Source organism: Haliotis cracherodii, unplaced genomic scaffold (assembly GCF_022045235.1).
Source record: "Haliotis cracherodii isolate W230 unplaced genomic scaffold, xgHalCrac1.p SCAF_8, whole genome shotgun sequence".
Lineage (NCBI taxonomy): Eukaryota > Metazoa > Mollusca > Gastropoda > Lepetellida > Haliotidae > Haliotis > Haliotis cracherodii.
The window spans coordinates 37,899,184-38,043,362 of NW_027266341.1; the positions used below are offsets into that span (position 1 = coordinate 37,899,184).

Genomic DNA, 144,179 nt, shown 5'->3' on the forward strand with positions numbered 1-144,179 from the left:
GTCGAACTGAGAATTGCTATGTTTAGTGTTGGCGCTGAAAATATTGAACTTTGGTCAATTTTGTACGTATCTGTAAATAAATGATGGTATTTTCAATAAATGTTATGTAAAAGTTATAATTGTGTATGTGGTTTATTTAAAGAATATATATATATATGTTGTTTGCATATTTTGTTGTGAGGGAGCGACTAATACCTTTTGCGACGCAGTTAACAAATATAGCCGTCTCTGACAGGTAATTCAATGGTTGACAGCATGAGCAACGATATCGATTAACACGTCGGAGCATGATAACGCTCGGTCAGTCTGGCCACACATTGTAACCAACCAATCCTCATGTGTCGGCCCTAGCGACAAGTATGCGACAATCTTCCCGAGGTGAAGGGAGTTAACTGACAGTCGAACCTTGAAATTCCAGCCTAGTTCGGTAAGGGTGGAAACTGGACCTTCATAGTTAGTTAACACCCTTGCTTATTCTGCCCCGAAATTTCCGCAGGGACCTTCAATGAAATCTCACTGCATGACCATTTCAGAGTATCATCACAACTAAGAAATTGGATTCCCTCTGCTGATCAGTGTCCCAGAAATAGCTTTGTCAGCACTAAGATTGTAAAAGGTGTAAAGTGGAATGCATCTGAAACTACACTTTGTTCGTAGCCGAATGCAAACTGACGTTCTTCACCACAACACAACCGATATCTTAAAGGTACAAGACAGTAGGTTAAGACATGTTACACTACGATACAACACTGACATTGCACGCCATACAGCATATTCAATTAAATGTTGGAGAACTTAAGAAATATGAATTGATTGATTATATGATTTCTTTTCGCACTTTCTGACCACAGGCATTCAAAAGAAAAATATTTCATAAAAGAACTAGACACGGTGTTCCCAAAGTGGCAAAAATATGAGGTCTGCATCATGTCGGGCGTTCCTCCCTCATCAACTGACACAACGCTTCATAACTGGAATACTGTTCAAAACCCATCCCAGATACATACTGAACTGCAGGGTAAAAGAAAGTATTGGTCCATGTTTGGTGGTGGCAAAAACGAAGTTATGTTATGTTTTGGACCATACGTTTGTTGTGCTTCGGCGACTGCTTTCAGCCTAGTAACGTTTTGATAACGCTTGTTTACGTCTGTGAGCCAGCAATAAAGCAATGGAAACAATCTAACATCTACTTCCCCGAAGGGCGCAAGATGATGGCTTCGGTTTTCTGGCATTCCACGGGAATCCTACTGGGGCACTACCTTCCGAAAGGTCAGACAATTACTGTCAATACTATACAAATCTGCTTAATGCATCTAGGCAAAGCTAAACGTCGTGAAAAAAACTCGCTTCAGGTGTGTTGTTCCACCAGGAAATGCACCCGTGCACAAGTCTGTGCCTGATAATCCGGAATCACCAGATTAGGCACCGTCACCGTCTGAAGAAAGTGAGTGAGTGAGTTGGGTTTAACACCGCTTTTAACGGTTACAGTATTCCAGTTATATCGCGTCCTGTCTGCTTAATGTGGGAAGAAAGCCAGAAGTGATGCAGGTCTCACACGTTTACCACTTCGGTGAAACCAACGAGCACGGGTATGGTGCTGACAAACCTAGAAACATAATCGGGGCTAACCGGGATTCGAACCCACAATCATAGGTTTCTGGCTTGCCCAAGGGACGCAAATCTGCACAGCGAATCGCGCCGCCTTAGACGACTGGGCCACCCGTGCCCACTCCGTCTGAAGAAAGAAATGTCCAGCAAGCGTTATTCCAATGATGATGACGTTATTTCTGTGGAGGACGTATTACACAACTAGGAGCAATCCTTGTACACTCCAGGCACTCCAGGCACTCCAGGATCTTTGGCAGAAGTTGTGGTGACCTCGGAGAGGATTATGTTGAAAAATAATTCGCAACCAACTCCATAAACGCAGGCCATTATAGAATCTTTCAACCACCTTCGCACATCAGTGTTCCCTCGATGATCGCCCGGAAGACGGGTTCCGGGCAAACAGGTCATCATGTCAGAACGGCCTCGAAAGGTGAAGTCAAAACGTTTTTGTGTAACATTAATTGCATGATATGCATTATATGCCTTGTATAACAATTCCAAAAAACATATGCACACAGATCCTAATTAAGCACTAACACGGCACTACACATCACTATCACATATTAAGCCCTTGGTCCATCCTGCTGACATGGAATATTCATATATTATTATCATTGACATTTTGACTTTTTTATTGTGGCTGTTATGACTTTTTTATTGTGGCTGTTATGACTTTTTTGTGGCCGTTTTGACTTCAACCAGAACACGGATCATGGGTAAACCAAACAGGCAGATCACCTCGGGTTCCACGACATGCCCACACCTAGCTGAGGACATGGTGGCCTTGGAATCAACAAAATGCCGCTCATTCAACAGACACGTCTGAAGAGATGTAATGATATCTCATTCATAACTGAAGTAAGCTGAACAGAGTCGAGCAGTATATTTAGATCCATGTCTACTGGAGCAGGTTACAATGACCTAGGTGCAGTCACGACGCTGGATCGAGTGAGTTGGGTTTAACACCTCATGTAACAAGCTCCTTACAGCGATAGTCCGTTCGTGGAGCTCTCTCTACAATCGCTGCCACCATTCACAGCTCTCGACCGTGCTTGGCAGGTTGCGTGGAGTTTACTCTAAATCGTCCGGCTGGTATGTTTATAAACATATAGTGACAATGCTCTTCCCCAGTTAAATTGTTTTGTTTTTTTGTTCATTTTGAAATTCTATTTCAGATCGACTATAATGTAATTAGCATAATGAGAATGTAAGGGGGCAGATGCGTGCTGTTCTGTTAGACTGCAATCTCGAATCAATCTGATTAAACAAACAAGCAAACAAACGTTAACGTATCTGGGAAATAGCAAGTCAATCGTAGACCTTTAGACATTTCACTTTAATGGCATTCCCACAGACACACATAAAACCATACATGAAATTATTTTGGGGGTTTGAGGGAACACGATTTTGTTCAAGCTATTGGCCGCGTACACTCTTGTGTTAGCGATGTTACTGGCATATAGACGGGCATAAACACAAACCAGACACCATATAATAGATCTATTATATGGTCTCCGCACAAAACTGCATCGTACATTGAATATACGCGGACACGAACGCACACCTACTCCACGTGTGTACATATGTTACACCCAATCTGTGCAACTGCCCATTGCGCGCAATGGACAATACAGCTTGCCCTATGCACGCAATGGACAATACAGCTTGCCCTATGCACGCAATGGACAATACAGCCTGCCCTATGCACGCAATGGACAATACAGCCTGCCCTATGCACGCAATGGACAATACAGCTTGCCCTATGCACGCAATGGACAATACAGCTTGCCCTATGCACGCAATGGGCAATACAGCTTGCCCTGTGCATGTAATGGGCAATACAGCTTGCCCTATGCACGCAATGGACAATACAGCTTGCCCTATGCACGCAATGGGCAATACAGCTTGCCCTGTGCATGTAATGGGCAATACAGCTTGCCCTATGTACGCAATGGGCAATACAGCTTGCCCTGTGCACGCAATGGACAATACAGCTTGCCCTGTGCATGTAATGGTCAATACAGCTTGCCCTATGCACGCAATGGACAATACAGCTTGCCCTATGCACGCAATGGACAATACAGCTTGCCCTATGCACGCAATGGACAATACAGCTTGCCCTATGCACGCAATGGGCAATACAGCTTGCCCTGTGCATGTAATGGTCAAAACAGCTTGCCCTATGCACGCAATGGGCAATACAGCTTGCCCTATGCACGCAATGGACAATACAGCTTGCCCTATGCACGCAATGGGCAATACAGCTTGCCCTGTGCATGTAATGGGCAATACAGCTTGCCCTATGTACGCAATGGGCAATACAGCTTGCCCTGTGCACGCAATGGACAATACAGCTTGCCCTATGCACGCAATGGACAATACAGCTTGCCCTATGCACGCAATGGGCAATACAGCTTGCCCTGTGCATGTAATGGTCAATACAGCTTGCCCTATGCACGCAATGGACAATACAGCTTGCCCTATGCACGCAATGGACAATACAGCTTGCCCTATGCACGCAATGGGCAATACAGCTTGCCCTGTGCATGTAATGGGCAATACAGCTTGCCCTATGTACGCAATGGGCAATACAGCTTGCCCTGTGCACGCAATGGACAATACAGCATGCCCTGTGCATGTAATGGTCAATACAGCTTGCCCTATGCACGCAATGGACAATACAGCTTGCCCTATGCACGCAATGGACAATACAGCTTGCCCTATGCACGCAATGGGCAATACAGCTTGCCCTGTGCATGTAATGGGCAATACAGCTTGCCCTATGTCCGCAATGGGCAATACAGCTTGCCCTATGTACGCAATGGTCAATACAGCTTGCCCTCTGCACGCTTGCCCTCTGCAAACAATTATCAGCTCGTTGCATGCAATGGGCAAAAGTTGTGAATGAAAAATAATTTTCTAAATATTCCATGTCTGCTCTACAAACAATTACGAGTTGGCTCATCTGTGACAGTCTCTCTCCCAGACCCGAGAGAATATAATTGAAAAAGGAGTCCAACTCAAGTCTAGATTGCTCTGAAATAAAGAATTATCCTGGGCTCTGCTTCAATATTTTCTTTTATTTTGTAGATATAAAATGTTAAATATGTTAAATACCTATTTCTGGGACTAAATGTCAGTCTCTCATCTGTGGGCAACACACATTTTTGGAAGTTACACCCCTCAATGTTTGTTGAATAAGATGGGATTTAGTATCCGTGTTGTGTGAGGGTCGATCAATCACGCAACAAGATATATTTTTGCACATAATTACACACAGCGAAACACCTCCAATTCCGGTCGCTTCTACACGACAGACATTTTTCTCTGAAAGAATCAGCCACAGAAATTGTTTTGGACTGGCCACATTTTTTCAGGATATATTTATACATTTCAGTGAACATGTTTATTCGAAATATGGAGTATGTTTAAGTTTCCCAGTATTTAAATGTAATGACAATTTCCTTTACAAATACAATCAGCCACCTGCACCCTGCCCGCCAAAACAGGTTGGCCCCTTGCAATTTCCTAATGTACGCAACATCCAGCCACAGTCTTGAATGAACTCCTGATTGTGAATCAGGTTTTGATAGCACGGCCATTGACAGATTTATAACCTATAAATGCATTCAAGCCATATCAAATGACTTGTTTGAGCACGCTGACGCGCAACATGTCGGCATGTTTACTGTTAATCCATTATGCAGCTGTTCCGGTGTTCTTGGTCTGTTTCACACATTACATGCAGTGACGTGTGTTCGTGGGATCCCCAGTATTCATGCTGTTTACACTCGTCAAGCAACGTACACGTCTCGACTTGAACTATACTTCTATATTCATGCGTCAATTCATAGAGAAACTTGGATAGTTTTATATCCTACGATTAATGTTGCCCAATTCTGCATTTATTATTGCTCAGGGGAGGGAACACTGGTCAAAGGGGGGATAACTCTAAACACTACCGCAGGCACATTCAATCTATTCAGAAATTTTAATTCGACATTCGTCATAACTCGCCCCTTTCCGCAGCCTGCAAGAAGACTCGTCCCACCCTAACCACCCCCAACCCCCACCCCCACCCCCAAACGTTGAATGTAATGTGCGAAAATATGAAAAACCAATCAGACTGCGCGTATGATGTCAAGTACTTCAGTCAAAGAAACCCTCAGGAATAATTTTTGAATTTACATATGTCTTGCATCTAATGATATACCCAACATACAGTTAAATGTGTTTGAACATGCTGTATAATACCATAAGTCCAGATGTATTTTAAATAGCATCTGGAAAATATATATATGGGGAAAATATACATGAATTATTACGCAACGAGTTGACAATTCTTTTAGCTATGCTCGTTTGTGTTTAGACGGAACCTAGTTGGGAAGAAATAGCCATGAGAGGGGCACGAGTCGCTATCAGGCTTGTCCCGGAATAACACGAGTTGGTCACAAATGATTCGATTAATGTGATGGGCTTCTTTTACCATGGTTACTATTACTACGACTACTAATACTATTACAGTCATATTTCCATCTCACCCCACCGGGTACCCATTGTTATTGCTGGGTGAACAGAGGCACATTTCGAAAAAGTTACTTGCCAAAGGTGACAGCACATGTGCAACATGTGCTTAAGTGTGGAGCAGGACCGAAGCCCTAAAAACTACTACTACTTCTACTGACCGCCTCCGTGCTCTAGTTGGAGAGCGTCAGCCATAAATTTAGCCTCGGCAAGTCTAGTTAAAACTAAACCAAGTCTAGTAACAAATGAAAACAGTAGAGTGAGTGAGTGAGCATGGTTTTACGCCGCTTTTAGCAATATTCCAGCAATATCACGGCGGGGGACACCAGAAATGGGCTTCACACACTGTCCCCATGTTGGGAATCGAACCCAGGTCTTTAACCACTAGTCTACCCGACCGCCCCCTGAAAACAGTAGAAGAGGAAAGGTCCTTTTGAACACACAAAAAATACAATTACTTTGAAGAAAAGTTTTCAAAGTGTTAGTCTACCATATAGTATATATATAATGTTATAATGTGGAAACCCACCCACTGATCGATCCGTGTTAGCTATCGTTCTACTCAGTAGGTAAAGGGTAGAAATTCAGATGTCTTCGACCCAATCATCTGATAAAAAAATTGATTAATACACAATATGTGATACCTATTTAAGTACAGTTGAAAATAATCTTCATATGCTTTGGTAAAGGGAGGGGTGTGTAATTCTTAATGTTTTTAATTTATTTATGACATTATTATCGACATCATCTGCATTTACTGTCTCGTTGTTTTTCCCCCATCTCATAGAAAACACAGCCACTAAGTACAGGATACGAACACCTCTGTACCTCTGGTAAACTCATCGTCAATCTAGACATGTATTTATTTGCATTGAAACAATAAAATAGAAAATGATGGACAATTTAACGATAAGCCTTATCGCAAAGGAAATATATATCATCCTCGTAGGCGCAAGCGCTAAATAAGCCTTCATTATTATTCCAGGTGTAAGAACAAACCCGGTCTTCTTCATTGGCGTCTTCGAACCAAAAGAGTATAATACATATGTTTTGCTGATTGAAAAAACAAAACACTCCTTCTTTCATTTTGGCCCTGGTCACGTTTCTTACCGTATCTCTTAAACACAGGATCTGTCGTGGTTTTTATAAAGATCTGCAAGCAGGGAGATTGGTTTCCGAGCTGTTCTGCTTGTCGTGTCATTCTTGGAGATCTGTGCTTGACTTATTGTTGCGAAAACTTTAATTTCTTTTTAGATTACGACAGTATGTGTGTTTGAGTGCATTGAAAACAAACATGTTTTTTTTTTTTAACAATTGCTGCAGGAAGTGTCACGCAGATGCATCTGAAAATAATGCAGTACGGCAGGACTTAAACATTTCTGTTTCCGTGTATTTGTATGGCTGGGAGTAAACATCGGAGGTAAAATCGTATCAATGGCAGGCTTCAAGACGGTCAGTTGAAATAATACCTTATAAAGTGTGTCAAGAATATAGTAATGTACATTACAAGTATGGAGCTAGACTGGCATCTAGTCTTTGAAATGAACATATTTTGCAGAAAAAAACAGTTGTTAAATTTTGTTATAAAATATAATAAAAAGGAGCCCGGAGACTTTCTTCATTTTCAGATACTGTAGTAATCTAGACTTGCTAAACATTATTGACTTGCATGGACTGTATCGGATATATTTGTTTTAGGGTCTGTATGACGGACTGGTATGGAGCGTGATTCCCAAAGCGTAAAACGTGGCAGTCAACAGAGACCCTTTCTACAAAGCTTTCTTTGCCCTTCGATGATCGAAAGTCAATGCTGAAGTATGGAAGTTACGATCACCTTAGCGCTAAGATCGTTTTGAGGAACGGGGCTCTAGATTTGGTTTGACTAAGGGTCATCCGTGGACAATTCCGGATAAAGTCTGATTCACTCCGCGAATATGTATAATCCCGGAAATAATGATCATATTTATATTCCCTGCATGAAAAATGTCTTTCTCTCAGTCACCCTGCATATCAGAGCCGAATTACCTGAATTGATATTGTTCCATTCATGTCCATGTAGCAGAGCGTGGAGTCGTCCCACAGATGACATACTTACCTTGTGAGTGTAGCAGTGTGGAGTCGTCCCACAGATGACATACTTACCTTGTGAGTGTAGCAGTGTGGAGTCATCCCACAGATGACATACTTACCTTGTGAGTGTAGCAGTGTGGAGTCGTCCCACAGATGACATCCTTACCTTGTCAGTGTAGCAGAGCGTGGAGTCATCCCACAGATGACATACTTACCTTGTCAGTGTAGCAGAGCGTGGAGTCGTCCCACAGATGACATACTTACCTTGTCAGTGTAGCAGAGCGTGGAGTCGTCCCACAGATGACATACTTACCTTGTCAGTGTAGCAGAACGTGGAGTCGTCCCACAGATGACATACTTACCTTGTCAGTGTAGCAGAACGTGGAGTCGTCCTACAGATGACATCCTGAGCTTGTCAGTGTAGCAGAGCGTGGAGTCGTCCCACAGATGACATCCTTTCCTCGTCAGTGTAGCAGAACGTGGAGTCGTCCCACAGATGACATCCTTACCTTGTCAGTGTAGCAGAGTGTGGAGTCGTCCCACAGATGACATCCTTTCCTCGTCAGTGTAGCAGAACGTGGAGTCGTCCCACAGATGACATCCTTACCTTGTGAGTGTAGCAGTGTGTGGAGTCGTCCCACAGATGACATCCTTACCTCGTCAGTGTAGCAGAGCGAGGAGTCGTCCCACAGATGACATCCTTACCTTGTGAGTGTAGCAGTGTGTGGAGTCATCCCACAGATGACAAACTTTACGTTGTCAGTGTAGCAGAGCGTGGAGTCATCCCACAGATGACATCCTTACCCTGTCAGTGTCGCAGAGTGTGGAGTCGTCCCACCGATGACATACTTACCCTGTCAGTGTAGCAGAGTGTGGAGTCGTCCCACCGATGACATCCTTACCTTGTCAGTGTAGCAGAGTGTGGAGTCGTCCCACCGATGACATACTTACCCTGTCAGTGTAGCAGAGTGTGGAGTCGTCCCACAGATGACATCCTTACCTTGTCAGTGTAGCAGAGTGTGGAGTCGTCCCACCGATGACATACTTACCCTGTCAGTGTAGCAGAGTGTGGAGTCGTCCCACAGATGACATACTTACCCTGTCAGTGTAGCAGTGTGGAGTCGTCCCACAGATGACATACTTACCTTGTCAGTGTAGCAGTGTGGAGTCGTCCCACAGATGACATACTTACCTTGTCAGTGTAGCAGTGTGGAGTCGTCCCACCGATGACATACTTACCCTGTCAGTGTAGCAGAGTGTGGAGTCGTCCCACCGATGACATACTTACCTTGTCAGTGTAGCTGTGTGGAGTCGTCCCACAGTTGACATCCTTACCTTGTCAGTGTAGCAGTGTGGAGTCGTCCCACCGATGACATACTTACCCTGTCAGTGTAGCAGAGTGTGGAGTCGTCCCACCGATGACATACTTACCTTGTCAGTGTAGCAGTGTGGAGTCGTCCCACAGATGACATACTTACCTTGTCAGTGTTTGCAGTGTGGCGTCGTCCCACAGATGACATCCTTACCTTGTCAGTGTAGCAGTGTGTGGAGTCGTCCCACAGATGACATCCTTACCTTGTCAGTGTAGCAGTGTGTGGAGTCATCCCACAGTTGACATCCTTTCCTTGTCAGTGTAGCAGTGTGTGGAGTCATCCCACAGTTGACATCCTTACCTTGTGAGTGTAGCAGTGTGTTGAGTCATCCCACAGATGACATCCTTACCCTGTCAGTGTAGCAGAGCGTGGAGTCGTCCCACATATGACATACTTACCCTGTCAGTGTAGCAGTGTGGAGTTGTCCCACAGATGACATCCTTTCCTTGTCAGTGTAGCAGAGCGTGGAGTCGTCCCACAGATGACATCCTTACCTTGCCAGTGTAGCAGAGCGTGGAGTCGTCCCACAGATGACATCCTTACCTTGCCAGTGTAGCAGTGTGGAGTCGTCCCACAGATGACATACTGACCCTGTCAGTGTAGCAGTGTGTGGAGTCATCCCACAGTTGACATCCTTACCTTGTGAGTGTAGCAGTGTGTTGAGTCATCCCACAGATGACATCCTTACCCTGTCAGTGTAGCAGAGCGTGGAGTCGTCCCACAGATGACATCCTTACCTTGTCGGTGTAGCAGTGTGGAGTCGTCCCACAGATGACATACTTACCTTGTCTATGTAGCAGAGCGTGGAGTCGTCCGACAGATGACATCCTTTCCTTGTCAGTGTAGCAGAGCGTGGAGTCGTCCCACAGATGACATCCTTACCCTGTCAGTGTAGCAGAGCGTGGAGTCGTCCCACAGATGACATACTTACCTTGTGGGTGTAGCAGAGCGTGGAGTCGTCCCACAGATGACATACTTACCTTGTCAGTGTAGCAGGGCGTGGAGTCGTCACACAGATGACCTACTTACCTTGTCAGTGTAACAGTGTGGAGTCGTCCCACAGATGACATCCTTTCCTTGTCAGTGTAGCAGAGCGTGGAGTCAACCCACAGATGACATCCTTACCTTGTCAGTGTAGCAGAGCGTGGCGTCGTCCCACAGATGACATCCTTACCTTGTCAGTGTAGCAGAGCGTGGAGTCGTCCCACAGATGACATCCTTTCCTTGTCAGTGTAGCAGAGCGTGGAGTCGTCCCACAGATGACATCCTTTCCTTGTCAGTGTAGCAGAGCGTGGAGTCAACCCACAGATGACATCCTTACCTTGTCAGTGTAGCAGAGCGTGGCGTCGTCCCACAGATGACATCCTTACCTTGTCAGTGTAGCAGAGCGTGGAGTCGTCCCACAGATGACATCCTTTCCTTGTCAGTGTAGCAGAGCGTGGAGTCGTCCCACAGATGACATCCTTTCCTTGTCAGTGTAGCAGAGTGTTGCGTAGTCCCACAGATGACAGCCTTTCCTTGTCACTGTAGCAGAGCGTGGAGTCGTCCCACAGATGACATCCTTTCCTTGTCAGTATAGCAGAGCTTGGCGTCGTCCCACAGATGACATCCTTTCCTTTTCAGTAGAGCAGAGTGTGGAGTCGTCCAACAGATGACATACTTACCTTGTGAGCTTGCTGACGTGGTTAACCACTTTGGTCATGTGGACAAGGCGTCCGACCTCGACCAGAATGTCCGTGGTTCGAATCCCATCACGGGACTCGAAAATTTTTTTGGGGCCGCTACATCTACATTTTATTAACTAGATTGTTACAGTTTTCAATATCTAGGCTTTTTTTATATCAGCTGAAGCTAGAACATTATACAATCACTCATGCTCCTACGTCTTCGTACAATCATTCATGGCATCTAGGTCCTCCTACAATCAACCCTGGCGTCTATGACATCATACAAATAACCATGTCTTCCAGAGTGAATAATTCAGTGAGTATGGTTTTACACCGCTCTTAGCAATATTCCGGCAATATAAGGGTGGGGGACATTGTACCCATGTGGGCAATCGAACCCTGGTCTTCGGCTTGATGAGCGAACGCTTTAACCACAAGGCTACCCCACCACTCCGGCTCCCTAGACATTATACAATGATTACAATCATGGCTTCTTGGACATCCTGCATGATGAAATGTCTCGGCGTATGCACAGTGTTTTCCAGCTACAGCACAACCGACTCTAAATAATCGAGTGTTAAGCAGCTCTCAAACTTTGCCGAGTTGCGTCCCGAGGATGGACCCGAGCTGACTCGGGAGTACTCGTATGGAGCTCGTAGCGAGGTCGTACGAAACTCGGGGTAATTCGGGATACCTCGTACTGATTTACAAGAGTTTTGGAACTGCTCAAAACACCCGGGCCGCCAGCCAACTCCTAGTAAACTCGTAACAAACTCCTACTCGTAGTACCCTCGTGGCGACCTCGTGGTGCTCGTACAGAACCCGTATGAGGATCGTCTGCAAAATTTATTGCCGAGTTGACCGAGTCTAATACGAGCTGTACGAGTGTAACTCCCGCCGAATTATTTAGCAGCTCGTAGCTACCTCGTTCCAAAGTGATACCAAACTCGTACAGCTCGTATCGAGATCGTTGTGCTCGAATGCAACTCTTAATAGACTCCTATTGGACTCCTATTGCACTATTATGGGGCTCGTAACACACTCGTAGCGTACTCGTTTGATACTGGTCTATATGTAGTCTCTTTCCGAGTCCTAACCTCGGCAAAGTGTGAGAGCTGCTTTTGCAACCTTGTGGTTACTATCATGAGCAACACCCTGAGCCACCGAGGCACGGCGGTATGCAACCCCTTGTCACTGAGCCTGGCCATCCAATAATAGAGTGTTGGGACCGTGTTTTAGAAAGTTAAAGTTTTGACTCATTTCTGTAATATTCTCGTCGCTATGCAGGATTGCTCATACCACGTAAACTGTTGATCACTCCGCCATGAACACTGTGTCTGATAACTGATGTAGAGAGAAGGAACTTAATGTTCAAATCTTATTTCTGAAAACAAAATGTATATGGTATGATCACAAATTCAGAAAATATGTGCAATTCTAGAAGCATTCCTTGAAAACTCTGATTTTGTATATTCCCGCAAAACGCAAACTTAAGAACGCCTCGAATTTATCATTATTTTTACAAAATAGTGAACACTCAAAAAATATTTCATCTCTGTCGGTCCTAAATGTCTTGCCTTGTGAATATGAACTTGAAAGAAGTGATTCATTCACCACGCAAACAGAGTTGTCACTATGTATTGATCTAGAACTACTTACACAAGATAGCATCATTGGGTGGTGTTCCTAATAACATCAAGCCATTACAGTTATGTCATGTGCAGTGTATATTCCTGATCAACAAGGATTTCAGTGAGACTCTTGATCTTCATGATCTATACATGTCGCACTGTGTTACATCAGCGTAATCATTTGTTGAACATGTATACACAAATGAAATTTTGTTTTGGAGATTATTTAAAAACGACTTTCATGAACAAGAGAAGAGATACCGTTATAACAGTCGGTTATGAACGTTTTAATACGCTGAAGTCAGCCGTTTTACAAGCACGTAATATCTTTATTAAAATGATCGAATCTAAATCTAGCAAACCAGTGGCTTGGTACTTGAAACCACTGCGTGTGATGACAGACAGTGGCTAGGTCACACATTGTAACCATCCGATCTATATTTCAGTTGTCTCTAACGATACCGCGAATCCTGGCAGTAGTGTGTGAGTGCAAGTGACATAAAACATAATACAAGCAACGATATCGCTGTAAGTTTGGTGATGTGGAATTGTTTTCATTTTGATAAGGAAATAATTTAAATTTTTACGTTTTCTTATTTTCAACATTTCTTTCAGTAAATTCCCTATCTGTCAAGTTTCATGTTCAGACATGTTTGATTCACATCTGTGTATTTGTATGTTGGTTTAGAAAAAAGGCCGGGTCAGTTTTGTCTCATTTCCTCCCCAAAGTAGCAACGTAAATCATATCACGTTTCTAATTTTTCCGAGTCCATTGTGGTTATTATTACAACTCAACTTCCAACACAATAACACAACTACAGAGCCGACACCGGAAATTGTCTACACTAATTCCTGCATAGAACAGACACCTGATATCATTCTATCACGTCTGCGTAAACATCCTTGGGCGTTTGTGACTCAGTAAGAATAAATATAGTTCATGTTTGCATGCATGTTGACAAAATTGGTGTTTTTTGTTTGTTTGAGAAGGAAGAACTGTCAAACCGAGGTGTCACTATGTCTATGTGTTTGTTAGTTGTTTGACGATGCACTGCAATATTCCAGCTATATGACGGCGGTATATAAATAATCGAGTATAGACCAGACAATCCAGTGATTGACATCAGGAGCATTGATCTAAGCAATTGGGATACGATGACCTGTATCAACCAAGCCCCGAACCTGACCACCGACCCGTTAGTCACATCTTTAGGAAAAACGGACAAAAAGCAATACAATCTAGATATAATCAATAGGACAAAGTGTGATCAAACACCAAACATTTCCTTGAACACGGTAACTGGTGTTTGAGATTTATAGAATGATGGCATGTTCAGCTATGATATGAGCCAATATTTTGCTTCCGCAACGCAATCTCGTTTCAGGTGAATACATTATTCGATATTTGGGAGACAAAAGTCCTCCCTGGGGCTGGGTTAGATGGGGTTAACCTAGAGGGTAGAGCGTCGCCCGTCATGTTCAAGACCTGAGTTCTGTTCCCTGAATAATACAAGTGGTGAAATCCATTCATGCTGCCCCGTGTTATTGCCACTCGCCAAAATGTGGTGAAATGGGGTTTCATGGGGGAATCTCGCGTTTAAGATTATTACCCGTCCATAGCGATGTGTGTGCGTGTGTGCGTGCGTGCGTGCGTGCGTGTGCGTGCGTGCGCGCGTGTGTGTGTATGTGAGTGTGAGTGTGTCTGTTTGTGTGGCTGTTTGTATCGGACCTGAATAATACCGGTATCATAGTCCTAGCAACTCGGACACAGTACAATGACATCGAGCCGACCAGTCCTTCTTTTAGCCCCTTTTTGCCGACCAGACAGGGTAACAAGTATCGTCTTTTAACCTCTTTGGTTTGAAGCGACTGGGAATCGAACCACCGACCTGGGCAGCCGCTATATCCACGAGACCATGAAGGCTCTCCTATTTACTGACAGTCATATTCAAACCCTCACTCACTCCGTGTGATATTTAGTTACACGCTGATTACAAGGCTGGCTGTGCTGAGTGTAGAGCGTGACTCGTTATCCACACTGAAACACACCCATACTCAATGTACACTGTGTGATATATTCACTGTCACACAGCTCTAAGGTTGATAAAAACATATTGGTTTTCCTGAACACTCACCAACACAGTATTTCTTTGATGCGGGTCTACTTGACCCGGAAACACTTCACATCCGTCTAACTGTGTGTGGCATCATGGGAAACTAAATTCCCGGACATCTTTGTTTCATAATAAACAATTACTGCTCCCTTTAATCAGCGTGCACGCGATATTGCACAGACGACAATGTCATCTGCTTCTTTTCAAAAGGCGTTCCGTTTTAGAGTTCAGGTAAAACATCTCTCTGTTAAACAAACCCGGGGTTCTTTAAGAAATAATATGGTGTTGGTCTGTTTTGAATTATTGTGCGTGCAGATGAGAGCGATTAAAGTAGCAACATTTTTCTCACTAATCAGGATGGGATGTTTGGCTTGTTGTTTGAAGAAGTGCGTGTGTTTTAATGGTGTATTCAGGACATTTGTTTTACTCAACACATGACGCATGGCGTTCAACAAACAATATTTCAGTGAATTCCGCGCAAATTTGTTGTACCAGTATTTTTACTTATGAATTATGTTTCGTTTCTTTCATGTTTAACGACGCCCTGGGCAATATTCCATCTATATAACCGCGGCTTGTAAATAGTCGAGTCTGGATCAGACAATCCAGAGATTGACATCAAGAGCAACAATCTTCCCGTTTGGGATACGATGACATGCATCAACTATGTCAGCGAGCCCGATCTCCCGATCCAGTCGGTCACCTCATACGACAAGCATTGGTTGCTGTAGATCAGTTCTAACCCGAATCTGCACGGGGATTATCAATTACCGCTTTGTTTTGAGTGTGAATAATGTGTTTCGAGCAACTATATACGTTTCAGTGTATATTATATTGTTTACTACGACGTGAGCTTTGTATACATAAGCTTTGTATGAACGGAAACAGAATAAAATACAGTCAAACACTGTTGTGTCGAAGTTGAAGGGACTGACGAAAAGCCTTCGAATAATCCGAGGTTCGACACAACCGAAAATAATGCATAAAGAGGGAACACGCAGGGACAAAGATTTTTGTTCGCGATAACTATAAGTTCGGCGCATCAAAATTCGACACAGTGATGTTTGACCATTACGTTTTTCGTAGGAGGAAAGCTTTTAGTGTCCCTCTTCGCAGTCGTCCACCACTTTGATACTACCGACGTGCACGGTATGGTGCTGACAAACCAAGCATCATATCAGGGAGAATAGGAGATTCGAACCCACGATACCAACTGTGGCGTTTAATTACTCTTGGCCACACGTGCGTTTAAGGGTAAGGGATTTTAAAAATTATTCTTTTTAAACGGACGTTTTAATAAAGTTTTTAATCACAGGAAATTGTAACCAACACGTTTCGAGTTAAGGGCCAGGTGACATAAAATATCCTTCAAATGTCGAAAGACAATTGAAATGATAATGTTACGTCAAATTCGAAGCCATTCCATCCACTTAAGACCTTGACTGAATGGATCAATATTTGTGGTACTCGTCCAAGTTTATTTTAGTGAGTGAGTTGGGTTTAACGCCGCTTTTAATAGTAATCCAGTTATATTACGGCGTGTCAGCTTAATGCGGGAGGAAAGCCCGAAGTGATGCAGGTCTCAGACGTTTACCACTTCGGTGAAACCCATCAGCACGGGTATGGTGCTGACAAACCTAGAAACATAATCGGGGTGAATCGGGATTCGAACCCACAATCATATGTCCTGGTGTGACCAAGGGAGGCCACTCTGCACAGCGACGCGGCGCCTTAGACAACTGGGCCACCCGTGCCCCCAAGTTTATTTTAATCAATGTTAGCACTGAATCATGGTGAGCAGATATCAGTAGTTCCCTGCGACAAGTTTTTTTCAAAGATTGTTAATTTGCCGTTTTATTTCTGTCAACTTGTGATTTGTTGCAGAGATTCCTAAGGAATATGAAAGGCTTTTGTTGCTTCGATTTAAAGTACGCCCGCCGCTTTAAAAAGAACATATACTAATATGGGTTGGATTAATAATGCATTTTAGCATGTCACAAGAATGACAAGTGACCAAATGTATATACATGTATTATAATATATTACATTACAATTACGTCTAGAAATGAAATTGATATGAACATGAGTGCCTGATTAATAGCGCTAATGTTTTGTAAGTTTGGGGGTAAAACAGACTATTGTTAATGAAAATTATGGATGTATGTCGCCGATTGGTAAATAATGTTTGCATTATTGTGATCACATATGAGAACAAGAAAGCTCACCAACGGGAAATAAGACATTGTGCTCAGCAAAACGCTTAAAAACGGTTTGCAGAGTTACCTCCCTTGTATTACACATCATTTAACGGGCATCCAAAATGACTGTAAAGACTGGTAAGCTCGGTCTCTGACGAATTCGTGTTAACTATGGAATACAAGCAATGTATCGATATCGAACTTCGACTCATGACTCAGTTCTTTGTCAAGACGAATCGGATGTGTATGTTTGCTGTTCAAGTTATCTTACTATTTCAAATGTATTTTTGTTAATATTTTATCGCTTTAAACACACGCGTCACATCTACATGCAACGTTTAATCCTATTAATAAAATATCTGACTTCCACATGTGAAAAATATGGTTATCTGTTTAATCAGCGTTGTTAAAATTATATTTAAATTTGTCGTTATTGCAACTCACTCAAAATATTTTAAGCGCCCATAAAAGGTCTCAAAACACTGCGCGGCTCAGGTTATCGTTAAGGGTCGGTAACTCTGTTCCTGGCGTTGTTTCTAATGTTGTGTGGAATGACCGTTTCACGAATGGAATCCGGATCGAATCCATCAATCGACTCAGTACAGTGCCCTGGATTTAATCGATAATATATATATATACTGAACAACAAAAGTTCCTGTGACATTGATTAAGATTTAATGCAAAGTTATGTTTTCGTTACCAAATCTGAAACAATTTCGGTTTGCAACAGATAAAAGACTCCTGTAAGTGTTCAAATGGTTAAATTTGCCATCCTGACTTCAGAAAATGCGTGATTTCATAATAAAAAAACATGAACATGCCAAAATGTCAATTTACAAATCAATAGCGAGTGTGTCAACCTCCGGTTGCGATGCAAGCAACACATCTTCGTCTCTTGGAATGGACCAGGCGTCGCACAAAGCCCTGTGGGATATCTGTCCATATCTGCTGGAGCATGTTTCGAAGTTTCTGGAGCGTGCGACGAGGGGCGACGACACAAAAACGGTAGAACAACAGGGCCGATGATCTCGTCGCGGTAGCGCTGTACATTGAGATTTCCCTTCACCACTACCAAACGGGTCCTCTGTCTTGCTGAAATCCCACCCCATACCATAACGCTGCAGCCCCTGAACCGATCTTCTTCCATGACACAATGATTGACGTAACGTTCACCTCGACGTCGGTACACTCGAATCCGTCCATCGCTGTGGCTGAGGTGAAAACGAGACTCGTCAGTGAATAGAACCTGTCCCCACTGCATGGCCGTCCAGCGTAGTCGCTGTCTGCACCACTGTAGACGTGCTTGACGGTGGTTTCCTGTCAAATTGGGACGTCTGGCGGGTATTCTGGCGACAATCCCTGCACATCTGAGGCGACGACGTACGGTTTGTGAAGAAATTCTTCGAAGGCCAGGGATGCTTCTTGCAGTCACTGTTGCTGGCTGGAATCGATTTCGTATCGTAGGTGTGTTGTTCGAATCCAGTTGTCTTGTCGATTATTGGTTACGCGTGGCCTGCCACTCCGAGGATGGTCTCCAACTGCATTCGTCTGTTGCCAACGTTGCCATAAAGACCAAATGGTGTTTCTGTGGACTTTAAATTAGCTTGCAACATCACGTTGAATCGATCCTGCTTCAAGCATACCAATGGCTCACAGACGCTCATTTTCGGACCGGCGTGGCATTTCGTAATGTTAAATTATTGCGCAATTTTGTTGTTATTCTGAGTGGTTGTTGTCAGCACGATGCTACACAATGTATATGGAATCCCGTTAACGCACATGTTTTTATACACATTCCTTGAGGTGAAATGCATTGGGCTTGCTTGAAAGTCAACTTTTGCATGGAATGCATGCTTTTCTGTGGCAGTTGCGTTTTTTTATGGCTTGATTCTATACATGTACTAGAGTATTGAAAACCAAACTTTACTTGGTTGAAAAATACACTCAAATATTAATGTCACAGGAACTTTTGTTGTTGAGTATATGTATATCCTGGTCACAGAGCCTGAGCAAGACTTAAGTCACCCCTTGTAACAAATATAGGTTTCTGGGGACTGGGGAATCCCCACGGGGTTCACGTTCTATGCATACTGTAACGATGCAATATTAAGTCTTTGCTTTTTTATTCCAACGACCCCTGCAACACGTATTTGTATTACTAAGACGCCGAATTATTTTATCAAGGTTTATGTAGGAACGTGTTTCTAAGTCTTCGCTAGATAATGTTAAAACTTACCTGTCTCTAACATGTCAACACTGTTTAATTACCTGTTGTGGCAAATCGTGTTTTATGTAATGCTTAATACATTATATCAAAGAAAACAATATTATCAACTGAATACATAACAGAATGAAAAATGTAATCAGATGTGACCTTAGCATCACCCGAGAGGTCCTTGTTATAGATCACGTCTACCTCACTTTCGTGGTACCAGAATGAATGAAATATCCATGTATTATGTATATCCTCGGCCTACACACATATATACACACGTGCATGTTAGCTGACAAGTTTTCAGGCATGACAACGATACTGGCAACACGCTTTTGTAATGTTGAATAAAAAACCATTGGACATGTATCTTATTCGTTCAACAATGAAACTAACTCTATAATCGCATGATATCTTTGACCGCCTCCGTGGTCTAATGGATAGAGCGTCTGTGGATAGAGCGAAGGTCGGGGGTTCAATTACCGGCCACGTCACACCAAAAGACTTCATAGGATGGTACTTGTTGTTACCCAGCCTAGAGAACGGCATTTACGGGGTAAAACAAGAGCTGGTCGGCTTGGAGTCGGTACACTGTGTCTCAGTGGGGTATCCATGTTAAATTGTGGCATTGTTCTTCAGTGCGTTAGCGCTATTAACCGACACTCGTACAAGAAGACACACACACCATCGCATGTTCATGCACGTCGCTATGTAAGTGCAATAGTCTTGAACCGGACGTTAAACCCCATTTCACATCATTTCATATACTATCTTGACCTGACTATCTGTTCAGAATATTAGTCTTAGTCATTAGTCATTGAATATTATCAATGTGATGGAATCAAGCCTCTCCATGTAATTTGAAAAGGAGGCCAGTGAGATGGGGAAAGTTAGGACCTGTTTTAATTTTGCCCATAGCATTAGAGTATAGGCTGAGCGAAAGGGAAAATATTATGGTTCAGGGACTGTGACACAGACTATTCAGCACCACATGGTTTGTCCGGGTTGTAAATGAGTAATTAATATGTGCATCTAGTATCAGTTACAACGTATGTATTTCAAGGATTAAGCCAGGAATAACACTCCCTGACAGCTTCCAGCTCAGTTGGTCTTGTGTGCTTAACATTGAATACAGTGGGGGATAGTTCCTATAAGACGATCAAATCAATAACGTTAACATCATGAAATATAGATACATTGTAATACGGCACCCGTGTACCGCATGTCATACTTTATATACTCAGAGCACCAATGTAGGTCCTGGCGCCTCCTGTAGCATGAGGTTTGCTTTAACATATTGTTTCGATTAGCTACATCAATACTTTCAAAGATGTGGTGCAATAGAGGCCAGTAAGTATGGCACGCGACCCACTACAGGACTGCATCGGACCACATCTCACGTTTTTGTGCGGTGTTTATTTTGGTCTAGAATTAGCAATGTAGTTATATAATGACAAAAATACAGAATACAGAAAATCTTGTTATGAGTAAAGTTATTTGCAATATGTTTTGAACTTATATTTTCACATTTTAATGATAGTATATGGTAGTTATGTAAATATTTACGTGTCTCCTTTGTTCACAACCTGACCGTCATCCCTATTTTGGTTGTGTTCTGTCTGGCCGTCACTGTATCACCATCATCCCTATTTTGGTTGTTCTCTGGCCGTCACTGTATCACCATCATCCCTATGTTGGTTGTTCTCTGACCGTCCCTGCATCACCATCATCCCTATTTTGGTTGTTCTCTGACCGTCCCTGCATCACCATCATCCCTATTTTGGTTGTTCTCTGACCGTCCCTGCATCACCATCATCCCTATTTTGGTTGTTCTCTGACCGTCCCTGCATCACCATCATCTCTATTTTGGTTGTTCTCTGACCGTCCCTGCATCACCATCATCCCTATTTTGGTTGTTCTCTGACCGTCCCTGCATCACCATCATCCCTATTTTGGTTGTTCTCTGACCGTCCCTGCATCACCATCATCCCTATTTTGGTTGTTCTCTGACCGTCCCTGCATCACCATCATCCCTATTTTGGTTGTTCTCTGACCGTCCCTGCATCACCATCATCCCTATTTTGGTTGTTCTCTGACCGTCCCTGCATCACCATCATCCCTATTTTGGTTCTTCTCTGACCGTCCCTGCATCACCATCATCCCTATTTTGGTTCTTCTCTGACCGTCCCTGCATCACCATCATCCCTATTTTGGTTGTTCTCTGACCGTCCCTGCATCACCATCATCCCTATTTTGGTTGTTCTCTGACCGTCCCTGCATCACCATCATCCCTATTTTGGTTGTTCTCTGACCGTCCCTGCATCACCATCATCCCTATTTTGGTTGTTCTCTGACCGTCCCTGCATCACCATCATCCCTATTTTGGTTGTTCTCTGACCGTCCCTGCATCACCATCATCCCTATTTTGGTTGTGTTCTGTCTGGCCGTCACTGTATCACCATCATCCCTATTTTGGTTGTTCTCTGACCGTCCCTGCATCACCATCATCCCTATTTTGGTTGTTCTCTGGCCGTCCCTGCATCACCATCATCTCTATGTTCAGTGTTCTCTGGCCGTCACTGTATCTCCATCATCCCTATGTTGGTTGTTCTCTGACCATCACTGTATCTGCATCATCCCTATGTTGGTTGTTCTCTGACCATCACTGTATCTGCATCATCCCTATGTCGGTTGTTCTCTTGCCGTCACTGTATCTCCATCATCTCTATGTCGGTTGTTCTCTGACCATCACTGTATCTGCATCATCCCTATGTTGGTTGTTCTCTGGCCGTCACTGTATTTCCATCATCCCTGTGTTGGTTGTTCTCTGACCATCACTGTATCTGCATCATCCCTATGTCGGATGTTCTCTTGCCGTCCCTGCATCACCATCATCCCTATGTCGGTTGTTCTCTTGCCGTCCCTGCATCACCATCATCCCTATGTTGGATGTTCTCTTGCTGTCCCTGCATTATCGTCATCCCAATGTTGGTTGTTCCCTTGCAATCACCTATGTTAGGAGTAGACTCCCATCGTCACGCTGAGGGAATCAAATGCTTGATTGTAGTTAGATATCCCCCCTTACTAGCCCCTACCATGGCTTCACAATGTCAACAAAGGTACGAAGTGTCCAATATTTCCAAGACACCAATATTATGTTTACTGTGGAACGTGTAACCTTGGACTGGCAGTGACCTGAGGTGGATTAACAACAGCTGATTTGATCATCAATATCAACGTAGCGATCATGTATATATCAGCTAGATGCATACATTTATGGAAGTGGATTATTTGATAACGATACTTTCCCATGTTAATCACTATGATATGAGTTATAAATACAATTGGCTGCATGTTAATTTATTCTCACTGACCACCAATGTCTTCCATTCTCAGTGTGAATGATGTTGTTGTGAACTGATATTTAATATGTAGGTTTTAATTAACATTATTAGATTAGTCATGGTCATTGAGGTGATATAGACATGTAGATGGTATGGACATGCGGGTACTATGGACATGTAGATGATATGGACATGCGGGTGATATGGACATGTAGATGGTATGAACATGCTGTGATATGGACATGCAGATGATATAAACATGTAGGTGATATGGACATGCAGGTGATATGGACATACAGGTGATATAAGCATGTAGGTTATATGGACATGTAGATGTTTTGGAGATGTAGGGTATATGGACATGCAGGTGATATGGACATACAGGTGATATGAACATGTAGGTTTTATGGACATGTAGGTAATATGGACATGTAGATGATATGAACATGTAGGTAATATGGACATGCATGTGATATGGACATGCGGGTGATATGGACATGTAGATGATATAAACATGTTGGTAATATGAACATGCAGGTGATATGGACATACAGGTGATATAAGCATGTAGGTTATATGGACATGTAGATTTTTTGGAGATGTAGGTAATATGGACATGCAGGTGATGTGGACATACAGGTGATATGAACATGAAGGTTATATGGACATGTAGGTAATATGGACATGTAGATGATATGGACATGCGGGTGATATGGACACGTAGGTTATATGGACATGTAGGTGATATGGACATGTAGGTGATATGGACATGCAGGTGATACGGGCACGCAGGTGATATGAACATGAAGGTTATATGAACATGTAAATGGTATGAACATGTAGATGATATGGACATGCAGGTGATATGGAGATGCAGGTGATATCGACATCCAGAGGATATGGACATGTAGATGACATGGACATGTAGATGATACGGAGATGTAGGTGATATGAACATGCAGGTCATATCGACATGTAGGTTATTTGGACATGCAGGTGATATGGACATGCAGCTTATATGAACATGTAGGTGATAATGACATGCATGTGATATGAACATGAGGGAGGTATGGGCTACCGTGACGTCACTCCTCCATTGCCATTTCAAAAACAAACTATTTAACAGAAGATGGGAGATTTCACATTCAATAGTATCGGTCGGTCCGTTACCCACAGATTCGCTTATTATCTGTGGGGTTCGCTCACACCACACAACACTCGTGGGTTTCACCAAATTGTTCTGAGACCTACATCACTTCAGGCTTTCCTCCCAACTACCGTGATATAATCATCGAAATCTAAAAATATATAATAAACAAACAGTCAATTAATATAACGCTGACAGTGACAGCGACACTCTAAACTACTTACACAAATGCCAAATATGGTTAAAAATACAAATGCAGGATAACATTGTATATGTTTGTGAAAACGTTCGTTGACCTGATATAGATAAGCAGTTGGTTTCTGAATAATTCAATATATTTATTTCATTTGTAAAGAACGAGCATATTTCATAAATAATATTTGAGCTCAGAAGAAAGGAACCCTTGATCACAAACGATCACATGATTATAGTGTCAGGTATTCTTATTGATGCTACATTGATGTCAGATATGCCTAAAGCAAATACATGGACATGCACAGATCCTTTCGGCCAGAATGATAAAATATACTCTACAAGTATAAATGTCAGCCTTGACCGAAGTGGTCAGATATCGTCCTTTAGTGATTGTTTCTGGCAGCTTTGAAGCGCAGAATTGGTTAATTTTTTTAATGGAACTATGACTTATTTCGTTGATTCAAAATCCTAGTTAGTTGTTTGTTTGTTTGTGTGTTTGTTTGTTGTTTAACGCCGCACTCAGCAATATTCTAGCTACATGACGGCGGTCTGTAAACAATCAAGCTAGGACCAGATAATCCAGTGCTGGACATCATGATCATCGACCCACGCCTCTTACGACAAGCATAGTCGCCTGTTACGACAAGCATGTGTTTCCGAAGACCTGCTCTCTATCCGGATCACGGGTCTCGTCACGATGACAAAATGTCACCTTTTACGGCAAGAATGGGTTGCTGAAGTATCTGATACATATGGAATACTGTAAGGGACATTCTCGCGATCTCGCATTCTCGCGATCTCGACCTTTGGAAACGAGCTAAATATGCTCAAAACACGAGAATGCGAGATCGCGAGAACGCGAGATTTGGCCAAAATCTCGCGTTCTCGCGATCTCGCATTCTCGTGTTTTTGGTACATAGCACTTTTTGTCAAAAGTCGACAACGCGAGAATGCGACATTTGGACATGATGCAAAATCTCGCAATCTCGCAATCTCGACTTGTCAAATTAGGCCACAAAAACACGAAATCGCGAGAACGCGAGAATGCGACATTTCATTTTCTCGCGATCTCGCGTTCTCGCGTTCTCGCGTTTTAGACACTGTCCGTGCGCATGCGTAATATCATGGGGTCAAGCGCATGCGCACGTTAGTAGTCCTATGGTCATGCTTCTTTCATGCTCTTCATTCTCCAAGTAGCATTTAGCAAACTTATGACTTGAGCTTGGAAATGCTATGTAATTTACATACACAAAGTTGTTACAGTTTCCTATGTACTTTATAATAAACCCCTCAACATGCACAATATAATTTACGAAAGAAATTGCGTGCATGAATCTCCAATGGTGGTGAAAACATTAATGTGTCCGAAAGCTGGAAACAAAAATAATATGAGTGTTCCTACTTTCTTTACCTGATAAAATACTCCGCACACGTAGCCCTACTGAACACACATGATGCATGCGAATCGCATCCGTCGACAGCAATCGTACACATATGCCTAAAGTAGGTTAATAAGAACAAAATAAAACGTTAAATTTAAACGTCTCCTGTCTCCCATGTTTTTAAAAAATCAATCAAACTGTAACTATTAATTTATTGCGGCCTTAACATCCAAATGACAGGCATGCTTATACTGGAAAAGTACCCCCAATATCAAGCCTGGGGGACCGGCATGGCTCTGAATAAGTGAGTGAGTTTGGCTTAACACTGCTTTGACCAGTATTTATATTTCAGTTATATCCCGGCTTGTAGGTTTAAAGGGGCACTAATCTCCTTCTCGGCTGTCTAACACTGCCAGCGGGGGTTCACTATCTGCCGATTTGCTCGCTGACGCAACTGAGCGTGACAAGACTACCGTGTTCAAGAACACTGATTGGTTACCTGTAATCTCTGAATCTCAGACACAGGGCGCATGTTAATTAATTTCGTCAGCCTAAACAAACGGACAAAAAGAACGATGGAAGCTCATCGGATGTCGTTATTTGGAAATACCCCAGATGGCTATAAACTGAGGGCCAAAAGAAACGTTACCAACATTAACTGATTTGCCACTTTGAAACAAAGATGCCAACCTGTTCAAAAACAGTAAAGAACACATTTCACGAATACAACCTTCATGTTCTCTGTCGTTCTTTACACGTGCTTTACGGATTTTGGGAAATATTATATTAAATATTCCCAAATTACCGTGCAATCCCGGGTATAAGTTACGCACGGATCTGTTCCCTATCACTGGTTGCGATGATTAACACCAACGAACATGCCAAGACTGACCGCTGTCCAGAGGGGGAGAGCCATATGTATGCTGCAGATAGGAGCGACACGGAGAGCGGTTGCCATTAACATGAAGTGCTCCAAGATAACCATTACCAGATTGGTCGCACGTCTCCGACAGACCGGCAGAACCGCAGACAGACCACGGAGTAGCAGACCAAAGGTCACGTCCCCGCAGGATGACCGCTTTTTACGGGTACTTCATCCGAGGAACAGATTTCTTACTGTGACGTCATCAGATGCCAACAACTTAGGACATCCGGTCATCAGACAAACAGTGACCAGACGACTACGACATTATGGTCTCCGGGCTTATCGCCCTTTCAAGGGCATGACCTTGACTCGTCAACATCGACGTGCCAGATTGACGTGGTGCAGGCAAACTCAGCGATGGCAACAAAGGGATTGGTGGCGAGTGCTGTTTAGTGACGAGAGCAGGTTCCAACTCTTCAAACCTGATGGGCGGACGCGAGTTTATCGACGACGTGGTGACCGTACGGCAACTTGTTGTGTCCAGGAGGTTGAACCTTACGGGGGCGGAAGTGTGATGGTCTGGGGCGGCATTTGCGGGGACGAGAAGACGGAACGTCTCATCATCGAAGTCAATCTGACAGCACAACGCTACATTGACAATATTTTACGGCCAGTGGTTCTTCCTTTCATCCAGCGTCAACAACGGACGGTGTTCCAACAAGATAACGCCACACCCCATAAAGCCCGTATTACTAGAGACTTCCTCAACGCCAACAACGTGACTGTCCTGCCGTGGCCAGCTCGATTACCAGATCTCTGGGACCAGCTGGGGCGTCGTCTTCGGAAACGTCAACATCCTCCCTTCACGAGACAAGCGTTGATCGTTGTCCTCCTTGAGGAATGGAATGGTATACCTTCGGTCGATGTGAGGACGCTTGTCTACTCAGTTCGACGCCGCATTCGAAGATGCATTGCTGCTCATGGAGGTCATATCCCGTATTGAACGGTCTGGGCCGTCGTCACCTTAAAGTTGTAACCAATGTTATTGATCGAATACTGGACGAATGACCCCTTGTCAAGAAATGTCCCTTGAGGTCAAGGACTTTGTTGTCGAATTAGCAATTTTACGGTTCTGAATGATGAATTTCTACAATACAATAATTGGCCCATGGGAGAGATGGTGTAAATATTGAGTTTTTAAACTCTTTTTTTTTCATTTTTCCTTCCTTGGTATGTTCCCATGAAAACAGCATGCTTATTTTTGTAAATACCTTTGACCGAGACTGGGAAAAGACCGTAGAGTTTCTGGACTTTTGGGTTTCCAGAATTAAAATGGGACGTGTTAATTGTTATTGCTGCTTCAATTTGTGTTGGTCATATTTTATCCTAGGAATATCGTTGGTAACGTTTCATTTGGCGGTCAGTTTATTTTTATAGTTTAAACAATGGTATCCCAGCAGTGAAAGCATTTTCGGATTTTTGGATTGCGCGGATAATACGATTGCTACCTCTTGTTGTTATCCACGTTTTCTGGCATAACCCTACACCTGTGTCTTTGCTCAGTTAATGAACCTATTACAGGTAGTTAGTGGTAGCACTACTCAGATTACCTGACAACGGTTCCCATTTGGCATGTCTTGTGTCTGGGGTAATTATTTCATCTGAATCCAGGTTTGAATTGAGGTGAAATGTATGTTATGTAATATTCACGTGGCAGCCCAGAAAGAGGAGTGATCAGTTCATTTACTTTTTTGTACACGGATCATTCCTCGCCATCAAAAGTTCCACAGAAAATACGTTCATTGATTGATCACTGTTATCTTGCACAGTGGATTTGTAAGTGTTTACATGTGTAGGTTTACTAAAGCAGACGGAATACACTCATATCATGGCGTGAAGTGCCGATGTAAAAACAACATACTTGGTTCAAAGGATTAGCCGATAATACGTTTATTGATTGTTCATTGCTTTCTAACTCCATGGATATTTTAAAGCACCATGGACATCATGAACATAATTGTCACACGTGCTATCTCAGCTGACCGATGAGACTAGACACCTGTGTGAAACATCTGAAACAAACTTAGTGATCAGTTGAGAAACGAACACGAGTTATAATATCCAGAAACGCTATATGTATATATTTTAAAACATTTGAATGTAACAGAGCCATGTGAAGTCGAATAAATTTATTTGTACAGCTGCAGACGTATGGGATATTGTTCCTATTTGTGAATGTTCACGGATACATTCCTCGAACAAGGAAGCTGCCCAAATGTATGCATAAAACTTCGGTGGGTCGTTATTATGATATTTGCATTTTGTTTTCATTCATTTGCTGTTGCATTGGATAGAATCATTTTTGTTCCTCAGGTACCTGTAGGCGTGTATACATGTATATTACACTCAATGTGCAAAATGGGATTCACTCAGGCAATTTATAAAATGTCTAAATATATCAGTAATATAAGAATTGACTGAATCCGAGTCCAGATTGACTAACAATTTTTAAGAGGTCTAAAAGGGCTTAAAAATAGACTATTTATCCTAGTATTAGAGTGAGTGAGTGTGTTTGATTTTACCCCCCTTTTAGCACTATTTCAGCAATAACCACTAGGCTACCCGACCGCCCCGCAAGTATTAGAAGCCAAAACTATAGAAACGTACTTTGAATTTCGTTTTCTTTAATATAATCCTATCATTTTCAGTCACTGGGTGATGAAATTAAAACATAAAAATGTTTGGAATTCGTAATTACAATAACATAAATTCACCGATTTTCAGTCAATTTGTAAAATAACTGAATATTTAGGCGTTGCAAAAATTGCCTTCGTGAAATTTTATACATTTTGGCTAAACAATATACCCACAATGAAATACTCTAATGAATAAAAGCGATACATGCGCTTACGAATGGCGCAGCACAGGTCGCGAACTAGTCTTGATATCTGCTATATCATTCGGATACTCACGGTGGGGAAACAATAGCAAAGACAACAACCAGTCTCGGGGCATTGCTGTAGATCAGTGCCCCTTTAAAATGGGAGGACACCTACACACAGCTCCACTTTCTCCACTTTCTGGTTTTCAAGCGATTTACTCCGAATTACTTATTTATGGTGCGCGTATTTTGTTGGTGATTGTTCATTAATGTCATGTGTGTATGTTGCATCAATTATGTGTAGGTATGATCGCCGATAATGAAGTAATTAGCCAGTAACACTTTGGCCCGTCTTGGCCCGGCCCGGCCCGACTTTTAGGCAATGCCCCTACCATTGTAGGTTTCTGGCACATCCAAGGGACGCAACTCTACACAACGAATTGCGACAACTCAGATGACTGAGCCACAAGATGACTGTACAGGCAATCAAGCACAAAAACACGAGAACGCGAGATCGCGACACTTGACCAATGTCGCAATCTCGCGTTCTCGCGTTCTCGTCTTTTTGAAAATAGTTACATATAATTGTATAGGCAATTAGCACAAAAACACGAGAACGCGAGATCGCGACACTTGACCAATGTCGCAATCTCGTGTTCTCGCGTTCTCGTGTTTTTGAAAATAGTTACATATAAGTGTATAGCCAATAGCACAAAAACACGAGAACGCGATATCGCGAGATCGCGACACTTGACAAATGTCGCAATCTCGCGTTCTCGTGTATTTGAAAATAGTTACATATAAGTGTGTAGGCAATTAGCACAAAAACACGAGAATGCGAGATCGCGAGATCGCGACACTTTACCAATGTCGCAATCTCGCGTTCTCGCGTTCTCGTGTTTTTGAAAATAGTTACATTTAAGTGTATAGGCAAATAGCACAAAAACACGAGAACGCGAGATCGCGACACTTGACAAATGTCGCGTTCTCGCGTTCTCGTGTTTTTGAAAATAGTTACATTTAAGTGTATAGGCAATTAGCACAAAAACACGAGAACGCGAGAACGCGACACTTTACCAATGTCGCAATCTCGCGTTCTCGCGTTCTCGTGTTTTTGAAAATAGTTACATACAACTGTATAGGCAATTAGCACAAAAACACGAGAACGCGAGATCGCGAGATCGCGACACTTGACAAATGTCGCAATCTCGCGTTCTCGTCTTTTTGAAAATAGTTACATATAACTGTATAGGCAATTAGCACAAAAACACGAGAACGCGAGATCGCGAGATCGCGACACTTGACAAATGTCGCAATCTCGCGTTCTCGTCCTTTTTATTAAATATAACTTTTGCGCATGCGTAAGCAAAATCACTGAGCCACATGTATATGCCGCCATTTTGCTCGGACAGCATATGTTTGAGTCCTCTTTTCTGACAGGTAACAACAGTATCAATGTTTTTTGCTGCATAATCATAAGTAGTGGTAATAAGTTATCTTTTTGACATCACCGTGACGATCCGGGTTAGAATAGTTCTTCAGCAATCCATGCATGCCGTAAAAGACGACTAAAGTGATCGGAACGTCCGTCTCGCTGACTTTATTTATGCATGTCATTGTATCCCAATTCAGTAGGACGATGCTCATGATGTCAAATACTTGATTGTCTGGTCAAAGCTCGTTTAATTACAGATCGCCGTCATATAGCTGGAATATTGCTGAGTGCGGCGTTAACAACAAGCAAACAAATCTTTCTGAAAAATGCCATTAGGCATCCATGTTGGTTATTTGACGCTTAGTTGTCAGACAATATTTGTCAAATTCAGTCAGTTCACAGGTAAGAAACGGAGCGTGTTCTTGACTATATTATGTTACTAGTTATATATGTACAAATCTACATATATGCTTTTGTATTATGAAACTACTTGCAAAATTTGCATCATGGTCAAAAGTCACGTGATTTTGCAGCAGCCATTTTGAAAAAAATTGTGCATTAATTTGCAAAGCAGAACTTTCTCTGAACGTTGTGGTTCATCTCAACGTTTTACTAAAAATCAATATATACACACCGACATCCACGGCCTTTTTGGACCACAATCGCACGATATTTTGTGCAAAGTCTTCCTTGTGGTCCAAAATGAACTGGAATCTGACCAGATCTCAATCGCATTAAAATCATATCTTAAATATCGCTGCGGCTACTTAAATATCCGAGGACAACCAGAAATCGGCTTCACACATTGTACCCATGTCGGGAATCGAACCCGGGTCTTCGGCGAACGCTTTAACCACAAGGATCCCCGACCGCCCCATTCTACAAATGAACCATTTATTTGTTTAAAAGAGAACTTCGCCCTAATTATGATGGCCGATAATCATACATTTTAAAAAAAATTATGTAACGCATTGTGAAAATTACGTCTGTCGTGGCATGTTAGTTTTAAGGTCGATATTCAATTTTGATGTTCGAAAACAAAGAAGTTTAAATCTGGGTTTCATTTTGTATATGACAATGTTATGTATGTTTTTACTATTTTTTACACCAAAGCTGTACTTATAAGTCTAAATGATATATATTATATCATGATACATATCATAATATATTCATCAACATATATTCATGGATCACGCGGAATGAAGTGTACGAATATGAGTGTCACTACATTTGATACTTCACCTGTTGTCACTCGTGTCTACATTAAATTATCAAAACTCTAACCATTTTAATCATATGCTATTATGCGAGATTGTTCACACTAAGCCAGATCAAGAAACAGCAGTAGAACACAACCCTTTATGAAACAGTGCCAAATAGTATAAATTCTGCTGATCGTGCTGTATATCGTGTGTGTTTGTGTGTTTGTGTGTCTGTTGTTTGTTGTTGTTGTTGGTGTTGGTGTGTGTGTGTGTGTGTGTGTGTGTGTGTGTGTGTGTGTGTGTGTGTGTGTGTGTGTGTGTGTGTGTGACGTGCCTAATCATATTCAAATGAAATATTACTCTACTCAAAAATTACATTCAACAGGCCATGTTTCATCATGGCTAAAAACTAAGAAATGGCTATTCGATGGCGATGTGTGTGATACGGGAATCATAGTTGTGTTTTGCACCTTAAGTTTGCAGTGTTTCGGCGACTTTTTCACCTGGTAACGATTTCATAACGTTTGTTATTTGGCAGTCAAATCCAATTTTCATGTGTATATTTCTTTTACACGATTGTGTATTTCCGACTTTATTGTCCTGCGCCATGCATCGTGCTTTATTTGTGTTTGGTTTTAGAAAATGGCATGGGGATGAGGAACAGATTGAAAGATGCAAACACACTTTTAAAAGAAACTTCATCTTTGTCTCATCTTCTTATAATCATATTCGTACGGCAACAATCATCACGTGGAGCCACGCGCTGCGCTAGAGTGGTTTGCCCGCCCTAGAGCGCTTGCGATCCTCGCAGCAGCCACTACGATTGCGGATGACCGGGTACCAGCCAAGCTTTATCTCCCCCGTGCAGCATTTCGCCCCCATGCATATAGCGGGTCTGCCTGTCGAAAGGGTCGGGAACAAGCCCACAGCATATCGCTATGCGGAGTAAACATATAATTGTATAACATATTTATCTTTTTCGATAAAACCTCTACCCATATGCGTGCTTTATAACAGTGTATGAACCTACATCAATAAGCAGAAATATTTTCGCAGTGTTTATCCTCTGGATCAAAGTTCAGTATCAAAGCGGATCAGTGTCGATTCCTTTGAACTTATCCCTGGTGTAAAGTATAGTTTACACCACGCTTAGACCTTTCCCCGCATCGCTGATGACTGACGGAAGCCAAGCTTACCAAGAGTGGCACTGGGTTGTTATAATAATACAACATTGATGTATGTTGCAACATAGTAAAAGAAAACCAGTGACGGCTGACACCAAGATCACCAAGATCGTCGTCCCAGGGACGAAACTATGTGCTATTTTTAAATGAAAGCAAAACCAAAGTTCCATGCTTGCCCTCTCCATAATCTTTAAAGTTGGATGCTCTTAAACGCTATTTCGTGCATTTTGGGACCGTTTATGATAGATTTTATTGGTAACAAATATTGGTGATTTATTCATCATAATTTTGTATCAGTAATGTATATAGGTGTTTCACCAACACATTTTCGACTTTCATTCAAGAAACATCTTTGATGACAAATACAATTTGAATATTAAAACTAATCAATATATAATATGCTATATGAGTTCATTTGTACCGTGGAGGGGTTATTGCTTCTTCATATTTTAACGCGAGCCGACCTATCATTATAATGGAAATAATTATGAAAGCACGTTTTGCTTACGTCACAAAAGTACGTATTCTTGTGAAACACTTGCTTTAAAGGGCTCTGCTAGCTTGAGTGGAATACCAGCAAGTTTAGTTATATGACGTTTCATATAACTTTACTTACTAGTGTTTCTTCAAGTCATTTGCTCAAGGTTTCGTTACTTCATTACTAATATCTCACTGCGAGACGAACTTAAAAATCAAGAAATGTGTATTATATCTTTTAAATTCAACTTTGAAACGAGCACTGATCGCACTTTTTTACCTTGATCTTAACAATGAATTACACATTAAATCTAAAGACACTAGTTCATCGACATTAGTTCAGGTTAGACAATAAATAACATGTTCGACCGTGTAGAGTTTGAATTAATAGTCTACTGCATGGATGATAAATTGTGTAGATGTACGAGACCCGTTTCTAACAAGAAATGACATGGACATTAACGTCAACAGTTCCCTGCTCCTTCTTGGGCAAAGCGCCCAAATCTTCTACAAACAGTGGGACATTCATTGTTTTGGGCGTGGGACAAATAAGTTTCTTCTTCCAATTATCGAGCTTCGCCTGTTACCAACACACATTTACGGCCGTTGCTCGACAGGTGAAATGTAACTCCATGAGGGCCCACGTGCAAATTCACCTGTCAACCAACGGACGCAACAGTGTTTTGGAAAGAGGTAACTACTACATGTGGTCAGAGTAAGAGAACATTTGATAAAAACTGTTATTCATCAGCAAGCTCGTACCAAAGTACCCTGTGTTCTGTGCTATTGAAGGCTGCGATATCTATCTATCGCCACGGTGTGTGCCTCACTCGATTTTCCGGTAAGCCATACAAAAATTCAGTCAGGTTTCAATTGGTTGCATAGTTATTAGACGCATCCTGTCTGCTGCCTCATAAACACTGTTTAATTACTTGTGAAATACTGCTCATTCTTTTGAATCATAGATTCATAAGTCATCCGTAACATACACAGACAGGTGAATCAATATTGAGGCAATTCTTTCTGAAAACCCTATTAACAATTATTATAGTTATGTACAATTAACAATAAACGTTTATCTTACGTTTAAATATACACTTTCTTCTTAGTTACTCTACAGGCATTTGTAACGTGTTGAAACATAAAGGGGGCGGTGGGGTAGATTAAAGCTTTCCATTCCCCACGTGGGTACAATGTTTGAAGCCCATTTCTGGTGTCCTCGTCGTGATTTTCCTGGAATATTGATAAAAGAGGCGTAAAACCACACTCATTTGCTGAAATATACTGCCGAAAAAAAACGCATTGTGCATGTCTGAAATCAGACATTTCATAAATAATCCATGACCCAAATCTTTCTAGCAACCAAACCATTATTTCCTAAAACTTCTAGTTGGTTGTGTAACCTGTGCTTCCCTTTTAGATGGAAGAAATCCTTGAATCGATTGGCCTATCGGAGCATCTTGCAGCATTCGTAGAAAACAAGGTATATTTTATTCGTATATCGCAATACACGTCGCATTGGCCTTTCACCTCACCATAGCAACAAGGTTGATCGGGTCATTGAGTGCGGATAAGTTTCTCTCAGTGATCTATCACCTTTACACGCTATGTCATTACATGAGCCGATCTATGTAATAGTCTTCAACACTTGCTTACAACATACAACCTGCCGCGTCGCATTTCATAGGTATGACCAGTTCATATTATTCCCATTAAACATTGGCGTGTTCATATTTTTGGTATTTTTATTCGCCAACGAATTTGGCGACAGTTATAGAAATTGGTTCCGTCCGTTTGTGCGTGTGCGTGTGTGCGTGCGTTTGTGTGTGTGAGAGAGTGTGTGTGTGTGCGTGCGTGCGTGCGTACGTGTGTGCGTGTGTGTGTGCCTGCGTGCGTGCCTGCGTGTGTGTGTGTGTGCGTCCCGAAGTCGTTTCCGGAGCATAACTCAGAAACCGTTAAATATTTCTCTACGAAGCTTTGCATGTCTATCAGACTCATGATGAACTGGTGCCTTTTGCTATTTAGGAATTTTATTATTTTTTATTTGTTTACGTTTCCATGGCAACAGGTTGGACTTTCCGTTTCCGGAGCGTAACTCAAAAACCATTAAATAATTTCTTACAAAACTTTGCATGTTTACCAGACACATACTGGACTGGTGCCTTTTGCTATTTAGGAGTTTTATAATTTTTTTATGTTTTACGTTACCATGGCAACAAGTTGGACTTAGGTTCTATAAAGGTGGTGTTCGTTTCCGGAGCATAACTAAAAAAAATTGAAATACTTTCTTACAAAACTTTGCATGTCTACCAGGCACATACTGAACTGGTGCCTTTTGATATATAGCACTTTTATAAAGTTTTATTGTTTATGTTTCCAGGAGAATAAATTGGATTTAAGTTTAAATATAGGATTGGTTTACTTAAAGCGTATAACAAATAAATATTTCCTTGCCAAACATTGCATGTCTATATATAAAGCGCATACTGAATTAGTGCCATTTGATATTAAGGAGTTTTATAAATGTTTATTCTAGAATTTCCATTGCAGCTATTTTGACATGGGCTAAGAGAAATGTTTGGTCAGTTACCTGGTTTGGGACCATAACAATACGCTTGTTCATAATAAAAATACATTTTTATCCAAAAATAACTTTTTTATTGTAAAGATTGTCTTCTTTTTAATGCATTGATCCATATGATCCATGTTGTTGGTTTTTTTAAAAATAAATATATTGCGATATAATTATTTAGTTATTATTAATGATTTTAAAAAAGTACGTTTATCAGATGGAATTTTATTTATTTAATCAAGGTTTCTTTAATAGTTGATTTGGCTAGGGCTAACTATTCAGCCCTATTCAGCATGTTTTGTCGGGACCGCCCCGCTATTCCGTACTCTTTTGTTATAAAGTTGTTGTTTCTGGTAACACCAGTCAAGATAAAAGAAAAGCCGGATGCAGTCTGTTTCATCACAGTCACTTTCATGGGCGTCGGCGTTTGTAAACGAAACCACTGAAGCAATAAAGCTGAAACACCCACACTTTGTAATAATATGTTTTGGGGCCCGCCATTGTTAAATAAGCAATTAAGTATCCAATTGTAGCCATTTTGGCGAAATATTTTGCATACTGGGACTATACCTCTCAGTAGATTTTATCATATTTTATATTTACAGTTGAAAATATCTTACGTTAGAGATATTATTACCAAACTGTGTACTGTACTGGCGCTTAGTCAGCACCCAAACAATACTTCTACATGATCATATACTCTTAAAAAAAAAAACCGCAATACGGATATTTTTTGGACATAAAAGCAAAATTAGCGGACCAAAAGGTGCAAAATAAAGAGGTTTAATGTGTTATAGTGTCAGTGACAAATTTCATCAAGGACACGCATACCATTAGTCAGGAAACTCGTACGATTCGGAAAAACGCACCCAGTGCATTAACAAAAGGGCAATGGAGCTGCACGTGCACCAGCAGCTCTATGAAGGGTGCAGGGTTTTGATTGCCTGGCATCTGCGTTAATCGAATAGTGACAGTTCAACAACATGCCAAGATTAACAGAAGTGCAAATAAACAACGTCAAAGGCCGCTTGTAGGCAGGGGAATCCCGATCAGCTGTAGCCATGGTTTTCAATGTAGCTCCCAGCACCATCACAAGGCTATGGGGTCGGTTTCAACAGCATGGGTCAACGCGTGATTGGCCAAGGTCTGGACGACCAAGAGTAACAAGCCCCGTCCCATATCGCTACATCCGACTGCGCCAGCTGCGTGAAAGGTCGATCACAGCCACCTCAACCGCATCCCAAATACCTGGACTGTGCAGAATCTCCGACCAGACCGTATGGAACTGTTTAAGAGCAGCAAGACGTCCTGTTTGACGCGTTATATTGAGTCGACAACATCGTCAACAACGACTGCATTGGTATGGCCTCAACTACGATGGAGAGATGTCTGGTTCAGCGACGAATAAAGATGTCTCCTCCGTCGAGGGGATGAAACAGCACGGATCTAAAGACGTCGGATAAAACCTTACGATGGAAACTGCGTACAGGAAGTGGACAGGTTTTGGGTAGTGTAAGATGTGGGAAGCTATCTCTCATCATGGCAACACAGGTTTGGTCCATATCCAGGGCAGTCTTGCGACTCAACGATACATCAACGAAATTCTCCAACCACGCGTCCTCCTAAGTGCATCCAACGTCGACAGTGTATTCCAGCAGTACAACGCCCGACCGCATACAGCACGGATCACAAGAGCCTGTCTACACAACAACAACGTTTATGTTCTCCCCTGGCCCTACATATCCTCGGATTTGAACCCAAAACAGCACCTGTTGGATGAATTACATAGACGGTTACGCCGACGTCAATCACAGCCCCAGACGTTGCAGGAGTTGGCTTTTGCGTTGTAGGCCGAGTGATGTGAATCGCATACTCGTCTCTTCCATGGGCAGGAACTGTCAGGACGCTATACATTCCAACGGAGGACATACGCATTATTGATTGTAGCTCACCTTCACCTTGGACATTTCCTATGTACCGATAACTGAGATCACTACAATCACCAAGTGTTCTCTCCACAACATTTTGGCTCAATACCTTGTACGGTTCCTCGTATAAATATATTTTCCGTCCTCACACAAATCTGGCGTTGCGTTTCTTTTTTCGACGAGTATATTTTCGTAAATATATTGTGATTTAAAACTGTAAAAAATGGTATAATACATAACTACTTATCAATAAGTTTGCTTTTTTTGGCTAACGTTTACAATATTTCGAACATGGTAGGGGCCGTGTGGTTTAAACCAGGATGTTTTAAACAATAATTACCCAGAACAAAAATCAAACTCGATATACGTACTTTCTTTTGCCCCTAAGTAAGTTTAAATTCCCTTTACACCTGTGCCAATTGTGATTTTTTAACTGCATTTGACATTTTCAATTTCAACATACACGTTGTAAATTATTACTTGTTAGAATGTTTCATGATTGAGCTGCTTTGATAACGATTTTAGTTGTCAATACATAACCATTTACGATAATCATAATCGACCTACAACAGCCATAATTAGGAGATAAACATACTGTGTTTTCAATGTAGAGCTAGGTTACCTGTATATTTAACCGCGCTAAATTGAATTTGAAACCAAAGCGCAGCGCACAACTACTGAATACCCATATTGGAAATCACTTCAAACACTATGTCTACTGGCCATTTCCAATTGCTAATTCTATTATTACTGTACATCGGTGTTCGTCTCAGTGGGGATGTTAACGGGTACTTGACAGAACTATATAAAACGAAAATGCTATCCCATTCTGGTTAATCAAGTTTGCGTCATGTATTGTCTATATTTCGTCAGATTGGATTAGAAGAATCACTGCACCTAACAGATGAAGAGTTTCGTCTGCTTGGTGTTAACCTCATTGGTGACAGAGTCAGGATCAGAAACAGATGCAGGGAGACATTGAACGGTGGGAAATAATATTTATTCAATTATCCTGATAAATCTCTTGTAAGGGAATTTGGTACCTATTGTCCATCAGGGTGTAATCTACAGGAGACTTTGCTCTTCATTGGAAATAAAAGGGACAATAAACATTTCCATAATCATAGAGAGTCGGTGAGTGAGTTGTGTTTAACGCCCAATAACTGGTCCATTTAAGTTGTGTTGTGTTGTGTTGGATGTTGTGATTCCTCAAAAATGGCTGTTGTCAGTCTTGTTCGCGTGTCGCATGTTGGGAAGGACATGTGGCCGAAGAAAGAGTTAGTTTGTGAGTATGATTTTATGCCGCTTTTAGCAATATTCAAGCAATTACGGCGGGGTGCACCCGAAATTGGCTTAACACATTGTATCCATGTCGGGAATCGAACCCGGGTCTTCGGCGTGACGAGCGAACGCTTTAACCACCAGGCTACTCGACCGCCCCGCGCGTGTAGTGTGTGTGTGTGCGAAGAATCTGATCCGTGTAACGTTATGCAGTTAAACTCCCTTGACCTTGCATAAAGTCTGTTCTACAAGTGTAGGAGGTGGAGCCCATATCATCACATTGATACCGCAAAATCTGTCTTCTTGCGGCATGCAGTGTCGCAGACCTTGATACCATTTACGTCGCAGACGACGATGCATGTCCGTCGAAATGACACCTCGAACTTGTCGTCTAGCACCAATACCTTCAGGGCGTAAACGGTACCTCACTGTCTGTGTCTTGCCGTATTGCCGTAGGTGGCCATGGTGGTCCTTTCACGTAAGAGTGGCGGCCGTGTGAATCTGCCCTGTCCTCTGGTAGTGATACGTGGTCAACTGGATCTGTGACGGATGAATTCAACTATACAATAATCAACTTTCCCTTTATTTCGAGGAATAATCCAACAGCTCCAGCCTTTGGTTTAAGTACAACCGAGCATTCTCTTTCTACCAAGATTTCAAATGACCTTATGCGACTCATGCTCAAAGGTTGTTTGATCAGGGTTATAACATTAAAGGCCTTAATAAAATGTGGAGGAAATTTCTAAATTTGTCACATCAATCCAGATATACAAGCTTTGTATATGCTTTTGATAGATATATGGATAGATATATCCAAAGCCTAAATACTTTTGGATAGATGTGACATCCAAAAATATACATTCTGGAAAAATGAATGATCCAAAATTATGTTTTCCCTCGAGGAAAGACAGTGTACATATTGCAGCTCAAAAGTTATAGAAGACGAAGTTCGCTTTCTGACAAAATGTCCATTTTACTCAGATATTCGATATAACTTTTGGAAGGAAGCTACTCTACTGGATCCACTCTTCCCACGGTTCTCAAACGTCGATCAGTTAATTTGTCTTATGCAGTGCATACCTCTGCCGAAATCCGCGATGGTGTTAGTGATGTTTCAACGCAGAAAGAAAACGCTTATCAGTTAATGTATATATATTTTATTTTATTTTTTTAAGAAAAAATCTATTATAATGCGCAAACAGTATAGTTTCCAGGTTGTCAGTGCGTCATATGCGTCATAATATGAATGGTGTGGCTTGTACATTTGTCACAGTGAGCGTGTATCATATTGTATACGGTATATCATAACATAACTATGGGCGAGCATTTTTGCCCAGTGTTATATATCTAAATTCTTTCATATTTTAATGAACTTAGTGTCTCATAGGCCTGTAAGGCCGGATATTTCTTGCATAGTTTATGCGTTTATGTCTGTTTCATCATGTATAGCGATATGTGACACTTAAATAAACTACTTCTTCTTCATGCTCTGTGTTGACCTATGACAGGATCCTGCTTCCTGTTAGGGTGAATAGGGTGTTTGAGTATGGTCCTTTGGGAAGACTGACGTATTGTCCAGCTCCTTTGTGAAGATTCGGTTACGACTCTTCTGAACAGAAAAAAAACCGTTATTTACAATTGCATTTTAAAATTATGCATGTATGCTCATGAACAAAGCGTAAAATGAGTGAAAATCATATTCACGGTTATTCTGATAAGGCTGAAGCAACGCGTCAGTATTATACATTATAGGGTGGAGTCTACTACTATCGCCTACGGTGCCCTTTGCCAACAGTCACATAGTGACAGCCACTGGTGCATAACATTGTTTTGATAATACTGTAGGCAATAGTAGACCTAACCATGATATGTGAATACACTCATATCATGGCATGAAGTGCCGATATAAAGACTTTGTTCAAAGGGTTAACCGATAATACGTTGATTGATTGTTCATTGTTATCTAACTCAATGGTATATTTTATTGTAGATAGTAGACCTAACTCATCGTAGCATGATTAGTATATTAGAACAATACTATTTGTGAATGGCAGGTGCTACCGGTAGTGTTGGACATGCGTAACCCTTTTGAATATTCACTCTTTCTAATTCGACATCAGACGGATTATATCACACTCTAAGTAAACAATGTCACTTAAACCTCATTTAGTTCGTTAGTCCAGTTAACCTGCAGTATACTATATTTCTGAACCTTTCAACAAGGATTTATTCCTGATGAGGCAGCCTTTAATAAGAAAGTGAGAAAGATAAAGGGTCCCTGATCTAAAGCAAATCCCTGGGACTGGTTGTTGCCTTTGTTATTGTTTTTCCCCGTGAGTACCCGCATGATAAAGCAGAAATCTAGACTAGTTCGCTACCTGTGCGACCTAAATTTGCAGTTATTTTACAAGTTGACTGAGAAATATGTCCATCTGTAATATTATGACAACGAATTCCAAACATTTTTATGTTTGATATCACCACCAAGGGACTGAAAATGTTAGGATTAAAAGTGCATTTGTTTATTCTTTGGCTTCTCATCCTACATAATAATCTACATGTATTGTGATGTTTTAGGCCCTTTTGATCGTCTAAATCATTTTTAGTCAATCTGTTAAATAAATGGACATATTTTTCAGTAAAGATGACTGTAATATTTACACATTTTATAAATTTCCTGAGAATATATTAATATTTTTCAAATTGACTGTAATATATACATGCTTACAAAGGAAAAGACTATCGCGCATCGAAAAATTTCCCAACCAAGACGTAGAGGAACAAAGTGAATCTGTTCAATGCTACAGCAACTGAAGGAAAACAAAATGGAAATATCCCCTAATTACAACCAACCAAATTCTAGTGTATAATTTTAGGCAGCTTCCTGGTTCAAGGAATGTATCCGTGAATATCCACACAAAGAAACAATATCCCACACGTCTGCAGCTGTACAAAGAAACTTATTCGATGTCACGTGTCTCTGTAACAGTCAAGTATTTTAAAATATATATATCGTTTTGGGATATTATAACCTGTGTTCGCGTCTCAACTGATCACTTACATTGTTTCAAGTGTTTCACATAGGTATCAGCTGAGAAAGCCCACGTGACAACTATTTTCATAACGTCCACGGTTCCTAAAATAATCCATTGAGTAAGATAACAATAAGCAATCAATCAACGTATTATCGGTTAACCCTTTGAACAAAGTTTTTTTTACATCGGCACTTCATGCCATGATATGAGTGTATTCACTTTGTTTTAGTAAACCTGGACATGTAAACACTCACTTTTGACATATCCAATGTGCAAGACAACCACATCTTCCCGGGGCAAGTGAGTTAACTGACTATAAAAGTCCAGTTCCCGTCCTTGCCGAACTAGACTGGTATTATGGAGTTACATTTTGGCTGGACTAACGAGTCTATGCATAGTCCAATCAAAATCGCGCACTGAAATCGAAACCGGTTCGTGAAGTGTCATGCAGATTTCGGTCGACTGCTGGATTTACAAAGCATGTGCACCGCTAACTCGTAGTCAACAGATATTTTCTAAACCTTTTCATGCTTTTGATTTGATGCACTTCGCGATGTAAGACTCGTTTTATCACAATATATATCTTGATTATCAATCAGATCGTCTTGACTGGGCGCCACCGTTTTGTTTGAAGCAAATACAAGTGATACGAGAGGTTGAATCTGATTGGTCCATAGGAGAGGCACAGAAAGGGCATAACTCGGAATAGCCACTGGTGGCGCGATCGAGCCCAGGAATTCCAGCCTAGTTCGGCAAGGGTGGAAACTGGACTTTTAAAGTCAGTTAACTCTTTTGCCTTGGGAAGATGGATAACCATGATTAAACGTATTGTTCTGTTAATCTCTTGATGACTAGGAACGATCCGTTGATTTACAAAAAAGTAAATCAACTGATCATTCATCTCTTGCTGGGTTGGCACGTCACGAGCATTTTACATAACACACATTTCACCTCACTTTAAACCTGGATTTAGATTGAATAATTACCCTAGACACAATAAATGGCAAATGGGAACCTTTGTCAGGTAATCTACCACTAATTATACCTGTAATAAATTCATTAACTGTGCATCAAGTGAATTACGAAAAATACACATGTATAGGGTTATACCAGAAAACATGGATGACAACAAGGGAGTAGTAATTAAGTACTATATTCTTTAAATAGTTATCTTTAATGTAAGGAGGGTAACTTTAAAAAAAAGATTATGAAATATGGCCATAATGAATTGATATTTCAGCATATTTTATTTGGTAACTGTACCTTCCATCCTAAAAGAATTATAAGACATATATCATACCAAACAAATTTGAATGAAATGACTTAATGTAACAAATACATGTACGGTTACTGTTATAACTGAATTCAGAAATCTTATTAATCCATTCAACATTCGGTTTTAACACTAACTACGTAAAAACTGTCAACATATCCACGCGCGCCTCCAGCTCAGGCTGTCCGTTATACTCTGATTTAAGATCTAAAATATATTCCTTAATACGGGCTACGATTTGAAAATGGTATCAGTGTAATATCAGTGGCTAGAAATATCATGGTGCAACCATGTTTCTGTAAAACACCCCCACACATACAAGTAACTAAATGTATATTTAGATAAATATATAACCCAGAAAAAATAAAGGAGAGAAAAAAATATTTAAAAATACATAAACAAATAAACATTAAAACCTTGAGGAATATGAATAGTCAATGTGTAATGCTAAAGCACGAAGACACGATAAACTGTACCAACATTACAATGTTCCCCCATATGCATGTTTTACCTATGCTAAACGTTGGGCGACTTAGTTTCCATTGTGCGCGGTTTGGTGCGGTTTCACCAACTGCAAACCGCTGGGGGCCAGCGGTTGGTAAAACCGCGCAAATCGAAACAGTTCATTTATGATGTAGTATTTCCATTGGCGCTGTTAAGACCGCTCGGCTAAGAAAAAGTCGAACAGTGCTCGATTATCTTGAACCGCGTGGTTCTACCCGAGCCAATGGTAATGTTACAGAATATGGCCTAATTTCCTTTGAAAAAAACCTTGCATAGCGGTTTGACTAATCAGCATTGATTTTTACTCCATAAACTGTCATAAAGTATTCATAAAGTATCAGGGGTCATTTCACACGGGCCCGGGGAGGGGGGGTGGGGGGGGGGTCTTTAGGGGTTGCTCATATAGAATTTGGGAATTTTGAGATTTGGAATAGATGCCGATGGGGTTGGGGAGGAGAACTAAGGGAGCTGGGTATGGTGGATGTTTGTTTGTTTATGTGATTTAATGTAACAAATACATGTACGGTAACTGTTGTAACTGAATTCAGAAATCTTATTAATCCTCGCAAACATTCGGTTTTAACACTAACTACTTAAAAACTGTCAACATATCCACGCGCGCCTCCCGCTCAGGCTTAATGAATCTTAATGAAGAACACCTTGTTGAAAAGACACACCGAAACTGATTTGCATAACTGATGACCACAACATATTGCAAATATATCAAAATAGTAAAATTGATACAGTATAACCTCATACTGAAGAGAAAACAAGAACAACACAGAGAAGTAAAATAGTACGTCATATAGAAATGAGATAAAGTAATCTGAGAAGGGATTCATACGTTATATACAACTTTAAACAAATATTATTATGAAAAACGAAAGGAAAAGCGGGGACCCTCATCTGTTGAACTGCATAGCAAGTATTTATAAAACGACCGGAGGAGGAAATATTCTGGAGGGAGAATTTATTTCGTAGGGTGGGGGATAGTTTATTCTGGGGGCGAATATATTTCGTGATACCGGCCCTCTATTGAAGTTTAAATGACTTTGTGTATGACTAGTGCTTTTGGACTATTGTGACTTGTTATCCCTTAGACCGTGATCATGTTTGTATATCTATTTTATGCATCATAATATCAACATCTTCACAAGGGGTAGATATTGCACTATCTGTCAATGACTTCTGACTATCAGTCCAACTTGACAATCAGTATAACTTGTTGTTATAAGACTGTAGGCAACAAGACGAGAAGGCGATATGATGCCAACAGACCAAAGGGTCTGTGGCATACTTGATAACATCCATGTAACATCATTTTAGGTAATTCGTATTTATCGAAAATTGACTGAAAACAATTTATATAGTACATATAATTTCACCTTTGAAGATAAAATTGAAACTTTTTGAAATGACAAAATAAATACACTTAAAAATATATGAATAAAGAATTTCAAAATCAACGTTTTCTTGTAATAATGCACGATGAAAAAGTATTCATATATATTCCTTCATTCATTAAATGGTTGAACACTTATACCCACAATTCTTTGTCACAGAGAAAGAATGGATTATAAATCCTATAGATATCATATCTACCTGGTATTAAGTGTTTACTACCAATCTTCTCTGATAACAAACGGTTACATTTGATATCTCCAAAACTCAGTTTGCTCGATATCCTTTCCTGTCACACCCGGTGATTAAGATCTACTGTCAGACAACATGGCAATCAATATACATTTATAATATTCCCAAAGTCCCCAACCACACTTCCTCTTAATAATTCTCACAAAACAAAACAAAAAGTTGGATGTGGGGAGATGTCCTACTTTGAGTGGGGAATTGCTCATGATTTAAGGAAATTTTAATTCGGTAAATGAATCTGTATTGGTAAATACCGCCCCACAACAAATTAATATTTATCAAGTAATACGGAAACGTGTTAGGTAAAATATATATATACATACATATTATATACATATTTCTTAAGTTATTACAATAGTGTAAATCTACCAGAACGTAGAATGTTCATGTGGACCGAATTCAAAATTGCTAAATTGACAGATTTTGTTTCTTTTCCATTCCCATAAAGCACTGAATTTAAACTCTTACCTTAAAAATAGAAAGAAAAATCGTTTCTTAAAATATTGTAGTTGGGGTATGTGAAAACAATGCAGTATGTCTTCAATGGGATAGCCACAAGAACATGATGCGTTGTCTGAGATGTGATAGTGATAGTGATAAAGGATTATGTGGCAGAACCTGGTACCATGGTTTAAGTTTGGGGAACTGTATATTAGTAACATTGTCCAAGTATAATCATCCTTTGACTTCCCAAGCATGTATCTAAATAAGGTAACCATTCCAATTATTAATGGTATCCAGGTTGAATGACTTGGCATATCATTCTACAACTTATAGCCTGTAAATTGGTTCGATTTCTTGAAATGGTTTAAACATCAGTTGACATATTTATATGAATTTATTGAAAAGGCTTTAGGCGTAGGTAAGGAAGTTAGAGCTATATTTTGTGACACAAGTAAAGCTTTTGATAAAGTTTGGAACAAAGGAATTATTCATAAGCATATAGCTAACATTATGGTATCCGTGGAAATGTATTGAGATGGTTTGATAGTTATTTAGAAAATCGATATCAAAAGGTAGTTATAAATGGCTAGAGCTCAGATCCAAAAGCTGTCTTGGCAGGTGTGCCACAGGGCTCGGTCTTGGGGCCATTATTGTTTATTATCTATATCAATGGCATTGTTGAAGGAATAAATAGTAATATAAGACTTTTTGCTGATAACACATCTTTGTATGGGATCGTATAAGATCCTGATATAGCTGCTCGTAATCTCAATAATGACTTGGACAGAAGTTCAGAATGGGCTGCTAGATGGCAAGTTAAATTTAGTCCCGAAAAAACTGAATATATTCAATTTACCCGTAAAGTTGACCCTAGTCGCAAACCTAACTTATGTATGTATGGTACAGAAATGAAAGATGTACAAAGTCCTAAGCACCTAGATATTACTTTATAATTGTACATGGAAAATGCACATTGATGATATTGCAAGGAAATGTTGTCCTCTGATTAATTGTTTAAGCAGTGACGAATATCGTCTTGCCGAACTACCTTAGAAACGATGTACAAATCATTTATTTTACCAGTGTTTTTTTTTATTATTGTTGTCATTTTTGGGACGACTTAACTAATGAATAAGCTAATCTATTGGAGAAATTAAACTCAGATGCTCTCAGAATCACATGTGGCTCTATCCGGGGTATAAGTCATCAGAAGATTTACAATGAAACGAATTGTAAGTCATTAAAAGACAGAAGATACAATACAAAACTGGTAGTGTTTTACAAAATGAATAAGCATTTCTCCCCGGAGTATCTTTTGAGGCTTATTCCTAATACAGTTTCGGAAAACACAAATTATAACTTAAGGGATAAAACTAATCTTCAAACAGTGAAGTGTAAAACAAAAGCTTATGCAGATTCATTCATACCAGCTACAACACAACTTTGGAATATGTTACCAGAAAACCTAACGGGAGCAGATACCTTTAGACAATTTAAGAATTTGCTTCACGTAAGGGGACATAATAGTATACACAGGGATTTAAATAATGGAAACATATTGTGTCAAATTATTCACAGTCTGGATGTCATACCGACAGAAATTCTGTGTGCAGAAATTAATATGTTCTTCGAAATGAAATGTATTTTTACCACAGGGCACGGGTGGCCCAGTCGTCTAAGGCGCCGCGATTCGCTGTGCAGAGTTGCGTTCCTTGGCACGCCACAAACCTATGATTGTGGGTTTGAAACCCGGTTTTCCCCGATTATGTTTCTAGGTTTTTCAGCACCGTGCTCGTGTGATTTACCGAAGTGGTAAACGTCTGAGACCTGCATCACTTCGGGCTTTCCTCCCACACTAAGCTGACACGCCGTGATACTGTTAAAAGCGATGTTAAACCCAACACACTCGCGCTAACTATTTTTACCAACATGGTTATTCTTTACAAACAGTACTATGCGGAAATTCGTATTTTAGTAGGGAAGAGCAAAACCAAACATTAGATTGTATTCCAAACTTCAATTAAATGAATTGTTTACTAAAAAATGCAAATAGATATATATATGCCAAGCTGTGTATGTATGTATATATATATACACACATCTAGCTTGGCATGTACAATTCATTTGTTACGTCTAACCTTCATTGATGTTTTTCAAATTTATCATGTCTTATGTGTAATGGAGCGGTACAAACATAAGCGCTTCACGTTTTTGTGAAAATAGATATGTTTTAACCACATGCTGTATTTTATAATAATGAAGAAGAGAATATATGTGTATCACTTCTAAATGCCTTTCAAAGACCTTGATAACAATTATTTACAATTTTGAATATGTTTTTAATGTGTTGCATTTAAAAACATATATGATTTTATGTTGTCATATTCTGAATCAATTTATTTAATATCAATTTCATGAAATATGCAAGTATCATTATTAATAAACATACCCGAGCTCACTGCGTGTTCTGAAGACATGTCACCGTAAGGCATCCTGCACGGCTTCGTTCACGTTCACCCTCAATGTACGATAGCGACAATCTGCGATTCTGTGTGTTCAGTGATTGTACTGCATATTTGTGACGGGCGTTCCTTTATATATTCAAATTCATAAACTCAAATTGAGTTGTTCGCCTCTTCAGTTGCTGAAACTCTCCACTGACGCCAGCTGCCTTCGTTAACTTATATACTATATATACAAAATGGTATGTTTTTGTAAATACCAAACGTACAAACTTGTATATATTTGGATATATCAAATATACATAATTGTATATTTTTGGAAATACCAAATATACAAAATTTTATATTTTGGATATATCGGAATGAGTTCCAATTTAAATTCTATATTCACTTGTTATCGTGTTTGTTCAGGTGAAGAATTGATGTGGCTTTTCATGTGTTTGTGACGGGTTTCACTGGTGTGGCAGTATAGGCAAACTATATGGTAGTGATTCATAAAACATGCTTAATATGCTGCAGTCGGAATTTTATAATGGACTCGAATGTAAATGAAATTTCTCTGGATTATGGACATGGTTTTTGTTACTTATATTTACAATGGATCCGAATATGCGTGAACGGAAATCATATCAAGCTGCTCCAGATAAACCGGCTCAATCTTGTCCCCTAATTAATTAACTTTGAACTTCAAATCAGACATTATAGCATAACATTTATATCAACTGTTAGTCGTGATTCCTGGGGTAAAGAAATGTGTTTGTGTGTATTGCGTTTAGTAAGTGTGTATCTTTAAACTGACAAATGGAAACCACAAGGAAACTTAATGTGTGAAAATTCTTTTAAATCAAAATATGTCATATATTTTAATGAAAACTTGCCGGAAACCAAGGCTGTGGGATTTTGAATGTTATTACAACCCAAACGTAAACCAGTAGGAAACTATATATTAACGGTTGTTCAAAGAAGAAACAAAAGAATCTTTCAACTGTAGATGCCGCATTACGAGGTCAGTTTGAGGCGGGTCTCAGATATGATTGTAACGACCTTACAATTTAAGACTGTATTTGTGTGTATTTTTGCATCGACATTAAGTAGGATAAAGTAATCTAGGGTTTGATCTTGGGATTTGAAAATAAGGTCATCTGTGTGAGTGTATCCACAACAGGAGGTGGTGAGGTGAAATGGGGTTCAGCGTCGCGTCCAAGATTATCTCGCGACGTAAATGCACGCGTGTATGTGTGTTTGCTTGTACTGGTCCCGATTTATAAAGCAAGCTGAGATATCTTCTTAATGTCGAGCGCCAGGCAGGGTAACAAGTGCCACCGTTGACGTATTTTGGTATGACGCGGACTGGGATCGAACCTCCGATCTTCCGCTCCCCAGCCAGACACTCTACCTACTAGGCCACACAGATAGTACCAACAAATAGACGTAATGCAGAAATTATTGTTTTGTTCGGTGATAAGCTTCACTCTGGGGCTCTGGTTTTATTTGGGAACTGAACGTGTTGAAACATCGAGTAACATAGTTAACAGACAGACTTATTATAATAACCTTAATCGAATTTGTAAAATAATTTCATTGAATCTTCATTTCAAATGTACATGAGGTGTGATTGAGGCTCACATAGTTGCCAACAAAACGTATTTATGTCAGTTGCACATATATATTCGGAAATATCATACATTGTATTACAGGTTGTAGATCATCCGTACTGACAACCTTCATGGAGCGTAGGAAGAGGAGAAGGACTGGCAATGCCAAATGTGGGGCCACAAGGAAAGTGGAACTGGGCTGGAAGCATCACACAAAAGGACGATTTCAACTCATGTCCGAGCGTAGGGGTGGTGGCAAACACCACTTTGATGCCCCAAAAGACATGACTCATGATGGGATGCTACATTACGCACAAAACTTGTTTTTTCCGGGAGGGAAATCATTTGACGAAATCAAAATAGATGAGGTTCGGTGCTCGCTGTGCTATTTCAACGCACAACGTGTTTCTGAGAATTGGCGAACTGACGAACCCTTTAGTTCATACGTCCAAAGAATGTCCACAAACCCTATCCGGTTTTATTTGCACACACAGCCAGTAGAGGTAGGTGACACAACAAATGCAAGTACATGTACAATATATACTGAACAACAAAAGTTCCGTGACATTGAATAATATTTAATGCAAAGTTATGTTTTTTATCAAATCTGAAACAATTTCGGTTCGCAACAGATTAAAGACTCCTGTAAGTGTTCAAATGGATTAATTAGCCATACTGACTTCGGAAAATGCATGATTTCATAAAAAATCATGAACATGCCAAAATGTCCATTTACAAATCAATAGCGTGTGTCCACCTCTGGTTGCGATGCAAGCAACACATGTTCGTCTCATGGAATGGACCAGGCGTCGCACAAAATCCTGCTGGAGCATGAAGTTCCTGGAGTGTCTGTGGAACACGTGGTTGACGTCGAAGGCGCCGATCCATCTCATCCCACATGCGCTCGATTGGTGAGAGATCAGGGGAGCGAGCCGGCCAGGGGATGACATTCACGTTGTTTTGTTGAGGAGAATCCTGAACAAGTCGAGCAATACGACCGGGCGTTGTCATGTTGAAAGGTAATGCCTGGGCCATGACGACGCAAAAACGGTAGAACAACTGGGCCGATGATCTCGTCGCGGTAGCGCTGTGCATTGAGATTACCACCATCAAACGGGCCTGCTGTAATCCCACCCCATACCATAACGTTGCCGCTCCCGAACCGATCTTCTTCCATGACACAATGATTGACGTAACGTTCACCTCGACGTCGGTACACTCGAATCCGTCCATCGCTGTGGCTGAGGTGAAAACGAAACTTGTCAATGAATAGAACTTGTCCCAAATGCATGGCCGTCAAGCGTAGACGCTGCCTGCGCCACTGTAGACGTTCTTGACGGTGGTGTCCTGTCAAAACGGGACGTCTGGTGGGTCTTCTGGCGACAATCCCTGCACATCTGAGGCTACAACGTACGGTTTGTGAAGATATTCGTCGAAGGCCAGGGTCCCGTGATGCTTCTTGCAGTTAATGTTGCTGGCTGGAATCGATTTCGTAGGTGTGTTGTTCGAATTCAGTTGGCTTGTCCATTATTGGTCATGCGTGGCCTGCCACTCCGAGGATGGTCTCTGACTGCATTTGTCTGTTGCCAACTTTGCCATAAACACAAAATGGTGTTTCTGTGGACGTTAAATTGTCTTGCAACATCACGTTGACTCTATCCTGCTTCAAGCATACCAATGGCTCGCAGACGCTCATTTTCGGACAAGTAGGGCATTTTGTAATGTTGAATAATTGAGTAATTTTGTTGTTTTTCTGAGTGGTTGTTGTCAGCACGATGCTAAACAATGCATATGGAATCCCGTTAACGCACATGTTTTTATACCCATTCCTGGGTAGTGAAATGCATTGGGCTTGCATAAAAGTCAACTTTTGCAATGCCATGCATGCTTTTCTGTCGCAGTTGCGTTTGTGTGATACATGTACTACAATAATGAAAACCAAACGTTACTTGTTTGAAAAATACTCTTAATTATTGGTGTTACAGGAACTTTTGTTGTTGAGTATATTACACAGGTTACTTACTAACTTACTTACTTACTTAAAATGGTTATATGGTTAACAGAACTTTGCATCATACGTATTAGGTCACCATTATTGTTGGTTGAACCGACATGAGTTTTTGTTACCGTTATAAGAAGTGAACATGCTATTTAAATGTTCATGTTAATACCAGTTCAAATTCATATAAAATATAAATTCATTCAGTGTTCAGATGCGGCAATATCAAGGAGAACAAGATCCAGGTCAACAAGATCACGGACCGTGGCGAGTACGCAAACCTCGTCAGAGATTCAGTCTGGGGTATGCGTAATTTCAATAAAGAATTAAGTTAAATTTTGTGTTCTTTGGAGTTCCCAGAGAGAAGGCCAAACTGTATAAGAGTTGGAGCTAGCGATGACGTTCATACAGTGTTTATCCCTCGTGCTGTGAATGTTTATTAGCCAATGACCTCAGACAAAGTGTGTGTCAGCTCTATTATTTTTGATATCACTATTTCATACCTGGAACGATGTATACACAATTGCATTTAGTTTACACTGACAGCAACACGGCAAATAGATTAGAATAATAGCATAATTATATTGCACAAGTCTTTTAAGAACTATGACAGCAAGTCTGTTGCAATGACAACGGGTAGTGATACCTTTACATCAGGTACAGGATGTCAACATGGCCGTCACGTGACGGGAGAGATTTCCGGAGTCGTTAATAAATCTGTAGACACAACAAGAGTTCGTCAATGTTGATCAGTTAGCCGATCCTTTCGCCAACACCGAATGTCATCACTGTAACCGTTTCACTTGTTTGCAGAGTCTATTTCCGGATTTGAAACTGATATTCCTGCAATAGTTCAATTTGTTAATTATTGCAGTCCTAGTCATATTAAACATCACAACCCGTTGACGATGATATGTAACTGATGTGTCTATGTACACTAAGAAGCACACACACTTATTGTGTTTCAAAATAGACACACTAAAAACACAATGCATTACATTTGGTTTTTGGTACAGGGTGCAGTAGAGGGATGTCCATTCATTATTGCCCAAGAGGAGCCAGATGACATCACCCCAGCTCATGCAAATTGCAGTCCTGTGAGTATTTCTCAGTAGCTATGTTGTGGATATTGGATCTTGCTTTGCTGTTTACCCACCTGAGCTGGAAATTATAGAGACTGTATGACAAGAGGGATGACATAAACTTTCCAAAAGTATCCCTTTATGTCGAACAATAAGCCGGCAGCTCCAGCCCTTTTGTCTACATTTCTGTAGAGATGCAATCCAATCTCTTTAAAATCATATCTTAGATCTTGCTACCGCTAAACGAAGATCTGAGGACATCCCATTGATGGTCATGTCAGAACGACCTTTCATCTGAACAATCAGAACATCGCTTATCAGATATGAAAGTTACTGTTGGAATGTGATATTTGATCTTACAACCGCGAAACAACACACACATGGTATTCCGAACGACAGTTATGGGCTTTGTGTCTGTATTCAAACAATCTAGACCATCTATTAGCCATTCCAGAGTGTTGTTTTGTTCATTTTTTTAAAATCTAATCGCGTACATGTCCAAATATGTTTCGAAGCGTAGTCGCCAGTTCGAAACTCGTGCCGTAAATCTTGATTAAGCTGCCCCCTGATTGGCTGTTGTCGACTTCTTGTTAATCATTCCATTGGTTGGTCAAAGTTCGCGAAAGGTCGGTCTGACGTGACCTGTAATGGGATGTCCTCAGATCTTTGTTTAGCGGTAGCGAGAACTAAGATCTGATTTTAATGAGATTGAGGTGCAATCGAGCTTGCTCTTTCTGCGAAGATTTCAAATAACCTCATGCCACACATGCTCAAAAGTTGTTTGAACAGGGTTACAGTATTCAAGGTCCTATTAAAGCTTTCATGTGAGTGAGTATGGTTTATGCCGCTTTTAGCAATGTTCCAGCAATATCACGGCGGGTTTTCTGGAAGAACTGGGCAGGACCATTTGACAGTGGTCAGTAAACACATGCTTATGATATAGTGGGAATCATACAATGGACTCTGCTTTTTGTGGTTATTCTCTGGATTAACTTTGGAAATATTTTGGAAACGATGGAAACACACAACGTTTGTGTTTCAACACTGAAACAAACTTATATACACTTGTTTTTCGGTACAGGGTGCAGTAGAGGAACGTACATCTATTATTGCCCAAGAAGAACCAGATGACCTCACCCCAGTTCATCCAAACAACAGTCCTGTGAGTATTTCCAAGTAGACACGTTGTGAGTATAGCCCTTCTGTCTACATTTTTGTTGAGGTGCAATCGAGCAAGCACTTCCTGCGAAGATTTCAAAGAACCCCATCCCACACATGCTCAAAAGTTGTTTGAACAGGGTTACAGTATTCAACGTCCCCTTAAATCGTTCAAAACCTTTTCTGGTAGATATCGGCAGGACATTTAAACATTTGATGCATCAGTGACCAAAATTATGCCCGATGTAATTCCTCATTTTGACTTTCACCTTTTGTTAACGGGGTTGTCCAGGTGACTTGGTTTTGCATGTGTTTTGACGGTGCTACCACTGAAGCAGGAAAAGCTCAACCTTTCGCGAACACCTGGTATCACGACTATTTGACAGTGATCCATAAACACATGCTGATGATAGAGTGGGATTCATACAAAGGACTCTGCTTTAAGTGGTCATTCTCTTCAGTAGCTATGGAAATGTTTTTGTCATTTTAATTTTTTTAAATTATTATTATTATTATTATTATTATTATTATTATTATCGCATGATGAGAAACACAGATAATTATTGTGCTTCAAATTAGACACACTGAAGACGAAATTCATAACATTTGTTTTTGGTAAAGGGAACAGGAGAGGAATGTACAGCCACAGAATCTCTTGCCGAAGAAGAACCAGATGACCTCAGTACAGCAAACAACAGTCCTGTAAGTATATCTGAGTAGCTATGTTGTGGATATTGGATCTTGCTTTGCCGTTTACCCACCTGAGCTGGAAATTATAGAGACTGTATGACAAGAGGGATTACATTTCTTACCAAAAGTCACCCTTTATGTCGAGCAATAAGCCGGCAGCTCCAGCCCTTTTGTCTACATATTCGGTAGAGGTGCAACGGAGCTTGCTCTCTCGACGAAGATTTCAAATAACGTCATGCCACACATGTTCAAAAGTTGTTTGAACAGTATTCAAGGTACTATTAAAGCTTTCAAGTGAGTGAGTGAGTGTGGTAGGTGTGGGCAGAACATTTCAAAATTGTATGCATTAAAGACCAAAATGATTTCCGATGCAATTCCTTATTTTTATTTTGACTTGCACGTTTCGTTCCCGGATTTGTTCACTTGAAGATTTGACTTGGCTTTGAACGTGTTTTCTGACGGATGCTAGCACTGGGGCAGGATACGTTCAACTTTTCGCGAACACCTGGTATCATGATTATTTGCCAGTGGTCCATAAACACATGCTTATGATATAGTGGGAATCATACAATGGACTCTGCATTTAGTGGTTATTCACTGGATTAACTATGGAAATGTTTTTTTGGTTATTTTCATGATACTTATTATCATTACTTTGATAATTTTTATTATTGTTGTTGTTATTATTATTTTGCATGCTGAGAAACACACCAGTGTATTTCAAAAATGACACGCTGACAACAAAATTCAATACATTTGTTTTTTCGGTACAGGGAGCATTCGAGGAATGCACAAATATTATTGAAGAGCAAGAAGAACCAGGTGACCTCACTCCAGCTCGTGCAAGTAGCAGTCCTGTGAGTATTTCTCAGTAGACAATTAAAGTGCTGATTACGTAACTGAAGCACGATATATGTAGCCTAATTGGTTGTAAGTGTTGTATTAGAGCACTGTCACGGAGCTGTACCCCTCTGATCAGGAGTGTCATAAAATAAGAATAAAGTGACAATGAAAACACGGTTATAGGTTCACAGGTGTATTAAATAACTACTAATTGTACTAATTGTTGACTATTACAAATAAATCCACTCTACGCTCACGCAGATCAAAAAGTGATTTTATCAGCGCAAATATGTAAACAAGTCAAAACAACTGTATTAGAGCTATTAAAGGTGTGTGTGTGTGTGTGTGTCGGGGGGGGGGGGGGGGGGGGGTAGCTAATAGAACACTTTTTTCAAGACACGGACCCGAAGTGTCGACTGCCAATTACATGTATGTCGGCTCCGACCAATCAGCAATTGAGTCAAGTTAACTCCACACTCTAAGAAGTATATGACACCTCGGCTCAGTAAACAAAGAGGAAATAAAAGAATGATAAATTGGATTTAACTGTAGTCTGATTTTGACAAGTATAAATCCATATTAATTAATTTTGTGAATATTCAAATTGCACACAAATGTTGTTTCTGCTTCAGCATATGGGGAATGACATGCCATCATATTCTGGCACACCAACTATTGTTTTCAATAGACAACGGCCGGACATGGAGAACATGCTGGATATGGTTTGTAACCTATGTATGGATGCTATTGGTATGGTGACAGTCAAGTGTACAATTTGCAAAACATTTCAAAGATGTTGCAGTGGTGTAACATCATGTGCGTGCTTCTGACATATACAGAAATGTACAAGCAACAATTCTCTATATGTTTTTCTCATGAAATGACAAACAGGGTTACTTTTTTAATATCATATTGTTATATTTGCATGAGGTCTCTTTTGGATCTGTTATAAACAAGGTAGTAAAAAATATCATGAAAATATAACTGTCGCAACATGTTGACACGTTTTCAAACCAATGTGTTCATTTTAAACCTTTGTCATATAGTCACGGGAAAACGTTTCAGCTGTTTCATTAAAATATTTCAATTTGTTTAGGAATCAGATGATGACGACAAGCTGCCAGATCCACAACTCACAGTTCCAGAACTTACCCCCACAAAGGACAGGTAAACTACCCAGTGCCTTGTGTGTAATCAAACATTGATTACGTATGTTAGAACTTCAATACAAAACCACAATGACCAAATCTAAAGAGATAAAACACGATATGAACCTAAAGTCCTCCCTCGACGTCTGTCTTCTTGTTTGCAAACTACTTGCTTGTGCAGACACAAATGATCTGGATGAACACTCCTCATGATATGGCTAAAATATAACCAATGTGATGTTAAATATTAACTCACATACTATATTAACAGGTTTTTGATCAAATGGCACCCATATAGCACGTTTTCCTAAAAATGTGGTCAAAATGAATTTTCCTAAAAATGTGGTCAAAACGTATTTATTGTATGGCTGTATATGATCATATGTATGAGATGAGTCCGTTTCATGTGATGTGTTGCCAACATGAATGAATTGGATCGGCGTAGATTCGTACTACTCAATAAATATGTTCAATGTAATTTGACCATTATATCTTGCTGAATATGTTTGCTTTATTTGCTACTTTCTTTGTCTTTTAAGTCTTACTCTCAGCGAGATAATAGAGGTGTGGAGGAGTGAGGTGGTGATGGAAGGCACCCAGCCAGTGCTGATCCAGCGAAAAAGGGTGCTTCAGACAGCGCGGAGGGCAGTCCATAGGTCAGCCTTTGACTTCAGGCGGAGGGTCTTTGTCGAATTTTCAAATGAAGACGTGGGCTTAGAAGACGGTGCAGATGATGGCGGACCCATGCGGGAATTTTTTACGTAAGTGTTTGATACAGGAATGGGTCCGAATGTTTAATATCACGCCCTACGACAGTACTTAAGTGAGAGGCACAGATATGTAAATAGATATTGTATGTAACTATGAGACAAAGCGAACAGCAAACATCAACAGTGTCACATAGCCATTGTCTTTGAAATGTTTGTACACTGAATACATTAAAACTTGAGCTGCAAGTTTCTCTATTGTCTTTTTCACCGTCCGGCTTCATCTGTATACTGACATGTCTTCATTCTTTACAATATTCTAGCGACCTGATGAAAGATTTAAAGGCCAATATCTTGGAAGGATCATCATTCCGACACGATGTGGGAGCACTTGAAGCTGGCCGCTACAGAGAAGCTGGAAAAATGGTCGCGTGGAGCCTGCTCAATGGCGGACCCGGCTTTCCATTCTTTAGCGGATCAGCTTATGCTTTCCTGGTTGGGCGTGAGGTTGGAGACATCCGGCTGGATGATGTACCTGATATGCATGTCCGTAACATGCTGCATAAGGCAAGAAAACATATGGTATTTTCATCAGAGGATAAAATAATGGTATAGTTCAAGTAAGAATAAGATGTATAGATGAACAACTTCTTTAGTACAATGTTTCGGTTTAGGCTTATCAAGCAAGTGATGTACTGAGTAAGGTTGACAAGTATATGTGTACAGGAATGAGGAAGTGTTAATACAGTTGAGTAGATGAGGCTGTAGTTACACTGTTATTAACACAAAAGAGGGATGATATAACGGAAACATCGTAACAGGTGAAGTCAGTAGTATTAACGGATGACAAGAAGAAGAAGATGAAGAATATTATATTATTGTGTCACCCGCCCTACAGATAAAATTACAAGGCAAGAATGACATCCGAACCCTCACCCTCATGCACACCCTATTTCTAAAAGATAATCTACCTGTATCCATTCCCGCATCCATACTAACTACCTTATCTGCATTATCATCCACGTCCTCACTCGCATCCACTTCCACTTCCACAAAAAAGAAGCCTCATCCACGCACAAAGACACAAACAAAGTAACAAGCCACTCCCAACTAAACAACACACCTACACACATAATCAAACCCGACAATACAAAACAAGCATACAGCACAATCTTACGGGCCAGTCTCTCATCACAGCTTCTCCATACAACAACCCTACAACACAGCAAAACAACATGATAGATGAAAAGAATTTAAAATTTGCTGTTATTAATAACAAAATATAAGGAGTATATGTTCTACAGTGTTCAGCTTACTACGGAATCTATTCTGCTCCTCGGCCAAAATGGTATTACTTTCAAGCCACTTTGTTTACCATTTGTTTAAAATAAACTTTACAGCTGTATCCTAGTGGGTCCCGGGGATCGGCATCTGGTTTCAGGATTAGTACTCCAACTTCTAAATGCATATCAAAGAAGAATCAATTGATTAAAATGATAGTTCGGATGTTGATAAAAGAACAAGTATCTGCCAATTGTATGTTTAATTTAAGGACTCCATGTGATTAAATTATCCCGAAATGTACCTAACTGACTGTTAATTTTGTTTATTGCACCACGTATCTGTCGTGAGATCTATAGGGATGAAGCTGAAATGTGTGATGAATGTTGGTTCTAAACATATGTATTAGCTCTCGGCCCTCACAGTGATTGCCGAGGGACACTAGTCTTATGTCTATATACGTGTAATTCGGTTGGTATCGTGTGTGCAAACAAATGTGACCCTTTTAGCAGTGAAACTTTGGGAAGCCTCATGTGCAGAGCCCATGTCTAGTGCATAATATATAGGGATTTGAGTTCAGTTTATTGGCTCCATTGCTGCAACTCGTTTTGAACAGGTCCTCATATATTTCCACTTATTCAATGGGTCCATGTATAAGTTAGAATTTAGCATAAACAGAATGTTACTAGATATTGTCGCCCCATTGATAAATACATTATTACTTTGATTATACCTATCACAAATATTCTACATACTTATTTATAATATACCTACCTTGAAATGTTTTCCAAAACAGATACTGACCTGTGACACAACAAATGCTCTCAAGACTGTCTGCCAGAATGAGGAGGCAACAGCCTGGATAATAGATTCAGGCGTCACGAAACCAGTATGCCACCTGGAGATTGATGATAAAGAAGACTTGGTGCGTCAGCTGTTCAAGTCCCACATGTTCTACAGGTGAGTTTTCATGAGGACATGTTCACATATATTTTCATACAGTTTAACTCTCCTAGCCAGAAAGTCACTTTACTGATTTCCAGTGATTTACCCGGTTCTCGTAGTAAGTATCTTATTAGTCAACCAACAATTTCAGAAGGTGAAATATTAAAGTATATCTAATGATAACTGTACCATTAACAGGGTTCATGCTGAGATTCAGCAGTTCCGGTTGGGACTTCAGGACATGGAGTTTCTACAGTATGTGACAGGATCCCCGGAAACTACAGAAAGCATTTTTGTCGACAGTGTTGGTCCTGTCACGTATCGTCAGCTAAAATCAATGTACTCCGTACATCTGTCCCCATCTGGCTCAAACAACAGATCCAAAGAAGATGACACGATGTTTGCCTTTGAAGATTACCTGAGGGGTTGTGAGAGTAAGTGATCGATTAAGATATCAATAGTGAACATTTTCCACTAAATGTTACAAATGACAGATGGGAGGTTAAAACAAAATCAGAGGTAAAATGGAGGTTCTGTGAAAAGTTTGTTTGAAGAAATAAAAAGATATGCATAAAACCATAGACTTGATGCATTGGCATTTACTTCATATATTACAAGCTAGCCCGTGAGCATACACCACCATGCCAACAGACAATAGAACACACATTTCTTGAATTGTTATACTTTCAACTGATGTCGGACAGTAACATCGAGCGAACAGCTTTGTCCCATCGATTATTTCGCTGTACATGTCAACGTTTGTACAACTTGTTTATACTTGAAGTAAAAGATACTGTCCTTTCCAAAATGAATATCCATGTTTTATGGGTGAATAATCAATCAATACGATATGACGACGCAAATTGTAGGAAGTGTGGTAACGTATCAACTTAAAATGTCGCACAAGAGATAATGAGTTAGAAATATTTAAATAAGAACGACTTTTCATGTGTTTTTTACCATGGCATACGTTCACAAGTCTTCACCATCCATTTCTTATTTTGTACCCGTGTGTCTGGAAAAGATTAAAGAACTGTCAACGTATCTGTTGCATGTTTTGCCGAATAACCCAAACCGAGTGTCTTCATATAACAAATATATCAGCTCATGTCAATAAAAGTAACAAGGCCCTGAGGCAGGTCTGTGACGTGGTCTACGTTTAGTGACGAGTGCTATTTGATATTCATCCTAAAAGGCACATCTCTGGTGGTTCTTGTCTGCTGACAAATTCAAATGTAGGCTGTGGATAAAGTTGTAAGTGGAATAAACTAATGTCATATGTATCCATGTGATTTTACATACATCTGACGACCCAAACACGTTGTACGAATGCTTTTCATGTCAATATACTTTTCAGACTTCAAATATAGTGCTTACATCATGTTGCAGGCGGAGACAGCACAGTAATAGTACCTGATGTACTCAGGTTTTGGACCGGATCTGAGGGAGTCCCACCTCTAGGTTTTGACAAGAAATTGTCTATCATTTTCGTCCCGGAAAGAAGACCAGCACCACTTCCGGTTGCCCATACATGCGGTTTGGTCCTCGAACTGATGCGAGGTTTCGAGGCAGACGCATTTGCTGAAAAAATGACCTACGCTATCAACCACAGCGGTGGATTTTTCATTACTTAAGAAAGATTTCAACACCCAAAATATACTGAACAGCACTGAAAACCACCCAGCAATAAATCTTGAAATATTACAAAAACAACTTGAGCAATGAGGTGAGGTGAAATGGGGTTTAACGTCGCGTCCCAGATTATTGCACTTATATAGCGACGTGCATATACGTGTGTGTGTGTGTGTGTGGCTGCTTGTACTAGTCCGGACTGATGCCGATTTATAGTGCTAGCTCACTGAGATACCATGTCGCAGTTTAACATGAATACCCCACTCAGACACAGTATACTGACTCCGAGCCGACCAGTCCTTGTTTTAGCCCCTTAATGCCGAGCGCCAGACAGGGTAACAACAAGTACCACTTGAGCAATGACCGATTTTGTAATTACAATTACGTCATCAGTGTAAGGAAGACACAGAGTTAAAATGAAAAGTCAATATCTAGTATGTCCGCCATTAACAGCAACACAGGCCATGCAACGTCTTCTCATTGATCGAATAAGTCTGCGAATATTTTTCTGGGGCATTCGACTTTTGACGTAGTGTATCTTCAAGTTCTCCCAGGTTCTGTACTTGCGGACGACGTGAAAGGCGTTGACCTAGGTAATCCCATAAGATGTTCAATTGGCGATAGATCGGGTGACAGGGCTGGCCATGGAAGCAGAGGCACATTATTGTTCGCTAGGTACTGTGTTGAAACACGTGCTGTGTGCGCTCTTACATTATCATGCGCTGGAAGGTGTGCATATCCTGGTACTGATGAAAGAATGGGATGACGTGATTTGCGAATATGTTATTCCTGTAGTAAAGGGCATTAACTCTTCCACGACAAACAACGAGCTCTGTTCGATGGTAATGACTGATGCCGCCCCCCCCCCCCCCCCCCCATGACACTCCTCCTCCTCTCCCCCCCCCCCCCCCCATCCATCTGTTTGTACAACGCAGTCATTGTGGTAACATTCTCCACGTCGACGCCACACTCGCAGTCGACCGTCACCATTCCGTAAATGAAAACGGGACTCATCAGAGAACCGCACACCATGCCACTGCCGCAATCTCCAATGACGATGCCTTTTGGCCCAACGCAGACGTTCATTTCTATGTCGATCAGTGAGTATGGGTCCAGCATATGGACGTCCAGCACGTAGACCTGCTGAGCGAAGACGTCGACGTACGGTGTCAGCACTGATCAATTCCGTCGGCCTTGTAGGGTTGCTGCAGCCCTGGTAGCCGTAAGTGTACGATCACGAAGATGCCGACGAACAATATGGCGATCCTGACGTGGTGTAGTTACACGACGTTGACCCGGACGTGGTCGATCTCTGGTGGTTCTAGTCTGCTGATATCTGCTCAATAGCCTGAGGACTGTTGAATGATGGCATTGAAACCGTTGTGCAACGACTCTACTTGACGTACCAACTTGAAGCATGCCCAAGGCACGTTCACGTTCCTCTGTTGTTAATCTTGGCATTTCTTGTGTCAGTACCCTTTACGTCTGCAGCAACAAGTGATGTGGCTTTTAAAAGTCAGTCTTTTATAGCCCTATTCTGCATGCTTCCCGTGAAACAAACACGTTTTCCATGATGTGCTCGCAATTTGTTGCGTTTTGGTGATTTCACTCACAAAAAAAATTAGGAATGTGTTTTGACGAGCTGTTCTTCTTCATGCTTCGTCCAGAACGTCGTATATTACTCATTCACGTATATATTTTCATACGACTTAAGCCCGGATAAAAATACATCCATTTTCATGGTGATGCGTTTTCAATGCTGTTCAGTATATTTTGTTTGTATGTTATTGAGATGGATATTCGCGACACTTATGGCTTTTCTTGTAATACATTTTTTAGCGTTTAATCATTATTACCAAATAACAAAGACCAAACTTGGCTCCTCGCTCGAACGAAATTAAAATACAGCTGTATGGATAAATTGTGTACCAATACTCCTTACGTGTCGGGTTAACTACATTGCAGTCGTTCGTGCTGAGTTGGGGCGGTCGGGTAGCCTAGTGGTTAAAGCGTACGCTCGTAAAGCCGAAGACCCGGGTTCGATTCCCGACATGGGTACAATGTGTGAAGCCCATTTCTGGCGTCCTCTACCGTGATATTGCTGAAATATTGCTAAAAGCGTCATACAAACATACTCACTCACTCACTCACTCATGTTGTGTATTTCATGCATAAGGAGTTCAGGTTTGATTAAGGTTCTTTCAAGTCCTTGAAGCTCATTAACTTTGCTTTTGTTGCTGAAATATTATTTTGTATATGTGCAATATGTCTCATGTGTTAAACAACATTAAGAATGTGTAATGCTGTTAAGTTGATACCTTAATTTATGACTTTCACTTATGCCAGCTTTCAAGTGATTGTGTGAAAGTTATCTCCAGTAGATACACATGTAATATGCAATAATGTAAAATTGCAATGTCCTTGTGCATCGCACACCATGTTGATATAGTTATGTTATGATATATTATTGCGGTACATAGCTAATTTGCTGAAAGGTGTATGACCAGTGGTATTAGAAATACATGTATGTATTTTCAATGTTTCGGTTTGTTTAGCTATTTTTCTAATTTACTGTACTTCAGTACCATCCCAGGGTGTCATCTCATTGTTAGTCAAGGCAATACGGATATCCCAGTAAACCCTGTCCTTACTAAGCTACAATTAACAAAAAAACATGCAGGTACTCAAATGATGTAATGTGACCATTATTTATGTAAAGTAAACTACGGTTATAACGAACTCAAAGGGACCAATTTCGATACAACCGTAGTTTGTTATAAGCATATATACAACAAATGGCTGGGACCAAAACTGGCTCGTTATATCCGAGTTCGTTATAAATGTATTTTGCTGTATTTCGTATGACATTTCATTATTGGAATTGTTTTCATTTGATCATTTTCATAACTCATGTTTAACCAGATGAAGAGCGAAGGACATTGTGTGTGAGAGTGCGTGAAATATAAATGCCAACGTATCATTCGACAACATAGATGTTGGACCTTTCTTCCATGATACACATTTTTAAAACAACAGAAAACCGCATACTTTTTATGCTTTTAAAGGTTATATTTTTCCTGTTTCCACGGGAACAAGTTAGATGAAACGGGGGGAATGTTGTTGTTTCTGGACCAGAACTCAAAACTATTCCAGAATTTTCTTCCAAACTTGGTACATGTGTTAATCATGGGATAAAGTAGCGCCTTCTGCTATTTTTAGAATTGCTTTTCCGTTTTCATGCCAAACTCTCTAAAAGTGAAAGGCATTATAAAAATACCCTTGTATACGGACAGATAGATTTGTTACTGTAACAGTCAGATGATTGATTTGTTCTTTCGAATCTGTAGGGGTGGGGGCATTTGTAGTCTTATGATAAACCTTGTTTTTATTTAACAGTATCAAAGTTAAAACGTCCAGTAAATGTGATACAGAAGAGTTTTATTACTTTCTTTCATACTAGCTTCAATAAAAGAATGGAAGTTAACAGGAGTGTTCTAGTGAGTTAATGTGGCAGTCAGAAGATCAAATAAGACTAAACATTCCTGGCTGTTGGAGGGCGGACGCATTGCCTGGCTGCGGAAGATTTCGTCGCACAGAGTCTGAAAGTCATCGTCTACTCCTTTGGGACGAGGTCGGGTGCAACACTGCCACAAGTCGGCAACGTCCGTTGCGCACACTTCAAACTTGTAGTCGTGGGCGCCTGCGAATGGAAGTTAAGAACACATGATTTGTATAAATTCAAATTAATCCGTGTTCTTCTTTGTATGGATATTGTTGTTTGCTTATAAAACCGAAACATGTCTGTTTGCGAATATATCGGATATAGAAAATATACATTAAGTACAATGTTTGATATTGCACCGTACAAGCCAAACACGGGGTTTAAGTACACAGGTTGTATTTGTTGTAACCACAGTATCGCCTCCATGTGTTCCACAATCGTACCATACATTTCTGGCATGCTGTACATCAAATCTGGTCTCCCATTCAGCTGACCGTTTACCCGCCTCGGCAGATGTGTATTCCACTCGTCTCTTATTCTGTTTAGATCCGCCTGAATCACGTCCATACAGCTGTATCGGAGACAGTCCCTTACAAGACAAAATCAGTACATGGAAACGTTTGTATTAAAACTAAGGGACTTGGCATGGTTATCAACATAGTTTAATCCTCAAAAAGGATGAACCACATTGTGTTTATCTCCATTCTACCATGACAAAATTACTTGCGAACTCCGGTATCAGTGAAAACACTGAGAAAAGCGGAATGGATTGAGTTCAATGTTTTGAGTGGGTTGTCGATCTGAATCTGAAGAGATAATATATCCCAATAATATCCCCAAAACCAAACATGGCGCTTGTTTGCACAAACATATTTTTTTCATATCGAAATACGTCACTCGCAAATATGACAGACATCAAAAGTGTGTATCAAAGCTACTTGTCCGCTATAAAAAACTAAACAAGCCCGGCATGTTTTCGTTGTTCACCACACGTCACTGTTTTGATGTCATACAGCTCATTTTGACGCAGAAAATCTAGCGTCATACTTGGCCATAGAGAAGCGATATATTAAGCTGTCTGTGGTTCTTAACGATATAATACGATTTCACCTGACTACACTGAACGAGAGATACGAAGACACAGGGGACCCTAACGTTTTGGAGAAGCTGTGATAGACCTCACACACCCTCTATACTTTTATCTTGTTTTGACAGGTAAACAAAGCGACAATACCCTTTCTATATCCAATAGAAATGTCTGCATAAAGCTCCGACTATATCATGAGCATGTGTTTATCAATCACTATCAAATAGTAATGATACCAGGTGTTCGCGAAAGGGTAGCGTTTCCTGTCCCACCGCTGGCACCCGTCATAAACACATGCAAAGGCAAGTCAATTGTTGACCTGAACAAACATGGGAACATATGATACAAGTCAAAATAAGGAAAATTGCATCAGACATCATATTTGTCACTAGTGCATCAAATGTGGAAATATCATCCACATGTCTACCATAAACATTTTGATAGCCTTACTGATGCCTTGAATGTTGTAATTTGATAGCATGGTGCTCTTTCAAATCTTGTTAGAAAGAGCATGCTCGATTGTATCTCAAAAGCGAAATATGAACGTCAAAGGCTGGAGCTGCTGGGATATTGCTGGACATATGAAAGAGATGAGCAGATCTCACTCGTCTCCTTTATTTCTAGTTAAGTTGGGTAAATCAGTAGAAGGGAATTGGCTACTTGATTGTTATTGAACGATGTCAGATGATCGGTATACCTGAAGCTTAAGTTAAACCTCTATTGGCCAAATTACCTATTTTTTACTTTGCCAATCCTAGCAGAATTTCCGATTCCTATGCTTTATGAAACAGATCCGTAAGAAGGGGAGCAAATTTGGTGCCCATGGGGTTGACTTCTTCTTGCCTAAATGTCTTTCCCCAAAATTATACGTTGATGTTATCAATAAGGAAGTCCAGCATTTCACATTTTTTTTCCCCAGTAAACTTCAGATGGCATTTGCTTTCATCTTTCACAAATTGTCCTGAACCTCTGAGTAAGTGAGTATAGTTTTACGCCGCTTTTAGCAATATTCCAGCAATATCACGGCGGGGGACACCAGTAATGGGCTTCACACATTGTTCCCATGTCGGGCCTGAACCTCTCAATAGAGATACGTAACTGGATCAGTGCTCACCAAGTTTTGTAACAAAAGTCACATGGATCACGGAATGATTTTCGTCCTTATTGTCATGTGGGATAGTGATGCACAAAGTTAAGACATGGAAGATCACCGTGTTAGTGTTTCCACCATATTCTAACTTACTTCAAAAGCATTTGAAAATCATAACGAATTCAGTGAATGACTCTGCATCCTACGCACGGATCGTAGCTAATCAAAAGGATGTCTTGAAGCGGAGTCATGACGGAGTCATTGTCTTTATAACTGTAGCATAGTTTGTACCTACCTTTCAAAATCATCAGAAAAATTGATGGCATTTGTGTTCTGTAAATCTTTGAAAAGATCTATCCAGAAAGCAATGCCACCTTCCTTCATGGATCTCCACCACCTTTCTATCCTCTGTAATGAATAAAGGTAGTTATGAGTACTTACGCCGAGCACTTAAACGGTTTGTTTATGTCATTCCAGAAACTTTAAGGAAGACACTTAGAGGAATTCAATAAATATCACACGTCGTTTGGCAACATGGTACGCAATGATTTCCAATTCTTGGACCTTGACACGAAATTTTGACATCTCTTAACTAACAGGCAATTACTCCTTAATACAAGTTGTGGGAATGGAGAGAGCATTTGGTAGAGCAGGATATGAGTACCTTTTGGACTGATCTTCAGTGAAACTCATATTATAAGTCTCAGCACTATATAGCCCTGTACGCTCTGTTGACTGTTACATTGAAGGTATAATCATTCATGTTTTGTTAAACATATGATCGAAAAGTGTTTTGTTTGTTTCTTGTTTAACGCCGCACTCAGCAATATTCCAGCTCTATCATGGCGGTCTGTAAGTAATTGAGTCTGGACCAGACAATCCAGTGATTGACACTATGAGCATCGATCCACGCAATGATATGCATCAATCAATGCAGCAAGCGTGACAACCCAATCCGTCATTCGCCTCTTACGACAAGCATAGTCGCCTTTTACGGCAAGAAAAGAGTTTTGAGCATAATTGATTAATTTTTCACACATGGTCAATAATGCGCTCTTTCTTTGCCATTTTTTTCTTACTTGGTTTGAATTAGAACTTCCAATTATGACAGAACTCTCCCCTGCCATTTCATCAGTGTGGTGCCACCTGAATGATTTCTGCATGTCTTCAATGACACCGTTCTCGGTCCCTGCGTCCATTCTGATGCATCTGGGGACACCTGCATGGTAGCTCAGATATTGTGTTACAACGTTACGTAAAACGGAATTGTTTCACGATATTTTCATGACATATCAAAACTCACGATACGATGAAGTAATCAACTATATCTAAAACAAATGAGAATTCCTCAATGTGATAGTCGAAATGAGAACAAGCCTGATAATTAATCACACCTTGACACACACACATACATGTGCTATGATACAAACACATGAAAACTGCAGTGTAATGCCCGACACGGAGTGTGCCAAATGTTCTACTTCATAAGAAGTACATAATAAAGTGTCAAACTTTGCTAATGATGTGGCCAAATGCTATTTAATACAGTTTAAGAAAATTGTTAAAGGGAAAGTATTACATCTATTACGAAATGGGAACAATAAACATTGAAAATGTAAACAAAGACAACCACTAAAGAGAGTGCTGTGAGCGTTCACATTCAGATAATTTCTGCCAAATTACTGATGCTTAAAAATAACTCTTACATCTAATGATTTGAACGTCATGAATATGACGTCGTCATAGGTAAACACATACATGACCAAATCAATCTTCCCAAATTCAGAACTACATATTAAACATTAAGTATGTTTATATTTGTAATGATTCCAAAGCTCCTACCTTGCAGCGTTTCAATAAAATTCAGAAAGTAAGAGGCAACAACGTATGGATTGTTGTTCGTGTTAGACACTTCAAGCCACAATATCTTCCTGGAGAACCTGAAAAAGAACTGGAAATGTTTACAAACGAATAGCCAGTGGACAAGTGTACATACGTGTACATACATACGTACGTACGTACGTACGTACGTACATACATACATACATACATACATACATACATACATACATACATACATACATACATACATACATACATACATACATACATACATACATACATACATACATACGCCCTTAGTATAAACTCACTTATAAAATATTCACCAGCACCAGCACCAGCGCCTTGAAATTCCCACACATGTCCGAAGCCATGGGAATATAACATATTCTTAATACCAGAAACCCATGTATTCCTACCGACGGCATCAAACCTAACTAACATATCGTAGCACCGTTTTGGAAATATCTCTTGAGACGCATTAAGGAGCTTAAATCAGTATCTTAAACATCTTGTGTAAGAATCAATATAATTACCATATCGACCACATTCTCCGAGCTTTGCAACATTTCGAGATTTGGAATTAATACCTAAAACAGATTTACAAAACTTCGCTTGGAAACGTTCGAGAAGTAACCATTTATGAACACCCCAAATCTCCGAACCATATACAATAATAGGTTTAAGCTATGAGTCGAACATTTTAAACAACATTTTAGGAGCGATATTTCGAAGTTTATAACTGAGCTGTGTTATAGGAAAAAAACCTTCACTTGCTTTCAAAACTAATGTCTGAACTGTTCTCGACCAACACAGCCTGTTTGAAAATATAATACCCAAATAACTGTAATATGAAGAGACCTTGATAGGCATATGTCCTAGTTTCCATTTCTCGTAGTACCTCAACTTACCGCCATTACGATAAACTAAGGTATCAGTTTTATCTATGTTCACTTTTAAACACCATTTGTTTCAGGATTTGTGTAATACATCAATCTTCTCCTGTAGTTAAAGAAATGAATGTGCAAAAATACACCAAAAGTCAACAACATATAAGAGAAGAACCAATTGCAGTAAATCCGCATGTACAAATATCCCTCCACACTGCTGGATGTCTTCTTCCAACTGATTTATGAATAACGAAAACTAAAAACGTGTACATACATACATACATACATACATACATACATACATACATACATTTGTGCTAATGCCGTACTGATTTAATGGTCTTCGAAAGTTTATTGTAAATTCAATATTTGTAAGAGCTACAATGAGCTTAATTATAAGGTCAATGGCACAGATTTACCCATTCACATACTAACGCAAAAGAAACGCAAGTAAAGTTCTGTGTGTATGAAATGCACAAAATAATAATTTGTGAAAACAAACATAAAGAAACGTATTGAAGAAACGCTGTTCACTGTTTACATTATTCTTTTCGAGCACGTAGCAGGAACGCATTCGTTTTTCCTCGTTTGACGTTTTTTGCACGTGCAGCACAATACACATGAAACAATGCGTGCATTTCACCCTTTGTCCATTCCCTATAAGCTCCCGTACAAAAAACTGCAATGGGCCGCACAGCACCTGAGTTGGCGGCGTCAACGGTGGCTATAAATTGTCTCCTCAGAACCTCAAGGTTCAACCTCTCCCACCCACATCAGAGTGTTGAAACGACGTATTGTGAGTTGTGCTAGCTTCTGTGTCGTACAGGCCAACCGATGGGGAGGAGGAAGCATTATGGGGTGGGGAGGCTGCAGTTACGATTACAGGACCCCTCTACACGTGTAATGTCAAGGTGTGACTGCTGTCGTGTACGACCCGTGAAAATACGGGGTCGAATAGGTCTTCAGCAACCCATGCATGCCATAAAAAGCAACAATGTTTGTCGTAAGAGGCGACTAACGGGAATGGGGTGGTCAGACTCACTGACTTGGTTGATATTTGCCATCGTATCCCAATTGCGTGGATCGATGCTCATGATGTCAATCACTTGAATGTCTGGTCCAGACTTGATTATTTACAGACCGCCGTCATATAGCTGGAATATTGCAGAGCGCGACGTTAAACAACGAACGACGAAGCTGTCATGTACCGGGATGATATTTTTCGTAATCACGTCAGACCTCTCTTCCTGGGTCAACTTCAACTCCAGGTCTTTCAGCAGGACAACGCTCGTCCCCATACAGTACAAGTCAAGTCTCTGTGGACTTCCTCAGACTGAATAACATTCCTGTGGAGGCTTTGGCTGTCTTTGTCATCGGCGCCAGTTGAGCATGACTCTTTTCTCGGGTCGGTTTGGTGATATTTAAATAAACACGGATGGTTTCCATCAACCAATCGACGCTTATTTGGTATCAAGTGTTTTCTCTGTTATCATTTATTGACATTATCAACATATATTTTATAGCCTTAGCGTTATTGCATGTAATGCCCAACTTGCGTTTCTTTTGCGGTAACTTAGCTTATTTACCCGCATATGGCTCCGTGAATTGCAAAACCAAATGGTTTTAATTTATCATAACCGTCGATATGGACGAGATAATTTGGTCCTTTGTTAATGTAGACACGCCTTGATAGCCGATGGCAAGACCTCATGTCCACACCTTCTGGATCTAACTCACGCTGAAGCTGGAGGACTGTATCTCTGAAAGTTTATTTTACGATTTTGAGCAGGGTTCAAAAGTGATGTTTTATGAAAGAACTGTTTGCACCTCATGTATCATCGACCAAAACACATTAACCGCCTCCGTGGTGTAGTGGGTATAGTGGAAGGTAAGTGGGTGCGTTCATACCCAGGCCGCGGACATAAGTGTTTTTGTTTATAAAGAAAAGAAAGGGCCGGCCATTCGTTATGCAGATTGTAGTAGTGGTGTATTGCTAAGCCATAACTGCTCTGGTGTGGGATGAGACAGACAACCCTGGTCCGCGCACATCCAAGACACCTGTCCCTTCAATCGTAGAGAAATAGATGGGAAATGCAAATTGTCTCTGTACATGATAAAGCAAAACAATATGTTAACAATGCGGTTGGCGGCCATATCATTCCTCTTCGGTTGTATGTTGTTCATTAAATTTCTTTTGGTTATTCATAAATTCTGTTTCATTTGTTTCTCAGTCACGTGTGTCACGCCATGTGATTTTCAGATGTTTAGACCTTGTTTTCCTTCTACTACATTACTTTGATTTCGAGATTTTCTAAATTGTGTGAGTGACCTGCTTACCCGTTCCGCGAACACCTAGTGAATTCATTGAAACTCGCCGGTGATTCTTTCATACTATTTCACCCCTATTTTGCCTTTTACACCAAGTGAAGTCTGCTTCGGTGTATGGTCAGAGCTGGTTGTTTTGTGCCGTTGACGTTTCATATTTACAAACTCAGCTAAGGCACGAAATGTTATTGTCTTCATGTGTATATAATCGCAACATAACATTTTTAAAATAAGTGGAAATCTCTAATAAAAGCAGAGTCCATTGTAAGATTGTGATTATGGAAAACTATCCAATAGTGATGATACCAGGTGTTAGCAAAAGGGTGAGCGTATCCAGCACCTGAACAAACACATGCAAGGAAAAGTCAGGTGTTCACCTGAAAGAAACAACACTGGATCATATGGTACAAGTTAAAATTGGACATTGCATTGGACATAACTTTTGTCACAGATACTAGTACGGTAAAATTAGAAACTTCCTCTTCATGTCTGCCATAAAACCTTTTGGGAGTTTTACTGAGGTCTTGGATGTTGTAACCATGATCAAACAACTTTTGAAGAGATTGCTCATTGACTATTGGAAATTTGAAGTCCTATCTCGTGTCATGCAGTCTTCTGGAGAGTGTTTTTTAACTCTCATTATTTATGCATAGATATGAATATGAATCAGATGAGGCAGTTAAACTGGCCTTATTATGTTTTTCTAGTTCATGTGGGAACATCAGTAGAAGGGACTTGGCTATGTGACCCTTATTAAACGATAGCAGATAGTTGATATACCGATGACCTATGTTATACTTCTTGTCCAATTTCAAGTTATTGACTATTCTAGGTTTAATATTTCACTGGATACCTTGGCACTGAGAGACCATACGACGACAGCAACCGTGACCGCATTGACCGACATCCCAGATAGGCACCATTGCCATTTAGTTCTTGCTGCAATAATGAAGCGTAACTGTAAAACAGTGTACTTGATCTCACAGCAATGATATATAATTTTTTTAATAAATATGTCTGTATTATAGTATTTGAAACATGGCCTTTCAAATCGAAAATTCAATGCGGAATTCTCAAGGGTACAATTCAGCTGTGTATTGTTGATTATATGAGCGTTAAAACGATATATATCCTTTATTTCATTGTAAAAACAGATGATACTGTAAGTTGCTTAATGTAAGTAATTAACAGAAACTTGGCGTTACATGTACCTGTACTGCTCGCCGTACCACTTGAATATTTGAAACACCACGGCGGCGTAAATTCATTCTTCTGAAGATACGTTTCAGTTGACGGATACTGTAAGGAATGATAATTATTATTCATAACTGTCATTTAATGCCACCTTGCAACAATGAAATAAGTAACTGTTTGGCAAAGTGACTTGGGTAGTATTTCCAAACACTTCCAGAAATTGAGTTCATTGGCATACAATCAACGAAACATTGTGTGAATACATGTACATACAAATGATGTATACACACATCTCAAGAGTAGATAAAAGATGACTATTAAGGAAAGGTCATTGCTCAATTTAGTTCATACTAATATTGTGACACTGACCTAATATTGTACATAACACTGTTTATTCCTGTACTACATTTATGCACAAACAATGTCAAAGAGAATGTAACAATGCTTATGTAATAGTTCTTTATGTACAATTTATGAATATGTCTTGGTTTGAATGTTCATGATATGTTCATATACAGGTATTTTTTGCTCACACTTTATATCAATAACTGGATGACATACACAGTGTAAATAAGTAATACGAACCAGATGGAGAAACCGTGTCTTAGATGTAGAACTACGCGTATTTCTTCATAGCTCAATCCATCAAAAAAGTATTGACGAATTAAATCATCTCCTGAAAGCCGTTAAGGGACATAGGCTGCGAGTGGAACAAAAACATCCTACTGAATGAAAATACATATCGAATAATGAATACTTAAATTACACAGTATTCATATTATAGGCACACAACCGAATATACGGGTTAAGTACTAGGATACTAAATAATCAAGGATTTAACAAATAATTTGAAGAGACCAGGTCGAAAACTTCACATTTCGAAAACTGCATTTATTAACACTTTATTGTAATATTCCACTGAAACATATTTCATGAGTATAACATTTAATCGAATAAAAGAATTGTATGTCTCATCAATTGGAGATAAAGTTCTCATTATCTGCATATCTTCTCCGTGCCTCGTTGTGTGGGAAAAAAGGATACTACATGTAGGCGGAGCCCCACTTGAACCAAAAGAAGCCATTGGCAGCAAACCTACGTGAAAAGAATATGTTGAAATATTACAGAGAAAGGGCAAAATCAACTTCTCACGTTACCTGCGTGAAAGCACAACTGTACAGAATAATAATATATATGAGATACAATGTCACATACAAGTTACAGACGAAGAGAAAGAATTGTTTTTAGCTCTTAAAATCACTGGATGATACACATGAGTTGTACTAGCATTAACCCCATCTTCAATAAAACTGTAAAATGACCATCAGGTGAATGGGCATCGTCTATTTTCGCCATCAGTAGAGTTCGCATATGTCGTCATGATGGCAATTTTCTGCGACAATTACTTATGTTATTTTATGTTACATGCAGGACTCCAAACGTTGTGCAAAGCTTTCGAAAGACCTACGAACTCGCAGTAAAATTTACACTCAGATGTTTTAAGGATATTTGTTAGCATGTGCAATACAAACATATTTTCAATGGTGGTCTTGGCTCAATATGTGATTATATTCAAACAATTGTTTGTATGTATTGTTCAAAATTAATGTAAATAGTTTCCTGAAGCCACCTTGGATAGTAATTAGTCTCTAGGAGCTTGGGTATTTAGAAATGACTTACTTCTCGGGTTGCGTCTTTTAGGGTTCAGCACCTGCAGCTTTATAGCGTTTAAAATGTTTATGGTATGTTACATAACTGTTGAATACTGTTGTATATTATATATGTATATGTCATTGGCCGACTCTTGGCACTTTAGATGATAATTGTTACGTCACGTGGCGTACGTTATCAATAATAGTAGGTATATAGAATACTAAACGGGCTTCCTTTTGATACCTTTTTTTGTGTTTCATTAATTTTCCATTACACGGCGAGTCTTGTATTTTATTTATTACTTGCCATGTATAAGTCTCTTTGTAAATTTCACTGTCGTGTGTGAATAGACAGACATTTCCGAGATCCACAGCATAATCCAATTGAGCCTTAACCGAATAATACTTTAAGCACGTCAAAAGTTGACGCGTTTTATTTAATGCCAATCAACAGCCTACCTTTAGAATTCTGGGGTCGGTTCTACAAAGCTATCGTAGCACCTCTAGCTTATCGTAACTCCCACACTATAACATACACTTACGACTGTCGTTGCGCTACGACCGTCTTGTGGAACTGGGCCTAGCACCACCAAGTTTACAAACACGTCACAACAAATTTGACGTAATTTATGGAATATTGATGCAAGATGCTTCGGCGAAACAATACCATGTGATGTAAACCTAGCAACAGAGTCGCTGGGGTCATCGACTGTGCCTAAGCTTCTATCAGTGATTTGGCATCTCCACACGCCTTGTTGAATAAGCGCAGGGGTGTTGGCAGTTTTAAATAGTGGTTAGTGAAACTTGGTCCCGCAGTACATAAGAACGCGCTTTGGTTCTACACGGTGTGTTGTACAGCTGTATGTTAATGAACCGGGCGAGAAATATATATTGTCATTTCATCAACAAAGTCGCGTTCTCGCATTGTCGCGCTTTTAGTAGTTACTGCTTGTTTTAATTTCTTAACAAAACATGATCTATAGTTGTAGATGAATACGTCCAGTGAACGAAATCACTCACATCAATTACAAATGTGTTATATAGACGTCCTTTAAGGAGCTAAGTTTGTGGGTTAAAGGGTCTTTTGTTAATTGAATTTTGAGGTATTAATTAGGGCTCCAAGCCGAAAGGCTGTAGAGCCCTATTGTAATCGTTCGATTTATTATTATTAGGGCTCCAAGCCGAAAGGCTGTAGAACCCTATTGAAATCGTTCGATTTATTGTTATTAGGGCTCCAAGCCGAAAGGCTGTAGAGCCCTATTGAAATCGTTCGATTTATTATTATTATTATTATTATTATTATTATTATTATTATTATTGTTATTATTTATTATTATTATCATCATCATCATCATCATCATCATTATTATTATTATTATTATTATTATTATTATTATCATCATTATTGGGGCTTCAAGCCGAAAGGCTGTAGAGCCCTATTGTAATCGTTCGATTTATTATTGTTATTATTATTAGGGCTCCAAGCCGAAAGGCTGTAGAGCCCTATTGTAATCGTTCGATTTATTATTATTATTTATTATTATTATTATTATTATTATTATTATTATTATTATTTATTATTCCGCCGATTTTTGTACCAGGCCTAGCAAAATAACCACTTGCCTGATTGTGTTCAAATTTTGTATGTGTATGTGGACCGTTGGGTACTAGTGCCCGCCAAAAACCCAAGGCCGTAGGCAACCCACGCTTGTCTTAAGAGGCGATTATCGGGATTGGAACATTGTCTTGGTGGTAAATGGGTTTAGAACACACTGGTTAACTCTGGCACATACCAATTTCGTAGCGGTGATGTCCTGCAAACGGTGACTATCATTTGCATGAGTTGGTACAAGCAAACCATATGCGGATTCGAACATGGTCGATGTCAAACATGAGTTAAGAACACACTGGGACATATGTGGTGATGTCTCACAAGCAGTTCATTACATTTGACGGCGTTGGTACAGGCAAACCATTTGAGGATTCGAACATGATCGAAGTCAAACATGGGTTAAGAACACACTGGGACACATGTGGGGATGTCTGACAAGCGGTTCATAACATTTGACGGCGATGGTACAGGCAAACCATTTGAGGATTCGAACATGGTCGAAGTCAAACATGGGTTAAGAACACACTGGGACACATGTGGGGATGTCTGACAAGCGGTTCATTACATTTGACGGCGTTGGTACAGGCAAACCATATCAGGATTCGAACATGGACGAGGTCGGAAACAGGTTTATCACTTTATTTCAGCAATACGACATAAACCCGGGGCCCCGACGAACTAAGAACGCTCATCCATTTGACTGGGGCTCAACTGACAGAGACGTTACAGCCTGTTAAAGAGTCACCAAGCCGAAAAGCTGAAGAGTCCCAGTGCTATCGTTCGATTTAATATTATTATTATTCCGCCGATTTTTGTACCAGAGCTAGCATAATAACCATTGTCTCGATTCCGTTCAAATTTTGTATGTGTATCCAGATAGTTATGTACCAGATACCACACAAATTCCAAGGCCGTAGGCCCAAAGACCAAGGGCAGATAACTGAAAAATAAACAATTTTTAAAGCTATATTTAGCCCTATTGCTTCGCAACCGCTTGTCCAATTACTTTCAAACTTTAGATGTGTCTGCTGCTTTGGATGCTTGACATTTTATGTTCTTTGACTTTGGTCATTGGTCACGTGGTTTGGCAGCCATATTGGATTCAATGTTTTCACAGTGTCTTTTGGGTACATGTTTTTAAATGCATACTCTTCTGAATCCCTTGCATGAAATGTTTTCAAACTTTCTGAGAATGGTCTCCTTACATAGCACATGAAACTCTGTTAGCCGATGTTGGATATCTTTTATATCGACGGACCTATTGGATTTTGATTTTGATCATTTTTTTCACCGAAACTTTACTTTGAAGATCATATCTTGTAAGGTTCTCCACAGAAACTATTGAAAGTTTTCATGAAGTTAGTGTGACATATGCATCTTATTGTTTGTTCTTGGTTGCATGCTAAAAGTAACGCCTTTGGTGGTAATATTTCATTAATATTTGGGACACCCCTGGAACACGCCAATTTCGTTGTGGCGATTTCCGGTGACTATGTTGTTACGGAATTGGTACAAGCAAACCCTTAATGGATTCGAACATGTCCGAGGTCGGAAATGGGGTAAGAACAGACTTGGACACTCCGGCACACGACAATTTTGTAGCGGTGATACCCTACAAGTGGTGCCTACATTTGAGGGATTTGGTACAAGGAAACCCTTTGAGGATTCGAACATGGACGTTTGTGTACAGTATAGCTTGGAGCCCGCCATTGCTGCTTTGCAGCTTTATTTCAAATTAAGTTTATATGATTCAAATATGGATATCGCAAATACATTTTTGTGACATTCGTGAGTCACTATTGTTTAATGCCGCACTGAACAGTATTTCAGTTGTGGCATGTCAGCTACATGTGGGAGGAAAGTCGAAAGTCATGTAGGTAAAAACAAACCTCATAGGTTTCGGGCACGCCTAGGGAGCGTCACACTGCACAGCGAATTCATCGATTTGAGAGTGTGACCGAGTTAATTTATAATAATAATAGTCCATTTCTATGGCACTTTTTCACGCTGAATATCATACTCAAAACACAGTATTACCACTGTCCTTCTCATCTCCAAGGGGAGTTTGTTACGACCTAACCTGACTGTGACATGCTAGAAGGTTTACAGCCACGTTGTCATATTATCTTTCCGGGTATCCATTCACAGTGGCATATTTGGAACAGAGTCGACACCACATGCGTCACGTGTGCATCAATGTGGGACAGAACGGAGGCACTTGAAGCTATCAGGAGCCAAGCAGCCGAACACGGTCACCCATCCAAGGACTCCTCGTGACTTACGTTACCTGTAGTTTAACGCAGCTTTGAACAAAACTTCAGTTTTTTCACAGCGTGTCAGCTTGATGTGGAAGGACATACCTAAGTGATGTGTGTGTTTGGTACTGAGATTAGAACACGCGATCATAGTTTTCTGGTACCTCTAAGAGACGCAAAGCGAATTGCGCCGTCTAAAACGACAGGGACAATCGTGTGTCAATTGAAAAAACAGATGTCGGAGACTAGAATTCATTTAAATAGAAATACAAAGTATCTGTTTCTTGCTGTGAAAAAAACGTTTGGTTTATGAAAATCGACACAGACAATAACGATTAATGAACTAATTTTTAAAGCAACGATGAACGATTTGTTTTCATTTTGAGAAAGCAAACCACGTTGCCTTTGCTACTTTGGTTTAAGAACCACTGGAGATAACAAAAGACAACTGGAGTTTGAAAAGGAGTATAACCATTTCGGCGCCTGCGTAGATTAATACACTTACTACGCATGCGCACCATTAATCGGAACGGGCGACAATACTGAAAATGTCCAATGTCGCATTGTGGCATTGTCGCGCTTTGGTCAAATAAAAACGATTATTCAAAGCGCGATAATGGGACAACTGTCCATAATGTCCCTTCTAGTATTCCCTATAAATGAGCATTGGTTTACTTTACAGCTTCAGTCTAATATCAGGTTTCCAAAGGTTTCCCGCTGTTAAACATTGTGAATGTATATCGAACAGTCAGCTATTTTGTTTTTTGAGATCGACATAACATACATAAAACATAAACATAAATCTTCATATGTCAACCTTTTCAATTTATTGTGGAAAATTTCCAATATTGTAATGAGGTTCATTGTGATCTCCCAATAGAGATTTGATAAACGCATATAAATACAATCAAACCTTTTCAATATACTCTCAATCTATAAGAATGTGTTATGACAAATAAACATCAACTTTAAATGGTAAAATACAAAACAGAACTGGGTATGTCCGTACTAACGGCAGTGTTCCAATACACATTTACTCACAGGGATCTTAGGGGTTACAGAACAGATACCAAGTAATCTATGTGGTCGTAATTGGCGACTAAAGGGATCGGATGCTACGGCTAGGTGATTTGGTTGAAGGCATGTTGTCAAGAAGAAAGAATTCCTGCACATCAGATGGGATCACAACAAATATTTCATGTTAAGGATTTTATGCGCGACTGTTACTGACAAAACGTCGTTTGGGGTGTCATACTTGCGGCTTGGGGCGTTGTTCATAATATCACTGGCCTAACTGGTTACTGGACTATAAAAAGGACCGACTTCATATCGCCCTTAAGATGCTAAATATGGAGCTAAAAACAAACAAGCAAATACCTACTGTCAGAGTTTGGAATTTTCCACTAGTTCAGATAAATGTCTTCTTTTATATTCTTCGTTCTTCTGTACAGTGTTTATGTAAATAGTGTCGCCCAGTTAAAATGGCGACTTGTACACGTGTGATGTAAGCATGACGCATGCGCACAATAGTTTAAATGATTAAACCTGATTGGATGATTATAAGTCGAGAATGCGAGATAGCGACACTTGACCAATATCGCTATCTCGCGTTCTCGCGTTCTCGTGTTTTTGTGCTTATAGCCTATACAGTTGTATGTAACTATTTTCAAAAACACGAGAACGCGAGAACGCGAGATTGCGAGATTGGTCAAGTGTCGCGATCTCGCGTTCTCGTGCTTTTGTGCTAATTGCCTATACAGTTATATGTAACTATTTTCAAAAACACGAGAACGCGAGAACGCGAGATTGCGACATTAGTCAAGTGTCGCGATCTCGCGTTCTCGTGTTTTTGTGCTTATAGCCTATACAGTTATATGTAACTATTTTCAAAAACACGAGAACGCGAGAACGCGAGATTGCGACATTAGTCAAGTGTCGCGATCTCGCGATCTCGCGTTCTCGTGTTTTTGTGCTAATAGCCTATACAGTTGTATGTAACTATTTTCAAAAACACGAGAACGCGAGAACGCGAGATTGCGAGATTGGTCAATTGTCGCGATCTCGCGTTCTCGTGTTTTTGGTAATTGCCTATACAGTTATATGTAACTATTTTCAAAAACACGAGAACGCGAGAACGCGAGATTGCGACATTGGTCAAGTGTCGCGATCTCGCGTTCTCGTGCTTTTGTGCTAATAGCCTATACACTTATATGTAACTATTTTCAAAAACACGAGAACGCGAGAACGCGAGATTGCGAGATTGGTCAATTGTCGCGATCTCGCGTTCTCGTGTTTTTGTGGTTATTGCCTATACAGTTATATGTAACTATTTTCAAAAACACGAGAACGCGAGATTGCGACATTGGTCAAGTGTCGCGATCTCGCGTTCTCGTGTTTTTGTGCTAATAGCCTATACAGTTGTATGTAACTATTTTCAAAAACACGAGAACGCGAGAACGCGAGATTGCGACATTAGTCAAGTGTCGCGATCTCGCGTTCTCGTGTTTTTGTGCTTATAGCCTATACAGTTATATGTAACTATTTTCAAAAACACGAGAACGCGAGAACGCGAGATTGCGACATTAGTCAATTGTCGCGATCTCGCGATCTCGCGTTCTCGTGTTTTTGTGCTAATAGCCTATACAGTTGTATGTAACTATTTTCAAAAACACGAGAACGCGAGAACGCGAGATTGCGACATTAGTCAAGTGTCGCGATCTCGCGTTCTCGTGTTTTTGTGCTTATAGCCTATACAGTTATATGTAACTATTTTCAAAAACACGAGAACGCGAGAACGCGAGATTGCGACATTAGTCAATTGTCGCGATCTCGCGATCTCGCGTTCTCGTGTTTTTGTGCTAATAGCCTATACAGTTGTATGTAACTATTTTCAAAAACACGAGAACGCGAGAACGCGAGATTGCGACATTAGTCAAGTGTCGCGATCTCGCGTTCTCGTGTTTTTGTGCTTATAGCCTATACAGTTATATGTAACTATTTTCAAAAAACACGAGAACGCGAGAACGCGAGATTGCGAGATTGGTCAATTGTCGCGATCTCGCGTTCTCGTGTTTTTGGTAATTGCCTATACAGTTATATGTAACTATTTTCAAAAACACGAGAACGCGAGAACGCGAGATTGCGACATTGGTCAAGTGTCGCGATCTCGCGTTGTCGTGTTTTTTGGTGCTGATTGCCTATACTGTCATCTTGTGGCTCAGTCGTCTGAGTTGTAGCAATTCGTTGTGTAGAGTTGCGTCCCTTGGATGTGCCAGAAACCTACAATGGAAGGTTTCCTCTCATTTTAAACGGGCACTGATCTACAGAAATGCCCCTAGGCTGGTTGTTGCCTTAGTTATTGCCTTAGTTATTGCCCCCCCCCCCCCCCCCCCCCCCCCCCCCACACACACACACACACCCACACACACACCCTGAAATAGTGCTAAAAGGGGGATAAAAACAAACACACTCACTCACTCTAATACTAGGATAAATAGTCTATTTTTAAGCCCTTTTGAACCTCTTAAAAATTGTTAGTCAATCTGGACTTGGATTCAGTCAATTTCTATATTACTGAAATATTTAGACATTTTATAAATTGCCTGAGTGAATGACTTTTTACACATTGAGTGTAATATACATGTATACACGCCTACAGGTACCAGAGGAACAAAACTGATTCTATCCAATGCAACAGCAAATGAATGAAAACAAAATGCAAATATCATAATTACGACCCATCGCAGTTTTATGTATACATTTGGGCAGCTTCCTTGTTCGAGGAATGTATCCGTGAATATTCACATACAGGAACAATATCCCATACGTCTGCAGCTGTACAAATAAACTTATTCGACGTCACATGGCTCTGTTACATTCAAATGTTAAAATTTATACATATAGCGTTTCTGGATAATTATTATAACCTGTGTTCGTTTCGCAACTGATCACTAAGTTTCTTTCAGATGTTTTTACAAAGGTGTCAAGTCTCATCGGTCAGCTAAGATAGCACGTGTGACAATTATGTTCATGATGTCCATGGTGCTTTAAAAATATCCATGGACTTGATGAACAATCAATAAACGTATTATCGGCTAATCCTTTGAACCAAGTATGTTGTTTTTACATCGGCACTTCACGCCATGATATGAGTGTATTCCGTCTGCTTTAGTAAACCTACACATGTAAACACTTACAAATCCACTGTGCAAGATAACAGTGATCAATCAATGAACGTATTTTCTGTGGAACTTTTGATGGCGAGGAATGATCCGTGTACAAAAAAGTAAATGAACTGATCACTCCTCTTTCTGGGCTGCCACGTGAATATTACATAACATACATTTCACCTCAATTCAAACCTGGATTCAGATGAAATAATTACCCAAGACACAAGACATGCCAAATGGGAACCTTTGTCAGGTAATCTGAGTAGTGCTACCACTAACTACCTGTAATAGGTTCATTAACTGAGCAAAGACACAGGTGTAGGGTTATGCCAGAAAACGTGGATTACAACAAGAGGTAGCAATCGTATTATCCGCGCAATACAAAATCCGAAAATGCTTTCACTGCTGGGATACCATTTTTTAAACTATAAAAATAAACTGACCGCCAAAAGAAACGTTACCAACGATATTTCTAGGGTAAAATATGACCAACACAAATTGAAGCAGCAATAACAATTAACACGTCCCATTTTAATTCTGGAAACCCAAAAGTCCAGAAACTCTACGGTCTTTTCCCAGTCTCGGTCAAAGGTATTTACAAAAATAAGCATGCTGTTTTCATGGGAACATACTAAGGAAGGAAAAATGAAAAAAAAAGAGTTCAAAAACTCAATATTTACACCATCTCTCCCATGGGCCAATTATTGTATTGTAGAACTTCATCATTCAGAACCGTAAAATTGCTAATTCGACAACAAAGTCCTTGACCTCAAGGGACATTTCTTGACAAGGGGTCATTCGTCCAGTATTCGATCAACAACATTGGTTACAACTTTAAGGTGACGACGGCCCAGACTGTTCAATACGGGATATGACCTCCATGAGCGGCAATGCATCTTCGAATGCGGCGTCGAACTGAGTAGACAAGCGTCCTCACATCGACCGAAGGTATCCGATTCCACTCCTCACGGAGGGCAACGATCAACGCTTGTCTCGTGAAGGGAGGATGTTGACGTTTCCGAAGACGACGCCCCAGCTGGTCCCAGAGATCTGGTAATCGAGCTGGCCACGGCAGGACAGTCACGTTGTTGGCGTTGAGGAAGTCTCTAGTAATACGGGCTTTATGGGGTGTGGCGTTATCTTGTTGGAACACCGTCCGTTGTTGTCGCTGGATGAAAGGAAGAACCACTGGCCGTGAGATATTGTCAATGTAGCGTTGTGCTGTCAGATTGACTTCGATGATGAGACGTTCCGTCTTCTCGTCCCCGCAAATGCCGCCCCAGGCCATCACATTTCCGCCCCCGTAAGGTTCAACCTCCTGGACACAACCAGGAGCCGTACGTTCACCACGTCGTCGATAAACTCGCGTCCGCCCATCAGGTTTGAAGAGTTGGAACCTGCTCTCGTCACTAAACAGCACTCGCCGCCAATCCCTTTGTTGCCATCGCTGAGTTTGCCTGCACCACGTCAATCTGGCACGTCGATGTTGACGGGTCAAGGTCATGCCCTTGAAAGGGCGATAAGCCCGGAGACCATAATGTCGTAGTCGTTTGGTCACTGTTTGTCTGATGACCGGATGTCCTAAGTTGTTGGCAGCTGATGACGTCACAGTAAGAAATATGTTCCTCGGATGAAGTACCCGTAAAAAGCGGTCATGTTGCGGTTACGTGACCTTTGGTCTGCCACTCCGTGGTCTGTCTGCGGTTCTGCCGGTCTGTCGGAGACGTGCGACCAATCTGGTAATGGTCATCTTGGAGCATGTTAATGGCAACCGCTCTCCGTGTCGCTCCTATCTGCAGCATACATATGGCTCTCTCCCTCTGGACAGCGGTCAGTCTTGGCATGTTCGTTGGTGTTAATCATCGCAACCAGTGATAGGGAACAGATCCGTGCGTAACTTATACCCGGGATTGCACGGTAATTGGGGAAAGAATGTTTTATAAAAATGCTGAAAACACCAATATTTCCCAAAATCCGTAAAGCACGTGTAAAGAACGACAGAGAACATGAAGGTTGTATTCGTGAAATGTGTTCTTTACTGTTTTTGAACAGGTTGGCATCTTTGTTTCAAAGTGGCAAATCAGTTAATGTTGGTAACGTTTCTTTTGGCCCTCAGTTTATAGCCATCTGGGGTATTTCCAAATAACGACATCCGATGAGCTTCCATCGTTCTTTTTGTCCGTTTGTTTAGGCTGACGAAATTAATTAACATGCGCCCTGTGTCTGAGATTCAGAGATTACAGGTAACCAATCAGTGTTCTTGAACACGGTAGTCTTGTCACGCTCAGTTGCGTCAGCGAGCAAATCGGCAGATAGTGAACCCCCGCTGGCAGAGTTAGACAGCCGAGAAGGAGATTAGTGCCCCTTTAAACCTACAAGCCGGGATATAACTGAAATATAAATACTGGTCAAAGCAGTGTTAAACTCACTCCCTTATTCAGAGCCATGCCGGTCCCCCAGGCTTGATATTGGGGGTACTTTTCCAGTATAAGCATGCCTGTCATTTGGATGTTAAGGCTGCAATAAATTAATAGTTACAGTTTGATTGATTTTTTAAAAACATGGGAGACAGGAGACGTTTAAATTTAACGTTTTATTTTGTTCTTATTAACCTACTTTAGGCATATGTGTACGATTGCTGTCGACGGATGCGATTCGCATGCATCATGTGTGTTCAGTAGGGCTACGTGTGCGGAGTATTTTATCAGGTAAAGAAAGTAGGAACACTCATACTAACGATACTTCTATTTCAAGGAATTTGAGGGCATTAGAATAATGTAAGGCAGGATGTTTTGTTGTCAGGCGGGATGAAAATCAATTAATTAAAGTAGCGAATATGGTATCGTATAAAAAAACATAAACAAAAAAAACATCGGACAATATCATTTTATCCGAATGCTACAAATTGGTCTGTGAGAATTTTATTTTAATGAATATTCTAGCCGTGTGTGAAATTGCCTCATTGAGAAACTCACTGGCTTGTGATTATTTCTGTAACTCACAGTGTAGCCGCGAATAGCTGCAATACTGCTGATGCGGCTTTAAGCAATATTACTCACTCACTCACTGACTGTGATAGTTTTGTTTCCAGCTTTCGGACACATTAATGTTTTCACCATTATTGGAGATTCATGCACACAATTTCTTTTGTAAATTATATTGTGCATGTTGGGGGGTTTATTATAAAGTGCATAGGAAACTGTAACAACTTTGTGTATGTAAATTACATAGCATTTCCAAGCTCAAGTCATAAGTTTGCTAAATGCTACTTGGAGAATGAAGAGCATGAAAGAAGCATGACCATAGGACTACTAACGTGCGCATGCGCTTGACCTTATGATATTACGCATGCGCACGGACAGCGTCTAAAACGCGAGAACACGAGAACGCGAGATCGCGAGAAAATGAAATGTCGCATTCTCGCGTTCTCGCGATTTCGTGTTTTTGTGGCCTAATTTGACAAGTCGAGATTGCGAGATTGCGAGATTTTGCATCATGTCCAAATGTCGCATTCTCGCGTTGTCGACTTTTGACAAAAAGTGCTATGTACCAAAAACACGAGAATGCGAGATCGCGAGAACGCGAGATTTTGGCCAAATCTCGCGTTCTCGCGATCTCGCATTCTCGTGTTTTGGGCATATTTAGCTCGTTTCCAAAGGTCGAGATCGCGAGAATGCGAGATCGCGAGAATGTCCCTTACAGTATTCCATAGATACATGCGTACATTAAGAATGTTTTGAAGTGGGTTAGTGTCAGTATTTTCCAAGATTGTATCTCTGGCCCTAACATACACATACCTTTACCTGAACTAGTTATTTTGTTATAGAATGAGTACCCCCCAAAAAAACAAAAAAACAAAACAACAACAACAACAAACAACCAAACAAAACAAGCAAACAAAAAACAACAACAAACAAACAAACAAACAAAACACACACACCAACCCCCCCCCCCCCCCCCCCCCCCAAAAAAAAAAACAAAAAAACAAACCCAGCAACAACAAAAAACAAAAAACAACAACAAAACAACAACAGGATAGTGTGGGATTCTTTTTATATTGTGGAGACTGACTGAAGGGGTCGTGTTCTGAACAAAGTTATTTGTAATCTATTTAAAATATTTTGTTTTCCAATTTTGATCATGTTCATTATATTTCGTTGTTTTTTTAAATGTTCAGGCATTTCTCCTTCTTCTCATCCCTTCTCATCCCTATGTTGGTTGTTCTCTGACCGTCCCTGCATCACCATCATCCCTCTGTTGATTGTTCTCTGGCCGTCACTGTATCTCCATCATCCCTATGTCGGTTGTTCTCTGGTCGTCACTGTATCTCCATCACCTCTATGTCGGTTGTTCTCTTGCCGTCATCTGCATGTCAACATATTTTCCACATGTCTAATGTTTCCAAAATACCAATATGTGTACTGTGGAACATGTAACCTTAAACTATCAGTGACCTGAGATTGAGCAAAAACAGTTATCATTAATATATTCGAAGAAATACCAATTTAATGCATCCATTTATGGAGGTAGATTGTCTATTAACGATACTATCCCATGTTAAATCACCATTATGATATGAGCTATCAATACAATTGGCTGAATGTTATTGTATACCCCACTGATTCCAATGTCTTCCATTGTCTGTGTTAATGATGTTGTTGTGATTGGTAGCTTTCAACTAGCTTAATTGGATTACTCTTACAAGTATATAAGCTAGACCTTATCACCTGCAGGCATCGTGCGTCGGATCCATGTTTTCAGAAAGACAGGAATTGGTAAGTCATACTCTTATGTTTTAGTCAAGAAAATGATTTGTTAATTGGTCTTCTTCATATTAATATATGATGTGTATTCTAAAGGCATGTAGATGATAGATCACTTAAGGGTTAGAGGTGATATTCTACTTCAGACGTAAAAGTAATACAAACTTCAGTTGGACAGGTGATAGACAAGCTCCCCAGCAACCTTTGCTTGTCGTATGAGGCGATCGAATTCATCAGGCTCGGTTGTTGATTGCGTGTCATTCTGACGGCGTGGGTCGTTTGTGCACAATACCGATCACTGGATTGCCTTGCCCAGACTCAATTGTATACAGGCTGTCGTCACACTAGCAGTGTAGCTAACCAGGAACCAAGTACAAATGTGCTTGCATACATCTTGTAGGATGACAATACCTTGAACGTTCCCTGTCACTGATAGAACAGGGCGTTCCTATACATGATATTTTGTAATTTACATTATGTTATTTCTGGTATATCTGACCTGTATTACTTATATTGCAGCTCAAAATGTCAGCTATCACTTTGCTGTTGGTTCTCTCCCTGGCAGCCCTGGGGTCTGCTGTCACCCCCGGGGTGACTACATGTACGTAGTTACCACATACAACACAGATATAACACTCAGATTTATTAATTGTCTAACAACACACCTATTACAGAATCAAGGAGATATATCCACCCGTCTTGTCCTTTTCTAAAGATTAAAAAAAAACATGAGCAGGATGTGATTAATACCGTGACGTGACTCCTCCACTGCCATTTCAAAAACAACTATTCAAAAGAAGATATTTGCATTCAAATGCTTCCTGTTTTCCGAAACTGGATTTCAATACTTTTTACCTAATTTAGATTGCTTATTCCTGTCCCATTGTTGACCGAAGTTGTTATACGTGTTACTTGTTTATACCGAACGGATGTAACTAAAAGTGGATGTTCCTTATATCGGTCTGTTCACAGTTACCCTCGACTACGCGATGACATCGGACGGCTGTATGGTAGATGGAGTTCGGAGATTGGAGGATGAAACCTTCACCGTCACAGGATCCGGCCCCTGCATCACCTACAAGTGCCGAAAATCAAAGGTCCGCCTGGTGACAGGATCCTCATGTAAGTGCTGACTCAGTGTCACCTGAACACCTGTGTTGTTAACACAGACCCATTCTTAACTGATTACGCCAGTCTTTTTAAATCTCAAGCTGCACAATCTCACTAAAATCAAATCTTAATTTTCGCTTCCATAAACAAGGGTTTTAGGACATCTAATTACGATTCACGCCAGAACGACCTTTAATCCGACCAATCAGAGTGTTGCTTACCAGATCAGGAAAGTAACAGTAAGAATACGTTTTCTAATTATGCAACCGAAAATGATTTTCCGAACGACAGTAACGGGCTTTATGACTGAATCCGTACAGTCTAGGCCATCTATTCGCTATTTCAGAAGATCTGATTTTATTGAGATTGCTAAATGCAAAAGTTTTCAAAGGATCGTACGTCCGGTTGAAGGATTCCAAATGTATCTGTGTTCATGAAAATCATTGTTTTACAACCTATGGTCGGTTTAGCTTTGTTGATCTAGCTCAGTCTACGTTATATTATCCAGCATGCCAAGATGGCGACACCTGCAACTCTGGAGAGTTCACTTCCGGCTGTAACACGTACACCTGTGCTGTAGCCGGTCAGACGAAGAGGAATGATCAACAGGTTATCGTCACACAGACTGTCGCACTTGTTGGAACAGGTACTGTATTATACTCGTCACGTTTATGTCCTAGATGAAGAAACTGTTCACTGGAGTTCAATGGCTAATCGGGGCGCTAAGGAACAGAAAACTATCAATTGTGAAAGTAACGGACAATTGGTAGCAAGTTTGATATAAGCCGTTTTACAAAAGTTCAGCATTATTTTCGGCTAACTCTAAACTTTGATGTATATCTCATAGTCTAACAGTTACTGGATACCTTTTGTACACAGATGCATTGAATCAGTTTCACACAAGCAACAAATTAATACGTCTAAACACAGGCTAAACATTGCTGATAAATCCTAGAGCATCTCCCCCTTTAAAACATATAAATAACGCTTTCTGTAGTGCAATGACCTTTTAACTGCATGATTATTAGAAGACCGAATTGACCTTGTGTAAAACATGTTTCTGCAGGAGAAACGTTTAATGCAAAAGTTTATCCTTGAGTGACACCACCTCATGATGTCATTATTTCCAGTTATACATTGTCTTGTAGTTCTACGAAGGACACAGTTTGTTCTTAATGATCGACCATGGTCTGTTACAGAGCAATGCTACGTGGGTGGAGGCTGCTACTCTCTCGACACTGAAATACCGACGTCTGCAGGGACGTGTGTGTGTGCCAGCTCCACCGACATCACATGTGAACCCAACTTGCTGGTCGACCCTTCGGTTTATGGCAAACTAGGTTAACGAGGAGGATGACCTTTTGGCTGCTAGATCCTCGGCGGTTGACCCTTACGCTCACGACCCTCACTGCTCTCGATGAAGTGGTCACTATAGTTCTCAACACACCTGAGTAGAATCTGCTGTACCTGAAATAAAGATAACCAGTAATATCTCTTGATACATTTTGTCATTTATGATTCTGTTGGATTACCTGCAGTTTTACATCGAGTGTCAACCAAACTTGGTGGTCGACACTTCCGCCCGAGGCTCTCTCGATGGTTATCGAGGTGTTTAGATTTAATCCTACTGTGTTCTTAATCGATGATAGATATTTCTCAGGTTGCAGTGAGGATTTGTAAGTGCAATATAAATCTAGCCTAAGTGAATTAGATATACAATCTGACCATTCTTGCATATACAAATCTCTTGTTCTTTCCTTAAATGTATAACTAAAAACATCACAGTCTCCGACATCTTGCATCAACCATACATAACCGAAACCATAACTAAACAAATGTATATCTTACAAATGAAACCCAATTTTTATAACCTAATTCATCATATTTACATAGCATGAAATAGCAATGTTTTGGATATTTACCCAGAGGCATTCTTAATAGTTTAATACATTGCTTAATTATTCTCACAACACCATGTTCATACATTCTCGTTCATCCAGGTTCACCTAATGCAGCAGCATTTGAAGATTTGTATCTATTTTTAAAGTATATTTACCAAATTTAGTATGTATAATTTCAATGCTTTTTCTTACTTCTGTACACCATATTTCCGCACCATATAGCAAAATGGGTAAAATTTTACAATCCAATATTTTAAAGTATGTTTCAACGTTTACGTCTGGATATGTTACCATCATTCGTTTAATTTGCACTAGAGCCTTGTTTGCCTATTTAGCTAAAGTAAAACATGCTTGAGTAAATATATTTCTACATGAAATTAGAATACCAAGATATTTATAGTATGACACCACTTCAAGCTGTTCACCATTAATAAACCATTCTTCATGTTGTGATAGAGGCTCTCCATTTTTTAATACCATAACTTTACGCTTATGGATATTTACTGTTAGTCCCCATTTATAGCAGTATCTTTCTAAACTTGTTATTTTGTTTTGAAGATTTATAATAGAATCAGCAAGTATGGACACATCATCTGCAAATAAGAGCAAAAATATTTCATCAATATCACAATCAATGAAGATACCACGAGTGTCATTACTCTTCATAACATTTACAAGTTGACTAGTTCGTCTATGTACATCAAAAACGGTAGTGGTGAAAGCATACATCCTTGTCTAACACCGCATGAGGTGTCAAATAAATCAATAAAATTTGAAGTACTTAGCTTCACAGCAGCTTTAACGTTGCTATACATACATTTAAGTACATTAAATACATTTCCATGGATGCACTGTGTCAAACCTAGATACAGTAAGTTTGTCCTATCAACCATAACAAAAGCTTTCTTGAATCAAAGAACAAACAGTAAAATGTACCTCCTTTTTTCCTTAAATATTTATGTGCCAGTGAAAGGAGAACAAATATATTATCAATAGGGGAATGACCCCTTCTAAAACCAAACTGTGATTCGGATATGCAATTTTGAAGTTCAAACCAAAAAGTAGGTCTTTTATTAATGAACTGATGTAAAGATTTCCCCCTTAATATTTAGGGGGGTGATACCTCTATAATTACTTGGGTCAGTTCTACTTCCTTGCTTAAATAGAGTGGTAATAAGCCCATTATTCCAAGCCTGTGGAAAATATCCCTTCTTTAATACTTCATTAAAAAGTATTAATAAATAAGGCATTATGATATTACAAGATTCTTTAAATATTTCAGGTGGGAGACCATCAATTCCCGGAGATTTCCCAGTTTTCAATTTTTTCAATGCATGTTTAATTTCTTCTTCAGTTATTACACCTCCTATGAAGTCATCACACTGTGCACATTTCTCGCAATTAGCAAAATTATTATCTAGAATGTAATTCTTGACATATTCGTTAAACGCAGCATCTGATTCTATCTCTGGATTTAAAAGTCTCTTTAAATAGGTCAGCCATTCTTCTCCTGATATTTCTTGCCTTAATTGTTGGTAAGATCCACACAGTTTCTTAATTAGTTTCCAGAATAGTTTACAATCTTTGTCTTATGCTGCTTTAGAAATATCCTCCATAATCTTATTCCCGAAGTCCTTTTTCTTCTGTTTGCAAAAACTTCTAAAATGATTCTTCAAAGATATATATTCTGCATAATTTTTAGTATTATTTGTCTTTCTAAAACGGTTTAACGTTTTATATTTGTTCTTTTTAGCACTGTGGCAGCTCTTGTCGAACCATTGTGGTTGCTGGTTATAAATATTATTATATGATAACAAACATGTATAAAGTGAATTAATTTTTTTAATAACAAAAGATTAGGAACATTGAAAGTTTGGTGTCTGTGTATCTAAGTGTGTGTGTGTGTGTGTGTGTGTGTGTGTGTGTGTGTGTGCGTGGCTGCGTGCCTGCGTGCCTGCGTGCCTGCGTGTTTGTGCATGTTTGTAGGGTTGCGTAATTGAGGTGTCGGGGTCTTCTTGCTTTTGTTATTTTAATAGTTCTTTTACAAAATATATTGCACAATTAGAACTGGTATGATTTTTAATTTCTAGTGAATATCTGCCATAATATCTAGCCAATGTTTGCTTTTATACTCTACAACGACGGAAAAACATGTTGGATCACTAATGTTATATTAGTATTTGTATATAGGTTGTGTATTACATGTTACTACAGTATCTCATAATTCCATAAGGAATCTCCTGTGTAGTTAAATGAATGAATGAATGAATGAATGAATGAATGAATGAATGAATGAATGAACGAACAAACAAACAAACAAACAAACAAATAAATGAATGAATAAATAAACAAGATAGAATATTCTATTTGTCTGTCTTTTGGATCACTAAAACATAGTGGTAAATATTAAAAATAAGTTGATAAAACATAAAGCAATGATCATTTCCGTGGGACCTTTAAGCTTAAACTTTACTATCTATGGTTTACATGACAACATGCATCTAACTTCTTTCAGTGGCATTTAGAAGTTGGAGTGATGAAGTAAGACGAGTTCTATGGATGAACAACTTCTTTATTACAATTAGAGCGACGTTTCGATGTAGATCTTAACACCTTTATCAAGCAATAGATGGATAGGGCTACTTACTTACTTATATTGGAGATTTAACGTGCGCTTTCCGACTGCAAGCGTATGTCGCACACGGGCCCGGCCAGGCCATTTAATGTGTTTCCAAAAAGGGGAAAAGTGAGTTTGTGCAACCCAGGAGGGGGCTTAAGGGGTTACTTATATAGTAATTTTGAAATTTTGAGATTTGGAAAGAATGCCAAGAGTGGGTGAGGGACGAACTAAGGGAGCTGTGTGTGTTGGGTGGTTATCTAATAAGGTAGTTTTGGTTTTAATATTTTATTTGGGGTTTAAATGCGACTAATTAGTCCTGTTTTTATTAGGTATATGCCTAAGGCTTTGAATTTTTCTAATTTATTTTGTGGATTTAGGATTGATTCTAGTGTAAGTCCGGTTTTAAGATTTAGGGTGGTCTGTAGTGTTGTTCGATGTGTTTGGTAGTGTGTGCAGTGAATGAGTACGTGTTCTGGTGTTTCTTGTTGTTTGCAATGTGGGCAGTTTCCTGTTGTGTGTAGTTTAGCTATTTTACGGTGATTATTTAGTTTGGTGTGGCCTGTTTGTAGTTTGGTAATTATTCTGTCGATTTTTTTGGATGGGTGTAGTATTTTGGGTTTATTTAGGGGTTTTTTGAGTACTTTCCTGATTTGGCTATTTGAGTTTTGGTATATATTTTGCCATTTTTTGTTAATTTTTTGTTTAGTGACACTTTTGATTTCTGATTTTGAGCTGGGTAAGTTTAAGCTTATTTCTGGGAGTTTAAGGGATAATTTTGCTGCTTTATCTGCCTTTTCATTTCCAAAGATTCCTACGTGGGCGGGGATCCAAATGAACTCTATTTGTTTACCTACCTTAGTTAAGTTGTTTGAGCTATTGAGTATTTGATTTATTAGTTTGGGGCGGTTTTTAGTGTTTTTATTTTTGAGGGCTTGTAGTCCACTGAGGGAGTCGGTTAGGATGAGGATTTTTTGGTGTTTTTTAGATTGCTGATTGTGTAGTGCTGAGGCCATGCCCATTAGTTCGGCCGTGAATATGGATTGGTTGTTTGGGAGTCGGTAAGATTGTGTGTCTTTGGTTGGTTGTGCGATGTGGACTCCGAAACCTGTGTGTTTTGAGATCGGATCTGAGGATCCGTCTGTGTATATGTGACACCAATTTGGCCAATTTTCATGTATGTATGCTAGTGTGGTGGTTTTAGCGATGTTAGGATCGGTCTGTTTATTTAGTGTATCGGCTAGTGTTGTGTCTTTTTTTGGTATTTTAAGTTTTGGAGTGAAGATATTGGATGATTTATTGTTTTGTTTAAGATTATTTATTTTGTGTTCGTTTAGGTAATTGGTTATTCTTTGGGAAATTGGAGTAAGTAGTGTATGTTTCCGGGCTAGGGCTTGGTTTCTAGGGCTAATATTTTGTTTTATTAAGTTTTCGATTAGTGGGTTTGATTGGGACGCAGCTCAGAAGTTTAGGGTAAGTTGTTCCCTACGTAGTTTAAGTGGCATTTCTCCTGTTAAGGCCTGGAGTGAGGTGGAAGAGGTGCCATGTTGAGTTCGTGTGATTAGTTTTAGGGCCTGATACTGGATTGAGTCTAGTTTTTTAATGAGAGAGTTGTTTAAGGTGTCGTAAATGGCACTGCCATAGTCTAGTTTGGACCTAATTGGTGATATATAGAGTGAGAGGAGGGTGTTTTTAGAGGCCCCCCAGTTGGAGCCGGTTAGGCATCTTAACGTGTTTAGGTCTTTGCTGCATCTGATTACAAGGTTTTTAATGTGAGCATCCCAGGTGAGATGTTCATCGAAGATTAATCCTAAGAATTTGGTTTGTTTTTGGAATTTGATTGGTTTGTTGTTTAGTTGGAGGTTTAGGGTGGCGGGTTGCATATTTTTGTGTTTAAATACTATTCCTGTGTTTTTTTCTGAGTTTAGGGAGAAGCCCCATTTGTCAGCCCATTTTTGTATTTTATTTAGAGATTTTTGTAGTAAGTTTTGGGCCATTTTCATGCTTTTAGTGCGGATCCAGATGGCTCCATCATCCGCGAATTTTGATGTGTTTACTTTGGGGGATAGTCCCTCGAATAGATCGTTAATCATAATATTGAAGAGTGTTGGGCTTAGGATGCTGCCCTGGGGAGTGCCATTTTCTAGGGGACATTGGTCCGATAGCGTTTGGTCTATGCCCACGGTGATTCTGCGGTTTGTTAGGAAACTTTGGATGTAGTTAATTATTTGACCTTTAAGTCTTATTTTTTGTAGTTTTTGTATTAGCCCGTTATGCCAAACCATGTCGAATGCTTTGGAGAAGTCTAGAAAGATGCCTGTAGTATATTGTTTGTTAAGTTGGCCTGTTTTAATGTCCTGCTCTAGTCGGGCGAGGTTATTTAAGGTTGAGCGTCCAGGAGTGAAACCGCTTTGGTCTGGATTTATTATGTTGTTTTGTTCTAAGTAGTGTTGTAACCTGTTTTTGGCCATTGATTCCATTACTTTGCATAAGTTAGAAGTTAGGGAGATTGGTCTGTATGAATTAGCCTGGTCAGCTGGTTTATTGGGTTTGGGGATTGGTATGACCAGGGCTTGTTTCCAAGGTGATGGGACCTGTCCGTTTAGATATATGAGGTTATAGAGTTTCAGTAGAGTTTGGAGTAGTTTTGGTGGTAGTTGTTTAATTATCTGGTATGAATTAAGGTCTAAGCCTGGGGCTCTGCCCTTTTTCCTATTTTGTAGGACGTGGAGTAGTTCTTCCATTGTGAAATGGAGATTAATTTCTAGGTTATTTTCTTTTGGCTCTTTGGTAAATTTGGTTTCTGCTTTTAGTTGTTCCTGGAATTTTTGGTTGAAGTTGCTATTGCTACTGACGGCCGAGAAGTGATTTGCTAGGTTATTAGCTTTTTCAGTGGGGTTTGTTGAATTGTTTACGTTGGGAGTTTTTTTATGACGTTTAATGCCCCTAATGGCGTGGATTTTGCGCCAAACTGTTCTGGCGTCTGTATGATGGTTAATTTCTTCGCAAATTTTTTTCCAGTCTCTTGTTTTAGCTGTTTTAACTAAGCTTTGTACTTTGTGATTTAGTTCATGTGCTATCTTTAGGTGTTTGAAGTCACGTTTGGCTTTATTGAATGCGGATTTGCGTTTACGCCTAGTTTGTTCTATCTCCTCGTTCCACCAAGGAACCGAGGGTTTGCCTATGCTGGTTGTTTTGAAAGGAATGGAGTTTTTAGCTGCGTTTATTATATAGTCAGTGAGGTTTTTACAGTAGATTTCGGGGTCGTTACTTTCTAGGTCAGCTAGGTTAGCCTGGTTGCAATTGTCCTGAAATTTGTCCCAGTCGGCTTTGTTGTAGTGGAATTTAGGTTCCTGGTTTGGGGCTGGTGATGGGATGTTTACGTCTCCTATAGTTATATTTATGGGGAAGTGGTCACTACCTAGTGGTACCCCGTGTACTTCCCATTGAATACTTTGGGCTAAATCTGGGGTGCATATGGTTAAGTCGATAGCCGACATTTTGTGGTGTATTTTGTCGTATCTAGTAGGTTGGTTGTTATTTAGTAGTATTAGGTCATTTTGTTCTATCCATTCTGAGATGAGTTTTCCGTGTTTATCTATTTTATCTTCTATACCCCAGGTAGGGTGGTGGGCATTAAAGTCTCCTAGGAAGATTGTAGATTTATTGCCTATTTGGAGGAGGGTGTTTAAATCCTCAGGTTTGACCTGTTTTTCTACCCAGTGATATATATTTATGATATTAATTTTTTGGTTGTTATTTGTTATTTGGATACCGTTTGCTTCTAGGTTCGGTGTGTTTATTTTTAGTTCTTTATAGCTTAAATCTTCCCTGACGTATATGATTAGGCCGCCTCCGGCTCTACCTGGGTTTGTTTTGGCTCGGTAAGTTCTTATTGAGTTATAGTTTGGTAAGGTGAATTTAGATCTGGTAGAGAATTTAGTTTCCTGTATACAGACTATGTGTGGACCTTTGTCTCGTTTGAATTTAGCTTTTAATTCCTGGCCGTGGGAGGCTAATCCGTTGGCGTTCCACTGAAATATATTTAGTCCTTCCATTTTGGGGGATGAGAGGTTATTAGTTTGTTTTGAGTTTTAGGTTTTGTTTAATTGGTAGCTTCCCTAAGTTGGGAGAGAAATAACTCAAAGGAGAGAGTTGTGAGTTTTAGTTTTTGTGCTACTGAGTGAAAAGCTTTAGTACTAGCATTTGGTGAGTTTTGCTTATGCATGTAGGCTAGGAGTAGTGTGAGGTTATTAAGAGTTTTAGTGCTGGTTAATTGAGGATTTTTGCGCCTGAAGTTTTTGTTGGTTTTAGGGGCTGAGAAAGTGATTTCATTTATTTCCTCGGTGGAAGAATACTCGTCTTCGTCGGTTAGGTTGGTTTTTATTGTTTGAGTTTTCATTGGGGAGGCCTGTGGAGGTGTTTGTGGTGTGGGGTGTTGAGTTTGTGCTTGCGTGTTGGGTGTAGCTGTGGTTTCCTCAGTGTTTGAGTTTTTTTGTTGTGGTTGCTTGTGGGGAAGTGTTGTTGCCTTGTGGGCTGTAGAGTGTCTGGCTGAGGGTCGTTGTGTGTCTGTGGTTTTGCTGTTTGCTTTGCATGCGGGTGTTGATGTTATGGGGGAGTTTGTAGATGGCTGTGTGAGGTGATGTGTGGAAGTGGTGGGTGCGGTTTCTATGTGGTTGCCCCAGATTGAATCCGAGAGTTTGTGTGTGGTGTTTGAGTGTGGTGTGGGGAGGAGAGGTTTGGATGTAGGTGGTGCATATTTTCTTGTTTGGATTTTGGCCGAATCTATGTTTATGTGTTTGTTGGCCTGTTGTGTTAGGGCATGTCTGTGCGGACACTGGTTTGAGAGTGATGTATGTTTTATGCATTTGCAATGGATGCACCAGGGAGATCATGTACCTGGGCAATCGGTTTGGGCGCATTTTTTACATTTAGTTTTTTTGAATGTACATTGGGTGGCCGTGTGGTTATATCTAAGGCAGTTAGAACATTGTTTGACCTGTTTGATGTATGGTTTAACTTCTAGTTTAGTGTGGGCACCGAAAGAGATGTGATTAGGGGCTTCAGGAATTTTTTTGAAGTTTACAATAACGATTGATGTAGGGACCGTTTTGCCGTTTCTGTTTGTTGTTATCCTACGGGTGCTTGTTATTTGGGGTTGAGGGTATTGATTTATGTTTGCTTCTTGGGTGTAGAGTTCTAGGTCTTCGGCTGTTTCTCTAGGGTTTACTCTTATTACCCCTCGGATGAATTGCTGCCAATTTGGAATTTGTTTTGTTACGGTTACGTGAAAAATTTGTACTATTTTTTTTAGCTGCATTGAATGAATCTTGATTTGGGAATATTATTTGGTAACCTTTATTTGCCTTTTTGATGTTGCTGTAATGGATTTTTTCGCGTTTAAACCATAAACCTATCCTGTCTGCTGAGAGTTGTTTAGTTAGGATTGATGCTGAGCCTGCGGCGAAGAAGTATAGTGCGAAGGTGGTGATGAAGGAAGCCGGGGTGGGTGTGGGAGAAGGTGGTGGAGTGGATGAGTCGAGCTTACGTTTTTGGGGGTTTGTGTATTGTGGAGGCGAGTTGGCTGGTTTGGTGGGGGTGGTATGTTCCATGTCTGAGCCATACTCGTCCGGAACAATGTTTTCGACTGTCCTCCCGGAGGTGTTGTGCGCTTCCGCGGGTGTGGGTAAGTCAGGATCTGGGGTGTCTGCGTGTGAGATGATGCGTGTGTCTGTCATGTTTTGGGGTGTTTGGTTTGGGTGAGTTGAGATGTGTGGTGCCTGAACCCTAGAGATTTATTTTTTTGCTGGAAGGCTGGGGTTGGTGAGACAAGTGGAAAGCTGGGATTAGGAAATATTTAGTCGAAGGAGTGGAGTGATAGGTGAGTGGTGGGCATGGGTGGTGAGTAGGAAAAAGCGTGCGTTGTGTTTAGGAGAAGGGGGGATTAGGTGTTTTTTGTTTTTAGGAGTTGGGTCAAAGGGTGCGTTTGAGTGGTGGGCGTGGGTAGTGAATAGAAATGAGAGCGTGCTGTGTTAAGGAGATGGGGGAGGGTAAGGTGTTGGTTTGAGACTAAAGGGTGTGTTTGAGTGTTGTTTTTTTTTTTTAAGGATTTAGGGGTTTTGTGATTAATTTGGTGAGAGAGATAAGAGTATGTGAGTAAGGATGAAAGGATAACGTGATGATAATTACCGATGGTGAAGTTTCCTTGGCTGGCTATCAGGCAATGCTCTGTGCTGGCTTGGGAAGTGTTGCTCGCTTGGGGTACAAACTGCAACTGATTGTCTGGCCAAGACTCGATTTTTTACAGACCGCTGTATTATAGCTGGAATATTTCTGGTTTCGGCGTTAAACAACAAACAAACAAACGATGAGAGTGATTTTAAGAGTATGTGAATAAGGCTGAAAGGATAACGTGATAACGTGGATAGGGCTTACTTACTTACTTACTTACTTTGGAGATTTAACGTGCGCTTTCCGACTGATGCGTATTTCGCACACGGGCCCGGCCAGGCCATTTAATGTGTTTCCGAAAGGGGCGAGGGTGGTCTGTGCAACCCAAGAGGGGGCTTTAGGGGTTGCTTATATAGAATTTGGGAATTTTGAGATTTGGAATAGATGCTGATGGGGTTGGGGAGGAGAACTAAGGGAGCTGGGTATGGTGGATGATTGTTTGTTTATGTGATTTTGATTTGGTAGGTTATTATGGTTTTAGATGCGTTTTATTAGTTCCGTTTTTGTTAAGAATACGCCTAAGGCCTTGAAGTTTTCTAGTTTATTTTGTGGGTTTAGTATTGCTTATAGAGTGAGAGCCTTGTTTAGATTGAGGGTGGTTTGTAATGCGGTTCGATGTGTTAGGTAGTGTGTGCAGTGGATGAGTGCGTGTTCTGGGGTTTCTGGTTGTTTGCAGTGTGGGCAGTTACCTGTAGTGTGTTTTTTAAATTTTTTTAGGTAGTTATTTAGGTTGGTGTGTCCTGTTTGGAGTTTAGTGATTACTCTGTCGATTTTTTTTGATGGATGGAGAATTTTTGGTTTGGTTAGTGGTTTGCTGAGCACTCTTTTGATTTTGCTATTTGAGTTTAGATATAGGTTATGCCATTTTTTTGTGATTTTTTGTTTGTTTACACTTTTAATTTCTGTTTTTGAGATGGGTAAGTTTAAGCTTATTTCTGGGATTTTAAGGGATAGTTTAGCTGCTTTATCGGCGTTTTCATTACCGTATATTCCTACGTGGGCGGGTATCCACAAGAAGGTTATTTGTTTGCCTGCTTTTGTTAGGTCGTTGGAGCTTTTAAGTATTTGATTTATTAATTTAGGTCGGTTTTTGGTATTTTTGTTTTGGAGGGCTTGTAGTCCACTTAGGGAGTCAGTAAGTATTAGGATTTTTTGGTTGTTTTTGGATTCTTGATTGTGGAGGGCTGAGGCCATGCCCATTAGTTCGGCCAGGGTGGATAGGGCTTACTTTACTTACTTACTTACTTTGGAGATTTAACGTGCGCTTTCCGACTGATGCGTATTTCGCACACGGGCCCGGCCAGGCCATTTAATGTGTTTCCGAAAGGGGCGAGGGTGGTCTGTGCAACCCAAGAGGGGGCTTTAGGGGTTGCTTATATAGAATTTGGGAATTTTGAGATTTGGAATAGATGCTGATGGGGTTGGGGAGGAGAACTAAGGGAGCTGGGTATGGTGGATGATTGTTTGTTTATGTGATTTTGATTTGGTAGGTTATTATGGTTTTAGATGCGTTTTATTAGTTCCGTTTTTATTAAGAATACGCCTAAGGCCTTGAAGTTTTCTAGATTATTTTGTGGGTTTAGTATTGCTTCTAGAGTGAGAGCCTTGTTTAGATTGAGGGTGGTTTGTAATGCGGTTCGATGTGTTAGGTAGTGTGTGCAGTGGATGAGTGCGTGTTCTGGGGTTTCTGGTTGTTTGCAGTGTGGGCAGTTACCTGTAGTGTGTTTTTTAAATTTTTTTAGGTGGTTATTTAGGTTGGTGTGTCCTGTTTGGAGTTTAGTGATTACTCTGTCGATTTTTTTTGATGGATGGAGAATTTTTGGTTTGGTTAGTGGTTTGCTGAGCACTCTTTTGATTTTGCTATTTGAGTTTAGATATAGGTTATGCCATTTTTTTGTGATTTTTTGTTTGTTTACACTTTTAATTTCTGATTTTGAGATGGGTAAGTTTAAGCTTATTTCTGGGATTTTAAGGGATAGTTTAGCTGCTTTATCGGCGTTTTCATTACCGTATATTCCTACGTGGGCGGGTATCCACAAGAAGGTTATTTGTTTGCCTGCTTTTGTTAGGTCGTTGGAGCTTTTAAGTATTTGATTTATTAATTTAGGTCGGTTTTTGGTATTTTTGTTTTGGAGGGCTTGTAGTCCACTTAGGGAGTCAGTAAGTATTAGGATTTTTTGGTTGTTTTTGGATTCTTGATTGTGGAGGGCTGAGGCCATGCCCATTAGTTCGGCCGTGAATATTGATTGGTTATTTGGGAGTCGGAAGGATTGTGTGGTTTTAGTTGGTTGTGTGGTATGGACTCCGAAACCCGTGTGTTTGGAGGTCGGATCTGAGGATCCGTCCGTGTAAATGTGACACCAATTTGGCCAATTTTTGTGTATGTATGCTAGTGTGGTAGTTTTAGCTATGTTTGGGTCGGTTTGTTTATTTATTTGGCTAGCTAGTGTTGTGTCTATTTTGGGTATTTTAAGTTTAGGGGTGAAGATATTTGATTGTTTGCAGTTTTGTTTAAGATTTTTAATTTGGTGTTCATTTAGGTAGTTTGTTATTCTTTGGGATATTGGGGTAAGTAAGGGGTGTTTACGAGCTAGAGCTTGGTTTTTAGGGCTGATGTTTTGGTTTATTAAGTTTTGGATGAGAGGGTTTGATTGGGACGCGGCCCAGAAATTTAAGCTTAGCTGTTCCCTGCGTAGACTTAGTGGCATTTCTCCTGTTAAGGCCTGAAGTGAGGTGTAGGAGGTGCCATGTTGGGTGCGTGTAATGAGTTTGAGAGCCTGATATTGTATTGAGTCAAGTTTTTTGGATAGAGAGTTGTTTAGGGTGTTGTATATGGCGCAGCCGTAGTCTAGTTTTGATCTAATTAGGGATATGTAGAGAGAGAGGAGATTATCTTTGGAGGCTCCCCAGTTAGAGCCAGTTAGGCATCTTAGGGTGTTTAGGTCTTTACTGCATTTAGTTGTTAGGTTTTGGATGTGAGCATCCCAGGTGAGATGTTCATCGAAAATAAGTCCTAAGAATTTGGTTTGTTTTTGAAATTTGATTGTTTGGTTGTTTAGCTGGAGGATTGGGGAGGCGGGTTTCATGTTTTTATGTTTGAATACTATTCCTGTTGTTTTTTCTGAGTTAAGGGAGAAGCCCCATTTGTCAGCCCATTGTTGTATTTTATTAAGAGATTTTTGGAGTAGATTTGTGGCCATTTTCATGCTTTTAGTGCGGATCCAGATGGCTCCATCATCCGCGAATTTTGATGTGTTTACTTTAGGGGATAGACCCTCGAATAGATCGTTTATCATTATATTGAAGAGGGTGGGGCTGAGGATACTGCCCTGTGGAGTGCCATTTTCTAGGGGACATTGGTCCGATAGAGTTTGGTCTAAACACACGGTTATTTTACGATTGTTTAGGAAGTCCTGGATGTAGTTTATTATCTGACCTTTGAGTCCTATTTTTTTAAGGTAGGGCTGAACAGCATAGGTATATATACACTTTTTGACATCTAAGTTGTTACAGTGACTAGTTGATGGACACAGAGAGGTGATTAAGCTAATTGGAAGCCAGTGGATGACTAATGAGCACAGAGTAAACAAGCAGACAGATGGAGATGATGGAAGCCACTGTATTAATTGGATGGACAAAAGGATTTAGCAATTAGGTGATGGTAAGCAGACGGGGTGTAATAGCCTTGGTCTCTGTTCATTGCTGGCTGGATCCTTTTGATGTAGATGGCTTCTAGGAGTTTCCTGATTTTGTAGTCTGATTGGTTGTTGGCCAGGATCTTGACGTTGTTCCACTGGATGTTGTGATCGGGGTGGGTTTGGGTGTGGTCGGAGATGGCTGATTTTGAGTCATTAAAACGGAACTAATAAAACGCATCTAAAACCATAATAACCTACCAAATCAAAATCAAATAAACAAACAATCATCCACCATACCCAGCTCCCTTAGTTCTCCTCCCCAACCCCATCGGCATCTATTCCAAATATCAAAATTCCCAAATTCTATATAAGCAACCCCTAAAGCCCCCTCTTGGGTTGCACAGACCACCCTCGCCCCTTTCGGAAACACATTAAATGGCCTGGCCGGGCCCGTGTGCGAAATACGCATCAGTCGGAAAGCGCACGTTAAATCTCCAAAGTAAGTAAGTAAGTAAGTAAGTAAGTAAGTAAGTAAGTAAGTAAGTAAGTAAGTAAGTAAGTAAGTAAGTAAGTAAGTAAGTAAGTAAGTAAGTAAGTAAGTAAGTAAGTAAGTAAGTAAGTAAGTAAGTAAGTAAGTAAGTAAGTAAGTAAGTAAGTAAGTAAGTCCTATCCATCTATTGCTTGATAAAGGTGTTAGGATCTACACCGAAACGTCGCTCTAATTGTAATAAAGAAGTTGTTCATCCATAGAACTCGTCTTACAACATGCATCTAACTTATGAGTGAGTGAGTTTGATTTTACGCCGCTTTTAGCAATATTCCAGCAATATCACGGCGGGGGACACCAGAAATGGGCTTCACACATTGTACCCATGTCGGGAATCGAACCCGGGTCTTCGGCGTGACGAGCGAATGCTTTAACCACTAGGCTACCCGACCGCCCCTGTATATAACTTATGAAACACAGATGTATCCGATTAGCTTCCCTTTAGTAACTATTGTCAATTGTTATACTCAGCTAATTTGACCTTGTGTAATTTCAATTAAGCAGGTGCCGCTTCCAATCTGATGTCCTCAGGAACGTCCCCCATCGTCACAGCATTCTATCACGGTGTCACGTGACCTTAAAAAACAAGACTGTGCTACGTGACCTAACAAAAACAAGACTGTGGCTGTCTGGAAGGTAACTTCTCAGTATGCCTACATCTCAATCAGCCTACACATTTTTTGTAGGCAGACTGAGTATAGATTAGTAATTAGTGTAGGCAGACTGAGAGTAGTGAAATGCTTTCTTACCTGGTGAAAAATGGAAAGGTCCACAATGTAACAGCGAGGGAAAAGGAAGATGTTGCTTTATAAATGAAATTGTCTACAATTTCACAGTTTAGAATAAGATGTTTCTTTACATACATGTGATATCAACAGTAGATTAAGAAACAAAATCGGCCGCACGGCCTTTCAGACACAAAATAATTTGACGGTTAATGTGAGACATGCCAATGTTTCTTTGTTTGTTTTGGTTAGTTAACAAAATACTTTATTAAGTTTCAATGACTTCTCAGTTAACTCAAATTTATTCAAAGTTATTCTCACATTAACTCAGAGATCAAACACTTACTTATCTACTTTGTTTGTTTTTATTAGTTAATCCTATTCACACTTTTACTCACATTGTTAACCTATTACTTTATTTCAAGGAGTATTTTATTCTAAAAACCCTGAAATAGTACAAAAGGTGGGTGTGAAACTTTGGTGACAGTGTTATGATGGCTGCGTTGCAGAAAGTTGAGTTCATCACTTCTCAGGCTGGAGGACAGCACGTCTTGTTTGGAGGCTTCAGGTATCGCCTGAACAACCGCCGACGGACTGCAACTCACTGGAAGTGTGTCTTGGCTAACTGTCTTGGGAAAATTAGCACAGTTGGTGAATTTGTTCGAAATTCATCCCCTCACAACCACGAGGTTTTTGAAGACGACACAACGCATCATGAGTAATCTACGACGTTGGTGTTTGTTCAATTACAGTTCCCCGAAGGAGAGTATACACAGACTTAGACTCGCGTCTTCAGACACTGAAAGTGTAGCTGTTTCAAGGACAGATGACCTCTATGTTGGTTGTTCTCTGGCAGTCACTGTATCTCCATCCTCCCTATGTTGATTGTTCTCTTGCCGTCATTGTATGTCAATCATCCCTATGTTGATTGTTCTCTGGCAGTCACTGTATCTCCATCCTCCCTATGTTGGTTATTCTCTTGCCGTCATTGTATGTCAATCATCCCTATGTTGATTGTTCTCTGGCAGTCACTGTATCTCCATCCTCCCTATGTTGGTTATTCTCTTGTCGTCATTGTATGTCAATCATCCCTATGTTGCTTGTTCTCTTGCAGTCACTGTATCACCATCATCTCTATGTTGATTGTTCTCTGGTCGTCACTGTATCTCCATCATCCATACGGTGGTTGTTTCCCGGCCGTCACCTGTCCCTGAATCCCACACATGTGACTGGATTCAATGATCCTCCCCTTCATACATAATATCAGATTGTTTGCCATGGTAACGCAGTACCTGGTACGTTTTCCCCTAACAACGCAAACCTACGTTCCAAGAAAAGCCGCGATGTAACTGGAATACTGTTAAAAGCGGCGTTAAACCCAACTCACTCACTCACTCCAAGAAAAGAAAAAGAAAACATGTAACCATTGATATAAGTACATCTTGACGTGTACATAATATCATCTTGTTATAAAGCTGGTGTATATTAATCACGTTTCATACAGTGAGTACATGTAAGGATTAGACTCTTCAATTTTTACCCACCGTCGCACCAAGCTGCCAAGATACCAATATGTGTATTGTTGAACATGTAACCTTCAACTATCAGTAACCTGAGATTGATTAACAACAGTTATCATGAAAATATGCTAACGATTACGAGTTTAATGCATCCATTTATGGAGATCCATTTGTTTATTAAGGATACTATCACATGTGAAATCACCATTATAATATGAGCTATCAATACAGTTGGCTGAATGTTATTGTGTACTCCCCTAATTCCAATGTCTTCCATTGTCTGTGTTAATGATGTTGTTGTGATTTGATATTTAATATGTAGGTTCTAATTAGCTTAATTGGATTACTCTTACAAGTATATAAGCTAGACCTTATTACCTGCTGGCATCGGACATCGGATCCATGTTTTCAGAGAGACAGGAATTGGTAAGTCATACTCTTATATTTTAGTCAAGAAAGCGACTAGTTAATTGGTCTGCTTCATATGTATTTATGTTGTGTATTCTAAGGGCATGTAGATGATAGGTTACTTCAGACCTAGAGATGATACGTATATTTCAGACGTAGAAGATACATACGTCAGTCGTACAAGTGTTATGTATTCTTTGGTCAAAGTCCCGTGCTTTTCCCGGGTTAGACAAGCTCCGCAGCAACGTCTGCTGGCCGTAAGAGGCTGCCGAAATCATCAGGCTCGATGGTTGATTGCGTGTCATTCTGACGGCGTGGATATTGTGCACAATGCCGATTACTGGATTGTCTGGACCAGACTCTATTGTTTTACAGGCTGCCATTATATAGCTGGAATATTGCTGAGTGCGGCGTAAAACAACACACAAACAAACTTAAGTCAAAGAGGTATATTTAAGATACATAAGTGACATGTACACTGAAAGCATATATGTGGCATATATACCGAGGGCAAAGATTGGATATATATGCTTTAGGTAGAAAATTGTATGTTAACGTAAGGACATGCAGGTGGTATGGACATGTAGGTGTTATGGACATATAGGTGTTATGGACATGTAGGTCTTGTGTATGCTGCGAGAGATGTATATATATAGAGCAGTGTAGATAACCTGTTATCAAGTACAAATACATCTTGTAGGATGACAATACCTTGAAGGTTCGCTGTCACTATAAGAACAGGGCGTTCCTATTCATCTAATTCTGTTATTTACATTATGTTATTTTCTCGTATATCTGACATGTATTCAGGTCAAAATGCTAGCCATTACAACACTATACGTCAATTGAATGTTACCTTCTAGTGTATCTGACCTGTATTACTTATATTGCAGCTCAAAATGTCAGCTATCACTTTGCTGTTGGTTCTCTCCCTGGCAGCCCTGGGGTCTGCTGTCACCCCCGGGGTGACTACATGTACGTGGTTATCACATACAACACAGATAGAACAAACAGGTTCACTAATTGTCTGACGACACACCTATTAAAGGATCAAGGAGATATATCCGTCAGCCTTGACCTCTTCTAAAGATTAAAAAAGCATGAGCAGGATGTGATTAATACCGTGACGTCACTCCTCCACTGCCATTTCAATAAACACTATTCAACAGAAGATGGAATATTTTACATTCTAATGCTTCCTGTTTCCCAAAACTGGATTTCAATAACTTTTTTCCTTATTTAGATTGCTTATTCCTATCCCATTGTTGACCGAAGTTATTAGTACTTGTTACTTGTTTATATCGAACGGATGTCTTGTACCAGGAATAAAAGGAATCGTTCATTCACTCACACACCCTTTGACTAAAAGTGGATTTTCCTTATATCGGTCTGTTCACAGTTACCCTCGACTACGCGATGACATCGGACGGCTGTATGGTAGATGGAGTTCGGAGATTGGAGGATGAAACCTTCACCGTCACAGGATCCGGCCCCTGCATCACCTACAAGTGCCGAAAATCAAAGGTCCGCCTGGTGACAGGATCCTCATGTAAGTGCTGACTCAGTGTCACCTGAACACCTGTGTTGTTAACACAGACCCATTCTTAACTGATTACGCCAGTCTTTTTAAATCTCAAGCTGCACAATCTCACTAAAATCAAATCTTAATTTTCGCTTCCACTAAACATGGGTTTTAGGACATCTAATTACGATTCACACAAGAACGACCCTTCATCCGACCAATCAGAGTGTTTCTTACCAGATCAGGAAAGTAACAGTAGGAATACGTTTTCTAATTATGCAACCGAAAATGATTTTCCGAACGACAGTAACGGGCTTTATGACTGAATCCATACAATCTAGGCCATCTATTCGCTATTTTAGAATGTTGATTTGTTCAGGTTTTAAAGATTTAATCGAGAATTTGTCAAAAACTGTTTTGAAGTGTTGTCGCCAATTTGAAACTATTACTGTAGTCCAGTCAGTCATTCCATTGGTCGGTCAAAGTTTGCGAAAGGTCTGTCTGGCGTGACCCGTAATGGCGTGTCCTCACATCTTTGCTTAGCGGTAGCGAAAACTAAGATCTGATTTTATTGAGTTTGCTAAATGCAAAAGTTTTCAAAGGATCGTACGTCCGGTTGAAAATCATTGTTTTAGAACTTGTGGTCAGTTTAGCTTTGTTGATCTAGCTCAGTCTACGATTTGTTTTCCAGCATGCCAAGATGGCGACACCTGCAACTCTGGAGAGTTCACTTCCGGCTGTAACACGTACACCTGTGCTGTAGCCGGTCAGACGAAGAGGAATGATCAACAGGTTATCGTCACACAGACTGTCGCACTTGTTGGAACAGGTACTGTATTATACTCGTCACGTTTATGTCCTAGATGAAGAAACTGTTCACTGGAGTTCAATGCTGGCTAATCGAGGCGCTGAGGAACAGAAAATTTTCAGTTGTGAAAGTTATTGACAATTAGTAGATTTTCTTTTAAAGACCAGCAAGTTTGACATTAGTCGTTTCGGCTAACTCTAAACGTTAATGTACATCTCATAGTCTAACAGTTACTGGTTACCTTTCGTACACAGATGCATTGAATACGTATAAACACAGGCTAAACATTGCTGATAAATCCTAGAGCATCTCCCCCTTTAAAACATATAAATAACGCTTTCTGTAGTGCAATGACCTTTTAACTGCATGATTATTAGAAGACCGAATTGACCTTGTGTAAAACATGTTTCTGCAGGAGAAACGTTTAATGCAAAAGTTTATCCTTGAGTGACACCACCTCATGATGTCATTATTTCCAGTTATACATTGTCTTGTAGTTCTACGAAGGACACAATTTGTTCTTAATGATCGACCATGGTCTGTTACAGAGCAATGCTACGTGGGTGGAGGCTGCTACTCTCTCGACACTGAAATACCGACGTCTGCAGGGACGTGTGTGTGTGCCAGCTCCACCGACATCACATGTGAACCCAACTTGCTGGTCGACCCTTCGGTTTATGGCAAACTAGGTTAACGAGGAGAATGACCTTTTGGCTGCTAGATCCTCGGTGGTTGACCCTTACGCTCACGACCCTCACTGCTCTCGATGAAGTGGTCACTATAGTTCTCAACACACCTGAGTAGAATCTGCTGTACCTGAAATAAAGATAACCAGTAATATCTCTTGATGCATTTTGTCATTTATGATTCTGTTGGATTACCTGCAGTTCTACATCAAGTGTCAACCAAACTTGGTGGTCGACACTTCCGCTCGAGGCTCTCTCGATGGTTATCGAGGTGTTTAGCTTTAATCCTACTGTGTTCTGCAATTTTATGTATTCTTACTGTAGAGCAGCATCCTCTTATTTTAATTTGGAACCGAGCACTGTAGGTTAATCTCCATTCTACCATGGCGGAAAGCGGCGTAAAAGCCATCTTACTCACACTACCATGACGGCAAGAGCTCCAGATTAAAATAATAATAGTATTGATGATTTAATCTTCCAAAACACATAGTTTTCAAAAAGTTGCGAATAACCCTGCAAAGATACATGCTTTAATTTCATACAGAGAACCTGATGCATATTTGCACTTTTTGGACTCAACCAAGACATTACTTGGTAATCAGCTCAACAAGTCATTTCTTGGAAATCAAGATGACTTCTCCCATTGTGAGGGTGACAGGTTGTAGAAAAAGTGGCAAAAACTCTGAACGAATATATTTCTCCAACAAACCTTATTAAATAACAGGACTTTAGTTATTTGAAAATGTCGATCCTGACTACCTTCCGTTTGCTGTCCATGGCTGCCAAAATAGTTGTTCACGGTGACAGTGTTATTTATAATATTTGCTTGAACCCAAAGGACAGTCTCGATCTGTAGTATGTACCTGGTGATGCACGTAATCCGTGTATCTCGTAATTCGAGCTTTTCATAATCCTCGCAACTCATAATCCGGAAATCTGTTAATTCGCGCATACCCAGGGACGTACTCATCAGTGACTACCTGTATATTGTAAATTTGAAAAGTTTTGCGAGCAGGAATGTACTTCGAAAACTGGGAGTGACAGACACTCGTAATAATTTCATTGCGCAATATTTGCCAGGTCAGTAACAAACAAAAGACGAAAGGAGGTATATTTCATTAAATTCACTCCCACATAGGAAGATACCATTAACTGAAACTGCCAACTCTGCCAATTATATGACATCATTTAGGGTGATGAATTTCACTATTTGTATACGTGTCCTTCATTTGAAAAAGAAAGAAAACAAATAATTCATAAATATTATTAACAGAACAGAACAGTACAGAATTTATTTCGTATAGTCTGAGGCCAATAGAACAGATGGTTGGATAATATTTGACATATTGTGACAGAGCGCTTCGGTTAATATCTTATCCTTAAGTTAGTATAAGCTGGACATATAAATAGTGCATGGTATTCATCATCTAAGTCTTCTTTACAGAAATTACATCGACTGTCTGCAAAGTCATGGTCACTAGACATTCTTTGTTTATGTATTTTAAAATCATTTGAACAACATCTAAATGATCTTCTTAAATTTAATCCTACTGTGTTCTTAATCGATGATAGATATTCTTCAGGTTGTAGTGAGGATTTGTAAGTGCAATATAAATCTAGCCTTAGTGAATTAGATATTTAATCTGACCATTCTTGCATATGCAAATCTCTTGTTCTTTCCTTAAATGTATAAATAAAAACATCACAGTCTCCGACATCTTGCATCAACCATATATAACCGAAACCATAACTAAACAATGTATATCTTACAAATGAAACCCAATTTTTATAACCTAATTCATCATATTTACATAGCATGAAATAGCAATGTTTTGGATATTTACCCAGAGGCATTCTTAATAGTTTAATACATTGCTTAATTATTCTCACAACACCATGTTCATACATTCTCGTTCATCCAAGTTCACCTAATGCAGCAGCATTTGAAGATTTGTATCTATTTTTAAAGTATATTTACCAAATTTAGTATGTATAATTTCAATGCTTTTTCTTACTTCTGTACACCATATTTCCGCACCATATAGCAAAAAGGGTAAAATTTTACAATCCAATATGTTAAAGTATGTATCAACGTTTACGTCTGGATATTTTACCATCATTCTTTTAATTTGCACTAGAGCCTTGTTTGCCTATTTAGCTAAAGTAAAACATGCTTGAGTAAATATATTTCTACATGAAATTAGAATACCAAGATATTTATAGTATGACACCACTTCAAGCTGTTCACCATTAATAAACCATTCTTCATGTTGTGATAGAGGCCCTCCATTTCTTAATACCATAACTTTACTCTTATGGATATTTACTGTTAGTCCCCATTTATAGCAGTATCTTTCTAAACTTGTTATTTTGTTTTGAAGATTTATAATAGAATCAGCAAGTATGGACACATCATCTGCAAATACGAGCAAAAATATTTCATCAATATCACAATCAATGAAGATACCACGAGTGTCATTACTCTTCATAACATTTACAAGTTGACTGGTTCGTCTATGTACATCAAAAACGGTAGTGGTGAAAGCATACATCCTTGTCTAACACCGCATGAGGTGTCAAATAAATCAGTAAAATTTGAAGTACTTAGCTTCACAGCAGCTTTAACGTTGCTATACATACATTTAAGTACATTAAATACATTTCCATGGATGCACTGTGTCAAACCTAAATACAGTAAGTTTGTCCTATCAACCATAACAAAAGCTTTCTTGAATCAAAGAACAAACAGTAAAATGTACCTCCTTTTTTCCTTAAATATTTATGTGCCAGTGAAAGGAGAACAAATATATTATCAATAGGGGAATGACCCCTTCTAAAACCAAACTGTGATTCGGATATGCAATTTTGAAGTTCAAACCAAAAAGTAGGTCTTTTATTAATGAACTGATGTAAAGATGTCCCCCTTAATATTTAGGAGGGTGATACCTCTATAATAACTTGGGTCAGTTCTACTTCCTTGCTTAGGGAGTGGTAATAAGCCCATTATTCCAAGCCTGTGGAAAATATCCCTTCTTTAATACTTCATTAAAAAGTATTAATAAATAAGGCATAATGATATTACAAAATTCTTTTTAATATTTCAGGTGGGAAACCATCAATTCCTGGAGATTTCCCAGTTTTCAATTTTTTCAATGCATGTTTAATTTCTTCTTCAGTTATTACACCTCCTATGAAGTCATCAAACTGTGCACATTTCTCGCAACTAGCAAAATTATTATCTAGAATGTAATTCTTGACATATTCGTTAAACGCAGCATCTGATTCTATCTCTGGATTTAAAAGTCTCTTTAAATAGGTCAGCCATTCTTCTCCTGATATTTCTTGCCTTAATTGTTGGTAAGATCCGCACAGTTTCTTAATTAGTTTCCAGAATAGTTTACAATCTTTGTCTTATGCTGCTTTAGAAATATCCTCCATAATCTTATTCCCGAAGTCCTTTTTCTTCTGTTTGCAAAAACCTCTAAAATGATTCTTCAAAGATATATATTCTGCATAAATTTTAGTATTATTTGTCTTTCTAAAACGGTTTAACGTTTTATATTTGTTCTTTTTAGCACTGTGGCAGCTCTTGTCGAACCATTGTGGTTGCTGGTTATAAATATTATCATATGACAACTAACATGTATAAAATGAATTTATTTTTTAATAACAAAAGATTAGGAACATTGAAAGTTTGGTGTCTGTGTATCTAAGTGTGTGTGTGTGTGTGTGTGTGTGCGTGCCTGCGTGCGTGCGTGCGTGCGTGCGTGTGTGTGTGTGCCTGAATGTATGTGTGTGTGCGTGCGTGTGTGCCTGCCTGCGCGTGCGTTCGTGCGTGTGTGCGTGCGTGCGTGCGTGTTTGTGTGTGTTTGTAGGGTTGCGTAAGTGTAGGTGTCGGGGTCTTCTTGTTTATGTTATTTTGATAATTCTTTTACAAATATTGGACAATAGGAACTGCTATGATTTTTAATTTCTAGTGAATATCTGCCATAATAGCTAGCTTTAATATTCTACAATGACGGAGAAACATGTTTGATCACTAATGTTGCGTGTTACATGTTACTACAGTATCTCATAATTCCATAAGGAATCTCCTAAATGAATGAATGAATGAATGAATGAATGAATGAATGAATGAATGAATGAATAAACAAACAAACAAATAAATAAATGAATAAATATACAAGATATAATATTTTATTTGTCTGTCTTTTGGATCACACTGATACGTCATACAATGAACGTGTCACTATCTCACCAGTAAAACATAGTGGTAAATATTAAAAATAAGTTGATAAAACATAACGCAATGATCATTTCCGTGGGACCTTTAAGCTTAAACTTTATGTATACTTTATATGGTTTACATAACAACATGCATCTAACTTATAAAAAATCACCACGCGTATTCGGTATTAAAGTTCACTGTCTGTCGTTAATACACAGATGTATCCGATTAGCTTCCCTTTAGTAACTATTGTCAATTGTTATACTCAGCCAATTTGGCCTTGTGTAATTTCAATTAAGCAGGTGCCGCTTCCAATCTGATGTCCTCAGGAACGTCCCCCATCGTCACAGCATTCTATCACGGTGTCACGTGACCTTAAAAAACAAGACTGTGCTACGTGACCTAACAAAAACAAGACTGTGGCTGTCTGGAAGGTAACTTCTCAGTATGCCTTCATCTCAATCAGCCTACACATATTTTGTAGGCAGACTGAGTATAGATTAGTAATTAGTGTAGGCAGACTGAGAGTAGTGAAATGCTTTCTTACCTGGTGAAAAATGGAAAGGTCCACAATGTAACAGCGAGGGAAAAGGAAGATGTTGCTTTATAAATGAAATTGTCTACAATTTCACAGTTTAGAATAAGATGTTTCTTTACATACATGTGATATCAACAGTAGATTAAAAAACAACATCGGCCGCACGGCCTTTCAGACACAAAATAATTTAAAAGGTTAATGTGAGACATGCCAATGTTTCTTTGTTTGTTTGGTTAGTTAACAAAATACTTTATTAAGTTTCAATGACTTCTCAGTTAACTCAAATTTATTCAAAGTTATTCTCACATTAACTCAGAGATCAAACACTTACTTATCTACTTTGTTTGTTTTTATTAGTTAATCCTATTCATACTTTTACTCACATTGTTAACCTATTACTTTATTTCAAGGAGTATTTTATTCTAAAAACCCTGAAATAGTACAAAAGGTGGGTGTGAAACTTTGGTGACAGTGTTATGATGGCTGCGTTGCAGAAAGTTGAGTTCATCACTTCTCAGGCTGGAGGACAGCACGTCTTGTTTGGAGGCTTCAGGTATCGCCTGAACAACCGCCGACAGACTGCAACTCACTGGAAGTGTGTCTTGGCTAACTGTCTTGGGAAAATTAGCACAGTTGGTGAATTTGTTCGAAATTCATCCCCTCACAACCACGAAATTTTTGAAGACGACACAACCTTACGCATCATGAGTAATCTACGACGTGAGTGTTTGTTCCATTACAGCTCCCCGAAGGAGAGTATACACAGACTTAGACTCGCGTCTTCAGACACTGAAAGTGAAGCTTTTGCAAGGACAGATGACCTCTGTGTTGATTGTTCTCTGGCAGTCACTGTATGTCCGTCATCCCAATGTCGGTTGTTCTCTTGCCGTCACTGTATGTCCGTCATCCCAATGTCGGTTGTTCTCTTGCCGTAACTGTATGTCCGTCATCCCAATGTCGGTTGTTCTCTTGCCGTCACTGTATCTCCATCATCCCTATGACGGTTGTTCTCTGGCAGTCACTGCATCTCCATCCTCCCTATGGTGGTTGTTCTCTGGTAGTCACTGTATCTAAATAATCGCTATGCTGCTTGTTCTCTGGCCGTCACTGTATGTCAATCATGCCTATGGTAGTTGATCTCCTGCCGTCACTGTATCACCATCATCTCTATGTTGGTTATTCTCTTGCCGTCACTGTATGTCAATCATCCCTATGTTGCTTGTTCTCTTGCAGTCACTGTATCACCATCATCTCTATGTTGATTGTTCTCTGGTCGTCACTGTATCTCCATCATCCATACGGTGGTTGTTTCCCGGCCGTCACCTGTCCCTGAATCCCACACATGTGACTGGATTCAATGATCCTCCCCTTCATACATAATATCAGATTGTTTGCCATGGTAACGCAGTACCTGGTACGTTTTCCCCTAACAACGCAAACCTACGTTCCAAGAAAAGCCGCGATGTAACTGGAATACTGTTAAAAGCGGCGTTAAACCCAACTCACTCACTCACTCCAAGAAAAGAAAAAGAAAACATGTAACCATTGATATAAGTACATCTTGACATGTACATAATATCATCTTGTTATAAAGCTGGTGTATATTAATCACGTTTCATACAGTGAGTACATGTAAGGATTAGACTCTTCAATTTTAACCACCGTCGCACCAAGCTGCCAAGATACCAATATGTGTATTGTTGAACATGTAACCTTCAACTATCAGTAACCTGAGATTGATTAACAACAGTTATCATGAAAATATGCTAACGATTACGAGTTTAATGCATCCATTTATGGAGATCCATTTGTTTATTAAGGATACTATCACATGTGAAATCACCATTATAATATGAGCTATCAATACAGTTGGCTGAATGTTATTGTGTACTCCCCTAATTCCAATGTCTTCCATTGTCTGTGTTAATGATGTTGTTGTGATTTGATATTTAATATGTAGGTTCTAATTAGCTTAATTGGATTACTCTTACAAGTATATAAGCTAGACCTTATTACCTGCTGGCATCGGACATCGGATCCATGTTTTCAGAGAGACAGGAATTGGTAAGTCATACTCTTATGTTTTAGTCAAGAAAGCGACTAGTTAATTGGTCTGCTTCATATGTATTTTTGTTGTGTATTCTAAGGGCATGTAGATGATAGGTTACTTCAGACCTAGAGATGATACGTATATTTCAGACGTAGAAGATACATACGTCAGTAGTACAGGTGTAATGTATTCTTTGGTCAAAGTCCCGTGCTGTTCCCGGGTTAGACAAGCTCCGCAGCAACCTCTGCTATAGATCGGCATTAGCCAAGTTTAGATGTGGTGTGGCTCCTATTCGAGTGGAAACCGGTCAATACGAAGGTGTACCTGTCAATAATAGAAGATGTTTTCACTGTAATGACAGCGTAGAAGACGAGGTCCATGTTTTGTTTCACTGCGCATTATATGATGATATCAGGGCAACTCTTATTAATGAATGTATTGCTAAATCTTATAATGTTTTAGATATGCCTGATATCGACAAACTTTGTTTTATTTTCAGTGACTCCAGTGTGTGTTTTATACTTGCCAAAGTCTGCTTTTTAATTCTTAATCGTATAAAACATCTTTTATATGGATAACTTTTTACTATATCATCTTCATATCATTTATGTATAAATTCTGTGATAATTCGTCTCTCATAATTCTATTGAATGGTTCTGTACATTTTATCTATGTCAAGTTGTATAAAGCTGTTTTATGTATGTACAGGAGTGAGACGTTAATAAACTATTGTCTGTCTGTCTGTCTGCGGGCTGTAAGAGGCTGCCAAATTCATCAGGCTCGATGGTTGATTGCATGTCATTCTGACGGCGTGGATATTGTGCACAATGCCAATTACTTGGATTGTCTGGTCCAGACTCTATTGTTTTACAGGCTGCCATTTTATAGCTGGAATATTGCTGAGTGCGGCGTAAAACAACACACAAACAAACTTAAGTCAAAGAGGTATATTTAAGATACATAAGTGACATGTACGCTTAAAGCATATATATGGTATATATACCGAGGGCAAAGATTGGATATATATCCTTTAGGTAGAAAATGGTATGTTAACGTAAGGACATGCAGGTGGTATGGACATGTAGGTGTTATGGACATATAGGTGTTATGGACATGTAGGTCTTGTGTATGCTGCAAGAGATGTATATATATAGAGCAGTGTAGATAACCTGTTATCAAGTACAAATATGCTTGCATACATCTTGTAGGATGACAATACCTTGAAGGTTCGTTGTCACTATAAGAACAGGGCGTTCCTATTCATGTAATTCTGTTATTTACATTATGTTATTTTCTCGTATATCTGACCTGTATTCAGCACATGTATAGTGCAGCTCAAAATTTTAGCCATTACAACACTATACGTCAATTGAATGTTACCTTCTAGTGTATCTGACCTGTATTACTTATATTGCAGCTCAAAATGTCAGCTATCACTTTGCTGTTGGTTCTCTCCCTGGCAGCCCTGGGGTCTGCTGTCACCCCCGGGGTGACTACATGTACGTGGTTATCACATACAACACAGATAGAATACACAGGTTCACTAATTGTCTGACGACACACCTATTAAAGGATCAAGGAGATATATCCGTCAGCCTTGACCTCTTCTAAAGATTAAAAAAGCATGAGCAGGATGTGATTAATACCGTGACGTCACTCCTCCACTGCCATTTCAATAAACACTATTCAACAGAAGATGAAATATTTTACATTCTAATGCTTCCTGTTTCCCAAAACTGGATTTCAATAACTTTTTTCCTTATTTAGATTGCTTATTCCTATCCCATTGTTGACCGAAGTTATTAGTACTTGTTACTTGTTTATATCGAACGGATGTCTTGTACCAGGAATAAAAGGAATCGTTCATTCACTCACACACCCTTTGACTAAAAGTGGATTTTCCTTATATCGGTCTGTTCACAGTTACCCTCGACTACGCGATGACATCGGACGGCTGTATGGTAGATGGAGTTCGGAGATTGGAGGATGAAACCTTCACCGTCACAGGATCCGGCCCCTGCATCACCTACAAGTGCCGAAAATCAAAGGTCCGCCTGGTGACAGGATCCTCATGTAAGTGCTGACTCAGTGTCACCTGAACACCTGTGTTGTTAACACAGACCCATTCTTAACTGATTACGCCAGTCTTTTTAAATCTCAAGCTGCACAATCTCACTAAAATCAAATCTTAATTTTCGCTTCCACTAAACATGGGTTTTAGGACATCTAATTACGATTCACACAAGAACGACCCTTCATCCGACCAATCAGAGTGTTTCTTACCAGATCAGGAAAGTAACAGTAGGAATACGTTTTCTAATTATGCAACCGAAAATGATTTTCCGAACGACAGTAACGGGCTTTATAACTGAATCCATACAATCTAGGCCATCTATTCGCTATTTTAGAATGTTGATTTGTTCAGGTTTTAAAGATTTAATCGAGAATTTGTCAAAAACTGTTTTGAAGTGTTGTCGCCAATTTGAAACTATTACTGTAGTCCAGTCAGTCATTCCATTGGTCGGTCAAAGTTTGCGAAAGGTCTGTCTGGCGTGACCCGTAATGGCGTGTCCTCACATCTTTGCTTAGCGGTAGCGAAAACTAAGATCTGATTTTATTGTGTTTGCTAAATGCAAAAGTTTTCAAAGGATCGTACGTCCGGTTGAAAATCATTGTTTTAGAACTTGTGGTCAGTTTAGCTTTGTTGATCTAGCTCAGTCTACGATTTGTTTTCCAGCATGCCAAGATGGCGACACCTGCAACTCTGGAGAGTTCACTTCCGGCTGTAACACGTACACCTGTGCTGTAGCCGGTCAGACGAAGAGGAATGATCAACAGGTTATCGTCACACAGACTGTCGCACTTGTTGGAACAGGTACTGTATTATACTCGTCACGTTTATGTCCTAGATGAAGAAACTGTTCACTGGAGTTCAATGCTGGCTAATCGAGGCGCTGAGGAACAGAAAATTTTCAATTGTGAAAGTTATTGACAATTAGTAGATTTTCTTTTAAAGACCAGCAAGTTTGACATTAGTCGTTTCGGCTAACTCTAAACGTTAATGTATATCTCATAGTCTAACAGTTACTGGTTACCTTTCGTACACAGATGCATTGAATACGTATAAACACAGGCTAAACATTGCTGATAAATCCTAGAGCATCTCCCCCTTTAAAACATATAAATAACGCTTTCTGTAGTGCAATGACCTTTTAACTGCATGATTATTAGAAGACCGAATTGACCTTGTGTAAAACATGTTTCTGCAGGAGAAACGTTTAATGCAAAAGTTTATCCTTGAGTGACACCACCTCATGATGTCATTATTTCCAGTTATACATTGTCTTGTAGTTCTACGAAGGACACAATTTGTTCTTAATGATCGACCATGGTCTGTTACAGAGCAATGCTACGTGGGTGGAGGCTGCTACTCTCTCGACACTGAAATACCGACGTCTGCAGGGACGTGTGTGTGTGCCAGCTCCACCGACATCACATGTGAACCCAACTTGCTGGTCGACCCTTCGGTTTATGGCAAACTAGGTTAACGAGGAGGATGACCTTTTGGCTGCTAGATCCTCGGCGGTTGACCCTTGCGCTCACGACCCTCACTGCTCTCGATGAAGTGGTCACTATAGTTCTCAACACACCTGAGTAGAATCTGCTGTACCTGAAATAAAGATAACCAGTAATATCTCTTGATGCATTTTGTCATTTATGATTCTGTTGGATTACCTGCAGTTCTACATCAAGTGTCAACCAAACTTGGTGGTCGACACTTCCGCTCGAGGCTCTCTCGATGGTTATCGAGGTGTTTAGCTTTAATCCTACTGTGTTCTGCAATTTTATGTATTCTTACTGTAGAGCAGCATCCTCTTATTTTAATTTGGAACCGAGCACTGTAGGTTAATCTCCATTCTACCATGGCGGAAAGCGGCGTAAAAGCATCTTACTCACACTACCATGACGGCAAGAGCGCTTTGAAAACTCTGCTCTCCTGGAATGCGTAATGAAACATGGCTTCAAAGGTCTAGCATCTTAGAAGACCCTTTAAAGGGGTCACAGGTTGTTGTAAATGCACCCAATAATACTAAAGCTGCAGATTAAAATAATAATAGTATTGACGAGTTAATCTTCCAAAACACATATTTTTCAAAAAGAAGTTGCGAATAACCCTGAAAAGATACATGCTTTAATTTCATACAGAGAACCTGATGCATATTTGCACTTTTTGGACTCAACCAAGACATTACTTGGAAATCAGCTCAACAAGTCATTTCTTGGAAATCAAGATGACTTCTCCCATGGGTGGGGCTGACAGGTTGTAGAAAAAGTGGCAAAAACTCTGAACGAATATATTTCTCCAACAAACCTTATTAAATAACAGGACTTTAGTTATTTGAAAATGTCGATCCTGACTACCTTCCGTTTGCTGTCCATGGCTGCCAAAATAGTTGTTCACGGTGACAGTGTTATTTATAATATTTGCTTGAACCCAAAGGACAGTCTCGATCTGTAGTATGTACCTGGTGATGCACGTAATCCGTGTATCTCGTAATTCGAGCTTTTCATAATCCTCGCAACTCATAATCCGGAAATCTGTTAATTCGCGCATACCCAGGGACGTACTCATCAGTGACTACCTGTATATTGTAAATTTTGCGAGCAGGAATGTACTTCGAAAACTGGGAGTGACAGACACTCGTAATAATTTCATTGCGCAATATTTGCCAGGTCAGTAACAAACAAAAGACGAAAGGAGGTATATTTCATTAAATTCACTCCCACATAGGAAGATACCATTAACTGAAACTGCCAACTCTGCCAATTATATGACATCATTTAGGGTGATGAATTTCACTATTTGTATACGTGTCCTTCATTTGAAAAAGAAAGAAAACAAATAATTCATAAATATTATTATATGACAGCTAACATGTATAAAGTGAATTTATTTTTTAATAACAAAAGATAAGGAACATTGAAAGTTTGGTGTCTGTGTACCTAAGTGTGTGCGTGCGTGCGTGCGTGCGTGCGTGCGTGCGTGCGTGTGTGTGCGTGCGTGCGTGCGTGCGTGTGTGTGTGTGTGCCTGAGTGTGTGTGTGTGTGCCTGAGTGTGTGCCTGTGTGTGTGTGTGTGTGTGTGTGTGTGTGTGTGTGTGTGTGTGTGTGTGTGTGTGTGTGTGTGTGTGTGTGTGTGTGTGTGTGTGTGTGTGTGTGTGTGTGTGTGTGTGTGTGTGTGTGTAGGGTTGCGTAGTGTAGGTCTGGGGGTGTTCTTGCTTTTGTTATTTTAAAAGTTCTTTTACAAAATATTACACAATTAGAGCTGCTATCATTTTTAATGTCTAGTGAATATCTGCCATAATAGTTAGCCAATGTCTGCTTTTATATTCTAAAACGACGGAGAAACATGTTTGATCACTAATGTTATACTAGTATTTGTAAAAAGGTTGCGTGTTACATGTTACTACAGTATTTCATAATTCCACAAGGAATCTCCTGTGTAGTTTAATTCAAATTTGTGATTCTAATGTTATTATGTTGTAAATGTGTTGGAACAATAAATGAATGAATGAATGAATGAACGACCGAACAAATAAATAAATAAATGAACGAACAAATAAATAAATGAATAGATAAATAAGATATAATATTCTCTTTGTCTGTCTGTCTATTAAACACTTTTTGATCCTACTGATACGTCAGACAATGAACGTGTCACTGTCTCACCAGTAAAGCATAGTGGTAAATATTAAAAATAAGTTGATAAAACATAAAGCAATGATCATTTCCGTGGGACCTTTAAGCTTAAACTTTGCTATATATGGTTTACATGACAACATGCATCTAACTTATAAAAATCACCACGCGTATTCGGTATTAAAGTTCACTGTCTGTCGTTATTACTCCGAACACAGATGTATCCAATTAGCTCCCCGTCAGTAAGTATTGTCAATTGTTATACTCAGCTAATTTGGCCTTGTGTAATTTCAATTAAGCAGGTGCCGCTTCCAATCTGATGTCCTCAGGAACGTCCCCCATCGTCACAGCATTCTATCACGGTGTTACGTGACCTTAAAAAAAACAGGACTATGCTACGTGACCTAAAAAAAACAAGACTGTGGCTGTCTGGAAGGTTTAGAGTGTGAAACTCACGTACTCACATACGATTAAACTATATGTATGTATGAATCAAGCATCGCAAACAGCTAAACACACTATGCAAATACAAGGGGACGCTTTGTACGATTGCTTCATTATACATTTCACCCCGACTACCGTATTTCCCTGTGTACAGACTGCGGGTGTTCTCTACTTTCGTTAACGGTCATGCATTGTGCACGTGTTCTCCAACAGGCTAATTTTGAGCGAATTAATTTGTACTCCCGCACCTTTCTTGGAAAGAGCAGTTAGGCGAAATGGAGTTAACAACGCGTCCAAGATGACTGCACTTATATAGCTACATGCATGCACGTTTGTGCGCACGCACGCGTGTGTGTGTGTGCGTGCGTGCGTGCGTGCGTGCGTGCGTGCGTGCGTGTGTGTTTGTGTGTGTGTGTGGCTGCTTGTACTAGTCCGGATTGATGCTGACTTTATTTCCAGCCCACTGAGGTACCATGCCGCAGTTTAACTTAAATACCCCATTCTGACACAGTATACTGACACCGAGCCGACCAGTTCTTGCTTAACCCTTTAATGCCGAGCGCAAGACAGGGCAACAAGAAGGTAATAACAAAATAACTAAGTATTCAAAAACTATTACATGTACGTGTGTGCACAGTTTGGGCTTAGAGCAACAATAAAAGCAAAACAAATGACCAGCTTAGCCAGCTCCTTTTCCGAGCACACCACCCCCAGTTGGTCACATTCAGCATAAGTCATCATGTTGAAAAAGACAGCACTAAATATAGAAAAAACACGGTCAGTTTTAATTACTGGATAGAATCATTAACATCTCAACCGGTGTAGATCCGGTGTAGATCCGAATAGGTCTTCAGCATTCCATGCTTGCCGTAAAATGCGACAATGCTGGTCGTAAGAGGCGACTAACGGGATCGGATGGTCAGGCTCGCTGACTTGGTTGAAGCATGTCATCGTTCCCAATTGCGTGGATCGATGTTCATGATATTAGTCACTGGATTGTCTGGTCCAGACTCGATTATTTACAGACCGCCGTCATATAGCTGGAATATTGCCGAGTGCGGCGTTAAACAACAAACAAACAAACAAACAAGACGCGGCAGCCCACGTGTTTGTGTGGAATGTATTGAATAGCAAGGGGCGGGTCGTTATGGTCATATTTATATTGTTGTGTGGCGACATATGTTCATGATTGTGAATTAATACGACTATTTCACGGCCCATTGAGTAATGTAGACACACAGCAGATAAACGATTGACGTGCGATCAATTCATCAGCGTCAGAGCCTGTCTTTATATGTGACCCATATATCAGCCAACGGATACTGTTGTATTGAGATTCGGCTCCTAAAATGGTTCTCAATTGTTACAGTTCTATCTGAAATGAGCTGGGATCGGCAATACATTGTGTCATCTACCAGGCAATCAATCGCCATAAGTAATGGGAAGAACTTTGGGATCGCACTTGTTTTCGAAAATTTAAAGTTTTCTAAGTTAAAGAGATTAATAAAATTAATTTCGGCACAAGAAGCATTTTTAGGGGTATTTATTTCATTTCACATGAATATTGTCCGGTAGGCGAGGTTTTCGGCGATCTGGGGTCCGGATAAGCGGGTTCCACAGCATTCATGTTTTTTATCACAACCACACAATCGCGTTAATGTCGCCGAAGATAAAACTGTCTTCACAATGCTCCAAGCGCTAATAGTAGATTATCGTGCACTCGATTTTCACTCTCAGCTCCCTGGGGAAAATACAGCAAAAGCTGCTTGTCAGGCGCGAGAAATAAACAGTCACATCACCTCCGACCGGCTACCCATTTGCTGATGTATTTAGTTAATCATTTCCAGGTTCTAAAGGAAATAACTCGCTCTTTGAGTTTTAGAGAAGCATTGTATTCTTAATATCAAGCGAATAGGATAGTCCAAGTAACGTTACAATTCATAAACATTCTCAAATGACAGTGTAATTCCTATAAAATGTAATATTGACATTATCGCGGTGAATTTGCGGTTAGAATGAGTCCCAAGAAGCCCCAATGTGTCCCATGTTTAGGCTCGGGTGATCTCGATGTGTTACAGATTGCGTGTATTGCTGCTCATGGTATTAGCCACTGGTTCGCCTAACCTGGCCTAAAACCATTATTCATTCTCACCTTTATACTGTATGGCAAACCTGAATGAGTGCATTATCTCAGTTCAGTGTGTGGGTACCCGGTAGGCTGAGAGTAATGTGAGTTGCAGTGTGTGGGTACCCGGTATGCTGAGAGTAATGTGTCTTGCAGTGTGTGGGTACCCGGTAGGCTGAGAGTAATGTGAGTTGCAGTGTGTGGGTACCCGGTATGCTGAGAGTAATGTGAGCTGCAGTGTGTGGGTACCCGGTATGCTGAGAGTAATGTGTCTTGCAGTGTGTGGGTACCCGGTAGGCTGAGAGTAATGTGAGTTGCAGTGTGTGGGTACCCAGTATGCTGAGAGTAATGTGAGTTGCATTGTGTGGGTACCCGTAATACTGAGAGTAATGTGAGTTGCAGTGTGTGGGTACCCGGTATGCTGAGAGTAATGTGAGCTGCAGTGTGTGGGTACCCGGTATGCTGAGAGTAATTTGAGTTGCAGTGTGTGGGTACCCGTAATGCTGAGAGTTATGTGAGCTGCAGTGTGTGGGTACCCGGTATGCTGAGAGTAATGTGAGTTGCATTGTGTGGGTACCCGGTATGCTGAGAGTAATGTGAGTTGCATTGTGTGGGTACCCGGTATGCTGAGAGTAATGCGAGCTGCAGTGTGTGGGTACCCGGTATGCTGAGAGTAATGTGAGTTGCAGTGTGTGGGTACCCGGTATGCTGAGAGTAATGCGAGCTGCAGTGTGTGGGTACCCGGTATGCTGAGAGTAATGTGAGTTGTGGTGTGTGGGTACCCGGTATGCTGAGAGTAATGTGAGTTGCGGTGTGTGGGTACCCGGTATGCTGAGAGTAATGTGAGCTGCAGTGTGTGGGTACCCGGTATGCTGAGAGTAATGTGAGTTGCGGTGTGTGGGTACCCGGTATGCTGAGAGTAATGTGAGCTGCAGTGTGTGGGTACCCGGTATGCTGAGAGTAATGTGAGTTGCGGTGTGTGGGTACCCGGTATGCTGAGAGTAATGTGAGCTGCAGTGTGTGGGTACCCGGTATGCTGAGAGTAATGTGAGTTGCAGTGTGTGTGGGGGTGGGGTGGGGGGTGGGTGTGTGTGTGTGTGTGTGTGGGGGGGGGGGGGGGGGGGGGGGAGGCTCACCGGTTAAAGTGCTCGCTCGTCACGCTGAATGCCCGGATTCGATTTTCTACATCTTAACAATATGGGACCCCCACTTCTGATATCTCGGCATATGTTGTACAAGATCCAAACCATGACCTTACGTAACTCTAATTCAGAATTAGTTGTACGTGATCCAAACCTTGGCTCAACATAACTTGAATTCAGCATACATGTATATGTATTGATAACGTTATTAGCTTTTCCCAAAACCCTTACCAATTAGTTTTCTAGGAACGAGAATACATTTTCAAATAAAAGCATTATTTGTAGACTGTGGAGGTCATCACTAATGCCGCTCAAGTAATGTCCCTCTCCACCACCCCACCCCCCACCCCCCTCCCTCTCTCTCTCCCTTTCTCCCTCCATCCCTCCACTCTCTCTCCTCCCCTCTCTCTCTCCCCTATCTCTCGTATTAGAAAAGAGAGGTAAATGTGTAAATGAAAACATCTTCACACACGTGACCACAACCACAGATGCAATACGCTGTATGTCCATGATGCACACCAGTAGTAAGTTCACCTAAATTCTTTAAAATCTAAATTTGAACATGAGCTGTAGTCTTGAAAAACTAGGCCCCAATCGGGGCAAGTCAATAATCGTTAAAAGTTCAATCAGGTCCTGGACTCTTCCTCAACTTGATAAATGCTATGTTAATGTGATATGAGTACCTCTGACAGTAGCGGCAACAGAAATACTGTTCCCAAAAAGTCAAAGTACAGAGAGGTTGAGTAAACAATCCCATTTCACCTTTGGTCGGTTAATGTTATTAATCGATGACACACACAACTAAGTTTTGATAAAGCTCAAGAACACATTAATGCCGTAATGGCGCCATATGGCATAGGATGTCAATTATATGCCGTTTATCACCGCAACCTTGTATACGACAAAATCATTTAATGACTTACGCTCTTGGTGAGGTCAGATATTTACGGAGTGTTCGCCCACAGTAACACCTGCAGACGGGCTTTGTGTGGAGTTATCCAGCAGAATTGATTACGTATAAATGTAACGGTTTGGGACTACACTTTCATTGCTTCACTTATTGCGTCGAGAGGAGACGTCTGAGAAAAGTGTTCTGTTTCCTGAACAGGTAAGCTGAACTAGAGAGTGTGTCTGAGTGTCTATGGATCTAACTCTCATTGCTTGTATCTGAGTACAGGTCTGCGTGCTTACTAGTATCTATCTGAGGTTCTGTATGACCGTGTCTCTGGGTACTTAGTTCCTCTGACACGTTAGTTTGTGTGTTTCTGTCAGCGTCTCACATTTGTGACTTATCTGACTCTTTAGTGAGGTGGTGAAATGGGGTTTAACGTCGCGTCCAAGATGATTGCACTTACACAGCGACCTAAATGCACGTGTGTGTGTGGCTTCTTGTATTAGTCCGGATTGATGCCGATTTATAGTGCCAGCACACTGAGATACCATGCCGCAGTTTAACATGAATACCCCACTCAGACACAGTATAGTGACTCCGAGCCGACCAGTTCTTGCTTAACCCTTTAATGCCGAACGCCAGACAGGGTAACAAGAAGGTATTTTTAGTATGACGCGGCCGGGGATCGAACCGAGGACCGTCTGCTTTAACCCCTGTATGTCCAGTGCCAGACAGGGTAACAACAAGTACCACCTTTTAACGTCTTTTGGTGTGACGCGGCCGGGGATCGAACCCCGGGCTTCCGCTCCCCGGCAGACGCTCTACCACTAGACCGTGGAGGCGGCCATATCTGACTCTTTGATTGTGTGAGTCCATTTGACTGACTTGAAGTAAACTTCTATTCGACACATGCGTGTGCTTATCCGACGGTCTCTTGAAGTAGTAGTCTGACTCTCACACATTCGTGACCAACTCGTGTTATTCCGGGATCAGCCGAATAGCGACTCGTGCCCCTCTGGTGGCCTTTTTTTGCAGCTGGGTTCCGTCTTTGCACAAACGAGCAGAGCTAAAAGAATGTTCAACTCGTTGCGTAATAATTCACGTATATTTTCCCCATACATATTTCCAGATGATACTTAAAACACATCGGGACTTCCGGTATTATACAGAATGTTTAAACACATTAAGCTGTATGTTACGGTGGCCCATAAGGGGCATGGAGTCTGTTTTTCCATATTTTGATATTTCACTTACTTTTATCGTAACCTTTTGCAAATTAACACGATTTGTCTTACAAATATGTGATAAATCATGTGTAAAGAAGATATTGAATCGCTGAAAAGTGAAACGAAAATGTTCAAAAACTAAAATGAAAATGTCAAAAACAAAAGCGAAAATGTCAAAAACTAAAATGAAAATACAGAAAACTATTATTACCGGGGTCGGAATATTATCACCGGGGGCGGAATATTATCACAGCGGTGGAAACAGTTTTTTGTGGTTGTAGTAGTAGTAATTGTTTTACATGCAAGACAATATGTAAGTTCAAAAATTATTCCTGAGGGATCTTTTGCCTGAAGTACTTGAAGTCATACGCGAGGTCTGATTGCTTTGTCGTATTTTCGCACATAACATTCATCGATAGGAGGGCGAGACTTATTGCAGGTTACTGAAATGTGCGAGTGGTGATGAATGACGCTCAAAATAACTAAAATACCATGAGCGTTCACTGTATTACCTATTTCAATTTCATTACAGTACAGGGCGAACACACTCCCCTTTCCGTTCTTTCCTTACTTCTGTCAATCAGAATATGCCCAAGTGCCATGATCTCGCTAGAGCCAAACAACCTCCTCAGGACGTAATACCGAATACAGCCTGGAATTCTCTAAATAACCAATTCGTCATTGACAAAAGAGAATTTACTTTAACAATTGTAGTATGAATAATAGCTTCAAAATATTGGCCTTTGACATGACGTACTTGGTTCATGTCACCTCGCCATGTCAACCGCGAAATATTCCAAATTGATTCCATCTCAAAGATGTCAAATGTGAGAATTCAATCAATCCTGCATCAATAGCTCAACTCATAAACCGTCAATAAGTGGAAGTTTATAGTTTATTGTTGCGAGAAACTTGAAATAAATCTTCTTATTATAGCTACTTTCCGAAACTGCTTGCCATAAAATTGAAGAACTGTTATTTGTCTATTGTGAATCCCCATAATCTATACACCGTTACTTGATACATTGGGTGTGTCTTCTCATCAACATCCGTTTATCCAGTTAACTTTATTTACAATGAAATGTCACCGTGCTCTTTAACACCGATCGATTAGAAATTGTGTCACTGAATAGTGTGAATGTATTCTCATTAAGACTGAATTTCGTATTGACGACATTGCATTGGAATGTTTTTCAGGTCTGTTAGATTTGGATGACGAAATGAGAGAAATTGTCACATTTATTGACTCAACATTCCAACCTTGTAGAACGTGTTGTATTATAGTGTACTGGAAAAGTGTTAAAGCTGCGACTGATGAATCTCGCCGGACAATGTCGAACTATATACATATTCAAAATCTTGAAATGGGAAGTTATAGAGCGTCCCTTGTTGAATATAACTTTCGAAATACGAGGGCAGCGTTAATCATTCAACGGTGTCTTCGCGTTACGCCGACCTTTAGACATTTGGGGTCAAAATTAAGGTCGGCAAAACGCGAATAGTTGCAGTTGGGTTGTTAACTGGGGATTAAGAGAAATTAGCGCGTGTGATTTTAACTTTTAATCTAGGATTATCTTTATGGTAGGACAGAATTCGGGTTCAGGTGAACACTTGTGAGAAGAAAATGATTGAACAGCTCACATTTGAGAAGAAAATGATTGAACATCTCAGCAGATTAAGATACGAACTGTGTTCACGTGTCATATACATATATATATATAAATGGAGCGCATTCCAGACGATCAAATGGCATAACCTTTATCTAAGGTTCTGTATGACCGTGTCTCTGGGTACTTAGTTCCTCTGACACGTTAGTTTGTGGTATAAATAACCGTACAGATGCCAGAACGGTCTGGCGCAAAATCCACGCCATTAGAGGCTTAAAACGACATAAAAAAAACCCTAACATTAACAACTCAACCAACCCCGCCCAAAAAGCAAATAATCTCGCCAACCACTTTTCGGCCGTTAGCAGTAACAGCAACTTCAGCCAAAAATTCCAAGATAAACTTAAAACAGAAAACAAACCCACAAAAGAACCAAACAATAACAATCTAGAAATAAATCAACCCTACACAATGGAGGAGCTCCTCTACGTAATCCAAAACAGGAAAAAGGGCACAGCCCCAGGATTAGACCTAACCTCTTACCAAATAATTAAAAAACTCCCCCTAAAACTGCTCCAGGCACTACTCAAACTATACAATCTCATCTACCTAAACGGACAGGTTCCTACACCCTGGAAACAGGCCCTAGTCATACCAGTCCCTAAACCTAATAAACCAGCTAATCAAGCTAACTCATATAGACCAATATCCCTAACTTCAAACTTATGTAAAGTAATGGAATCAATGGCTAAAAATAGATTACAACATTACTTAACCCAAAATAACACCATAAACCCAGATCAAAGCGGTTTCACTCCTGGCCGCTCAACCCTAGATAACCTCGCCCGACTAGAACAAGATATTAAGACAGGACAACTAAATAAACAATATACCACAGGCATCTTCTTAGACTTCTCTAAAGCTTTCGACATGGTATGGCACGATGGGCTAATACAAAAACTTAAAAAAATAGGACTCAAAGGTCAGATAATAAACTACATCCAGGACTTCCTAAACAATCGTAAAATAACCGTGTGTATAGACCAAACTCTATCGGACCAATGTCCCCTAGAAAATGGCACTCCACAGGGCAGTATCCTCAGCCCCACCCTCTTCAATATAATGATAAACGATCTATTCGAGGGTCTATCCCCTAAAGTAAACACATCAAAATTCGCGGATGATGGAGCCATCTGGATCCGCACTAAAAGCATGAAAATGGCCACAAATCTACTCCAAAAATCTCTTAATAAAATACAACAATGGGCTGACAAATGGGGCTTCTCCCTTAACTCAGAAAAAACAACAGGAATAGTATTCAAACATAAAAACATGAAACCCGCCTCCCCAATCCTCCAGCTAAACAACCAAACAATCAAATTTCAAAAACAAACCAAATTCTTAGGACTTATTTTCGATGAACATCTCACCTGGGATGCTCACATCCAAAACCTAACAACTAAATGCAGTAAAGACCTAAACACCCTAAGATGCCTAACTGGCTCTAACTGGGGAGCCTCCAAAGATAATCTCCTCTCTCTCTACATATCCCTAATTAGATCAAAACTAGACTACGGCTGCGCCATATACAACACCCTAAACAACTCTCTATCCAAAAAACTTGACTCAATACAATATCAGGCTCTCAAACTCATTACACGCACCCAACATGGCACCTCCTACACCTCACTTCAGGCCTTAACAGGAGAAATGCCACTAAGTCTACGCAGGGAACAGCTAAGCTTAAATTTCTGGGCCGCGTCCCAATCAAACCCTCTCATCCAAAACTTAATAAACCAAAACATCAGCCCTAAAAACCAAGCTCTAGCTCGTAAACACCCCTTACTTACCCCAATATCCCAAAGAATAACAAACTACCTAAATGAACACCAAATTAAAAATCTTAAACAAAACTGCAAACAATCAAATATCTTCACCCCTAAACTTAAAATACCCAAAATAGACACAACACTAGCTAGCCAAATAAATAAACAAACCGACCCAAACATAGCTAAAACTACCACACTAGCATACATACACAAAAATTGGCCAAATTGGTGTCACATTTACACGGACGGATCCTCAGATCCGACCTCCAAACACACGGGTTTCGGAGTCCATACCACACAACCAACTAAAACCACACAATCCTTCCGACTCCCAAATAACCAATCAATATTCACGGCCGAACTAATGGGCATGGCCTCAGCCCTCCACAATCAAGAATCCAAAAACAACCAAAAAATCCTAATACTTACTGACTCCCTAAGTGGACTACAAGCCCTCCAAAACAAAAATACCAAAAACCGACCTAAATTAATAAATCAAATACTTAAAAGCTCCATCGACCTAACAAAAGCAGGCAAACAAATAACCTTCTTGTGGATACCCGCCCACGTAGGAATATACGGTAATGAAAACGCCGATAAAGCAGCTAAACTATCCCTTAAAATCCCAGAAATAAGCTTAAACTTACCCATCTCAAAATCAGAAATTAAAAGTGTAAACAAACAAAAAATCACAAAAAAATGGCATAACCTATATCTAAACTCAAATAGCAAAATCAAAAGAGTGCTCAGCAAACCACTAACCAAACCAAAAATTCTCCATCCATCAAAAAAAATCGACAGAGTAATCACTAAACTCCAAACAGGACACACCAACCTAAATAACCACCTAAAAAAATTTAAAAAACACACTACAGGTAACTGCCCACACTGCAAACAACCAGAAACCCCAGAACACGCACTCATCCACTGCACACACTACCTAACACATCGAACCGCATTACAAACCACCCTCAATCTAAACAAGGCTCTCACTCTAGAAGCAATACTAAACCCACAAAATAATCTAGAAAACTTCAAGGCCTTAGGCGTATTCTTAATCAAAACGGAACTAATAAAACGCATCTAAAACCATAATAACCTACCAAATCAAAATCACATAAACAAACAATCATCCACCATACCCAGCTCCCTTAGTTCTCCTCCCCAACCCCATCAGCATCTATTCCAAATCTCAAAATTCCCAAATTCTATATAAGCAACCCCTAAAGCCCCCTCTTGGGTTGCACAGACCACCCTCGCCCCTTTCGGAAACACATTAAATGGCCTGGCCGGGCCCGTGTGCGAAATACGCATCAGTCGGAAAGCGCACGTTAAATCTCCAAAGTAAGTAAGTAAGTAAGTAGTTTGTGTGTTTCTGTCAGCGTCTCACATTTGTGACTTATCTGACTCTTTAGTGAGGTGGTGAAATGGGGTTTAACGTCGCGTCCAAGATGATTGCACTTACACAGCGACCTAAATGCACGTGTGTGTGTGGCTTCTTGTATTAGTCCGGATTGATGCCGATTTATAGTGCCAGCACACTGAGATACCATGCCGCAGTTTAACATGAATACCCCACTCAGACACAGTATAGTGACTCCGAGCCGACCAGTTCTTGCTTAACCCTTTAATGCCGAACGCCAGACAGGGTAACAAGAAGGTATTTTTAGTATGACGCGGCCGGGGATCGAACCGAGGACCGTCTGCTTTAACCCCTGTATGTCCAGTGCCAGACAGGGTAACAACAAGTACCACCTTTTAACGTCTTTTGGTGTGACGCGGCCGGGGATCGAACCCCGGGCTTCCGCTCCCCGGCAGACGCTCTACCACTAGACCGTGGAGGCGGCCATATCTGACTCTTTGATTGTGTGAGTCCATTTGACTGACTTGAAGTAAACTTCTATTCGACACATGCGTGTGCTTATCCGACGGTCTCTTGAAGTAGTAGTCTGACTCTCACACATTCGTGACCAACTCGTGTTATTCCGGGATCAGCCGAATAGCGACTCGTGCCCCTCTGGTGGCCTTTTTTTGCAGCTGGGTTCCGTCTTTGCACAAACGAGCAGAGCTAAAAGAATGTTCAACTCGTTGCGTAATAATTCACGTATATTTTCCCCATACATATTTCCAGATGATACTTAAAACACATCGGGACTTCCGGTATTATACAGAATGTTTAAACACATTAAGCTGTATGTTACGGTGGCCCATAAGGGGCATGGAGTCTGTTTTTCCATATTTTGATGTCACCGTGCTCTTTAACACCGATCGATTAGAAATTGTGTCACTGAATAGTGTGAATGTATTCTCATTAAGACTGAATTTCGTATTGACGACATTGCATTGGAATGTTTTTCAGGTCTGTTAGATTTGGATGACGAAATGAGAGAAATTGTCACATTTATTGACTCAACATTCCAACCTTGTAGAACGTGTTGTATTATAGTGTACTGGAAAAGTGTTAAAGCTGCGACTGATGAATCTCGCCGGACAATGTCGAACTATATACATATTCAAAATCTTGAAATGGGAAGTTATAGAGCGTCCCTTGTTGAATATAACTTTCGAAATACGAGGGCAGCGTTAATCATTCAACGGTGTCTTCGCGTTACGCCGACCTTTAGACATTTGGGGTCAAAATTAAGGTCGGGAAAACGCGAATAGTTGCAGTTGGGTTGTTAACTGGGGATTAAGAGAAATTAGCGCGTGTGATTTTAACTTTTAATCTAGGATTATCTTTATGGTAGGACAGAATTCGGGTTCAGGTGAACACTTGTGAGAAGAAAATGATTGAACAGCTCACATTTGAGAAGAAAATGATTGAACATCTCAGCAGATTAAGATACGAACTGTGTTCACGTGTCATATACATATATATATATAAATGGAGCGCATTCCAGACGATCAAATGGCATAACCTTTATCTAAACTCAAATAGCCAAATCAAAAATGTACTCAGCAAACCACTAACCAAACCAAAAATTCTCCATCCATAAAAAAAATCGAGTAATCACTAAACTCCAAACAGGACACACCAACCTAAATAACCATCTAAAAAATTTTAAAAAACATACTACAAGTAACTGCCCACACTGCAAACAACTAGAAACCCCAGAATACGCACTCATCCACTGCACACACTACCTAACACATCGAACCGCATTACAAACCACCCTCAATCTAAACAAGGCTCTCACTCTATAAGCAATACTAAACCCACAAAATAAACTAGAAAACTTCAAGGCCTTAGGCGTATTCTTAATCAAAACTAATAAAACGCATCTAGAAACACTATAATCTACCACACACCACTTTCGCCCCTTTCGGAAACACATTAAATGGCCTGGCCGGGCCCGTGTGCGAAATACGCATCAGTCAGAAAGCGCACGTTAAATCTCCAAAGTAAGTAAGTAAGTAAGTAAGTAAGTAAGTAAGTAAGACGATCAAATATGTCAAAGACTTGCAGACTACATGACCAGCCAAATAGATCGAGGGCGATCTCCACATCCACCACTGGAACCACTTCAACAATGATGGGCCATGTACAAGAAGATCGCGGGAAAGGCACATCCCAACATTTTCGACATGATTACCTTCCTTCCCAAAGAGCAGAAGTCATCAGAAATTCACAGAGTGGAGTACTAAGCAGGACAGAAAAGACATCCCAAGAAGAAGAAATACTCAGCAAGATCAAGATCGCCGATTTGAAGATGAGGTTGGGGAAGCAAGAAATAAACATCATCCACTTTTCCGATGTTGCATCAGCCATTCTTATCAAGTTAAAAATTTTTTTTTTATAATTCAGGTAAATCATGTTCTGTTCGTTGTACCAAATTGAAATGTATCAACTGTTGCCTGATCATGTCGCTGTTTTTGATACAATATGATATGTGGAATAAACGACACAAAAATTTATCATAAGTCTGTTTTGTTTTTACTGTTAGAATGTGTCCTGAACACCATTCAAAAACAACATCGTGTGTTAACATAACACGCACATATCATCAAAGAAAAACCCTGGTCGGCGTGACGCGAATAACTTTTTTCTGAACGTCGGCGTAACGCGAATTCATCACTGGTGATGTAACTAACGATGTGGCAGACTTTATATAAACAAACTAAACACAAACAAAACTGAAGCTCACCACCAGTCGCGTTGTACAGAAGCCGTTGTCGTACGTGAGTCGCGTCGGCTTTTATCAACGGCTGTTATTTTATCAACGTTACACGCTTTCCACGATTTGTTTTCTTGGCAACTTTAAAGACTCGGTTACAACGCAGCTCTGTTGCACTGAAACTGTGCTGTTGCAGATATAATTAATCAAATTATTGAGTCAGCCCCGTACACTGGAGGAACCATGGTTTGTCAGCAGCATTCCCGTGTATTTCACCAACGGGTACATGTAAACGTCCTGCATTAACTGACATATTGTTCAATGTGGGGTTGAAGAAAGCTGTATGTTTGGATACCCAAAGGCTGGAGGCCTCAAATACATCACTTAAACACGTCCAACTCGCTGTTTCCAATTTTGCACGCGACACCAGTGCCATAACTATCTGTACAACATCAAACCAGGTATTGGTATAAGCCGTCAGTGTTACACGAAAACCACACCAAAAGGAGTCGTGAATCCAGAGCTGTATTTGATATTTAAGGTACCGTCATGCTCCAACCTTCGATGAAGGGACGTCGTTTTAATTATGGATTATACGCACTTTGATCAAATACGCTCTTCCAATTCTGTATAAGTGATCGGAGAAGAGATGATATCATGTGCTTATTGCAGAACTATAAAAGGTTAAGTTGTGGGATTCTTGAACCTAACGTCAATGCAAATGTCAATTTTGAAAATTAAAATTACAAGTGAAGGTCGGGAATCTTGATCCAATTAATTTTCGAAACTTAATTGTTAATTTATTTATTTTTAAATCCGGTAAATGAATAATGTCATTTTAAGATAAACTAATACCAGTCAATGTGTTACAGATACATTTACTATACATACTTATCGTCATTCCTACACACTTTCTCTTTTAATGTGTTCTTGTCTGATGCTGAATAGAGCTGGCTAGACTTGTTTTGTTTATAATCTTGATCTAGGTTTCATGAAATATATCATCATATAACATGGTCTCGGTGCAGGAAGATTGTATCCTTATTGTTCCATAATCTTCAATCTGTCAGTCCCTTGTGTTTTCATTGGTTTGTTTTATTTTCTCCTGAAAAAAAATCGGAAATAATTTTGAAATCTGAAACAGAAAAATAAGAAATGATTCATGGCAATCATATTTTACCAGGTTCTCCTTCTTGATTTTTCAAGGTCGGGTATTATTAGGTCGACGAAAAAAATCTATTTTAGCTACATGGCCATGTTTGTTTTCCAGGTTATCATGTACAACACCTACCTGTCCATAGCGGCCACCTGCCTTATCTGGGCGGCTGTTGAAAGCCATGTGGGACCCAGTATTGCTGCTCCGGGAACACATGACCGTAAGTCGTTCAGTTGTTTTGAGTCTCCGTGGTAGGAAATTAGCTAGGACTGCCTTGATGGGCTCAAGACAGAAACAACGTGAAAGTTTAGTGAACGAGAAACTGGTGTACGTTACGTTCAGTGAGTGAGTGAGTTAAGATTTAACGTCACATCGGCAGTATTTCAGCCATATCGTGACGAGAAGTACGTTAATAATACATAGATGTAGACTACATAAAAAGCTGTCAACGAAGGACAGTACAATAACTAGGGTATCACAGATTCGATTTAAAACTGGTTGAGAATATATAAAAACCATAAGTATCAGTGAACAACACAATATAAAAATGGGCTAGGGATCGTTAGTAACTAAAGGGAGATCACCATACTAGGGACCATGGGCGTTACGTTCAGCAATATATAGAGGATATTAAATGAGTGGTCATGTCATACTATGTTTTCGACACGAGTGGCTAAATTACGGTATTTAGGAATTTGATAACGGAATTTAGGCACGAATGTCGTAAACATAGCATACAGGAACACGAATATAATGTTCTATTTATTCCCGACGAAGATGTCTACATACAGAGACGAATTTTAGTGTTTACCCATAAGGACAGCAAGTCGCAACAGCAGCGGAACCACCATTTGTCGAATGCCGTCAACGATCTTCAGCTATGACGTCGTTTCTAGTGTGACGTCATTCCGATTTCACGATACAATAAGATTTGAATGACGTCCACAATGACGTCTGGATGACGGAAACAATACACTGTTGTCTCGTGACGTGATATGACCCTAGAGCACATATGATTTTTATGAACCCCGATATGTTTGTCCTCGTAGGTAATAACAAAATTTAGGGAAATCTTGGGTAATAACAAAATGAATTACCTACGAGAGCAAACATATCGTGGTTAACGAAAATCACTCGTGCCTAAATTCCGGTATATACCGTGCGAGAGCGAATTTAGACACTCGTGTCGTAAACATAGTATGACATGAACACTCCTATAATATCCTCTCCATATGACGACAGCTACCGGTGTAATGGCAATCTAGTTGCAAAAGCGGGGATTCGATCACAAACAATACGGGGATTCCGTCACAAACTGTACAGGGATTCCGTCACAAACTGTACGGGGATTCCGTCACAAACTGTACGGGGATTCCGTCACAAACTGTACGGGGATTCCGTCACAAACTGTATGGGGATTCGGTCCCCAATAAATATGGGAATTCCGACACAAAAGGTTTTCGAAAATCACTCGTGCCATATAATATCCTCTCTATATGACGACAACTACCGGTGTAATGGCAATCTAGTTCCAAAAGCGGGGAGTCAGACACAAACAATACGGGGATTCCGTCACAAACTGTTCGGACCCCAATAATATGGGAATTCCGACACAAAAAGGTTTTCGAAACTTAGCACCATGGGAATTGAGCCCAGAGAGTACGGGGAATCGAACCCAAACAGTAAGAGAATTCCGACACAAACAGTGCGGGGATTTGGACAGAAAGAATAAGAAGATTCGGACATAGATAGTATGGGGATTCGGTCGATATTAACACCGATAGTTCAACTTTCAGCCAGGACTGACACAGTTCCCATCTGCGCACATGTGTCAACCTTTATGTTTTCTGTCTCAGATACATTTGTTTCTAAAACGGCCTAACCGACTAAATTCACATGTGCGTAAGTTTCAAGGAATACCTAACACAAGCAATCAAATACCATATAAGAGAGTGTCATGACATTCAAGCAAATCAATGCCATGACTGTGTTACCGTATTTTATGCTCTTTTACACAGCCATACAAGTTAAGGGTGTTCGTCATTTTAAGCTAAGGGTTTGGAATATTGTTTACAGTATTTAAACTGTTAGATTTTCTTTTTACGCTCCTTAAAGGCAATTTCAGTACAGTTAGATATTTTATTCCGATGAGATACTTATTATGTGAAGATCTGCTACACCTCCAATGGAGGTTACACCAATGCCCACATGCACAAAGCGATCTTAGCGCTACGACTATTGTAAGCCTATGTTAAAGTATGGGAGTTACGATCATCTGAGCGCTAAGATAGCTTTGTGCAAGTAGGCCCTGGTGAACTTTAGAATCAACCAATCAGCGTCGAGGCTTCTGAATTTTTGGTACGAGTGTCTTTACAATTGTAGATAAACACTCATTTCTGAATCTCGAAAACTAATATAATTGGAGAGTTCCGGATGCAAACTAAAAAAGCCTCGCTATTATATTTTATACCTTTTCTTGTTTCTGAGCGCCATGGAATCTACACCGTAAGATGTGTACTATCCAGGGTACAAGTTTTGTTCTGGGTTGGTTTTCTTTTGCTACGATCGACAGTCAAATGAACGCGATTCGTATTAGAAAGCTGACATCTGATTGATTCCAGAACCTACGCATTCTTCATTTAGATTGTGTGGTCAAAGTTCACGCAGGGTTACCTGACGTGACCTTTAATGGATGTCAGATCTTTACGCAGACAGGCACTGCATCGGACTAACAGATTTGTTTTTAATAAAAATGACATATTTTATTATGTGATAATATTTATCAATTACAAAAAAGCCTTGTCATGTCAAAACTTATTCTCTGTATCTTCAGACACCATCCCCTACTCCATTGTAAACGGGGCTTGTCACGTGGGCAGTTCCCAACACGCCGTCGGAGATGTCTTCACACACCCCGACTCAGGGGAGTGCATCAAATACAGATGTGAGGCAGACAAGGTAGTCGTGGATGTAGCTCAGTCGGGTAAGATCAATGATGAGAATGACATACAGTTGTACACGTCATGTACCGCTAACCTTTACGTCACTGCATATTTAAAACGATGAGTACATTAAATTAGCTTACATTCTGCCGACTCAGCAGTTTCATTTACAGTTCACATACATCAGTATTTGCATAATGTTTACATGATTTGCCTCGTCCAATATTATTGAATATCTTGTACCTAAGTTCTACACCATGCGGATTCGGGTTCGAATAGGTTCCTAACACCTTTTGTTGGTCGTAATATGCTATTAGATTAATCGGGTTGTCCTGCTTTGTGCCTTGCGTGACTGCGTGTGACTATGACCTACGTCGTTACTTACGTCGTTTTCAAGCACAAGTGTTCCTTTTTTCAGAATCGAATTTTCAAAAGCCGTCGGGTCATATATAGCTGCAATTTTGCTGACTTCAGCTTTAAACAGCCTTTATTGCCCAGCAATAATTGGACATAGAAAAACAATAAGCCAGTGTTATAATATGTCACAGTTAATGACCTTGACCTTTTATTGTTCCAACTTGCACCATCATCAATTGCTTTCGGGTGTGCAATATGTAAACCTTTTCAGTCATCCTACTAAATGTGTCATAGGAACTTTTATAGGCGCCTCCAGCAGGTCATACTTCGCACTCGACCCTGTCACCCAGCTCTTGAAAATGACCGAATGACCATTAATGTATTTCCTGGAAACGGCAAACATTGTCAAAGACAGTGTCTATTGGCCGTCTCTAGCTATGGGTAGCTGGTGCCAGTGACCTGTTATATATCATACGGACACTAATTGTATTAACAAAAACTGATAAAGATAAGGGAAAGATGGGTTAGAGTGAGTGAGTGAGTGAGTGAGTTTGGTTTAACGCCGTCGTGCTGAGTTGCGTCCCTTGGGCACGCCAGAAACCTATGATTGTGGGTTCGAATCCCGGTTCGCCCCGATTATGTTTCTAGGTTTGTCAGCACCATACCCGTTCTCGTGGGTTTCACCGAAGTGGTAAACGTCTAAGACCTACATCACTTCGGGCTTTCCTCCCACATTAAGCTGACACGCCGCGATATAACTGGAATACTGTTAAAAGCGGCGTTAAACCCAACTCACTCACTCACTCACTCACTCACTCATGTGATGTCCACAACAACAGATTTCACTTTTACGCAATTCATTCCATGCGAGGAAGAGTGTCAGAACTTAGCAATCAACCCTAGCACAGAGATACCAGAGTGACAATTTATGGCAGAGTACTGTCGTGGAACCAGTGTTAGTAACGGTCTTTCCTCCATGAAACGATGCTTCTTATTGGTTTGGAAAAGAACCCTAGGTATTTATGTCATCGGTGAATGTGTCCATTCTACGGTTGCAACTGGCATGTTTAGAGGTCATGTTTTAATCTAGTGTGATAATTATATTAAGCAAACGTAGCATACATTGGTTGTCTAGCATATGACTGTTTTAGTTAAGGTCCACATAATAAATTATGATAAATTTTTAATCTGAAGTTTACACGATATACGGCCTTTCCATTGAAAGAGAGGCCGATCACATGACCGCGAAACTGACGTCCATGGGCGTATGAACGACACAATTTGAGGTTCATGCGTTTTTCACGAGACTGTATTCTTAAAATGACGTAAACACTGATGGACTACTTCCACATTCCTGGGGAAGTCCTTGGGAATTCCTCAGCAGGAATACATGCAGGGTCGTTGTTTCTGATCATTTAGACCCCCAAATCTTGAACTCTGCGTTTTAGCATACATTGCGAAACATCGGAGAGTGTGTTTGCATGATCGTTTACCAATATCCTCGCTTCGACCCATCCTTGTGAACGAAACGTCGAAATGCACATCCCAACTATCGCAGTATTGACTCGGCCCGTGTCTAGATTGACAGTGACAATGTACAGCAATCTATGAATTTTCCTTAGTGTCTATTTGACGCATCTTTAATCACCTTTTAATGATCCGCAAGTTGATCAATGATAACCCAAACACGTAACCGCCACAGGTTCATTAACAACTTCGGAAATCTCCCCCGTCACGTTTATCGTGTCAGCCATTTTGAAGTCAAGTACTTGAGGTAAATGTGTTACGACGCGCTGTCGTTGTTACTAACTTACTGAGACAGTTCTTAACAGACCTTTCTCACCCTATGATGATGGTATTTGAATACATTTCTGGTCAACAAATTACAACAAATCAATTCTTTGCACGATTTTCAATTGGTAACAAAACGAGTAACGGCGTGACTGACGTGTGCAGTTCCGTTTCAAGAACTGTTCTAAAGCCATGCACAACTGAGAAATGATAATTTTAAAACAGGATTTACAAAGGAACAAAAAACTGAGAACCGACTTGAAGTGAATACTTTGAGATGAAAATAATGAACGCATGTATTTATGTAACAGGGTGTCAAGACGAATCCCACTGCCGACCTGCGGGGCAATTCACTTCCGTCTGTGACAACAAGTTCAGTTGTGAACTTACCGATGTTTCAGTTGTCGGGTCGAATGAGGTCAAAGTTGAGGAGAAGATAACGGTTCTTGAACAAAGTAAGTAGATATATGTGAGTGAGTGAGTGAGTGAGTGAGTGAGTGATTTAACTCCACACTTACCTTTTGACCTTGACCCACACAATAATGTTCAATAGTGCGAGTACATAATTACCTCAATAATAAGAGACCAGGCACATACGAAGACTTTGACACGAGTATTCTATCAGCACTGTTAAACTGTTTACTCATTTAATCTTAAACATAAATAAGATATAGTAAACTACGGATATAACGAATTCAAAGGGAACTCTAATTCTAGTTCGTTATAACCGTAGTTCGTAATGAGCATGTTTACAGTATATATACAGCAAATTGCCGGGACCAAAAAAGAAAGTTCGTTATATCCGTCAGTTTGTTATAAGCGTGTTCGTTATAAACGTCGTTTACTGTATGCGCCAATATGTAATCAGCATTCCGTTATAAGTTAGCGAGTCACGTATCACTGAAAGCTTTCCACGTGATTTAAACTCAGAGGCAAGTATTGTACCTGAGACTATGCTTTCATTCCCCACTTGGAGATCGTTCAGAATCACCTTGCACTAAAACACCTGACGTATTACACATATTTTGAAAGTGTAATAGCTTAAAAAATATTTAAAATAGTATAAAAAAATTAACTTATTCAATATTGCAAATACAAATCCTGCATAGCAATCATTATGTCTTTTGAATACGTTTTAGTGAAAAGGGTGATGTCAGTGTTGACAGTTAAACTAGTGTCCAAAAGAAACGATACCAACTTATTTTCAAAATTGTTTTTTACTAAGTGAATTGTCTAGTATGAAAACATGCCAATTCGTATTGCACATCCCAAACACAGCATAGTCGATAAAAAATACCGGGAACATGTGATCACTTCCGGGAAAAAACGTAAATTTCGTGAAAGTGACATTTCCCTCTCTAGCATGTTCTGCACGTGCATAAAAAACTGTATAAAACGGCTGATCAGACACGTTGATAACACAGCAACAAAAAAACCACAAGATATGCCACGTTTGACAGCCATCGAGAGAGATAGAGCCGTTGGAATGGTCCAAACAAGGAGCGTCACACGTCGACGTCGCCAGAAGGTTGGGCTGCGCACGCATCACTATCACCAGGTTGATGCAGCGGTTACGTCAGACAGGTCAGACGTCAGACAGGCCCAGGAGTGGAAGACCACGAGTAACCACTCCCCGTGAAGATCGTTACATCCGGGTATTACACCTGAGGAACCGCACCGTAACAGCGACGTCCACGGCGGCTACAGCACTGAGACACAGGATCAGTCGACAGACCGTCTACAGGAGACTACGGCAGTATGGTATCCGGCCACGTCATCCCTACCGCGGACCGCTCCTGACGCCTCCACACCGGAACAACAGACTGATCTGGGCCAGGCGAGTTCGACGTTGGCAACGGCGGGACTGGGCACGTGTTATGTTCTCTGATGAGAGCAGATTCCTCATCTTCAGAAACGATGGACGGCAGCTTGTATACCGACGATTTGGTGAACGTTTGGCGCCTAACTGTATCCAACAGGTTTGGGGTGACATATGTGGTGACGTCAAAACGATGCTTGTCGTAATTCGTGGAATTCTGAATGCACAGCGTTACCTTGATGACATCCTACGGTCTGTTGTGGTGCCCTTTATTCAGCAACAGCCTCGTGGACTCCTTTTCCAACATGACAATGCAAGGCCACACACAGCAAGACTGACACAGAACATCCTTGCCAACGCCAACGTACAGGTTTTGCCATGGCCCGC

At 40.2% G+C, this 144,179-nt stretch overlaps 5 protein-coding genes across 5 annotated transcripts in view; 4 read left to right on the forward strand and 1 right to left on the reverse strand.

Annotated features, from left to right (window-relative positions):
* Positions 1-2,634: 2,634 nt before the first annotated feature.
* Positions 2,635-90,686, forward strand: LOC139450155 (uncharacterized). Its single transcript, XM_071231823.1, has 6 exons — positions 2,635-2,700; positions 88,090-88,131; positions 88,639-88,720; positions 89,092-89,241; positions 89,738-89,875; positions 90,429-90,686. Exons 2-6 carry the CDS (start codon positions 88,108-88,110, stop codon positions 90,572-90,574), a joined length of 540 nt encoding a protein of 179 aa, XP_071087924.1. The 5' UTR covers positions 2,635-2,700; positions 88,090-88,107; the 3' UTR covers positions 90,575-90,686.
* On the reverse strand, positions 65,233-85,200 carry LOC139450975 (uncharacterized). Its single transcript, XM_071232798.1, has 13 exons — positions 85,024-85,200; positions 84,550-84,674; positions 84,326-84,462; positions 74,713-74,763; positions 74,254-74,344; positions 73,686-73,773; positions 73,328-73,413; positions 71,736-71,909; positions 69,260-69,357; positions 68,497-68,636; positions 67,713-67,825; positions 65,684-65,829; positions 65,233-65,438 (listed from the first exon to the last, which is right to left on the reverse strand). The coding sequence occupies exons 1-13, from the start codon at positions 85,198-85,200 to the stop codon at positions 65,233-65,235; spliced, it is 1,632 nt and encodes a 543-aa protein (XP_071088899.1).
* Positions 90,687-107,714: 17,028 nt separating the features above from the next.
* LOC139450741 (uncharacterized) lies at positions 107,715-109,840 on the forward strand. The gene is made up of 4 exons (XM_071232558.1): positions 107,715-107,791; positions 108,216-108,365; positions 109,030-109,167; positions 109,695-109,840. Exons 1-4 carry the CDS (start codon positions 107,716-107,718, stop codon positions 109,838-109,840), a joined length of 510 nt encoding a protein of 169 aa, XP_071088659.1. The 5' UTR covers position 107,715.
* Positions 109,841-118,070: 8,230 nt separating this feature from the next.
* LOC139450743 (uncharacterized) lies at positions 118,071-120,196 on the forward strand. Its single transcript, XM_071232564.1, has 4 exons — positions 118,071-118,147; positions 118,572-118,721; positions 119,386-119,523; positions 120,051-120,196. The coding sequence occupies exons 1-4, from the start codon at positions 118,072-118,074 to the stop codon at positions 120,194-120,196; spliced, it is 510 nt and encodes a 169-aa protein (XP_071088665.1). The 5' UTR covers position 118,071.
* Positions 120,197-127,083: 6,887 nt separating this feature from the next.
* The window catches only part of LOC139449715 (uncharacterized), a 25,413-nt gene continuing 8,317 nt past the window's right edge, over positions 127,084-144,179 (forward strand). Inside the window, exons 1-4 of the mRNA XM_071231226.1 lie at positions 127,084-127,166; positions 136,998-137,103; positions 139,717-139,866; positions 142,285-142,428. Coding sequence (XP_071087327.1) covers positions 137,004-137,103; positions 139,717-139,866; positions 142,285-142,428 — 394 coding nt within the window. The 5' untranslated portion in view covers positions 127,084-127,166; positions 136,998-137,003. The remainder of the gene's footprint in view (positions 127,167-136,997; positions 137,104-139,716; positions 139,867-142,284; positions 142,429-144,179) is intronic.

What these genes read in the sequence shown, in the direction of transcription:
- LOC139450155 (XM_071231823.1), top strand. Translation starts at nt 88,108, where the DNA reads ATGTTTTCAGAAAGACAGGAATTG. An exon ending in TTTCAGAAAGACAGGAATTG is followed by an intron (nt 88,132 to 88,638) that starts GTAAGTCATACT and finishes CTTATATTGCAG; the next exon opens with CTCAAAATGTCAGCTATCAC. An exon ending in CCTGGTGACAGGATCCTCAT is followed by an intron (nt 89,242 to 89,737) that starts GTAAGTGCTGAC and finishes TATATTATCCAG; the next exon opens with CATGCCAAGATGGCGACACC.
- LOC139450741 (XM_071232558.1), top strand. Translation starts at nt 107,716, where the DNA reads ATGTCAGCTATCACTTTGCTGTTGGTTCTCTCCCTGGCAGCCCTGGGG. An exon ending in CACCCCCGGGGTGACTACAT is followed by an intron (nt 107,792 to 108,215) that starts GTACGTGGTTAT and finishes GTCTGTTCACAG; the next exon opens with TTACCCTCGACTACGCGATG. An exon ending in TGTCGCACTTGTTGGAACAG is followed by an intron (nt 109,168 to 109,694) that starts GTACTGTATTAT and finishes GGTCTGTTACAG; the next exon opens with AGCAATGCTACGTGGGTGGA.
- LOC139450975 (XM_071232798.1), bottom strand. Translation starts at nt 85,200, where the DNA reads ATGCCAAGACTGACCGCTGTCCAGAGGGAGAGAGCCATATGTATGCTG. An exon ending in TGGTACGGCGAGCAGTACAG is followed by an intron (nt 73,414 to 73,685) that starts GTACATGTAACG and finishes TCATTATTGCAG; the next exon opens with CAAGAACTAAATGGCAATGG. An exon ending in ATTCACGGAGCCATATGCGG is followed by an intron (nt 69,358 to 71,735) that starts GTAAATAAGCTA and finishes GTTCTTTTTCAG; the next exon opens with GTTCTCCAGGAAGATATTGT.
- LOC139450743 (XM_071232564.1), top strand. Translation starts at nt 118,072, where the DNA reads ATGTCAGCTATCACTTTGCTGTTGGTTCTCTCCCTGGCAGCCCTGGGG. An exon ending in CCTGGTGACAGGATCCTCAT is followed by an intron (nt 118,722 to 119,385) that starts GTAAGTGCTGAC and finishes TTTGTTTTCCAG; the next exon opens with CATGCCAAGATGGCGACACC. An exon ending in TGTCGCACTTGTTGGAACAG is followed by an intron (nt 119,524 to 120,050) that starts GTACTGTATTAT and finishes GGTCTGTTACAG; the next exon opens with AGCAATGCTACGTGGGTGGA.